This window comes from Dendropsophus ebraccatus, chromosome 8 (genome assembly GCF_027789765.1).
Source record: "Dendropsophus ebraccatus isolate aDenEbr1 chromosome 8, aDenEbr1.pat, whole genome shotgun sequence".
NCBI classification, from domain to species: domain Eukaryota; kingdom Metazoa; phylum Chordata; class Amphibia; order Anura; family Hylidae; genus Dendropsophus; species Dendropsophus ebraccatus.
The window spans coordinates 121,452,137-121,596,315 of NC_091461.1; the positions used below are offsets into that span (position 1 = coordinate 121,452,137).

The window sequence follows — 144,179 nt, forward strand, 5'->3', positions numbered from 1 at the left end:
CATTTCAATGAGGTCCTGTTGTCACCCAGAAGGTCACTGGGTTTGCTCTTTGCGGCATGTATACGGGAGCGGCCTGGCAACATACAGGAGCCCAGACAGTTACGGGCTCCATCAGTATAAGACTATGTTCACACCGTGTATTTTTTAACACAAGGCCGTTGTTGACGATTAAAACAACGGCCATTCTTGTCCTAAAATATTGAACTCTATGGGAACAGTGGCCGTTGTTTACACACTGTATTGAACAACGGCCGTGGAAATAATTGACATGTCAGTTATTTCCAGCCGCTAGAGTGTGAGCAGCGGCCACTGTTCACACAATGTATGACCGTGCGGCCGGCCGTACATTGCACAGGGTTCTGTGGTGACTTGGATTGCAGGTACCCAAATGTGCCCGCAATTCAAATAAAATAAAATGATCTTCCTGCGGCCGATATGGCAGAATTGGCCGCAGGAACATGTCAAATAATGGCCGCTGTTTTTACTAAATGTAAACATAGCCTAAAAGTGTATTTCAGAGAATTTTTCTTTCTAGCTCCGCTTAGGGTACAGTAAAGTGTCACTGTCATATTTTTTTTTTTGTTGCAGAAATCAATAGTTCAGGCGACTTTAAGAAACTTTGTTATTGGGTTTATTAGGCAAATCTGCCATTATCTGAATTCAAAAAGCTTTTGCCCAGCCCCCCTCCCTCCTCTCTCTTTCATCCACTGCTCATTATCAGGAAATCTCGACTCTTTTACATCAGTCGAGCCCGATGTAATCTATGGAGAGGGGAGGGGGCCGATTAGTCACCAGCAGAGAACAAAGGATTACACTGCCAGACCTGTGTGAAAGCCGGTATGTAGAGGTCAGAGAGGTCAGTGCTGACTTCACAGGAGATAGCCCGGTGATGTAGCTGTAAATTAACTCTGTTTTTCTGTTTTGGTGCCTCATCTCCCTCCACCCCTCCCCTCTCCATAGAAAACCATGAAGACAGGAGGAGAACTTCAAAACTGCTTTCTCATGATAAAAATGTATTTTCGGCAAATAAACCCAATTACAACGTTTCTTAAAATCGCCTGTACTAATTCAAGGACAGTGACACTTTAAAATAGAAAAAAAAAACTATACTTGCCTCCCAATGCCGCAGCTCAGTCCCCACTACAAACACTTCTATGTGCTGGTTTCGACACTAGGACCTTACCACTCGGCCAATCAGTATGTTAGGGTGCTTTTACACAGGCAGATTTATCTGACAGATTTTGGAAGCCAAAGCCAGGAATGGATTTGAAAAGAGGAGAAATCTCAGTCTTTCCTTTATGACCCGTTCCCCGTTTATGGCCTGTTCCTGGCTTTGGCTTCAAAAATCTGTCAGATAAATCTGCCTGTGTAAACGCAGCATAAGGGCCCTATTCCACAGGAACGATAATCGGCCCCATTCGGCTGATTATCGCTCGGTGGAATAGAGAGAACGATCAGCCGATGATCGTGTCATCGGCTGATCGTTTATTTAGGGACAGACCTAAAATCATCGTTCCCCCACCGCGCATCGCTACGGTGGAATAGCGGTGCGCGGCGGGCGACCGACAATTTGAGAAGCGCAGCATACATTACCTGCAGGGCTTCTCCTCCGCTCTGTCTTCCTCCCCGGGTCCCTCGCGCTCTAGCTCCTGAATGGCCTGTCAGCTGACAGGTCACTCAGCCAATCACAGGCCACGGCGGTCCCGACCTGTGATTGGCTGAGCGTTCCGTCAGCTGACAGGCCATTCTAAAGCTAGAGCAGAAGACCTGACAGGTAATGTATGCTGCAAGGACATTGGTAACAATGTCCCTGCAGCCCTCGCTCAACAATCATCGGGCCGTGGAATAGGCCCAGTAAGCGAGCGGCGATCTAGCAGATCGGCGCTCGTTTACATCATTGATCGGGCCCTCCTCGGCCCGTGGAATAGGGCCCTAAAGCCAGACACCACTGCAGCCACTGATTAGCTTAGCAAGGAAGGTCTTTGTGCCAACTGAGATACAGGTGCAGCTCAGCAGGGACTGACGCCAAGACAGCAGCTATAGGGGGAGAGTGAGGAGAGGGTAAGTATAGGCTGTTTTTTTTTCTAAGCACAGCTAGGGTTAATACACTCGTCTGTAGAATTCCATCCATACAGGGGTGGTGTTCTGTAGACTGGACCTGAGAGCTCCCAGCATCGTGTCAAGAGCTCCAATACTGTTTGAGGGTGCCTTCACACCTACCGACTAGGTCCTGGCAGATCACTGTCACTACATACACGCAGCGGTCTGAACGACCGCTGCGTGTATGTAAATCTGCCGGCCGCTTAACCCCTTCTGATGCCGGCCGCCTACCGCTCCGCTCTGTATACATACCTCCTCGCTCCACGGGGTCCCAGCGTCCTGCTCTCGCGCCCGGCCAATCAGTGTGTTGGACAGGTAATGTATACAGAGCGGGAGGCGGCCGGCATCAGAAGGGGTTAAGCGGCCGGCAGATTTACATACACGCAGCGGTCGTTCAGACCGCTGCGTGTATGTAGTGACAGTGATCTGCCAGGACCTAGCCGACTCGCAGCGTTATAAACGCTGCAAGTCGGTAGGTGTGAAGGCACCCTGAGGGTGCATTCACACGTACAGGTTCTTCAGCAGATTTGATGGCTCAGATTAAATCCAAAGCAAATCTGCAACTTCAAATCTGCTGGAAATCCTGTACGTGTGAATGCACCCTGAAAGTTCGCACTAGTGTACTGACACAGCTGGACACCTACGGGCATACATTCAATAGGTTTTTTTATTTAGTAAAAGAAGTCAAATGTAATAAAACCTACATAAAGTGGATATGGCAGTAATTGTACTAACCTGCAGAAGAAGGCTGGCGTGTCAGCTTTACCACACAGTGAACAGTGTTATCACTAAAACACTCAAACTTGCAGCATTTTGTTTGTTTGTTTTTTCATAGTAAAATGCAGGGTTGAATCTGTGCAATTATATATACGGCTTTTAGAAGACAAGGCAGATAATGAAGAAACTAAAATTATCTGCGTTCTTAAAGGGGTACTCCAGTGTTTTTTTTCTTTCATATCAACTGGTTTCAGACAGTTACATTGATTTGCCTCCAGTCTTCCAGTACTTATCAGCTGCTGTATGTCCTGCAGGAAGTGGTGTATTCTCTCCAGTGTGACACAGTGCTCTCTGCTGCCACCTCTGTCCATGTCAGGAACTGTCCAGAGCAGTAGCAAATCCCCATAGTAAACCTCTCCTGCTCTGGACAGTTCCTGACATGGACAGAGGTGGCAGCAGAGAGCACTGTGTCAGACTGGAGAGAACATACCACTTCCTGCAGGACATACAGCAGATTATAAGTAGAGATGAGCGAACATGACGAGTTTCGGGTTTGTATGAACTCGGCTTCCGATTCCCGCTGTCTGTCCGCTCCGTGGAGAGGGTGGATGCAGCCGGAGAACAGCCTGGAAAACTGGGATACAGCCATAGCCATAGGCTGTATCTATATAACTTTCTCAAACCAGTTGATTTGAAAGAAAAATAATTTTGCCGGAGTACCTCTTTAAGGGGGAAGATTTAGGCTGTGTTCACACACCATAAATAGAAGTAAAATAAGGCTGCAATTCTGAGGTAAAACTATAACTGTATTTTAAATGTATTAACATGCTCTATTGAAGTCAATGGGAAATTGGTTGGAAGTGCACACTGTATAGAATAACAGCAGTAATTGATTACGATCGTCCAAATGATGAACATGCTTATTATTTACCACCTGCTTTTGCAAAATACGGCCATTTTTTTCATCTCTTCCCACACAGTTTTATTTTCACTCAGAATTACGGTCATATTTTGCATAGCTCCCAACCGTCCCGGATTCCGCGGGACAGTCCCGTTTTCGGACCCAGCGTCCCGCATAATATGTGGCCCCACCAAAAAAACAATAAACCAGTGACTCACCTGTCCGCCGGCCCCAGCAGCTCCTCTCCCGGCAGAGCGCGCACTCCCGTCATCCTCCGGGGCGGGCAGCGGGGTATACAGACACTGACTGTGCTGGAAGTGACCTGCAGCCTCTGCCATGAATTACTTCCGGTACAGTCAGTGTCTGTATACCCCGCTGCCCGCCCCGGAGGATGACAGGAGTGCGCGCTCTGCCGGGAGAGGAGCTGCTGGGACCAGCGGACAGGTGAGTTACTGGTTTATTGTTTTTCTGGTCGGGCCACACAAAGGGGAGGATTGGCTACTATGTGTGGCGCTATATGGGGATTGGCTACTATGTGGGGCACTATATGGGGGCATTGGCTACTATGTGGGGCACTATATGGGGGGATTGGCTACTATGTGGGGCACTATGTGGGGGATTGGCTACTATGTGGGGCACTATATGGGCATTGGCTACTATGTGGGCACTATATGAGGGATTGGCTACTATGTGGGGCACTATATGGGGATTGGCTACTATGTGGGGCACTATATGGGGCATTTGCTACTATGTGAGGCACTATATGGGGATTGGCTACTATGTGGGGCACTATATGGGGGGATTGTCCTCTATGTGGGGCACTATATGGGGCATTGGCTACTATGTGAGGCACTATATGGGGATTGGCTACTATGTGGGGCACTATATGGGGGGATTGGCCTCTATGTGGGGCACTATATGGGGATTGGCTACTATCTGGGGCGCTATATGGGGATTGGCTACTATCTGGGGCACTATATAGGGATTGGCTACTATGTGGGGCACTATATGGGTGCATTGGCTACTATGTGGGACACTATATGGGGGCATTGGATACTATGTGGGGCACTATACGGGGGGATTGGCTATTATGTGGGGCACTATATGAGGCATTGTATACTATGTGGGGCACTATATGGGGGCATTGTATACTATGTGGGGCACTATATAGGGGGATTGGATACTATGTGGGGCACTATAATGGGGAATTGGATACTATATAGGGCATTTTGGGGGGGATTGGATACTATATCGGGCACTATTCAGTCAGCAGCATGTGGTGACTGTAGGGGAGTTGCTATGAGGGCATGGCTATGGAGGGTCGCTATGGGGGCATGGCTATGGAGGGTCGCTATGGGGGCGTGGCTATGGAGGGTCGCTATGGGGGCGTGGCTATGGAGGGTCGCTATGGGGGGCGTGGCTATGGGGACCGCGGAGCACATGTCCCTCTTTGCTCTTTGCAAAAGTTGGGAGGTATGATTTTGCTTTAATTTTTCTAGCCTTAGTGTACAAACACACGTGGTGTACCCACTGCAGATGGACATCCCACTGCGAGTTTGTCAGCAGCCCGCCCCGTTTACCCCCTGCCGGAGCATATATGTCACCTGGTCCCGCTCCAGCTTGCTTCGGGGGTTTCTGGCACGTCCCACTAGGCCATTCAGTGCACTGCCCCACCGCAGCACACTGATTGGCTGAGTGGGACATGAAGACACCAGGAGTCCCGAAACATGCCGGAGCGGGGAGCAGGTGAAGTATAGTCTCTGGCGGCCGGGGTTAACGGGGCAGGCTGCGGACATCCTCACAGCAGGATGTGCATCCTGCTGCAAGTTTGTCTGGCCATAGAGTTTACTGGGCAGGGATCCGCTGCAGATCCGGTACTTGTGAACGTGTCCTAAAACACAATTGCGTTCAATTTTTTAAAGATAAAAAGCTACAACATTTACAATATTTATCTCATATACACTTACTTTTAATAAATCCTCCCCTATAAAAAGTGCTATAATATTTAGGGCTTTTCACATTATTTTTGCATAATTCAGCAAAATCTGATATTGTGCAAAAAGTCTCAGCAAGAACCTGACCTGACTGCACCATGTGAATGAGTTCCCTATACTTGTCTTTTGACTTGCAGGATGAGAAGCGTAGCCCATGTATGTACACCTTGAGCCTGGTGCAGCTGTCAGTAAGAAAATTCTAAGTGTCACATGACTGGTGCGTTGGTGTCACATGACTCATCTTCCTTGCACTTTTGCCCTATAGTAGTCAGCACAGAGATGTTGTGCCGTGCTCTACCGATCTAACTATGTCATTCTCTACTTATGTGCCAAACATTACGCATGATGTTCCCGATATCACATAGAACAGTGTCACATGATGGAGTCTTTGCTCCAGTACTGGATACAGAGAGTCATATTGCTCCGCTCACAGCTCGTCTTTAGGAGGTGGAGGCTGAGGAAGCTGAGCCTGCTCCTGAGGCGGATCTAGTCCGTACTGTTTTCTTAATGTTTTCCGTAGCTTGGACTTTCTTTCTTTTTCCAGTCTGTCCATCTCATCGAGTTTTGCGAATTCTTGCTCCAACTTTTTCCATCGTTGCTTCTTTTCATCCTTTGCGTCCCTTTCCTCATCCTGTAGCGTTTTCATTTTCAATTCTGGTTCCTAACAGAGATAAGAACAAAAGAAATGTCAGATGTTCAGCTTTCAGTCGGAAAACATCTTGGAAGGGCAATGTTAGGCCCTATTCACACCTCCACAGAAAATAGGGTCAATGTCTTTCAATTGCCCCATTCACACATCTGTAGGCGTGTACATGGCCGTGATCTGTACCTTAAAAAAAAAAAAAAAGCTTGTGGCCGCGTGCATCTCCAATACGGAGGCTTTTAAAGGGCGTTATCCAGGCTTAGAAAAACATGGTGGATTTCTTCCAGAAACAGCGCCTCTCCTGTCCTCAGGTTGGGTGTGGGGGGGTTTTGCAGCTCGGTTCCACTGAAGTGAATTGTAATACCACACACAACCTGAGGACAGGGGGTGGGGCTGTTTTCACAAGAAAGTAGCTGTGCTTTTCTGGGGTGGTGCTGTTTTTGGAAGTAACCATACGTGTTTTGTTTTTTTTAAAATCCTGGATAACCCCTTTGTGATGAAATTTGTGAGCTACACATTCACTTGTTTGATACAGAACGAGGCCATTCTGTATCTATGTGACCCAGCCGAGTCACGGAACGGCAGTTGTCAGAGAAGACCATCCCGGTCGGTACTGCAGTAGCGGCAGGATGATCTTAACCACTGCTGAATTTAGATGCGGGCACATCTGTGCGCACCTGCCGGAGCCGCACGCTCCATTGTGTGAACTGACAGGGTTTTCTGCGGCCGCAGAAAACTGATATGTCAGTTTCTTTCAACGCCGATAGGGATCCCGGCCAGAGCGTATACTATGTGTATACACTCTGACTGGGATTCTATGCTTTCACATACAATGTGTGTGCTGTATAAATCACGCCCGTTGTTGCTACGGCCGTGATTTCTACAACACATACATTGTGTGAACATAGCCTGATACACAATAGCAGATTAGAAAAAGTTTTATCCACCATGCAAAGGGATGTACCAACCAGTGAGAGCGGACTGCTAAACCAATGACTGATATGAATGACAGGTCTGTGCAGAGTACAATAGCCACAAGGCTGGCTACACACTGCCTTAAAATCTTGGAAAAATGACAATAAAAACGCCATGTCAGGGTTTTTTTTTTGCAAAAACGCCAGCAGCCAAATGTCAGGTGGAAGTCAATGGAAGTTTATGATCTGCAGCACACATACTGTATGGCGTTTTTTTGGGGGGTGGCTTCTTTTTCTCCTTTCTGTTTTTTTTGAGGCTCTGTTGCAGTTTTTCCAAACCGCAGCATGCTGAGGGGGGGTGGCATTTTTTCGGCAAACTGTGGCATTTTATTCTCCAATAGGATTGTTCTGGTTGTCTCAAAAAACGGCATTACTGTGCATACACCTTTTTTTCTATGGTGTTTTTGTCCCCTTTTGTGGTCCAGCAGAGAAAAAAAATTAGGACACAAAATGCCTAAGCCACAAAAAAAAAAAAAAAAAAAAAAACACAAATCAAAAACGCTAGACCCCCCCCCCGAGAAAAAAAATGCATGAAGAAAAAAACGTGCGCAGCATTGCCGTTTTTATGTTTTGTTTATTTTGGCCTGAAAAACACCTGATAAAAAGTATATGTGAGGGCACCCTAATAGGATAGGACATTAGACTTATATCTCATATATGAGACTTAATATCTAATAGGTCACCAGAATCTATTGTGCTGCATGCAGACATCCTTTCATTTCTTACCCTGGTTTCTCCCCATGTTTCATTTCCAATTTTTTCCGCCAACTCTTCATCATTGGTAATAAGGAAATTATCAAATATTGTTCCAGATTTCACCTAAAAGGGACAGCAAGTAAATGCAGCAATGAGATTCTTCTATAATACTAGATGTCAGTGGTTTCCTTGGTATATCACTGAACATACATTGTGGTTACAGAAATAGTGGCCAAAATCAGAGCAGCCCCTTGAAGAGCCCAGAGGGGTAGGCACATTTCCAGTTCCGGGCACACCACGGCATACTCTTACACCAGTGGTGTCAAACTTAGGCCCTCCAGCTGTTGCAAAACTACAATTCCCATCATGCCTGGACAGCTTTGGCTTTTACATTTTTACAGTTACCATTTTTACATAGTTGTGTTAAAAAGATCATCATTATTAACCATACAGTCATACAATGAGCCACATGTGGTTTAGAGCAGTGCTTCTCAATTCCAGTCCTCAGGCCTCACCAACAGGTCATGTTTTGAGGATTTCCCATACAAAGAATACATGTGATAATACCTGATGCACTGAGTATAATTATATCACCTGTGAAATACTAAGGAAATCCTTAAAACATGACCTGTTGGTGAGGAATGAGGACTGGAATTGAGAAGCACTGGTTTAGAGTACCCACCTGCCAGAGATCCAGTCCGATAACCCCGAGCTCATCATATCTATATAACGTGTCATCAGGTACATAGTCAGGATTATCCTTGTACGGTTGGACCCACTCTCCTTGATAGTTTGGATTATCTATTATTTTTGGTTTCCAAATTCCCTGTTGATCAAAATAGATGGTAAGAGAGGAGTATGTGTCTAGTATTATGGGACATAGATTACACTTTTCTACATGCATTATGTTTCAATTTAACACTGGCAATGTCTGTAGGATTTTGTCAATCCTGTATATAACTTGTCCTTACAGTTCACCCAGTTGTTTCCAGCCTAGACCTCCATGGACTAATCATTCTGGGTCCAGGCCGATACATTTTACCTACACTGATATATTGTATTAAATTCTCACATTCATTATTGTGATGCCTAACATGTAAAGGGGTATTCAGCTCAAACATAGTCAAACATAACTTTTGATGTATTGCTGCCCATGATGAGACTAACAATTCCTTCCATACTTGTCAATTGTGAGCTGCTGCTTTTACACAAATCTGTGTGTGAGCTTTTCTCTCTGTCTCCCCCTCCTCCCCCTTTCTTCTGAGACAGATGATTTAAACAAGTCCCTGACTGGCTGTATCTGTAACATTGAAGCTTCTCTGTAATGCTGGGAGGATTATTTTGAGGTCAAGTTGCTGATGAACTTGCCATGATTAATACTCCCAACATTACAAATAAGCTACAATGTTGCAGATACAGCCAGCCAGGGACTTGTTTTCATCAGCCGTCTCAGAAGGTAGGGGGGAGAAGGGGGAGACAAAGAGAAAAGCTCACGCACAGATTTTTGTGTCTTCAGCAGAAAGCAGCAGCTGAGAACTGGGGGAAGGAGACTGAACAGATAATAACAAGTATAAAAGGAATTGTTATTCTCACCAGGTGCAGCAACATATCAAAAGTAATGTCTGAGTGGAATACCGCTTTAATTATGTTCCGTGTTGACTTTATTGTACACATACCTTGTAGTTTGGATTTGGTATCACGGGGGCCTCCCACTCGCCGTCCATACTGGAGTCCCAGTCACGAGGCTGCTTTGACTCTGGATCTGGAATAAACTCTCTCTCATCCCAGTCCTATAAAATATGTACAGAAAGATTAGATTTTTTCCTTCTGAAAGGAGATCAATGAGCTACAAGCAAATAAATGATGTTATTGATCTTCTGTCGCTGCCTCGGTCTTTTAGCTAATAGACTTATAACAAACCCAATAAACTATGCCAATTCAGTATGAATACCCATGTGTTCTCCAGGAATTAAAGGGGAACTCCGCTGGGATTTATGGCATATTTTTAAGGATCGGTGGGGATTGGATCCCAGGACCCCTTACAGTCTATATATAAGGGCCTTGCGTCCACTGCCGATGCTGTATAGCCAGGTAAAAGAAACCAGAGGGCAGCGGCAGTCTATGAAAAGTGATGGTAACTTGGTAACATATACAGTTTACGGGTATTTCTTAATCTTGTTGTGCAGAGATGTAGATACAGCCCTCCTGACATGATGCCCTCATCACTGTCACACCCTTATCCTAACATTAAGCTGCTGCATTCGTGCCCGCTCTTTCCTTACTTCTGGCCTCGGCTCATTGGGGTCTTCGATTTGAGCTCTATCATCCCAGTCCGCCGGCTGTGTAGCATTCTCATCTATGATTTGGCGTGGTAATAAGAAGTCCCAGTCGTCTTCCAGGGTCCCGTTTGCCACCACTTCATTGTCAATCTTCACTGCGTACGTGTTATTGGGTCGGATTATCAGAGTGTACAAGTGTGTGAGCTCATCGTGCTGGGAAGGTAAAAGGACAAACTAAAAGAAGTTCTAAGATTCACAGATTTCTTCCTTTACCACTATGGCTATAAGGATATCCAATCACTATTCAATAGTAAGAACGTCCCATTCCCCTTACCATCCCTACCACGCCGGCAATCAGAGTTCTTAAAGGGAACTATCCGAAACCCCCCTTGGTTGCTTCACATTTCCCTAATTGGTGGGAAAGGGGGGGACCTGTAGCTCTTCAGCTGTTGCAGAGCTACAATTCCCATCATGCCAGCTTTAGATTTAGCTCTGACTCCATCCATGATGGGAACTGTAGTTTTGCACCATCTGGAGGGCTGTCGTTTCCCCACCACTATATTAGGTGGTGCACCAATAATCCAGCCATCATTTGTGTTATCCTGCCTGCAAAATCATAGAGTCTTGTAAAGTCTCTTTAAACAAGCGCCCATCTCATTGATCAGTCTGTCTAAATGGCCTCTTAGGGCCCTATTCCACCGGACGATTATCGTTCAGATTATCGTTAAATCGTTCGAATCTAAACGATAATCGTTCGGTTGAAATGCAGTAACGATTAACGACCGAACGAGAAATCGTTGATCGCTTTATAAGACCTGGACCTATTTTTATCATTGAACGTTCGCAAATCGTTCGCATTGAATAAGACATCGTTCGGTCGTTCGCAATAGATACGAACGCAATAGCGAATAAATACGGAAGAAGAAACGATCGCAATTACGATCATAAGTAACGATTATCGTTCCATGGAAATGAGTGAACGTTTTCAGGTCTTTCGCAATAGCGGTCGTTTGAGATCGTTAATCGTTAACGATTATGCTAACGATAATCGTCCGGTGGAATAGGGCCCTTAGGCTTTCCTTTTTGCTGATCCTGTGATGATGCTACATCAGCACTTTTCTATCTCTTTTCTGTATTGGTCTTTTTTACAACCTACTTGGCTACAAACATATAAAACCCAGAGGCCGTCTTACGGGTGGGGTCAGTATAGCCCCCTGACATTGGTTTGTTGTTTATTACCAGAACACGTTGCTATACAGTATTATATTCCCTCCCATGTATCGCGCTGCCGTGACCTTAGTGTTAGGGTCCCATTACACGGAGCGATTTTTAACGATTAGCGACTAACAAACGATAGCAAAGACATTGTTTATAGTTAACCTCAAATCATTCACCATATTACACAGAATGATAATCGTTAGATACGATCATTACTACAATCGTTTACTTCTTCTGATCCCAGCAAAACAATGAACAATGTGCAATTACACTGAACAATTAGTGAAAAAACGCGGAACTTGAGCGAACGAATGTGGAATTACAGCAATTAGCGAACGATAACGATAATTTTAGGTTCAGATCTAAATCAACTATCAACGACATATGAACGATTTTTCGACCGTTGCCTACAAATACAAAGGACAATTATCGTTTAAATTCGAACGATATAACGATTTTTCGCACTATAATCGTCCCGTGTAATAGGGCCCTTACTGTTGTCTTTTTTTATATAAAAACAGATATAACCACTTACTGTTAGAACTTACCTTGCATGTTATATTCTTGGTGATCAAATGATATTTCTCCTTATAACTCAGGATAACATGGACTTTTTCATGGATTGTGCCACATATATCAGGCCCTAAAAAGTGGAAGTTTATTTCATTTTAATGTGATGTATTCACTATGAAATGGATATTTTCTGGAGGTGGTTGGAAAGCCGGAAAACAGACATTAAAAGGGTATCGCCCCCAACTCCCGAGACGTACAATTTGTTCCATGCTTGTTATTACCCCAGTTCTGTTTCTGCTGAAAATTGAGTGTGAGCTGTTGTCTCCATCTCCCCTCCCTTCTGATACGGCTCATGTAAACACATGTAATTAGCGCCCATGGCCGGCTGTTTCTGCACTTTGTAATGCAGGGAGGATTAATCACAGTAAGGTCATCAGCAACTTGACCTCCGATTAACCCTCCGGGCATCACACAGTGCAGAGACAGCAGGCCAGGGATGCTGTTTACATGAGACTGCTCAAATGAACCACTTCATGTCATAGAAACATATTACAACAAGCTCAGAATATGGGTGGGAATTCATCAGAGTTAAATCTTGAAGTGGAGCATCCCTGTGAGCTAGGGGGCAGAGTAAAAGAAGGAGCACATGAAGGAACTGTCAGGATCTGTCCAGAGCAGCAGCAAATCTCCATAGAAAACCTCTCCTGCTCTGGACAGTTCCTGACATGGACAGAGGTGTCAGCAGAGAGCACTGTTTCAGAGAATACACCACTTACTGCAGGACATCCAGCAGCTGATAAGCAGGCCCGGACTGGCAATCTGGCATGCCGGGCAAATGCCCGCTGGGCTGCTCAGATTGCCACTCGGGGGGCCGCCCGGACTGAAAAAATGTTGTGGCCACTGGCTAGATTACCTGGCAGCCACCACAGTCCGCCCCCGACGGCCACTAATTGGCGGCTGAGGGCCGCCTCCAAACTGAGAGGGCCACCTTCTCCTCTGCGCACGCCCCCCTCGGTCTCCGCTATCATCTTCCGGCGCAGGCAGAGAGGTACAGACACTCTGTCATTCCCTGGAGGTCCCGGCAGCCTCTATCATTCATCCACGTGTCACGTGTGTGTGGCACAGACAGTCAGACACAGATAAACGATAGAGGCTGCCGGGACCTCCAGGGAAGGACAGAGTGTCTGTACCTCTCTGCCTGCGCCGGAAGATGACAGCGGAGAGAGACCGAGGAGGACACGCGGAGAGGAAGATGGCAGAGGAGACGACTGCCGGGAGAGGAGCTGCTGGGGATCGGGTTACAGGTGAGTTACTGTTTTGTTATTTTTCCGGTGGGGGCACTGCACTGCATACTGTGGGGGTGGGGCGGCAATGATAGTATATGGGGCACTATTGGGGGAGGGGGATTCACTGCTATATGGGGCACTAATACTATGTGTGTGTGTGGGGAGGTGACTATTATATGGGGCACTAATACTATGTGTGTGTGTGGGGAGGTGACTATTATATGGGGCACTAATACTATGTGTGTGTGTGGGGAGGTGACTATTATATGGGGCACTAATACTATGTCTGTGTGTGGGGAGGTGACTATTATATGGGGCACTGATACTTTGGGGGGGTAATCGGCTACTATACGGGGCAATAATACTATTGAGGGATTGGCTACTATATTGGGGACTATTGGGGGGGGTGGATTGGCCACTATATGGGGCAATAATACTATTGGGTGACTACTATATTGGGGACTATTTGGGAAGGTGGATTGGCCACTATATGGGGCAATAATACTATTGGGGGATTGGCTACTATGTGGGGGACTATGGGCAGGGCTGTGGAGTCGGTAAGCCGCAGCTCCGACTCCAACTCCGACTCCTGAATCTTATCAGGATCGACTCCCGACTCGGACTCCTGCTCCTTGATAAATGGCCAGTCAGATACCAGGGGAGTTATTTATCACACTGGCTCAGCAGCTTCTCCCTAATGTCCTACATGATCCTGGGGCGACTTCTGAGGGAATGAGGAAAGATATAAAGCAGCTTCTCCTATGTGTGCAGTGGATGCAGCCAGTCTCCAGCCTCCATGTCCTGAACAACTCACAACTAGACTAGATGGAGCAGGTGGTCTTTTCCTGCTGACAGTCTTCTATGTTTCTAACTAATATTCACCATTCACTCAGAAACACTGCTAACAATGCCAGATACCTGTGATACAGAGGGGTCAGCCATATTAATATAGAGGGGTCACACATAGTGATGTTGAGGAGCACTGTGGAGGCACGCAATAGCACACACACAGCCTTCTGCAGCCATAGCGCGCACACACACACACACTCATACACACAGCCTGCTGCAGCCATAGCATACACACACAACCTGCTGCAGCCATAGCGCGCACACACACACACACCCTACTGCAGCTATAGCACGCACGCACACACACACACACACACACACACACACACACACAGCTGCAGCCATAGAACACTGAAGGAAAACACACAATCTTCTCCCAGAGAGAAAACACCACACTGAGGACATAGGTTACTGTTACACTACTTATGTCTTCTCCTCCTCCTCTATATTACACAGGATATCTTCATATTACACTGCTGCTCATATACAATCATCCAGCATCCAGGAAGAGACCAGCACAGATCTCCCCCCACACAATGGACTCTTCAAGCTCAGAAACAATAGCTCAGTGACCTATTAGAATGTTGCTCATAAAATATATTGATGAGCAAAACATATAAAATGTATATCAAAACTCAATTCAAATTTTTTTAAAGATTATTTTTAAAGCTGGAGTCGGAGTCGGTACATTTTTTTTCCGACTCCAGCCAAAACTAGCTCCGACTACAACTCCGACTCCAGCCAAAACTAGCTCTGACGCTGACTCCACGACTCCGACTCCACAGCCCTGACTATGGGGGGTGGGGGGGGGTGGATTGGCCACTATATGGGGCAATATTACTATTGGGGGATTGGCTACTATGTGGGGCACTTTTGGGGGATTGGCTGCTATGAGGGAACTATTGGGGGGATTGGATACTATACGGGACATTATTGGGGGATTGGCTACAACATAGGTCACTATTGGGGAGATTGGATACTATATGGGACACTATCGGGCGATTGGATATAATACGGGCCCCTATGTGGGGGATTGGATACTATATGGGACACTACTGGGGGAATGGCTACTATTGGGGGGGGAAGGAAACTAGTATATGAGGCATTACTGCGAGGAGTTAGCTACTATTTTGGGCGCTAAGGAGGGGATTGAAAATCTATATGGTGCACCATTGGGGAATTACTACTATTTTGGACACTTATAGGATTACCCGCAGCATGGGGGAAATAATGGGGTAACTACTGTGCAGGGACACTATTTGATAACTACTGTGCAGGGGCACTATTATGGGGTAACTTCTATATGGGGCAGTAATAAGGGGTACTGTTAAGGGAACTAATACTGCATGGGCTAGAGAGGAGGGCATTATTAGCATTTGGGTCACTTTGGATGGGCAGCTTGTATAGAGGTGGGTAGGTAGTGTTATAAAATGTCAGAGCCTAAAATGTGTGTCTGACAGATTCTGTGGAGATTAATCGTGACCAGAAGAAATCATCATGATGGCCTGGCCCAAGTAGGGAAGACAACAAAAGAGGAAGACGCGAGTCAGAGAAGACGTCACTTGTGAGTCACTGAATGTACTGTAACTGTGCTCAATGTATGGAGGTATAAATGGTCTTCATAAAGGGTTTTATACACAGTATATGATGGTATTATTTGCTCCCTGTATAATGTTATTGGTAATATTACCTTTTGTTTTATTTAGTAAGACTATAATGGTAACATATTACTGTATGTGGTGGTAATATCTGGTAATGGTGTGGTGTTATCATTTAACCCTCATATACAGTTGATCTGTGTGTACTGGATATGGTCAGTATGATGGTACCATGTGTGGGATTATACTTGTTCATTGTATACTCCCCCCATCCTTTATGGTGCATCACCTTCTCTGTCCCTATAGTTTGGTGAGGAGGTGCACACTATAAATGATGGAGGTATATAGATTTCCAGGAGGAATAACAGGGGAAGAGCACAATACGGAGGCAGGAAGGAAAGATGCCCCTAAATTATTTCAGTACTATAACTTTAAGATGTTAAGGTGCTGTTTTTCCTGAAGAATGGACAGAATAGTTTTCAGGGCAAAAATACCTTTACTATTATGAATGGCAGATGACAGGAGAGCGGACAGATCCTAAGTTATTATTCTATATTCTGCATCTGATCGCTGCTGTACTCTCTATAGTCTGCTGGGTGATATTACTCTTCAGCACCTGCGTACACCTGGTATCTGAAAAATGTTCAATTTTTCCATTGCACAGTTGGTGCAATGGGTGCGGGAAGATTTATATGTGGGCTGGTGGGGTTTGTGTGCCAGGGCTGCTTTTCAGTGCCAGTCCGGCCCTGCTGATAAGTACTGGACAACTTGATCTTTTTACATTTTTGTTAATTACAAATCTTTATAACTTTCTGGCTCCAGCTGATTTGAATTTTTTTTTTGTCGGCGTGCCCCTTTAATATTTCCTGCAATGCATTTAGTAGATGACTTACCGAACATGATGCAATAGACAGAGTCTGAATGTATCTGCTCTTGGTTGATATCTGCAGGGTATATCTTCACGTAGCCTCCTCCACAGTCAATCGCTTGTTCATGTTTAACAGTGAATTGTATGACCAATGTCTGGTTCTCATTGCTGATTGGCTCAAACCGTGCGGACAGCGCATAATACTTCCAGCTTTGAGTGGTCTGTATACCTGTAATAGAAGAATTAGGAGGTGGAATCCTTGGGGGTCTAGTCTTCTGCTCTTATGGGAGTAAAATGGAACTGTGAAAGGACTGTTCCCAGGTCCCAGATCTCCTACCCCACTGATCTTTTGTATCTGATAGCACCAGGTTCAGCTTCAGATACTTACTGTACAGGGAATGCAATGTAGTAGGGACAGTTGGTGGATAAGTCTTTCGTCGCCGCAGTCTGTAATGTTATTAATCCCCAACCTGTGGCTTCTCAGCTGTCAGGACATGGTGGGAGTTGTAGTTACACAACAGCTGTAGTGCCATGTTGGGGAACATTTCTGTCTTTTTAAAAGGGTAGTTCACAAAATAAAATCTTTCAAATCAATTGGTGCTAGAGATGTGTTATTTACTTCTATTTAAAAAATATCCAGTCTTCCAGTACTTATCAGCTGCTGTATGTTCTGCAGGAAGTGGTGTATTCTCTCCAGTCTGACACAGTGCTCTTTGCTGCCACCTCTGTCCATGTCAGGAACTGTCCAGAGCAGCAGCAAATCCCCACAGAAAACTTCAGACTGAAAAAATACCACTTCCATACAGCAGCTGATAAGTACTGGAAGACTGGAGATTTAATTTCTGCCACCAGTTGATTTGAAATATTTTTTTTTTGCTGGAGTACCCCTTTAAGGGTATACAGCGCAGCACCACTCCTTTCCCACACAGTATAGCTGTATGGGAATCTCGTTTCACCCACAGGATTGGAAAACTCACAACCCAATGTCTATACATATCCCATAGATTTATACTGGTGTTCAAGATTCATGTCACACGTGGCCCATACGTTTCTATAGATGCTCTATTTAGTATCCATGATGCACGTGGATAAAAAGTCACAAATAGAGATTGTTCGAGAGGTATGCTGGAGGTTGTCTGATCCCGAACTCTCAGCATTTGATTACAGGTGGCTGAAGAAGTTGGATGCCGCCCTAGGAAGCCCTGGAAACCATGGATACAGCCATAGTCCATAGGTTGTAACCCTGTTTCCCAGGCCGGCATCCAACTTCTTCAGCCACAAATAATCAAATGCTGAGAGTTCGGATTTAGACAAACTTGAATGTACTTGAATTGCACTTATCTCTAGTAGTCACAAACCTTCCTGCCATACAGGAAAAAAAGACACCCCGGAATGTGAGAGGAAATGATGTGTCCTGTTTAGGACTTCAAACCTCTTGGCCTGCCGTGGTCTTATTGCTCAGAATGGAGTCAGGAGAAGTGCAGTTAAAGCCTGAGAGCACAGAGAGAAGAGCTCAGCCGCAGGCTTCTCCTAACTCACAATCCATCAAACATTTTGTACAACGTGTAACAAGTGGCAGATAGGCTGTAAATGACTATCCTGACATCCTACCCCGATCTAGTCATTACAAGGAATCCTTCTGTACCTTTATCTTTCTCCGGATCTCCAAAGAAGTTGCCGGCCGTCAGCTGCCATTTTCCATAGTCAGATCTATTCTTAGATTCCACCCATCTTTTCTGCCATTCATCTAAAGACGACATAAAGTCAGAGAGACCACATACATGAAAACATAACACTGAGGTTATCTGCTACATATGTACATCACACCAGTTCTCATTGCATGAAGCTAGAGACCTAAACCTCAGGTGAATGCACTTTGGGGGGAATATACTAAGACTGGCGACTCCGATCTGTCTGTTTTAGGAAATACATACAATACCCATGAAATAACAATTCTGGATCACCTGTTCTTATAGCTGTGAATGCCGTTCCTAGAAATGTATGACTTAAAGGGGTAGTTCACCCAAAACAATTTCTTTCAAATCAACTGGTCCCAGCAAGTGCCAGAAATTTTTAATTTACTTCTATTTAATAATCTACAGTCTCCCTGTGCCTATCAGCTGCTGTATGTCCTGCAGGAAGTGGTGTATTCTCTCCAGTCTGACACAGTTCTCTCTGCTGCCACCTCTGTCCATGTCAGGAACTGTGCAGAGCAGCAGAGGTTTTCTATGGGGATTTGCTGCTGCTCTGGACAGTTCCTGACATGGACAGAGGTGGCAGCAGAGAACACTGTCTCAGACTGGAGAGAATACACCACTTCCTGCAGGACATACAGCAGCTGATAAATACTGGAAGACTGGAGATTATTAAATAGAAGTAAATTACAAATAAATAAGCGCAGATGGCAGAGGTGAGATCCACCTATCACACATGTAGGGCACATATCTGCACATTTTAAAACTTTTGACAACTCCTCGTAACTTTTTATGTTTTTTTTTGGTGACAGGTAACGGTGTGAGCCAGTATCAGAGAGGAATAACCAGGACATCTTACCTCCATCTTCAAATTGCTCTCGAAAATATATAATGGGTTCTGCGGTTACGGCCAGGACACACGCTGCCAGGATCAGGCGCCACTTCATGTTTGTAAAAAGAATAAACTCCACTAAAGATAATTCTGATAAAAAGACACAGAAGTATATTAAACCGCTTCCTGCAGAACATACAGCAGCTGACAAGTATAGAAGACTGGAGATTTTTTTTAATAGAAGTAAATTACAAATCTCTGGAACTTTCTGGCACCAGTTAGTTTTTTACTGGAGTACCCCTTTAAGGGTGCATTCACATGTACAGGATCTGCAGCAGAATTGATGGCGCAGATTTGAAGTTGCAGATTCAAAGCAAATTCAATCTGGGCCATTAAATCTGCTGCAGATCCTGTATGTGTGAACACACCCTAAGGCTATGTTCACACAATGTAAGAGACTGGCCGTTCCGTGACCCGTCCAGGTCACGGAACGGCCGGCCTCTGAAAAGATCATCCCAGCCAGTACTGCAGTACCGGCCAGATGATCTTTGGCACCGCAGAGTTCTGATGCACGCCCACATCAGAACTCCCCACAGCACACTGACTTGGTTATTCAGTTATTTGCTTATTTGGTTATGTCAGTTATATGCGGCGCCACTATGGATCCTGGCCGGAGCGTATACTTTGTGTATACGCTCCGGCCGGGATGCCATAGAAGGCCAGGTAACCTATATTTTCGTAATAATCATGGCCGTTGTGTGAACATAGCCTAAGGCTGGGTTCACACTACGTATATTTCAGTCAGTATTGTGATCCTCATATTGCAACCAAAACCAGGAGTGGATTGAAAACACAGAAAGGATCTGTTCACACAATGATGAAATTGAGTGGATGGCCGCCATTTAATGGCAAATATTTGCTGTTATTTTAAAACAACGGCTGTTATATTGAAATAATGGCCGTTATTTACCGTTATATGACGGCCATCAACTCAATTTCAACAGTGTGTGAACAGATCCTTTCTGTGTTTTCAATCCACTCCTGGTTTTGGTTGCAATGAGGACCACAATACTGACTGAAATATCCTGTGTGTGAACCCAGCCCAGCACCACTCCTTTCCCACTTAGTATAGCTGTATGGGAATCTCTTGTTTCACCCACAGGATTAGAAAACTCACAACCCCAATAGATTTCTAGCACTGTCTGTTCTTTCCCCAGAGCACTTTGGCCTCCTTCACTCTGTTTTTTTTTTTTTTTAGTGAGAATTTTCTATACCCAATAAGAACGATTCAGAAATGAAAGAAAAGCTAAATAATAACAAAACAAAAGAAAACACCAGTAACATGTAAACCACACAAGTAAAACCTACCTCATGGGGTCTCTTATTGGGGTGGGGGCTACACAGTGACAGCAGTATGATTCACATGCACTCTGTAGCTGATGGGTCACATATGGTGATATCACAGTGTGGTGTACCCCTCCGGTGGGATGGAGGAGGTACGGCCGGTCACTTGTATGGTGGCACACCTGCTTTTACTTTAAAGAGACGGTTTTACATTGTTCCCCTGTGAACAGTGACCTGCTGGGGTTGTTGGGGGGTTCCTTAGGCTGTTGTCACGGTGGTCCAGAGTGGAGTAGTGACCCACCCGGACTACTGGAACTTCCACCCACAGAAAGGGGAGATGACCCAAGGAGTTTGTATCTGCTGTGTCGGTGCTTGATGAGGAATCACAGAGTCTCTTTATCATAAATAAAATCTGGTTTACTCTGAAGATACTTGTATACAGCAGGTCATACAGCTTTGCATTGATAGAATACTTTACACTTGATAAGACACTTCACAGCTTAGGATCCAGATCTGTAGTGAGAGCATAGAGAGCGATACAGTCGTGCTGACTGGGTTGCGTGCTGAGAAGTTTAGAAGAGGTTCAGAAGAGTACAGAGGAGAATGTTGTGAGAGTCCCAACCCAAGTAGTACTGTGCTCTGCTGGGATGTTGGAGGATGAGGTAGAATACTTGAGAAGAAAGAGAGAATACTTGTGCCCTTGTTTTGACTCTTTGGACTTTGCACCACCTATTGCCCTACCAGTGTCGGGGGACCCGTCGTAGTGGGTGACACAAGTCCCAGACCTTGTTACCTGGGATAAGCGGAATGCTGAGGGTTCCCTGCTTACACCCGAGCTGCAAGATAGAGTTCATAGGCTTCTAGCAACTTTGCTCTATCTGGATCAGTTCCTTTACTTTTCTTTGTAGACACTGTCCTGCACTGTGACTCCCCTTGTCCACGGCGTGGGTTGAGATGATCTCTGACTTGTCCTCTCTAGTGAAGGTCTAACACTGCATAGAGTCGAGTGGAGTTACTTGAGAAGAAATTGTAGGTTGCATGTGCCTAGGTCTGCTTCTAGGCTGCACACTGAGACTGGGGACCTGGTAGAGGGCCAGTGCCCAACTGGACTACTATAGAGAGCGTTCTAGCTGGTGTCCTTCCTCCACAGAGTCTAGCGGCAAAAGACACTACACTTCCTCTACCCATGTGACTTCCTATCTACAGCCCCTGTGAGGTGTGCTGAGAATGGGTGAAGACTGCATAAGTTAGAAGTAAAGAGAGAAATGATAGGATAAAAGAAGAAAGTACTCTCATTGGTCTACAGATCCATGTGACATATAAACAAACAATAACCCTTTCAATACTACAGCTGTGCATAAACTGAATACATACACTTACAATAGCGACATCTTGTGGCGAAACCTTGTTACTGCTACATCACCACTTACATCCAAAAAGTACAGGCTTTTGCGAAGGGTGTAACTAATAACAACACCTGTGGTGGGACACCACAACAGTATGTAGAATAACCCTGTACTGGTGTATACTGGTGTAGATGGAAGCAAATTCATTCTCTCTCCTATGGGATTTGCTGCTTTATGAAACAATTACTGGAAGATGCAGCCAGCGGCCTCCTCTACATGGGATCACATATGTTAGAGCGGCCCCCTCTACATGGGGTCACGTATGTTACAGCGGCCCCCTCTACATGGGGTCACGTATGTTACAGCGGCCTCCTCTACATGGGGTCACATATGTTACAGCGTCCTCCTCTACATGGGGTCACATATGTTACAGCGGCCTCCTCTACATGGGGTCACATATGTTACAGCATTCTCCTCTACATGGGGTCACATATGTTACAGCGGCCTCCTCTACATGGGATCACATATGTTACAGCGGCCTCCTCTACATGGGGTCACGTATGTTACAGCGGCCTCCTCTACATGAGGTCACATATGATACAGTGGCCTCCTCTACATGGGGTCACGTATGTTACAGCGGCCTCCTCTACATGGGGTCACATATGTTGCAGCAGCCTCCTCTACATGGGGTCACATGTTACAGCGGCCTCCTCCACATGGGGTCACATATGTTACAGCGGCCTCCTCTACATGGGGTCACATATGTTGCAGCAGCCTCCTCTACATGGGGTCACATATGTTAATATCTAGTTGCCATGTATTCCAAGCCATGAAAAAACTGTGTACTATATGCTCTTATGCACAAAATAGTAGTAATACGCAGTGTGGAAATTAGAATTTATGTAGGTATCCAGGTTCATGCAGGTTTTCTAAAACTATATATATATATATATATATATATATATATATATATATATACTCATGCACTGCTCCGTCTCTCTTATGTATTGGATGTTTTTCAACCTACAGTATATTAGTACAGTTCTTACACTTATGTAGGTGCATTGTGATATACTGCATATAGTGCAAACAGAAATTTTGCTCTTCCTAATCTACAGTATATTGGTATCAATATCTATCTATCTCCTATCTATCTATCTATCTATCTATCTATCTATCTATCTATCTATCTCCTATCTATCTATCTATCTATCTATCAATCTCATATCTGTCTATCTATCTCCTATCTATCTATCTATCTATCTATCTCCTATTGTCTATCTATCTATCTATCTATCTCCTATCTATCTATCTATCTATCTATCTATCTATCTATCTATCTATCTATCTATCTATCTATCTATCTCCTATCTATCAATCTCATATCTGTCTATCTATCTCCTATCTATCTATCTATCTATCTATCTATCTATCTCCTATTGTCTATCTATCTATCTATCTATCTATCTCCTATCTATCTATCTATCTATCTATCTATCTGTCTATCTATCTATCTATCTATCTATCTCCTATCTATCTATCTATCTATCTCCTATCTATCTATCTATCTCCTATCTATCTATCTATCTATCTATCTATCTATCTATCTATCTATCTATCTATCTATCTATCTCCTATTGTCTATCTATCTATCTATCTATCTCCTATCTATCTATCTCCTATCTATCTATCTATCTATCTATCTCCTATCTATCTATCTATCTATCTCCTATTGTCTATCTATCTATCTATCTATCTATCTATCTATCTATCTGTCTGTCTGTCTGTCTGTCTGTCTATCTATCTATCTGTCTATCTCCTATCTATCTATCTATCTATCTATCTATCTCCTATCTATCTCCTATCTATCTCCTATCTATCTATCTATCTATCTATCTATCTATCTATCTCCTATCTATCTATCTATCTATCTATCTATCTATCTATCTATCTATCTATCTCCTATCTATCTATCTATCTATCTCCTATCTATCTATCTATCTATCTATCTATCTATCTATCTATCTATCTATCTATCTCCTATCTATCTATCTATCTCCTATCTATCTATCTATCTATCTATCTATCTATCTATCTATCTATATACAGTTATATAGTTATGGAAGCATTACTTCATTACTGGTGATGAGGACAGGGCTTACCTGCAGATTAGTGCCGGCGGCAGGTATAGCGGGAGCAGCAGGTAGCTGTCACACAGGTGATGTTCAGGACCCAGGTGACTCTACCTGTAAATAGATTCTACTCCTCAAACTAATTCTCAAACAGATGGCTCCCTGCTATTGGCTGGGGAGGTTGTCAGGCAGCCAATCACAGCGGACCACATGCCTGAAGATGCGACATATAGCATCGCTGATATTTTATTATTAATCCTCCGTCCCCCACAATTTATTTCTGTTATAGCTGTAATATAATATAATGTGAATTCTATGTGATGGATCCTACTGTATGAATAGTCACTTTACAGGAGATGCAGCAACTATCACCCATCTTTACTGGACTCCTGAATGGCAGATCTGACTCATTATGCAGAATAATCCGAGACCTTATTACCTGGTAATAAAAAGAAAAATAGGGAGATGGCATCCAAGAGATATAAAGGAGGACCCAGGAATATTAAAGGGAACCTGTGATCAGTGGCTGATGATGCCAGGATCCCTTATTACATCTGATCCACTGTAAGAGGTACCTGTGAAGCTGACCCCCGCCCATTGTCTGGATCAGCAGGATAGGTGCAGGTCCACACTGGGCAGTCAGGTTGGTGAGGCGGCAGGTTTTGTGCATGGTTCCTGATAATATAGGGAATGGGCTTTGCACAGAACATGCTTCATAGGCATCATAGTCAGCTGCCCACCCTGGACTTGCACCCCTCCGCACTGATCTAAAGAATAAGGGGGGGTCCAACTTTACAGGTACCTGTTAACAATGAGCTGAGACCAGGACTGGACGACAAATCATCTGAACGTCCCCTCGGTCTCCCCCCGCCTGCAGAGCTTGATTGACAGATCTCTCCATATACATAAATTACCCACCACCCTTCATATATCTATAGTCTGCAGTGATGCAATGATGTCCATAGACTTTCAATTACTCATTACTCAGTGAATGTCTTTTAACATTTTTGTTTAATAAAGCATGGCCCTCTGCTGCCACTACTAGCTGTGTCGGGAACTGCAGGGCTGCACAAGCACGAGTCCCAGCCCATTACATATCACTGGTGCTGGGGTCCCTGATTACTCCAGCTAAGAGGGTCCCAAGTGCAAGACCCCATTGTGTGACTAATACAGATGCATATAGGGGAAGGTCTACACAGCCACATGACAGATGCATCAAATCCAACCACAATGTATTTCTTTTCCAGCAGCCATGACTTGTCTGCAATCCATTCTTTCTTTTTTTTACGGCCAAACCGTATAGACAGGCCCTAATGGATGTCGTACCATGGAGAAGATGAATAAAACTTGGTCAATTGCTTGCCTAATCAGCGCCCCCTCTTGTCTTCAGGCTGGGTGTGGTATTGCAGCTCCATTGAAGTGAAAGGAACCTAGCTGTAATACCACACACAACCTGAACACATGGGAGGCGCTGTTTGGTTTTCTAATCCTGGATAATCCCTATTAGAGGTCATTGCTCCTTCCCTCTAGTGTTATTGTAACTGAGCTCCATTGGAGTGAATGGGGTAAAGCTGCAATACCATACACAACCTGCAGTGAGGGGAGGCGCTGTAATTGTTTGATGGTCAACCCTATAATCATGCTTTATATCAGTGTTCTCCTAGCTGTGGCTTTACGGCTGCTGCAAGACCCCATCTCTAAGCATGATGGGAGTTGTAGTTTTGTAACCACAGCGTGGAGGGACACTGTTGTATATGAATAAAGTTGAGTTAATAGTCACAGCTTTGCACTATGGTAACGTTTATCGTGGCTGTCCGCCATAGAGGACACATCCTGACAGGCGGCTGCTGCCCTGCTGCTTCGGCATCTAAGCTTCTCCTAGCAACGGGATGGACCAGTTTGTGACGTCAGTAGCCACGCCTCGCTTTCCCCACAAGCCACGCCCATCCCCCAGTGACGCGTGACGCACGTCCAAAACGTCTGTTGTTATTCCACGATTCCAAGATGGCGTCTATCATGGAGGGTCCGCTGAGTAAATGGACGAACGTCATGAAGGGATGGCAGTACCGCTGGTTCGTGCTGGATTATAACGCCGGGCTCCTCTCCTATTATACGGTGAGTTCCCCGCTACTGCCACACGGCGGCCATTTCGACTGGCGGTTGGTAGGTGAGAAACCTCAGAGCTTCAGGCGCGGAGCTGTTCGGCTCCAGCCAATCACAATGCAGATCTGTTACTGCGTCAGCCAATCAGGATGGAGATATGATATCGGTTTAGCCAATGAGTACACGCCTACTGCGGGTTGTAGCCAATCAGCGTGAAGGCGGGTATTGTATCGGGTGTATTGTGTGGCGCGGCCGCACCCCGTGCTGCTGGAGGCGCGTCTTTCTGTCAGTGTGTGTGAACAGGCTCCTGACCGCCTCACAACTTCTGCACAATTAGTTTTTGTTACTATTTATATTCTTATCTTGGCGAACTCTTCAGCAGTTTTTAGAATTGTCTGTTGTTTCCCCTCCTCTTCCTGTCCAGCAGGTGTGACACTACAAGTCCCAGCATATCCTCACTGACAGGCTTCAGTCTGCTGGCTGTGAAGAGATTTTTATGTTCTTTTTAATTGTAGTAATCTTTCTTTTTATCAGTCAGTTACATGAGTTTGTATCTGTTTTAACCCCTTGTGAACCTGTGGGTCAGGTGAGGGCGTATGACCCCAGACATGGCGGCCTCCATGTCTGCCATGACAGATCTGCAGGAACAGGCTGTACTAGGTCACTGACTGGTTGGTGACTGCAGTATGTAGGATACAGTGATGGCTGAGGCCATGTTCACACTGTATCAACCCCGGCCATATCAAATAGCAGCGCAAAATAGACCCGTCTATTACTTAGTGCGGCCGCAGAGACACGGCCATAGCGTATACCGGGTTTATACATGACGACCGTGGTTCCACAGGCTGCAGTGTAATCAACTGCTGTAATTAAACAATGGCCGTTGTTTAATGAAAATATACAGTGTAAGAACGTGGCCTAAACGTATATGCTGTCGTACAGTGTATAGCAGAATCTATTTCCCATTATTTCTGTATACAAAAAGCCTAGCTGTATACAGCAAGAAAAAAAAAAGCCTGGAAACGGAAATGTGCGCAATAACGCTTAGCCGTATATAACAAGAGGTAATAAAAATATATGTAATAAGTTTCTGGTCACATCGCATACCAAAAAAATGGAATAAACGGTGATAAATAAGACCTACGCCAAATAAACCGAGCCGTCGTACAGCAGTAGGCAAAAACGTTGCAGTGGCCACAATAGGAGGAATATATGGATGTAGTAAAGTACAAAAAATACATTCTCGTATGTCCTTCAGAGGGTCTGAAAGGTGAGGAGGAAAGTTTTGCCCGTTGTATAAGTGTCAAAGTCGATTTCAAGTTTCCTTCAAACAAACCCCATTGCCCCATGAGATGATTCAGCGGCCGTCGCATTGTGCAAAAAATCACCCGCAGTTTCCTGTTTTTCAGTAGCACAAAAATGACCTGGTCTCTGTGCATCCATCCTGTTATTCAGCTATTGGGACGTGGAGGCCTCCAGCCATCTCACGTATACATGACGCCTGGTCTGGGCCTCAGTAGGTGTATACAGTGCAGTGTATATGGCCGTCCCATAAAGAATAAGTGATGGCCGTGCACACAGAATGCCTCCATTCAGGGCCAGTTCTTGTCCGTTGTTGGGATCAGTGGGGGTCCCAGTAGTCGACTTTTATCCTATGTAATGGAGATACTATGGTCTGCATAGCGTACAGTATAGTCTACAGCACTGTACTCTGACCCAGGAAGTCTCCCTCACCTTCCATATCATAGCAGATCTACTTCAGGCTGGGGCTTACATCAGGGGACAGGAATGTGGAGGTAATCTCTCTATAGCTGTTACCCCTCTCTCCCCGGACAGAGAGTGCTGCATGTATGTGCCCACATCTGCCCTGCTCATTCCTTCCTACTCCCTGCAGTCTCTGACAGCCCTTTCCCATTCTATCCATTACTGTTATAATGTGCCAGCACTTATACTCAGCTGTTAACACTGCTGTATATAGGGTTCCTGTCACTGTCCTCCTGCACAGCTCTGTGATTCTCACTTTCTGATTGGTCCATGCTGAACACCCCCCTTCCCCATTCCAGTCATGTGACCACACAGACCTCTGACAGCAGCCCTGCTTCTCTATTCTAGCCTGTTGTACTACACTACTGCATTATGGGTATCTGCAGTTCCATCCTGTATCTACAAGCTGCTGCTGTGTTATCAGGGTTATACAGTTACTATACATTATATACCACTTGCTGCTATACTGTACAGTAACTTGTATATCACATATCCAGCTGCTGTGTTATCAGGGTTATACAGTTACTATACATTATATACCACATGCTGCTATACTGTACAGTAACTTGTATATCACATATCCAGCTGCTGTGTTATCAGGGTTATACAGTTACTATACATTGTATACCACATGCTGCTATACTGTACAGTAACTTATATATCACATATCCAGCTGCTGTGTTATCAGGGTTATACAGTTACTATACATTATACACCACATGCTGCTATACTGTAAAGTAACTTATATATCACATATCCAGCTGCTGTGTTATCAGGGTTATACAGTTACTATACATTATACACCACATGCTGCTATACTGTACAGTAACTTATATATCACATATCCAGCTGCTGTTATCAGGGTTATACAGTTACTATACATTATACACCACATGCTGCTATACTGTACAGTAACTTATATATCACATATCCAGCTGCAGTGTTATCAGGGTTATACAGTTACTATACATTATATACCACATGCTGCTATACTGTACAGTAACTTATGTATCATATCCAGCTGCTGTGTTATCAGGGTTATACAGTTACTATACATTATACACCACATGCTGCTATACTGTACAGTAACTTATATATCACATATCCAGCTGCTGTGTTATCAGGGTTATACAGTTACTATACATTATATACCACATGCTGCTATACTGTACAGTAACTTATATATCACATATCCAGCTGCTGCTGTGTTATCAGGGTTATACAGTTACTATACATTATACACCACATGCTGATTGCTATATTGTACATTAACTTATTTTTGGGGAGTGGAACCAATTGTCTGCATTTCAGTGATTTCTTATGGGAAAATTTGCTTTGGTTTAGGAGTAGATTTGGATTACAAGCGCCGTCCCGGAACAAATTATGCTGGTAATCCAAGGCACCACTCTATAGTGCAGACGTGTCAGACATAGTATATAAAAGTCATAGTGCTTATTAACACGTGACAGAACAGTTATGTGCAGGGTTGCAGACCACCACTGTGTCTCGGGTGGTCGGAGCTGCAGGATTACACGCTGTCTGCCGCTGATGGTTCCTCGTACATTATTCATGTCTCTGCTGCTGAATCCATTCCAGAAATCCCTTCCGCTCAGTGTATCCTGTCATGTGCACCCAGTCACATGGTGTTTTTTTGGCCGATGTTCTTGGAAGGGAAATTAATTCACTCATCTTCAATAAATATCTGCGACTTCTATGGAATAGAAAACTGGTGGAAACTGGTTCAGTGATAGAAGACTAAAGTGACTGCCCCTAAAAACGCTACAAGCCGCGGCCCTGTTTAGCAGTGGTTTGTTCCGTTTTTTTGGGGGGAGGTAAATGATAAAATATTTTATAGTTATATTTTGTATACCGTTTTTATGTCCAAAATCTAAAAACGAAACAAAAACAAATCTAACTTTAAAGCGAATGTATCAGTGAATGTATCACTTTTCTGTTATTACCTTGAATAGACCAGCGCCGACACAAGGATGCCAAAGCCACAGTCCATTTTTTTGAACCATGGCCTGGTCCCCGAGCCCCGTCCTGGCCTGATGCGCTAGAGTTGGTCCGTCCCACCCCCAATGGGAGGAAACCCCCTTCCCTCTATGACGTGGCTCCATTGATTCTAATGGGGACAGGGTTTCCTTCTACTGGGGGTGGGACGGCCCAACTCCAGTGCTTTAGGCCAGGACGGTGCTCGGTGATAGACTGGTGCCGTGCATGGGAAACTGGTCGTGGTTCAAAAAAAGGGATGCAGGATCGGCATTCCCTTACTGGCGGCAGTCTGTTCATGGTAAAAAGGAAGTCTCCCTCACCTTCCAAATCATAGCAGATCCACTTCAGGCTGGGGCTTACATCAGGGGACAGGACTGTGGAGGTAATCTCTTCATAGCTGTAACCCCTCTCTCCCCAGACAGAGAGTGCTGCATGTATGTGCCCACATCTGCCCTGCTCATTCCTTCCTGCCCCCTGCAGTCTCTGTCAGCCCTTGTGTTTCCCATCCTCTCCATTACTGTACAGTAACTTATATCATCACAGATTCTGCTGTTTCTGAATGTTTGTTTCATCTGTTTTACATGTTATTCAGAATAATAAATCATTATATTTGGGGTGTGGAACAAATTGTCTGCATTTCAATTATTTCTCATAGGGCACCACTGTGTGTGTGTGTGTGTGTGTGTGTGTGTGTGTATGTATATATATATGCAAAAAAGGGGTCCGTGGAGCCTCAGTTATGAGTCTCAAAACACGGGAATAGCCAGATATCCCTCTCTCCAGAGAAGGAGACTCGTAAATGAGTACTCCATTGGAATTTTTCACTGTTCTCCCTGAGTTCAATGATTGTTGTGTTTTGTTGGTCTATTTATCATTGCCCCAGTAGTCAGAATCCTGCTCCACACTGACGAGGGGCAAATACCTCGAAACTGCAGTCTGTGGATGGATGCCTAGCCTTGGTAACCCTTGTCTTTATGTCGTTATACTCGCCACAGAGTTAGACTTTGACTCACAGGGGCCACCCTGGTGTTTCCCTATTTAGGTCCCAAAGCTCGTAACAGAGTGAGGACCTGAGGGACTACGTATCAGGGTGGTTTGGTGCTCTCCCCACTAGGAGGCACCCCTTGGCAATGGGCTTCCTTCTCTGGAGAGAGGGATATCTGGCTATTCCCGTGTTTTGAGACTCATAACTGAGGCTCCACGGACCCCTTTTTTGCATATTCAAATTTTGTATGGGACAATCAATGGCGACTCGTAAATGAGTACTCCATTGGAATTTTTCACTGTTCTCACTGAGTTCAGTAATTGTTGTGTTTTGTTGAGGTATATATATATATATTAGTAATGAAATCATCCTGAGACAGTGGCTTTCCCAGTAGAGCGGTGTATGAGGGGTTATTAACCTGGGAGCCGGGGGAGACAAGCCATCATGGTAATAGCACATGAAGAATTACAGTGTCGGCTCCTAATCCTGGCATTATGCGCTGATGCATAGTAATGAACCGGCCTGGAACCGGCAATCACAGATTGTATAAATGTTACTTACCAGCGCGCCTCCATTATTATGCATCACTGCTCGACAGATTGAGCATCTAGTGTGAAATAACCCTTAGATGGCACAGACCTGGCCGGCTGCGGGGGCCACTGGACTCCAGTATGATGGAGGGGGTGTCATTAGATAGATAGATAGATAGATAGATAGATCCTTTTCAACCAAATACAGTGCCACCCCTATCACTTCAATGGAACTGAGCTGCGACACCAGATACAACCTGAAGACAAGTGGCGCTGCTTTTGAAATATAGGGGCCATGTTTTTTAAATGCTGGATGACCTCTGTAATGGGGGTTTCCTGGACCCTTTCCCTTATTTACTTGTCCATGTGGAGTGGTCGTTCTATTACCATATTTATGGTGGGCCTCTTGCGGTGGTCGTTCTATTACCATATTTATGGGGGCCCCTTGCGGTGGTCATTCTCTCACCATATTTATGGGGGCCCCTTGCGGTGGTCATTCTCTCACCATATTTATGGGGGCCCCTTGCGGTGGTCGTTCTCTCACCATATTTATGGGGGCCCCTTGCGGTGGTCGTTCTCTCACCATATTTATGGGGGCACATGGGGTGGCAGTTCCGTGTTTTTTAGCCCATATGTTATAACTTTGTGATTCCCATCATGTAGAGTTATTATTTCCTCTGGCGGAGGGCACTTTAAATCTTTTCTAGTTGAGGGGAGAGGACGGCACCATAGCTCTATAATAGAGAAGCCTAATGGATTGTGAGGTTATGAGGCGGCAGCAATGTCATCTCCATACTTAATGGAAATTCTCTTTTCATTTCTTTTGCAGTCAAAGGACAAAATGATGCGAGGCTCCCGGCGTGGCTGCGTCCGTCTCAGGGTAAGTACAGTCACGTATTTCACTGATTTTTCAATGTTATTTCTTCTATATTTTTTGATGAGTCAGGTCTATATTCTTTGTGTCTGTCATGGCCCCTAAACTCTAAGTAGTCTTCTCTGTTCTGCTGATCATCAGTGGAGCCTTTGTGCTATGGACGGCCCCTGAGGATTTACCCCATGAGATTGAGGGGTCTTGGTGTTTGTTTTCTGCTGGGATAACATACAGCCTGACCACCATGATGAACACAGAAAGGGATGAAACTGTGGGGCCAACCTTTGTGCAGTAACATTGTACGCATGGATATTTCCTGTTAGGTGGTCCTCTGAGCGTGTGATATCTAGCACAAAAGCAAGGGTGTTACACAACCAATGTCATTGGTGTCCTACCCAGAAGTGGCCGGTCCTGTAGAGTGAGGGGCGCACTTTGTTTTTTTCCCTTTGTTCAAGAATGGGGAACCTGTGGCCCCTCCTGCTGTTGCAATACTACAAATCCCATCATGCCTGGACAGCCAAAGCATTGATATGATGGGAATTGTAGTATTGCAACAGCTGGAGGGCCGCAGGTTCCCCATCTATGCTCTAGTTACTCAGAATACAGTAAAGGAGTATTGGGAAATTGATTTGCCTCCTAAACACTTTTATTGACATTGAACCTAGTAACAGTGTGTGAAAGCCTTGGGCTGGGTTCACACTGCATTATTATGTGAAATGTGTACATTAGATGGACACACTGCTCCCCATAACTGACAGCTGCATTTAAATGCCTTTGATCGCCCCTCCCTGGTGATCCCTTCTTCTAAGCCGGCAGGGCTTCAGCGTTGGACTGACACTGATCCTGGCTCGGCAGTCAATACATCTGGGCTACAGCAGACAAGGCTAATACAGCACTGTTCTAATGGATCAGTGCTGTTTTATGTATACTGCTCAGATCAGTGTGGTGTATATAGAAGTCCCCTAGGACTATTGTAAATGTAAAAAAATATATATTTTTATTAATAAAAAATCTTTGCGTAATCGTCCAAATTTTTACATTATCACATTCCTGATCATGTACGCTAAACGGCGTAAGTACAAAAAATTGCACATTCTTGGTCACATCAAATCCAGAAAAATTGTAATAAAAAGCGATCAAAAAGTCGCATACTCAAGCAAGGTTAGAAAGTACACATCATGGTTCAAAAAATGACACCTCACACAGCCCCATAGACCAAAGGATAAAAGTGTTATAAGGCTGGGAATAGAGAAATTAAAAAAAAAACAACACTGGGCCAGTTTCACTTTACACCATGTTTGATAAATCTCCCATTTAGTGTTTTTTTTTTTGTTTTTTTTTTAAAGGTTTTAATTTTTTAAAAGCCATCAAATAAAATAAGTTTTGCAAGTCACATATCACTGTATTCGTACTAACTTAAGGAACATTGATAACAAGTCAGTTTTACTGTAGGGCAAATGGCGTAACACCCACCCAATAAAAAAGATTGCATTTTAATTTCAATTGCATTGCGTAAATATTTTTTAGCTGGTTTCGCAGCATATATTATGAAAAATTCAGTCTGTCATTGCAAAGTACAATTAGTGGCGCTTGGGGGTCTTTAGGTGAAAAAATGAAAGCGCTATGGGCTTTTAAACACAAGGGAAAAACGAAAGCGCAAAAGTGAAAATTGTCTCGGTTCTTTAAAGGGATAAGCAGGTATAACAATGTGTTCTCTTTTTGCTGTATACAGGACAGTCCACACATTAGTCACCAGACGCTGTTCTCCAGTGTTGTGAGAGATGGAAGCTGTTAAAGGGGTGATCCAGCGAAAATATTTTTCTTTCAAATCAGCTGATATCAGAAACTTACATAGATTTTTAATTTACTTCTATTAAAAAAATATCCAGTCTTCCCATACTTACCAGCTGCTGTATGTCCTGCAGGAAGTGGTGTATTCTCTCCAGTCTGACACAGTGTCTCTGCTGCCACCTCTGTCCATGTCAGGAACTGTCCACAGCAGGAGAGGTTTTCTATGGGGATTCATAGCAATTCGAGACAGAGTTCCTGCCTCGGCCAGAGGTGTCAGCAGAGAGCACTGTATCAGACTGAAAATAAAACATTTCCTGCAGGACATACAGCAGCTAATAAGTATGGGACGACTTGATATTTTTTAATAGATGTAAATTACAAATCTATATAACTTTCTGATATCAGTTGATTTGAAAGAAAGATTTTCGCTGGACAACCCCTTTAATCCCCTGTGTAGACCCGAGGCCTCTGCCCCTCACTGACCCGGAGAAAGCTGCTAAACCATATACCATGTATTCCCACATAATGCTTTTATATGTTATTATTGGTCACTATATTCTTTACTATAGTAAGTACCATAGGAAAAAAAATCTTTGTTCATCCACCACCGCCAAAAAGTTATATTTGCCAAAATACTGTAGCAGTAAAGAACATTGTAGTATAAAGTAATCCTGCAAAATTACGCAGCTCCATCAGCAAAAACTAAACTATACATAAATATAAATAAGAACACCTATATACCTAGGAATAGAGTTGAGTTTCAGAAACCTCCAATATGTTGGCTCGATGTACCAATAAAGAAAATCGTACAACACCTATATACTACCATGAGCCCTCAATGATTCCAAATCACACAATGTGTAGGAAAATATAACAAAACTTTATTAAATCTATTACAAAGAGCGCTAAAAACAAGACCTGGGAGGCGGGAGACATCACTACTGAGACAAATAGAAGTCTATGTGCATGTAATTAATAAACGTTATAACGAAAAAACATGTAATAACAATAAAGTGCAAGTGCTACACCACAAAATGCCGTAGTACGCTGAACAGAGCAGATGCAAAAAGCCATCCAGTAACACACATGCAAAAAATCACATACATGATATTACATGTCCCAGTCCGCTGGCCTCCCACCTCACTCCAGCGAGTGAGGTGGGAGACTTCTATTTGTCCCAGTAGTGAGGTCTCCCGCCTCCCAGGTCTGGTTTTTAGTGCTCTTTGTGAAAGATTCAATAAAGTTTTCTTATATTTTCCTACACGTCGTGTGATTTGGAATCATTGAGGGATCATGGTACTATATAGGTGTTTTTTTTATACAATATATATTATGCAACGTAATAGCACAGCACTCCTGTAGGTGCTGTGCCCTTAGTTACAATAGATTGCTGTATTACATACTATGATTTGGTGTCCTTACTCCTTGATGTTTCTTATGATGATCTCTAGGTGGCAGCACTTACTCATCTATGTAACACAGCCGCACTTAGTTTCTCCCATAGAGAAAATGTCATTATAGTAACTGAGATGGGATGAGAATACCCCTTTAATTATTTTTATTGTGATGAGAATACCCCTTTAATTATGTTCATTGTGATGAGAATACCCCTTTAATTATTTTTATTGTGATGAGAATACCCCTTTGATGTGAGCGCTTCTGGATGTTGCAGGAAGTTTCTCTGTAGATCTGGAATACACATCCGTATATAAGTTTGTTAGTTTGGGTTCCTTCGTTTTTCCAGTCTCTGTTAGTGGGATTAAAGCGGATCTGTCATCACTTTCATGCTGCCTGAACACAACCGTCTTGATTCATAGCTTCCTCCCTATGTACCAGGGGTAGGGAACCTTTGCCCCTCAGCCAAAGCTTTAGCTCTCAAGGCATGATGGGATTTGTAGTTTAGCAACAGCTGGAGGGCCGAGGTTCCCCATCCCTGGTATATACTGAAACGGAGATCTGTCTGGTCGCCTTAGTTGAAATCTTTGTGAATCATGTGACCCGGATGTATCGGCCATATAGACACTATTTCATAGACAGCAGCACAGACAATGGGGTTTATTGTTGTGTAAGTTAAGGCTTTAATCTCTGGACATGGTTATCGTTTCAGACACTTCTCCATTCACATCCAGAGCTGCATGCAGAATTGTTATATTGAGCTGTAAATTATGGTAATGTGGGGGACAGACTGTCTCATTCCCAATGCATGGGGGAGAAGAACAACTGTCTGTTTTGGGGGAAACCTATATCCACTCTGTATGTGAATGCGGATAAGGAAGCAAATATTACAGAGTAAGGTCAGAAGTTTAGTTTTATTGATGCTGGATCATTAAAGGTTATTGGCCGATCAGAGACTGACCCCATGAGGAGATGGGAGAGAGGTCACGCTGCTTGGCTGTGTTCCCATATTTACGGTTTTGTAGCTTTTCTTTATTTACATGGTACCTAAACTGGTCTGTGATTGGTGTTAACAGGCTTACTGTGCGAGGCTGTGGCGGCCGGGCTCACTTACTGTATGAGGCTGTGGCGGCCAGGCTCACTTACTGTATGAGGCTGTGGCGGCCGGGCTCACTTACTGTATGAGGCTGTGGCGGCCGGGCTCACTTACTGTATGAGACTGTGGCGGCCGGGCTCACTTACTGTATGAGGCTGTGGCGGCCGGGCTCACTTACTGTATGAGGCTGTGGCGGCCGGGCTCACTTACTGTATGAGGCTGTGGCGGCCGGGCTCACTTACTGTATGAGGCTGTGGCGGCCGGGCTCTCTTACTGTATGAGGCTGTGGCGGCCGGGCTCGCTTACTTTATGAGGCTGTGGCGGCCAGGCTCACTTACTGTATGAGGCTGTGGCGGCCGGGCTCTCTTACTGTATGAGGCTGTGGCGGCCGGGCTCGCCTGCTGTATGAGGCTGTGGCGGCCGGGCTCGCCTGCTGTATGAGACTGTGGCGGCCGGGCTCGCCTGCTGTATGAGGCTGTGGCGGCCGGGCTCGCTTACTGTATGAGGCTGTGGCGGCCGGGCTCGCTTACTGTATGAGGCTGTGGCCTGGGTTGGTGTATGAACTATGGCAGCGGGGCTCGCTTACTTATAACGCTATGGCCTCGGTTGGTGTATGAGGCTGTGGCGGCCGGGCTCGCCTGCTGTATGAGGTTGTGGCGGCCTGGCTCGCCTCCTGTATGAGGCTTTGGCGGTCGGGCTCGCCTGCTGTATGAGGCTTTGGCGGTCGGGCTCGCCTGCTGTATGAGGCTGTGGCGGCCGGGCTCGCCTGCTGTATGAGGCTGTGGCCTGGGTTGGTGTATGAACTATGGCAGCGGGGCTCGCTTACTTATAACGCTATGGCCTCGGTTGGTGTATGAGGCTGTGGCGGCCAAGTTCACTTACTGTACGCGGCTTTGGCTGGGCTCGCTTGCCGTGAGTTTTTTTTTTTTTTGTTCTGAAATGCAGATGTGTGAACACAACCTAAGGCTCTCACATTCCGATAAACCATGTGCAAACTACATCACGCACACAGTAGTGGCCACTCGGAGCAGTGTATTCATCAGCATGTGAGATCAGGGCCTGCAGGTTACTCCTTATATACACAGTATATATAAGGACCCATTGTGTATTTGTGTCTTATGTGTCTGTGAGAACTACTTGTATGTCATCCTGGGAGGGTGCACTGTTGCTTTAAGAGCCATATTCTCTGTTTTTTGTGCCCTGCTCTGCAGTTCTTACTGCGCATGCTTTCATTATGACATTTATATAGCTTAATATATGTTACCACCTAGCTTTCCGGGCACCTGACTGGTAAGTCTCCTATCCCAGGAAGGCCAGGAGCTGTGGAAAGTAAGGAGAAACTTTGCTGACATCTTTGGGGTATGATAACTTGTAGATTATATACAGATGCAGCAGCTGTGTTTCCACCATGTTGCGTGCTGTTATCCCAGTGGGGTGGCACTGTGCCAGGACGGTGGTCATGTGTTACACTGCTGCCCGCTGTGGTGTATCAGGAAGCCAGCGAGATAATTACACATTCCTTCCTATCGCTGTCCATCCCCCCCCTCCCCGTACTGCAGTGCTGTAGTAATACCGTATGTACTGCTGATGTCACTGCTACTCCGCTCAGCAATCTACTCTTTGTTCCACAGGGGGCCGTGATCGGGATTGACGACGAGGACGACAGCACCTTCACTATAACCGTCGACCAGAAGACCTTTCATTTTCAGGGTGAGCAATCTCTGCCTGCTTGTATGTGTTGTGTGCAGCGTCTCCTCCCTGCAGCTCCTCGGCTCATGGATCCTCGCTCTGGGATGGGATAGCGTGCTCCGCAACGGATGAGGACGCACCACTCCAGGCATTTCCCATTTTACACGCTGACTCACGGGAGACGCTTGTGCACGGTGGTGGCCGCTTACATCTATCCGCTCGCCTGGGACATGAGGAGCCCGCTGCCCGCGGAGTCTTCGCGAGCGGCCGAAGATACAGCCAGGCTTTTTTTTTTTTTTTTTTTTCTTAATCTCTTATTACTTTACCTGCTGTTGCCTTTTTAAGGTGGAGTTTTACTTGAAGACTTCGAGTGTTTCTTCTTTCTTTCATCCACTCTACCATTTCTCTGCTTTTACTAACCATTTCCGATCATAACTTCACAAACCCAATGCCTTCTGTCACTGCTATGTTTCGGCATTGCATGCTGTGGCTGAACCGTAGAAAGGGTAAGATGTGACTCCTCCTGTAATCTGCACATCGCACCGGCTGAGCTGGCGCCGTGACACCCCCTTGGCATATGATGCCAGCCTGGTACTTTACAATGGCACATCTGTAAAGGCTCTGGATAGTGACTTCTTCATAATGTGAGGTCACTGTGTATGTAGGGATTGGGGGTTCACTTACTTATCTGTGAGCTCAGGATCCAATGTAGCGCGTTGCAGCAATGGTTCTAAGATTTAGCTTTATCCCTTATAAATACCAGTAAATGAACCCCAATCCCTACATACACAGTGCATGCCAGCCCCAGTGCTCTCCGTACATTATTACTGGCTGTACCAATATAATGGGGCGCTCCTGAAGACTGGGTTGGGGGGGGGGTTTCTTTATATTTTTATACTCCAGATGTTGTCATTTTACTGGTGTAAGGTTCTGTTCATATCACTCGATGCATCCCCCCACCCAATTCACCTGCAGAGACCACCTGAGGGTCTGTTTGGCTTCCGTATATAGTGAGTCCTTAGGGCTGGCAGGATGATGGCACACATGAGACGTGTGCAGTGATTGTTTATAGGGGGCCATGCTGCTATGTGAGTATCTTTGCTTTTTACATAGTCTGCGGAGGGCTGTGGTGCATTACGGTAATAGTAATACACTGTGTATAGCCTGGAAAACACTGACAGATAAGTGTTAGTTTACATTTAAAGGGGTACTCCAGCAAAAATCTTTTTCTTGAAAATGGTTGAACTGGTTTCAGAAAGTTATATAGATTTGTAATATACTACTGTCTAAAAAAAAAAAAAACGCAGTGCTTATCAGCCGCTGTATGTCGTGCAGGAAGTGGTGTATTCTCTCCACAGTGCTCTCTGCTGCCACCTCTGTCCATGTCAGGAACTGTCCGGAGCAGGAGAGGTTTTCTATGGGGATTTGCTGCTGCCCTGGACAGTTCCTGACATGGACAGAGGTGGCAGCAGAGAGCACTGTGTCACTGGAGAGAATACACCACTTCCTGCAGGACATAGAGCAGCGGATAAGTACTGGAAGACAAGCTTTTTTAATAGAAATAAATTACAAATCTCTGGCACTTTCTGCTGGACTACTGTTCTTTTAGGTCAACGTAGGGCTGGGCGATTAATCGAATTAATTCGATTAATCGCCCAGACAGTTAGAATCGATTTGATTTTTTGTGAAAATCGTAAATTCGATTTTCACAAAAAATCATTGCGGGCGGCGCGGTAAAGTGTCGGGTCCGGAGAGAGTTGCAGGACGGCGCGGTGAGGTGCAGGGCCGGCGGTCAGGAGAGATGTGGTATCGGCGGCTCCAGCCTCTTCACAGAGCCGCGGCTGACCTCTCCCGCCCCTTACACGTTAGTGCCGCGCTAAGCTGCGTCCCGCTCTCTTCCTGTCACACGTGCAGGTCCCGTTCTGTGGAGGAGGCGGCAGGGATCGCAGCAGAAGGAGAGAACGTCGCTACCCGCTGTACAGCTCCAGGACCCGCAGCGACGTTCTCTCCTTCTGCTGCGATCCCTGCCGCCTCCTCCACAGAACGGGACCTGCACGTGTGACAGGAAGAGAGCGGGACGCAGCTCAGCGCGGCACTAACGTGTAAGGGGCGGGAGAGGTCAGCCGCGGCTCTGTGAAGAGGCTGGAGCCGCCGGTACCACATCTCTCCTGACTGCCGGCCCTGCACCTCACCGCGCAGTCCTGACACTTTACCACGCCTGCCTAGTCCCCCTCAGCTGCCCCATACCCCCACAGTGTCCCCTCAGCTGCCCCATACCCCCTCAGTGTCCCCTCAGCTGCCCCATACCCCCTCAGTGTCCCCTCAGCTGCCCCATACCCCCTCAGCTGCCCCATACCCCCTCAGTGTCCCATCAGCTGCCCCATACCCCCTCAGTGTCCCCTCAGCTGCCCCATACCCCCTCAGTGTCCCCTCAGCTGCCCCATACCCCTGAGTGACCCCCAGCCGGCTTCATATCCCTCAGTGACCCCCAGCCTGCCCCATACCCCTCAGTGACCCCCAGCCTGCCCCATACCCCTCAGTGACCCCCAGCCTGCCTCATACCCCTCAGTAACCCCCAGCCTGCCTCATACCCCTCAGTGACCCCCAGCCTGCCCCATACCCCTGAGTGACCCCCAGCCTGCTTCATATCCCTCAGTGACCCCCAGCCTGCCCCATACCCCTCAGTGACCCCCAGCCTGCCCCATACCCCTCAGTGACCCCCAGCCTGCCTCATACCCCTCAGTGACCCCCAGCCTGCCCCATACCCCTCAGTGTCCCCTCAGCTGCCCCATACCCCTGTGACCCCCAGCCTGCCTCATACCCCTCAGTGACCCCCAGCCTGCCTCATACCCCTCAGTGACCCTTAGCCTGCCCCATACCCCTCAGTGACCCCCAGCCTGCCTCATACCCCTCAGTGACCCCCAGCCTGCCTCATACCCCTCAGTGACCCCCAGCCTGCCTCATACCCCTCAGTGACCCCCAGCCTGCCTCATACCCCTCAGTGACCCCCAGCCTGCCTCATACCCCTCAGTGACCCCCAGCCTGCCCCATACCCCTCAGTGACCCTTAGCCTGCTTCATACCCCTCAGTGACCCCCAGCCTGCCTCATACCCCTCAGTGACCCCCAGCCTGCCCCATACCCACTCAGTGACCCCCAGTCCACCCCATACCCCCTCAGTAGTACTACTACACCCATCATCTATACCTGTACTACTACCACACTCCTCATCTTTACCTGTACTATTACACCCCTTATCCACTATACCCTCACTACTACTCCCTACCTAGATGAAGGCACAAAGAAGATCGCCTATACTATATGGGGGCACAGAGTACATAGGGCACATATTTGGGAAAACTACTTACATGGGGCACACAATGTGTTTGTCTACTACATGGGGGCACAGGGGGAGTACTGTTACACTGGGAAACAATATAGTTGTCTCAAACGTCAATAAAATCGTATCTGATGCTGCAGGGAGAAAAATGTCCTATTTATTTAGCAAAAACAAAAAAATCGAGATTTAAATCGAGAATCGTCCAAAATTTTTTAAAAATCGAGATTTTATTTTTTGGCCATATCGCCCAGCCCTAGGTCAACGAGACACTCTGTACCTCTTATATATCTGTCTGTGCTTACAGGATGGGGGCAGGTGTCAAAAAATCTTTCCCAAGCCCTTGAGTGCTGAATCTCCTCCTTGCTTCCCCTCCCAGCACTATCGCTGCTTGATTGACAGCCAGGGCTCCGCTTCCAGGCCTGTTTCCTGGTCTCATTTCTGAGCTGTGCATACACATTTTCCGCAGGTTTGAGGTTTGGAAACAGGGATGGAAGGGGGGGAGGGAGGAGACGTTACAGCCCTCAGCACCTCAGGAGCTGGGGAACACCTCTCTGACAATCCTGGAAGCACAGACAGATGTATCATCTGGACAGCGTCAGCAGTCTGGAAGGTTATTCGCAGCTGACAGATTACCACACTGACAATAAATGATGTTTCCCGTTTGAACACTTCTATGTTAGCCATGTGAACATGCCCTAAGACTGAAGAACCCAATATCGCCCCCTACTCGCAGTGTGCGGGTTCAGGCTTCCTAAAGCGCTCAATAGTTTGGCCTGTACTCACCTCCTCCCTGATCTCAGCCATTGAGGATCACGCTGTAATGCTGCAGCATAACCATAGAGAATCAGACTCTGGCCACTCTTAAAGGGAAAATAGCCCTGACACCTTTTGAGTGGCTTCATTCAGGAATACCCAGGGTCCTAGGAAACCCATTAGTTATCCAGAAAAAGTGGTCTATAAAGATACTTGGGTTCTCTATATACAGTGTGTATAATATCCCACCTCTGTATACAGTGTGTATAATATATCCCATCTCTATATACAGGGTGTATCACATCCCATCTCTATATACAGGGTGTATAATATCCCATCTCCTATATACAGGGTGTATAATATATCCCATCTCTATATACAGGGTGTATAATATATCCCATCTCTATATACAGTGTGTATAATATCCCACCTCTGTATACAGGATGTATAATATATCCCATCTCTATATACAGGGTGTATAATATATCCCATCTCTATATACAGGGTGTATAATATATCCCATCTCTATATACAGTGTGTATAATATATCCCATCTCTGTATACAGTGTGTATAATATATCCCATCTCTATATACAGTGTGTATAATATATCCCATCTCTATATACAGTGTGTATAATATATCCCATCTCTATATACAGTGTGTATAATATATCCCATCTCTATATACAGTGTGTATAATATCCCACCTCTATATACAGGGTGTATCACATCCCATCTCTATATACAGGGTGTATAATATCCCATCTCCTATATACAGGGTGTATAATATATCCCATCTCTATATACAGGGTGTATAATATATCCCATCTCTGTATACACGGTGTATAATGTATCCCATCTCTGTATACACGGTGTATAATGTATCCCATCTCTGTATACAGGGTGTATAATGTATCCCATCTCTGTATACAGGGTGTATAATGTATCCCATCTCTATCGATTGTTTTAATATTCTGTCTCTCTACGTTCCTCATTGTGCAGCCAGAAGATTGATCGATCGGCCGCCTTATATTAGGATTGCTAAGTAGTTGATTCTTATGTATTTGGGTTACTATAATGAAGCCAGAAGCCAGCGCCATTCATCACCGAGCCATCACTGATTTATTAAAGGGCCCTGTATACAGCCTTATATATAGCCTACATATGGTCTGTAGGGACAGTGTTACAGGTCGTGTTCACACCACGTATTGAGGCAGGGCTGGTGGTAATGATCCTGTGTGATACATAGGCTGACGGCCATGGAAGGTGTACGTTATAACGTAGCCGCTGCTTCTAAGGACAGGTCAGTAGTGATAACACTCAGAGCTTCTCATTTCCAAGGAAGACTAAGTGCTCTGTAACGTCTTCAAGGATTTCCTACAACAGGCTTAACCCATTCACTGCTAGGACAGTGTTCACGCATGACAAACACAAAGGGACAAAATGATAGATCTACATGTTGTATAAAAAAATGCCCCCCAGCACTTAACATTCATGGCACCTTCATGCAACTTTGCTTTGAATTGTAACATCTTAAGGAAAGACTTGACAGGTCGTATTTGTGGTTAAAGGGTTTTTCTGGGGTTAGAAAAACAGATGCTTTCTTTCAAAAACAGCGCCAACCCTGTGCTCAGGATTTGTGCGGTATTACAATGTGGCTCTGAGCTGCAAAATCCCCACATCCAACCTGAGGACAGGGTGGTGCTCTTGGTGGATAAATATATGTCCTGGATAAATATTTATATGTAATGTATAACATCACATGTAAGTTTAGGGTTTGTTCACACTACGGAATCTGTGCAGAATTTTAAACGAAGTTCGCACCGTGGACTCCGCTTGAAGTTCCGCCTGTCCCATTTATTCATTTTGACATGTCAATTCTTTGGGTGGATATTGGAGTGCGCCTGAGACTTCCTATTGAATCAGTGCGAGGTCCACGGCGTGAACCCCGCTTGAAATTCCGCGCTGATTCTGTAGTGTGAACCGGCCCTTTATTCATTTAAATTCCTGCTTGTTTTTGGTTAAGGAGTCCAGTGGGCAGTGTAAACAAACAACAAAAGTGCCAGAAAAAACCTTAGGGGGTCATTAGCCCATTACATTTAAGTTTACCAGGGGTGATCCGGGGCCCAGTGGGCAGTGTCACTCAAGAATAGGACCGCCCACTGGACTCCTAAGCACTCCTAAGTTAAACTCCAGTTTTACTGAATATTTTGGCACAAAGATAAACCTCAGTTTTCTCCGCTCATATAACATGGTGGTGATTAGAGATGAGCAAACCTGGAGCATGCTGGAGTCAATCCGAACTTTCGGCATGTGATTATCGGTGGCTGCTGAACTTGGATAAAGCCCTAAGGCTATGTGGAAATCATGGATATAGTCATTGGCTGTATCCATGTTTTCCAGACAACCTTAGAGCTTTATCCAAGTTCAGCAGCCGTTGCTAATCAAATACTGAACGTTCGGGTTCGGATCAACTCAAGCCCGAACCCGGTTCACTCATCTCTAGTGGTGATGGATATGGATGCTGATAGACTATATAGCATTTTCAGGGTGACAGGCTCCCTTTAAGTCTTCTTGAATCGGAGCCTTAGATGTGCAAAATTTCCTATTAACATAAGTTTAGGTTCTGCAGAGTTCATACATGACACCTCTGTATATGTGTACATGTACATAACCTGATCTATTCAGCAGAACAAAGTATATACCAAAGAGTGAGCAGATGGGGAAGGAGGGGATTACTTGTGTAGCTGCTCATCGGACTTATTTCTATAGTAGAATAAACAGCCTCCATATGCAGCATCCTCTCTGATGTGTGTGAGGAGGGGGATAACATGAAGAAAAGTTCCTGCATCCTCCCTGGGGGTCACTGGAGGTTTTACAGGAGGGGAGATGATGATGCTACAGGACAGGAGATGGCGGTACAGGAGGGGAGGTGATGGTACAGGAGGGGAGATGGCGGTACAGGAGGGGAGGTGATGATGCTACAGGACAGGAGATGGCGGTACAGGAGGGGAGGTGATGGTACAGGAGGGGAGATGGCGGTACAGGAGGGGAGGTGATGATGCTACAGGACAGGAGATGGCGGTACAGGAGGGGAGGTGATGGTACAGGAGGGGAGATGGCGGTACAGGAGGGGAGGTGATGATGCTACAGGACAGGAGATGGCGGTACAGGAGGGAAGGTGATGGTACAGGAGGGAAGATGGCAGTACAGGAGGGGAGATGATGATGCTACAGGAGGGGGGATGGCGGTACAGGAGGGGAGAGGATGGTGATGATGATGGTACAGGAGGGAAGATGATGATGATGGTACAGGAGGGAAGATGATGATGATGGTACAGGAGGGAAGGTGATGATGATGGTACAGGAAGGGAGATGATAATACAAGGCTGTGATTGGTTGGGGGGTGATGACCTAATACTAGTCCTCTAGAGCAGATTGACCACAGTCGAACATTCACAGCATTTCCCTCCAGTGCTATAGCCTCAGGCCACTTTCCCAACACAAGATTTAGATCTGTATTTTGGACCAATATATATATTGGACATAATACAGGTATGTGAAAAGTTTAATTTTAAGTGTCATTTTACATTTAAAGGGACTCTATCAGCTGTTTATCAAGTTCAGAGCTTCAGACATGGCCAGATATGGCAATACCGTGTTCAGTACCTGTCTCCTAGCTGTTAGTTTTTAAATTTTTAGTGTCTTAGAGGCTGAGCTGCAGCATGCTCACGTTTTCCCTCCTCCACTCCTTCCTGCCCTGTGTGATTGATGTACAAGGCTCCATGCTAGAGGCCAAACCCCCTGTACATCAGGGGTGTCAAACTCAGGCCCTCCAGCTGTTGCAAAACTACAATTCCCATCATGCTTGGACAGCCAAAGCTAAAACTTTGGCTTTCCAGGCATGATGGGAATTGTAGTTTTGTAACAGCTGGAGGACCTGACTTTGACACGTGTGCTGTACATCAATCGTGCAGGGCATGAAGGGGTGGAGGAGGCGAGCATACTGCTGCTCAACCCGGCCTCTACCACCCTTGAGCCTAGAAGGAAAACATGATTTTAGAACTTTGCAGACAGCCATCTGCCAAGAGACAGGCATTGAATGCCGTATTGCTCAATGACTGCAGCTCTGAGTAAGAGAGAACTGACAGATTCCCTATAATTTGTACAAAACAAGAAGACGTCCTCCATATGGTTTCACTTTCCAAAGATACCTAACTTCCTAGATAGAGAGGTGCTGCTGTGAGTAGTGTCAGGGTGGTATGTCCATATACCTGAGCTGAACGAGACAGATTGCACAAGATAAGGTTCCATATACCCGATGCTCTAGAACAGCGATAGGGAACCTTCGGCCTTCCAGCTGTGCAGGCATGATGGGAGTTGTACTTTTTCAACAGCTTGAAGCGCCAGAGGTTCCCCATCCCTGCTCTAGAACATGATGTTCTAGAGAACAGGCATCAGACTATAAACCCTTCCAGCTTTTTCAGAACTATAACTCCAATCATGCCTGGACCAGCATTATGGGAATTGTAGTTTTACAGCAGCTGGAGGCCCACAGATCCCCCATCCCTGGCTCAGTCATCTTACAGGTGACAATAGAGAAGGCAGCATGGCGGCGGTCAGGATTACCCATAGTCCATCTTTCTATACTATAAGTTTACAGGAAGCTCATGTGACCTGGTGTCTGCTGTCTGCTGATGAAACATTGCAGCGCTTCGCCCTTGCTCATTATACATTCGTTTATAAGCCTTGTTTTTCAGCCTGCACTATATAAAGGTGATGCTGTATAAGTGGTTAGGATGAGCGTGCACTGAGGGACCTGGAGGTGGCACACAGAGTATTGCATCATCCAGACGGCGCTCATAGACCTCATTTTCTTCAGCTCTTGAGAAGGGGATACAACTAGTATGAGAAGGCAGTGATATGTAAAGCCGGGGGCCCCTGAGAGGTCACTCCTTCATCTCTTCTCTTTTTCTTTCCTTCTTGCAGCCCGAGATGCAGATGAACGAGAAAAGTGGATTCATGCGTTAGAGGAGACCATCCTGCGTCACACCCTGCAGCTACAGGTGAGGACTGATACTGTATTTTAGTCTGTATTTAATACTGTATTAGGGAGCGATCACACCTACAGGATCCGCAGCAGATCCGCAGCAGATTTCATGGAGCAGATTTGATGCTGTGTTCAGTTATTTTAATGAAATATGCGTACTTTAAGGGTACGTTCACACTTACCGGATCCGCAGCTGATTTTCTTCTGCGGATCCGGTAAGTGTGAACGTACCCTTAAAGTGTACCTGTCACTTTTCAGAAATCAATAACTATCAATAGTACAAGTGATTATAAGAAACTCTGTAATAGGTTTCAGTAAGCAAAAGAGTTTCCTTCTGTCCTCAAAAAGCTGTTTTCCAGCCCCCCCCGCGCACACATACACTTCTGAAGAAGCAGGATTTCTGTGTCCATTATGGTCTGTGGAAAGGGGAGGGGCCGAGGGGGATGAGTGAGTATGGAGAGGAGAAAAGGCAGCCCTGCACAGCACAACATCCTGCAATCCTCCCAGATAAGCACTGGCCTTTCAGCCCGTTTGTGTCCAGACAGTCTGCAAACTGCATGGGCTGGCTCACTCCTCTTCTTGCTCACTCATCCCCCTCGGCCCCTACCCCTTCCATAGGTTATAATGGACTGAGTAAACTTGTCCTTACTTTTCTCCTCTGTAATGTAGTCGACTTTGCCTGATAATGAGCAAAAAAAAAAGTGTGTGTGTGTGTGTGTGTGTAAGGGGGGGGGGGGAGGCTGGGAAAAAGCTTTTTGAGTACAGAAAGAATCTTCTCTCTACCTAATAAAACCTATTACAGGGTTTCTTAAAATCACTAGTAATATGGATTTCTGCAAAATAAAAATGACAGATTACACTTTAGTGACTTCCTTAAAGGGATATTGCATCTTGAGCAGATAAAGTTTGCTCCATGTACAAAGAACTGTACGGTTTCTAATATATTTTATCAATTCCTCATAGACTTTATTTGCAGTGATTCAATGTAAACTTTTTGCTATATTAACACGGTAAAAAAAATCGACATACGGATGTAATTTTGAGTAAAGAGAAAACCAATGTGATCAGGTAAAAAAAAACAAAAAAAAAACACAAAACTTCCATATTTTGTGTAAATAATGATGGTTTTCATTATAGGGACGGTCCTAATCCATTACGCCATTAATCAAATACATCCTATCCAGGATTAGAAAAACATGGCTCCTTTCATGCAGAAACAGCGCCCCCCTGTCCTCTGGTTGTGTGTGGTGTTACAACTCCAAACTGAGGACAGAAGTGGTACTTTAACTCCATTAAATTTAATGGACTGAATGTAGTCCCCTAGTGACTGTTTGGTGCCTTTTTCCTAAATGTGTACTGCTTGTGTGGTGGCCTGAATAGCTGGGTAGTCATCACACGACCATGGGCAGATTTATCTCCTCTGGAAGGAAAGGGTTTAGGACACTGACCGAGCTTGACAATCATGAAACGTTAATTCCGAAAATATATTAAATCTTTGTAGTTTATTCTTCCTCAATGAATGAACTTTATATATGGCAGCTGCTTCTCTGTTGTCCGGCTATAATGTCTGTCTGTGCCTCATGTATATATTCGTCTTCATGCAATTATCTTTGTTTTCTTTTTCTTTTTTTTCCAATATGTGGTCTCTCATTTAGAGTTCATTTTGGTAAAGATCTCTGTGTTAACCCACTCCTCTCTGTTCTCATTGCTTTTGCTTTGATCGTATTAAAGTGGTAGTCTGGTAAACAATAATTATTTTTTTTTAATTAGTTGGTTTCAGAAAGTTATAATTTACTTCCATTTAAAGCCTTCCACTACTTATCAGCTGCTGTATGTCCTGCAGTAAGTGGTGTATTCTTTTCAGTGTGACACAGTGCTCTCTGCTGCCACCTCTGTCCATGTCAGGAACTGTCCAGAGCAGCAGCAAATCCCCATAGAATACAATACACCACTTCCTGCAGGACATGCAGCAGCTGATAAGTACTGGAAGACTGGAGATTTTTGGAAGTGAATTACAAATCTGTATAACTTTCTGACACCAACTGATCTGAAAACTTTTTTTTTTTTCTTTCTCCCGGAGTACCCCTTTAATGCTGCCAAGTAGGGCTGGGCGATTAATCGAATTAATTCGATTAATCGCCCAGACAGTTAGAATCGATTTGATTTTTTGTGAAAATCGTAAATTCGATTTTCACAAAAAATCATTGCGGGCGGCGCGGTAAAGTGTCGGGTCCGGAGAGAGTTGCAGGACGGCGCGGTGAGGTGCAGGGCCGGCAGTCAGGAGAGATGTGGTACCGGCGGCTCCAGCCTCTTCACAGAGCCGCGGCTGACCTCTCCCGCCCCTTACACGTTAGTGCCGCGCTGAGCTGCGTCCCGCTCTCTTCCTGTCACACGTGCAGGTCCTGTTCTGTGGAGGAGGCGGCAGGGATCGCAGCAGAAGGAGAGAACGTCGCTGCCCGCTGTACAGCTCCAGGACCCGCAGCGACGTTCTCTCCTTCTGCTGCGATCCCTGCCGCCTCCTCCACAGAACGGGACCTGCACGTGTGACAGTAAGAGAGCGGGACGCAGCTTAGCGCGGCACTAACGTGTAAGGGGCGGGAGAGGTCAGCCGCGGCTCTATGAAGAGGCTGGAGCCGCCGGTACCACATCTCTCCTGACTGCCGGCCCTGCACCTCACCGCGCAGTCCTGACACTTTACCACGCCTGCCTAGTCCCCCTCAGCTGCCCCATACCCCCTCAGTGTCCCCTCAGCTGCCCCATACCCCCTCAGTGTCCCCTCAGCTGCCCCATACCCCCTCAGTGTCCCCTCAGCTGCCCCATACCCCCTCAGTGTCCCCTCAGCTGCCCCATACCCCCTCAGTGTCCCCTCAGCTGCCCCATACCCCCTCAGCTGCCCCATACCCCCTCAGTGTCCCCTCAGCTGCCCCATACCCCCTCAGCTGCCCCATACCCCCTCAGCTGCCCCATACCCCTCAGTGACCCCCAGCCTGCCCCATACCCCTCAGTGACCCCCAGCCTGCCCCATACCCCTCAGTGACCCCCAGCCTGCCTCATACCCCTCAGTGACCCCCAGCCTGCCTCATACCCCTCAGTGACCCCCAGCCTGCCTCATACCCCTCAGTGACCCCAGCCTGCCCCATACCCCTCAGTGACCCCCAGCCTGCCTCATACCCCTCAGTGACCCCCAGCCTGCCTCATACCCCTCAGTGACCCCCAGCCTGCCTCATACCCCTCAGTGACCCCCAGCCTGCCCCATACCCACTCAGTGACCCCCAGTCCACCCCATACCCCCTCAGTAGTACTACTACACCCATCATCTATACCTGTACTACTACCACACTCCTCATCTTTACCTGTACTATTACACCCCTTATCCACTATACCCTCACTACTACTCCCTACCTAGATGAAGGCACAAAGAAGATCGCCTATACTATATGGGGGCACAGAGTACATAGGGCACATATTTGGGAAAACTACTTATATGGGGCACACAATGTGTTTGTCTACTACATGGGGGCACAGGAGGAGCACTGTTACACTGGGAAACAATATAGTTGTCTCAAACGTCAATAAAATCGTATCTGATGCTGCAGGGAGAAAAATGTCCTATTTATTTAGCAAAAACAAAAAAATCGAGATTTAAATCGAGAATCGTCCAAAATTTTTTAAAAATCGAGATTTTATTTTTTGGCCATATCGCCCAGCCCTACTGCCAAGTATAAGGTAGAGAGGCAGACGGTGTGTTGTGGTAGAGGGGTGGCGGTGAGGTGATCATTGTGTATATATAGATGTGTACCCGCTGCCTTTTTATGTTGCTTGTTGATGTGATGACGCTCACTCACATTACATTGGCTTGTGTAATCTCTTTACAATGATGCAATATTTTGCCAAAACTGCCTTAAAGGGTTCATAAAGGGGTATTCCTATCTTAATTGGCCAGCAGGATCAGAGCACTTGGCTCCCCAGTCCGCCCCATCCTCCTGTATATTCAGCGCTTTATGAGCCCCGGGGTGACATCACTGTACAGCGCAGCCTCTATATTCATGGAGAGGGATGGGGCGGATCAGTGCACGGAGAGTTAGCCCCGCCCCCAGGACACTGAACTGCTTAATTTGCATATTGAATACAGTGAAGATTTACTGAGGATGAAGGTAAAAAAGTGACCCTGCCCTATGGGACTATAACAGCAGGGGAGGGTCAGTGGTGAGATTGACGGCAAAACGTCAGGATTATTATATAATTATATATAGCAGTAAAAATGGGAAAAAGGGGGATGTCACTGTATGAGGTATATAGCTGGGGGGGATGTGACTGGAGGAGGTATATAGCAGAGGGGATGTCGCTGGAGGAGGTATATAGCTGGGGGGATGTGACTGGAGGAGGTATATAGCTGGGGGGGATGTGACTGGAGGAGGTATATAGCAGAGGGGATGTCGCTGGAGGAGGTATATAGCTGGGGGGGATGTGACTGGAGGAGGTATATAGCTGGGGGGGATGTCACTGTATGAGGTATATAGCTGGGGGGATGTCACTGGAGGAGGTATATATCTGCAGGGATGTGACTGGAGGAGGTATATAGCTGGGGGGATGTCACTGGAGAAGGTATATAGCTGGGGGGATGTCACTGGAGAAGGTATATAGCTCGGGGGGATGTGACTGGAAGAGGTATATAGCTGGGGGGGATGTCACTGGAGGAGATATATATCTGCAGGGATGTGACTGGAAGAGGTATATATCTGCAGGGATGTGACAGGAGGAGGTATATAGCTGGGGGATGTGACGGGAGGAGGTATATAGCAGAGGGGATGTCACTGTATGAGGTATATAGCTGGGGGATGTGACGGGAGGAGGTATATAGCTGGGAGCATGTGACTGGAAGAGGTATATAGCTGGGGGATGTGACGGGAGGAGGTATATAGCTGGGGGGATGTCACTGTATGAGGTATATAGCTCGGGGGGATGTCACTGGAGAAGGTATATAGCTGGGGGGGGATGTGACTGGAAGAGGTATATATCTGCAGGGATGTGACAGGAGGAGGTATATAGCTGGGGGATGTGACGGAAGGAGGTATATAGCTGGGGGGGATGTCACTGGAGAAGGTATATAGCTCGGGGGGATGTGACTGGTAGAGGTATATAGCTGGGGGGGAAGTGACTGGAGGAGGTATATATCTGCAGGGATGTGACAGGAGGGAGTATATAGCATTTTCCCATTGTTTTCGGGATGATTTATTGATATAGATAATGATTCAGGGACGGTGAGTAATTCTTATGGTTTTATCGTCTATAAGATGAGAGGGGGGGCAGCATCTTCTCCGGCCCCCGCAGGGTTAACACCTCTGTAATGTAATAGTATCTGATGCTCTGATTGTGGAGCGTGATGTGCCTCGGATCTGGCATGTTCCCCAGTGTATTGCTAAACAGTGCACAGTGTCATGTGACCCACAGACACCCAATGGGCATCCCTCTATTTGATATGTAAGCTGCAGCTGTCCAATAGGATGCCGGTGGGAGGCAGCAGCTGCAGCAGCTCTGGAGACGTGCAGAGGAAGTAGCTGGATGCCTCATCCTGTAAGTAAAAGCATGCATGTCGCTGCTGCTGCCGCCGAGGACTGCGGGGCTGCTGGGGACAGCTGCTGCAGCTGCGTAAGTAACCGCGGCCGCCATCGCCATAGAGAAGCACATAACCGGAGAACTGAGGGCAGGAGGATGGAGTCTGCCCGGGGGGCCCCTGCTCTGTGTGCTGGGGGCGTCCTACAAGGACAGGGGGTGTATGGGGGGTCCTCCGTGTCCCCCAGTAATATAAAAGCTATGTATGAGTCTAGAGGTGGAATAAAGACGTAGACACCGTCCGATGGGGACACCGATTTACCGGTAGTGAGAAGTTACGTTAGGCTTCAGGTTCCTGTTTTTTCTATGTACAGTGTGGATTATAATATAACGTGTTACTATGCGGCGCAACATTGTTATCATGTCCGTACAGGTTGTGATGTGTATCTATTTATGCAGGGCGTATAGTGACAGCTGGCTGTATATACAGGGTAAGGTATACACAGGAATAGTCCCTGGCGTGTACTAATCACGTGTTTTCGTGGTGGATGTCGTTCGTCTCATGTTCAATAAAGTTATACATTGCGAAAGAAGGTTGGGGGAGGCGCTTATGAAGGTCTATGGGTACGTGTAGGGGTAGAACTGCTCGGAGGCGCCCGCTGGTGTCTCACGATCATGTGACCAGAGTAACCGAGCCAATGGCTGCTCATACTCTGAGCTTACAAATAGCACAACATCTGCCCCGGCCTCAGTGCCCACCCTTAGGGCAAGTGATGGGGGAACCTGCGGCCCTCCAGCTGTATCAGAACTACAATTCCCATGATGCCCAGACAGCCAAAGCTGGAAATATCTCTGGTGGTGAAACCCTTTCACACAGGCCGATTATCGTGCCAAAAAATCCATTAATTGTTACAATTCAATAGATAATCCTCTGGTGTAAGCGCGGCAATGATCAAACCACAAACAAATATTTGTTTTTATGCCGTTAATCGCATCTTTGGAGCAAACTACAAAATCATTACCAATCGTTCTCAAGTCTTTCATTGTAAACACTCATCGTTTACAGTATATAGATACAAACTCAATTGCCATGCTATTTAAAATCGCCTAAATCACTATAAAAAGTCATTAATGCGATTGTGATTATGGTAAATATCACTGTAATTGTGCTCATATGTTTACTGTGAATGATAAGAATGTTTAACAATGATTTTAAACTCTAAAGATGTGATTAGCGACATTATGAGCAAATTTTCGTTCATTGTTTGATGTCTGCCACGTTTCCACCAGAATATCATTGCTTAAAGGGGTACTCCGCACCCTAAGGGCGTGTGCACACTGAGCAATAGACGAGGAATTGAAGAGGAATTTGCTCTTAATTTCTCCTTGAAATTCCACCCTGTAAAATATGTACAGAGCAATGTCTCATTGTGTTCAATGGGATTACCGCTCTGTTATTCAGACTGCAGAATTTCCAAGCAGAATTTTCTGCCACAGATCTGCTTTCTACCCAAAGGAGTGACATGTCAATTCATTGGATGGATTCAAGTCAATGGGACTTGAATTCTGCTTAAAGAAGCAGTTCACTTTTTTTTTTCGCCCCCCCCAGGTAGCCGCTGTCATGTATACTTACAGAAGATGATCGGTGTCCCGTTCCCGTCGGTCAGTTCCCGTCCCGCGGTGCCGTTCAAATTGGACGCGCTCACGTCCGCCGGCTGCTGCGAGTCCTTTTCTCTGACCAGTGATTATATGCCGGAAGTCACTCGCTTCCATGCATTCGCAATGGAAGCGCGTGACTTCCGGCGTTCAAATTACAAGGCCGAGAAGAGGAGTCACAGCGCCGGCGGAAGTGAGCGCGCCCGATTAGAACGGCACCGCGGGACGGGAACTGACCGACGGGAACGGGACACCGATCATCTTCTGTAAGTATACATGACAGCGGCTACCCGTGGGGGCCGAAAAAAAAAAAGTGAACTGCTTCTTTAAAATTCCGCTTGCATTCAGCTCAAATTCAGTTCCTATTCTGCCAGAATATCAGAGGATTTTCAAGCAGAAATCTTTCCTCTTCAAGTCCTCATCTATTGCTCAGTGTGCATGATCCCGATACAGCAGAGGACAGGGATGAGCTGTGGCCGTGGTGTCTACGTCCTGATTTGTAGTATACAGTGCTGGCGAGCCGGCGGTGGCCACTGTGTTGGTTCCAGATTTGCCGGCCTTGTTCTGCTTGTGTAATATTCCCGGCTGTGAGCTGTAGTCATGGGATTGTGAAATGGGAAGTGATCCGCTATTAATCAGCTCTTTACATTCAGGCTCAGTCATCTGTGTCTCCTCCATTCACGGGCAGTGACTGCGCTTCATATGTCAGTACGTCATAGTGTTAGGGTATGGGGGGTGGCACTACCATCACACGACACTGCTGTAGGGCATCACCTACCTCACTAGGAGATGTCACTATTGATTCCTGTTACATATTATTAATTGCACAATAATAAAGGATGATTACACACAGTGTATAGGAAGTCACAGGGGTTATAGTAAGAACCGCCCGCAATCACATAACCGCAAATAGCCGGCACAACACCTAATAAATGACCCTATAAATGACACAAAACAATTCATAAACTGAAATGATTGTCGGCTCTGAGGCCGAGCAATAAAAACACAACAGGTAAAGGTAAAGAGAGGAAATGTGGCGCTCACCACTTTCAGGTGCTAAAATTTCAGTCCTTTATTTCAAACACAGTTAAAAGGCCATAGGCATCAATCTCTGATCAGTCTCTGATGCCTGTGGTCTTTTAAAGGGGTATTCCACTCAGTCATAACTTTTGCTATGTTGCTGCCCATGGTGAGACTAACAATTCCTTCCATACTTGTTATTATCTATTCAGTCTCCTTCCCCCAGTTCTCAGCTGCTGCTTTCTAGGAAGACTCAAAAATCTGTGTGCGTTTTTTTTTCTGTCTCCCCTTCCTCCCCCCTCCCTTCTGAGACACCTGATGTAAACAAGTCCCTGGCATACTGTATCTGCAACATTGTAGCTTCTTTGTTATGCTGGGAGGATTAATCACAGTGAGTTCATCAGCAACTTACCCCTTCCAGCATTACAAAGAAGATATAATGTTGCAGATAAAGCCTGCCAGTGACTTGTTTACATCAGGTGTCTCAGAAGGGAGGGGAGAAGAGGGGGAGAGAGAAAAGCTCACACACAGATTTTTATGTCTTCACCAGAAAGCAGCAGCTTAGAACTGGGGGAAGGTTACTGAATAGATAATAACAAGTATGGAAGGAATTGTTAGTCTGACCATAATAAAACGCCAGTAAAAAGGTTTCTGAAAAGGACCCTGGGTTATTGGTGGAAAGTAAACTCGTCTGTAGTGACCAGTAACATCATAGGATGTATCAAAGGAGGCCGAGATGCTAAAGATGAGAACATAGATTTGCCTCTTTATAAATTTCTGGTCAGACCGCACATGGTATATACTGTATACAGCACCGGTATATAAGAAGGACATAGCTGAACTGCAGAGGGTGCAGAGGAGGCGACCAAGGTCAATAAGGGAATGGGAATAAGGGGCGATCTGATCCCAATGTACAAATATATGAATGGGCAATACAGAGATCTTTGTGCTCCTAGGCCTGTAACCAAGACAAGGGGGCATCCTCTACGTCTAGAGGAAAGAAGGTTTCACCATCAGCACAGACGCGGGTTCTTTACTGTAAGAGCAGTGAGACTATGGAACACTCTATATTTTTTACCGTATTAAACTTGGATCAGGATAAATAATACAACGTTTCCCAGCTTGTATGTAGATGAATGGTGTATTAAGGTGAGGGCAGCCTGCGGGGGTTGAGTAGTGTTGGTGCATTGTTGTGTCACGTTGTACTCATGCTCTGTCTGCTCAAACAATGTGCGTGTTTGTCTGCTTGAGTAAACCCGTCGAGGTGAGAGATGGTGAAGTTTATTTAGCAAAGCAGGATGTGGAAACTGGACAATACTACGTGGGTATAGCCGCATTGTTTTTGAGCGGAGTCTTTAAGGGTGCCTTTACACAGAGAGATTTATCTGACAGATTTTTGAAGCCAAAGCCAGGAGCAGACTATAAGCAGGGAACAGGTCACAAAGGAAAGACTGAGATTTCTGCTCTTTTGAAAACCATTACTGGCTTTGGCTTCAAAATCTGTCAGATAAATCTGTGTAAAGGCACCCTTAGGGGTTATCTGAGGATGCAAGAGTGTATAAATGGTCGCTGTCATCTCAGACGTCTCCTTCTATTTGAACCGATGGGATTTCTAACGTTTGTAAATCACTTTACTATGTAAAAATGACTCCTTACCCCCCAAAAATGGCTCTAAAGCCTTGGTCCCTACGTGTCTCCATTGTCTGCAATCTGCTGTCCACTGCCTATTGTCAGGGGAAAGATGTCTCTAGTAACAGCTGGAGCAGGACAAATGACAGGAAGTGGGCGGGGTATAGTAAGTGCTTTGTGCAGGAGAATGCTTGTGAGCCCCTGGGCTGTGTATCTGCAAACTGAGCCAGTCTGCCTGCTGAATGTGACCCACGTGGTTTCTCAAGGCTTCCCCATAGTATGGCTGTATAATCTATACCAGCCAGACCACTGCTTTTCGAGCAGAGCGGTGGTTGGTAACCTAGACAACGAGCTGTGAGAAATGGGAGGGAAAGAGCAGCCTATCAGAAAAAGGAGGCAAGTTTGCTAAAGATTTTAGGTGCAAAAATATGTAACTTGGCAAGTGGTGTATTCTCTCCAGTCTTCCAGTACTTATCAGCTGATGTATGTCCTGCAGGAAGTGATGTATTCTCTCCAGTCTGACACAGTGCTCTCTGCTGCCACCTCTGTCCATGTCAGGAACTGACCAGAGCAGGAGAGGTTTTCTATGGGGATTTGCTGCTGCTCTGGACAGTTCCTGACATGGACAGAGGTGGCAGCAGAGAGCATTGTCAGACTGGAGAGAATACACTACTTCCTGTAGGACATATAGCAGCTGATAAGTACTGGAAGAATGGAGATTTTTTTAGTAGAAGTAAATCGCAAATCTCTGGCACCAGTTGATTTGAAAGATTTTTTTTTAAATAACTCTTTAAGCCCAAAGACAGGTATACAGTAGCTCAGTACACCCTTGTTTACTGCACTATTCCATATGAGGGCATCCTGCAGAAGTATACAGCATGGTATACATGTTATTGTAAGGTGGCATCCTTTTTTTATACATCAGGGATTAGGAACCTGCTGCCCTCCATCTGTTGCAAAAACTACATTATCCATCACACCCGGACAGCCAAAGCCTTAGTTCTCCAGGCATGATGGGAATTGTAGTTTTGCAGCAGCAGCCCTGGTCTGGACCCTAATACACTTTGTACAGCCACCCGCAGCAGATCCCCATCATTATAGATGTAGCGAGGTTGGCGCCGGACCAGGACGCCAGTTTGAATCAATTGGATGTTTTGTTTTTTTTTTTGTTTTTTTTTTTTCAGAGAAGTTTTGAGCGGAAACCAGGAACGTTGTGTTCTTCAGCCTCCTGCTCCCGACCACCAGGAGGAATGATCAGTCAGGCGTGGATACCGGGAATTTCCATTAGAAGCCATTATGTCCCATCTGGCCGGGATTTCACTTAATGGCGTTTTCTGATGAAACCATTAGGATAGAATTGTATCTGTGGAACAACAAACCTGAGGACCCCCCCTTAGTGTATGCTGACGGGACCAAAGAAAAGTCACACACATCCTCTGTATCTGCCTGGGAGGGGTTTGTGCTGGGTGTGGACTTCCAGGAAGGGTTATTTAAAGGGATTTCCATATCCAGAGTTCTCAGCACCTTCTAAAGCTTATATTCTGGACATTTCATATCTTTCCAGATGGGGGAGGGTCCTAGGCATCTAGGTTGGCCCTTTCTGATGACATCACAGAGGTGCGGAGCGCCAGTGATGATGTGCGGGGGGGATATGGGGCACAGCGGACATACGGCACTGTCCACCAACAATGACATGCATTTTTGAGGGGAGAGACCCCCAAGAAATCCCCTTATATAGTAAGATATGAAATGTCCAGAATATAAGCTCAAGAAAGGAGCTGGGAACTCTTTACATGGAAAGGGGGGACAATATCACTTTAAAAGCAATCTTTCAGGTACAATTAAAGGGATTATCCAGGATTAGTCAAAGCACAGCTACTTTCCTGCAAAAACAGCGTCGCCCCTGCCCTCAGGCTGTGTGTATTATTGCAGTGCAGCTCCATTCACTTCAATGGAACTGAACTGTAATACCACAGCACAACTGGGGACAGGAGAGGTGCTGTTTGTAGAAGAAAGCGGCCATGTTTTTCTAAGCCTGGACAGGTGTGGTCTGGTCTGTGCACTGCTGTTCCAGTCTACGGGACCCCTGAAGGTGAGTGAGTACAGTGAGTGGGGGAGCAGAGCAAGATTTTGGGTTTACTTATTATACAGAAAAACCCATATGGTGCTTTATGGTGTGAAGTGGAGGGAGCCGGCCCTGTCTGTATACTGCAGACTGTGGCGTGTAAGCAGCTGCTGCTATTAACCTGATCCATAATACATGAGGCCTGTGCCCCGTATCACACTACGTCAGTGACTCCATTCCTGAGGACAAGCTGCTCTCTTTATGGCACGATGCACAGTACCCCCAGCCGTCCATCCATACAGAGGTTTATTGCTGCAAAGCGGCTTGGCCTGTGGACGTGCACTGCGATATGTGGGACAGCTGGGAGATCTCCACAGGCTCCATGGATTTGTGGAAATATAACGTAAGAAAGATTAGCAGATAAGACCCTTCTATTCATCACCGGCGCAGTATGAAAGCTATGTCAGTGACTGCTCCGCCGGGAATGGGGAGACGGGGAAAGACGTCATCTTCATTTCTGTACAGTAGAAATAGAGCAGCGATTCCTGATAGGATTGCATTATTTGTCTGTCTCATTATCACTGGGGGCCTCACACTTGCCAATCAGCTGTTTGAAGGGGTCAATTGCAGAGCCCTATTTCAAACCAGGTATAGTGCCATACTTTCTGTAGTGGTTGTGTCTGGAATTGCAACATCTCTCATTCACTTTTAGGGTACAAACACACACGGCATATACGCTGCGTATTTACTGCTGTGATACGCAGCAGATTAGATCTAAATAACTGAACACAGTATCAAATCTGCTGCGTATCTGCTGTGTGTGTTTGTACCCTAAAAGGGATCTATCCGCAGGTTAGATGAATGTAACCTGCTGACATGCACGATGACGGCTGATCGTTGCCTTATATTCCACGGGACGATTATTGGCCGATAATCGTTCCGTGGAATAGGGCCTTAAGACACATACCCTCCTCGGCATCTCCTGTGCAATAGGTACATATCAGCAGATTAGATTCATCTAACCTGCTGATAGTTCCCCCTTAGGGTGGTATTACACGGGCCGAGCAGGGCCCGATAATACCTGTAAACGAGCAGCGATCTGCTAGATCGTTGCTCGTTTACTGGACCTATTACACGGCCCGATAATCGTTTGACAAGAGCTGCAAGGACATTGTTACCGATGTCCTTGCAGCCCTTGCTAAACAGGCATACATTACCCATCCACGTTCCAGGGCTGCTCCTGCGTCCGCTTCTCCCGGGGGTCCCGCGCGCTCTCTAGCGTCACAGCAGCCTGTCAGCTGGTAGGCCGCTCAGCCAATCACAGGCCGGGACCGCCACGGCCTGTGATTGGCTGAGCGGCCTATCAGCTGACAGGCCTCTGTGACGCTAGAGCGCGCGCGGGACGCAGGGAGAAGCGGACGGCAGGAGCAGCCCTGGAACGTGGATGGGTAATGTATATCGTTAGTCGCCGGCCACGCACCGCTATTACACGCTGCGGTGCGCGGTCGGCGCCCGACAAAAATAGGTTCGAAGGGCCCTATTCCACCGGACGATTATCATTCAGATTATCGTTAAATCGTTCGAATCCAAACGATAATCGTTCGGTTGAAATGCAGTTAACGATTAACGACCGAACGAGAAATCGTTGGTCGCTTTATAAAGACCTGGACCTATTTTTATCGTTGCTCGTTCGCAAATCGTTCGCATTGAATAAGACATTGTTTGGTCGTTCGCAATAGATACGAACGCAATAGCGAATAAATAGCGAAGAAAAACGATCGCAATTACGATCATAAGTAACGATTATCGTTCCATGGAAATGAGTGAACGTTTTCAGGTCTTTCGCAATAGCGGTCGTTTGAGATTGTTAATCGTTAACGATTATGCAAACTATAATCGTCTGGTGGAATAGGGCCCTAACCTATATCAACGATCAGCCGATGATCGTTGCATTTATTACACGGAGCGATAATCGGCCGAATCGGGCCAATTCGGCCGATTATCGTTCCGTGTAATACCACCCTTAGAGTGCGTACATACTACGGAATCCACGCGGCTCCCCCACCCCCAATGACTAATTGCCGGCCCTGTGTGGCAGAATAAAACTACTTTTTCTGCTTACTTAAAGCTAATGCTTAGAGCTGCTGGTGTGCTCCCCGAGCTGTACAGTCGCTGTATACTGTAGACAACCATATCAGCACAGTTGTCCTGATTGGTTCCCTTTAGGGTGCGTACACACGTACAGGATCTGCAACAGATTTGAAGCTACAGACTTGCTTTGAATGTGCAACTTTAAATCATCTGCAGATCCTGTACGTATGAACGCACCATAAATATGTATTTTACTAGAGTGGAATTCCTCTTTAAGCCTAATGTTATGAGAGAGAAGCTGCGGGGAGAGACCAGGAGGCAGCTCTGTCTGTGCCTGCATTATTTACAGGGGAAGGCAGCAAGGACTTTGTATCGGGGACCACAGAACACTGGGACAGCCCGTCTGCTATCACATAAAGGCCCCATTATTTCGGCAGGCAGAATAGAGTCTTCAGGTGGTTCAGTACAATCCATTGTATTGTGTTTCCCGTGACGTCGCCCTTTCTCGTCCAGGAGGGAACATTCTGGGCTCCTCTGCGGTTTTATTATAAAGCTTTTAGGAGGTAAGCTATTATTTCCTGGCACGGACATCACACAGATAGCGAGTCCCTACATCCGGGACCTTACAGATCCTTTATTCATCCTGATCTCCACCTCTTCTGAGCTCATGTTCTATTCAGCTAATAGAGGGAGAGTTTAGATGGTGAATGCACCGAGTACAGCCCGGACTCCCAGCCCTGACGGCCAGGTTTGTGATGAACTAAGTTCAGGCTTTGTGCAGCCCAGTTACAGAGACGGGACCGCTCAGGGCTGCAGACATTACAGTGATTTCTTCCCGATACTTTGGTTTTTTTACATTGCATTAAGTCGAGAAAAACTGCTGTGAAATAACCCGAGAAGTGCAAAGTGGGGTGGATGCGTCCTATCCGCAACTCACAAGTATATAATGGCTTTGTACTGTATCCTGTAGTAGCACAGTGGTGGTACCTTGCTGCCCAGCAGTAAAAGTAAGTTTGCAATGGGTCACAGGGGCTTATATGTCTCCTAGAGGGGCCCACCATAGGGCATAGGAAAGTTAACACCTCATTAAATGCTTGCTGGGAAGATGTATGCAAAGTAGCTCTCTAGCGCCACCTGTTGAAGGTTATTTCCTTGTTATTAATGGTAGATCACCTGATCTGCGATGGCAAGGACCCTGGCTGTCTGCAGATGGATGTGGGGGAGACTCTGGTGTGGCTGTTTCCTTGGTCATGTTTCACAACTCCTTAAAGGGAACCTGTCACCTCACCTGACCTGTGTGTGTTAGTAAATCTTTGTAATCCCCATGAAATAACAATTCTGGATCACCTATTCTTATAGCTGTGTGATGTGCCAATCTTCTGTTATTCTAACTAGAAATGTATGACTCAGTAACCAACTAGGTGTTAGGGTGCGTTTACACAGAGATTTATCTGACAGATTTTGGAAGCCAAAGCCAGAAATGGATTTGAAAAGAGGATAGATCCCAGTCTTTCCTTTATTACCTGATCTCCGTTTATAGTCTGTTCCTGGCTTTGGCTTCTATGATCTGTCAGATAAATCTGTCTGTGTAAACGCACAATTACCAATAGTGGGCGTTTATGACATTATCCAATCAGAGCTGACAGTGCCAGACTGTAGGGACATCCCCCACCCCCTACTACCTGTACTTTACTTACACAGACCGGTCAGGGGAGGTGACAGGTCTATTTAAGGGTTTTCTAGAATTAACTTACAGGAAAAACGTAAAAAGTCTCTAGTACTTATCAACTGCTGTATGTCCTGCAGGAAGTGGTGTATTCTGTTCAATCTGACACAGTGCTCTCTGCTGCCACCTCTGTCCATGTCAGGAACTGTCCAGAGCAGCAGCAAATCCCCATACAAAACCTCTCCTGCTCTGGACAGTTTCTGACATGGACAGAGGTGGCAGCAGAGAGCACTGTGTCAGACTGGAGAGAATACACCACTTCCTGCAGGACATACAGCAGCTGATAAGTATCTGATCTTTATAACTTTCTGACACCAGTTGATTTCTCCGGAGTGCCCCTTTAGGACCCAATCACAACACTTAACAAGCCTTACATTTGGTTAAATTCAGCATTTTTGCCTGGTGAGTGTAATATTCCTGGATACGACAATAAGACAACCCACTAGCCTGTATGTTCCTATAGCAGATGGCTCTCCTTACATACATCAGCTGATTGGTTCTTGTTGTGAAGATCAGTGATAACCTGGTACTTGACCTCAGAATAACCCTCCCAGCATTACAAAGAAGCTACAAAGCTGCAGATACAGTCTGCCAGGGACTTGTTTACATCAGCTGTCTCAGAAGGAAGGGGAAGATGGAGAGAAAAGCTCACACACAGATTTTTGTCTCTTCAGCAGAAAGCAGCAGCTCAGAACTGGAGGAAGGAGACTGAATAGATAATAACAAGTATTGAAGCAATTATTAGTCTCACCATGGGCAGCAACATATCAAACGTTATATTTGAGTGGAATACCCCTTTAATATGAGAGGGTGGAGATGGAAGTATAGGCTTGTTATTTAGCTTATTTGATGCTTGTATCACGGTCCCCCTGCTCTCTATATACAGACTGGTTACACATCATGTGGAGTGATAATGGATGGTGGTGCCATGTCTGCTCTGATGTCAGTACACATCCAGCGGCAGCAGCTCTGGGTGTTGTCTCTGTGGTAATAACTCCGCTCGCTCTGTAACAGGAGGATATAGGGCTTTTTCCTTCCAAGAACTGGCAGAGCAGCCGCCTGGATGGCCCCCTCCCTGTGTGAGATACGTGGCATGTAGAGCTGCCCTTTTAGAGATGACACAGATGAGGCGGCTGTGCGGCCCCCGCGGACATCGGGAAGCTGTGATTCTTAGAAGGTTGGTGCAGGAAAGCCAGGCTGTCAGTGCTGTGGAAATGCCAGCATCTCTGGGACCATGTGGACGTTGCATATATTTATAGATCGGTTTAGTGCAGCGTTTCACGTCCTCTCCAGACTTTAGGTGACTCTTATTTTCCAATGCATTAAACCCCCTTATTTTGTTTGCTGCTAGGAAAGGGTTGTGCCCGGTGTCTGCTCACTGAGCGTGTGGTTACACCCAGTCTGTACACTCCCGGCTCCTCACTCCAGCCGTATAGGTGATTTCCTCTCCCTGGCATTGATCTATTTACGGTATCCTGTGTCCGTACACGGCCGGCGTTAGATGACTTGTGTCTCGCTGTTTGCTCAGGGTATTGTGGTTCACAGACAGTTTAGCATCTCGTATCGGTTTCCTGCTCAGTATAGCGGCCCGGCTGTAATCCTCCTGTGCCGGCCCGGGCTCGCAGGCTTCTTATTAACCCTTTGTAGAAGCTCTGATGTTCAGGTCCCCCATGTAACCCTATGGTTGTGTTTTTTTTTTTGTTTTTTTTTTTTCAGGGTGTGGATTCTGGATTCGTTCCCAGCGTTCAGGACTTTGATAAGAAGCTCGCCGAGTCAGACGCCTATCTACAGATCCTGATAGATCAGATAAAGGTGAGATGTTACACCGTGGCTTCATCCTGGTATCTCTGCCGTATCTCTGCACTATGATGCTGCATTGTATCCTATGTGGGGTAGAGGGATATCTGTGTGTGTGTGTGTGTGTATATATATATATTATATTATTAAAATGGTCACACCTTAGGAGTCTGGATAAAATGGCCAAATGTGCCACAACTTATGTCGTCTGTTTGACTAGGACTTGTCAGAAGTTGTGGTTGGTGGGGTCTGGATGCTGAGATTTCCACTAATCACCTAAACTAAGGCAGCAGTGAATATTATCTGAGAGCCAATCTGCCCAGCCATCTCCTGTTTACATGGCTTAAACGGGTATGCGAGCAATTAAAGAAAAAATAATAATAATAATCCCCCCCAAATAAACTGGTTTTAGAAAGTTATATAGATTTGTAATTTACTTCCTGTCTTGCAGTACTTATCAGCCGCTGGATGTCCTGCAGGAAGTGGTGTATTCTCTCCAGTCTGACACAGTGCTCTCTGCTGCCACCTCCGTCCATGTCAGGAACTGTCCAGAGCAGCAGCAAATCCCCATAGAAAACCTGCTCTGCTGCTGCTCTGGACAGTTCGTGACATGGACAGAGGTGGCAGCAGAGAGCACTGTGTCAGACTGGAGAGAATAGACCACTTCCCACAGGACATACAGCAGCTCATAAGTACTGGAAGACTAGAAGTTTTTAAATAGAAGCAAATTACAAATCTGCATAACATTCTGACACCAGGTGATTTATAAATACAAATATTTTATGGCTGGAGCTCCCCTTTTATTAGACCTCTTTGTAATGAACAATCGCTATATAGATTATATTGGGCAGATTATTGTTTGACAGGGCTGAATTGAGCGATCAAGTGACGAGCAAGATACGGCTCCTTTGCACCTGATGGCTAGGCCTGTTACACGGGGGAGCTGGCTGGTTTCACAGATGAGTCTACCATGTAATAGGCCTGCACACTGTCAGCATGTGGGCCTTTATCTTGTAGAGAGCTGCATGGTCTCGCTGCTCCGTCTGTGACAATAGTGAGACATTCTCATCTTCTTGATCAGGGGTGTGGAACCTCCGGCCTTCCATCTGTTGCAGAACTACAACTCCCATTATGCATAGACAGTTTTTCAACAGCTGGAGTGCCGAAGGTTCCCCGTCCCTGTTCTAGATGTAGTCAATACCCCTTTATCATGTATGGCCTGGGTATAGATGTATCGGCTGCCATGATGATGCCGCTCTTTCTGTGCTGTGCAGGTGAATGTACATACAGTACGGGGGTCTCCTGCCCATCTGTGGTCTTTCTGTTCCTGTGTTATACTCGACCCTTATAATAACCGGTCAGTTTTGTAATGTGGATATGTTCAGGGTTCACAAGGGGTTAGCACTGTACAATATAACCTCAATACCTTTAGTTTCCTATTATAACATAACCCTCATGTCTCCCTGATCTCTGTGGCTTTGGCATCGGGTTATCTCTGTGTTGTTTTTCGTGTTTATAGCATTGTGTAGCGGGTGACACATCGAGGCTCATAAATGACTGGTGTGTTATAGACCTTGAATCTGTAACGCGTTCCGGCCTCTCCCTGTTTTTGTCACAGGGTCAGATTCCAGGTGTATTTGGAGAAGCTGAATGTTTACCTGCAAGCGGTAATGTTCAGAGAAAAGCGCTGATTGTAGGGAGCAGAATTATAGGGAGCAGACAGATGCAGCCGGAGACCAGCCAACTGGGGGGACAGTACTGGATTGTTACCCCGTCAGTAGTAGGTGAGCGGGAGAGGGGGGGATCCCATGTGGACGCCTGGGCCTAGCAGGGGGTCTGGATGGCGAGACCACCTCTGATTGCTACAACAAAGGAAACGTCCCTCAACAGGCCAAGCCAGCACTTTGGGGGAACTGTCAGCAAATTGGATCCACCCCCCCCCCCACACACACACACACACAGGTCAAAACTTCTGACTTATCACAAGTTTGTTAACAAGACAGTTTTAGTTTTAGTTTTGTATTTTTTGCTATATTCCATAACCTGTAACTTATAAGACTCTAAGTGAAGCGTTACTGATTCTTCAGACATCATCATTTTTGGGAACTTATTATATAACTGGTAACATTTACAGCTTTTATTCTTCTTCTAGTGTTAGGATGCAGAAGGAAACCGTTCTGCTATTCCTTTGTTTTTGTGTTAGTTGGGTGTAATGCATTGGGGCTTTGGTCTTCCTCTTCCTTTGTAATTTCTGCATTTAGAATCCATGCCATGGCTTTGCTGGGCTCAGGTTTCTTCTCCACTGCAGCCTTTCTTCCATTGGTGTCTACACATTGTGCAGGAAGGGGTTAAGGACGTGGCGCTCGCCCTGCATAGTCTAATCCCAGCATTACACAAATAGCAGCAGCTTCGCTCTTTTCCTGTGTAGTTCTGGATGACTTAGAACAACCATAACCTATATTCAGGTAACATATAATGGGTAGATGTGATGGTGGCAATGCTGTGACCTGGGGTTCCCTCCCCCCAGGTCTGTCTTGTATCCATGTATATAGAGTCCTGTATACAGACTACTCTGCATGTAAATCTATAGCGGATATATGTGAATCTATATAGCGGCCCCTACTACACACTGCAACGTCTTCAGACTATGAATACTGTATATGACTATACCTGTAGTGATATCTGAGCCTCGTCTATAAGCAGGTATCAGCCGCTGTATGTATAGAGGCCGTTCCCTGCTGTAAGTTATTAGATGTATAGAGCCGGTAATGGAGCGGCAGGAAGGTATATAGCGGCGTATGACTCCTGAATGTCAATGATGGTTCTCCTGTTGCTCGGCTATATAACCATTTATCATCCCGCAGTCTGTGTATTCATAGGGAGATGCCGTCTCTTTCCCCGTATGTTCTAGACAACAACGCGGCGAAAATAGAAACTTCAGCATTAACCCTGTGAGGGAACGGCTCCGGCTTCCTGACTGTGTGTTTTATTGCCTCATATCTCTCTCTGTACATTGTCTCCTCACTTACACACATGTGGTTTATCTGCAGGTATTTGATGACAAAATCCAAAACTGCAAAGATGATGAACAGAGGAAGGTGAGTGGCGGCATTATTATCATCATCATCATCATTATCAATAGTATTATTATTATTAGCATCATTATTATTAGCATCATTATTATTATTAGCATTATTATTATTATCCTCTATACATTTTTATTGTATATGAATGAATATAAAGGGTTCTTCCCTAAGAATAAAGGTGGCCATTAGCCGAATCTTCATTTGGCTGACAGCTATTACCTTATACACATGTATGCTTGGAGAGAGGGGTTAAGTTGCTGCCAGATGCCTTTTGGCTGCAGCTTCTTTCTTCAAGAGTAAAAGGGTTGGTTGGTTAGTTGAAATCCACAATGCTGTCCCTTCCCACCCCTGACATCTTGTTTTGGGGGAGAGTCGGGAGTTCCTTTCATAAATAAGTCAGTCGTTGAGTACGTCTGACTGTTTTGGGTGCGGCAAAAATCCATGCCAGCTCCATGTTTACTACAATTTACTCCATTTTGCAAATTACCTAAGTATCCCCTTCTAGATACACTGCTTAGTAACTTAAATGACTTATCCATAAACCTACTTTCTTGAAAACAAAAAGACAGTGCCACCCTTGCCCACAGGTTGTGTGTGTTATTACAGTTCTGCTCTATTTAAAGCTGCAAATCCCTACAACCAAATTGAAAAGGGGGGGTGCTGTTTCTGGAAGTAAGCAGCCATGTATTTCTTAGTCTTGGATAGCCCCTTTAATATGCTATGTGTTCAGCCTCAGCATATACATTGTGCTACGCTGCGGTTTTGTGTATTAGTTCCTCTTCTCACTGGTGGGGATGACCTGTCACTTTAAAACCTGTTTTTTTTCCTGTGCGGCTTCTCCCGGTGGGGCAGTAACCTCACTGGAGTCTTTCTATTACTGCAGTGTTATGTATATGGCGGTGAGGAGGAGGCGCGCTCATCCCAGGGGAATGTACGGGTAAATGATCTGCAGCTGTTCTTCGCATGCAGGATGCTCCCGGGGGACTAGTTATATATCAATTAGCCCCGATCCTTGCATCAGGAGACGTGGACAGCTTCACACCGCCATCACTCATATAGATGCAATGACACGTGTTTTATTCCGTAACTCTACGTATTATTCAGCTATGCGGAGACTTAGCCGCTCGTGTGTCCATGATAAATCGCCTCCTCCTAGACCTCAGAGATCGTCCTCTTGTTTGTTTGTCAGTAATCTCACTGTATACATTTCCTCCACAGAAAATTGAAAATCTCAAGGATACCACATGTGTAAGTGTTTCTTGTCGTCCTCTTCACATTAACCCTTTACTGGTTCTTGTAGGATTTTAAGAGCATTAAAGCCGCAAAGAATTATTCAAGGGTTCTCAGGTTATAGATGCACAGGTTTTACAGTACATACTACTGTTTGGATATCTTAAAGGGATCCTGCCACCTCTTCTGACCTGTCAGTGTTAGTAAATCCTTGTACTCGCCATGAAATAACAATTCTGGATCACCTATTCTTATAGCTATGTGATGTGCCGATCCTCTGTTATTCTTACTAGAAATCTATGACTCAGTAACCAACTGGGTGTTACCAATTGTGGGCGTGTCCCTGCACTGTCTGATACTGTCAGCTCTGATTGGATAGTGTAAGATGGTGCAGGGACACGCCCACAATTGGTAACACCCAGTTGGTTACTGAGTCATACATTTCTATTAAGAATAACAGAGGTTTGGCACATCACACAGCTATAAGAATAGGTGATCCAGAATTGTTGTTTTATGGTGAGTACAAGGATTTACTAACGCTGACAGGTCAGGAGTGGTGGCAGGTTCCCTTTAAGCAATGCCCAAAGGTGCCCATACACATTAGATAGCACACTAGGGTTCAGAATGCTCAAATTTAAAATTGATCTTGTCCTTAGATGCTGCACATTGGATATATACCCATAAAAAACTTGTCTGTGTCATCTTTCTTGTCTACAATCATTTTATTTCATTGTTGGACAGTGTCACCTAGGCGGGGCTTGATGGCGGGGTGCCCAAGAGAGAGATGGCTCAGCTGCCAGGAAGCCCCGCCTAAGTGACGCTGACAACCAATGAAAAGAACCGATTTCAAAGCAGAAGTTTTATATATATCTTGTGTACTTAATTCGGAGCAGATTTAATCAGGCTAAATAAGTAGCTGAAATCTGCAGCGGATGAAGTACAAGGTCCTATATTGTTATCCGGCTCTCCTATACACTGGCACACTGGGCTGAGCACGTCTGTGTCTGGCAGTGGCTTATTGCCCCCTTTCCCATTATAAACATGTCTGTGGTAACAAAGGATTTGCCGCCAGGGACGCCCCCATTCCAGCCTTATGGGGCACTTTCCTGTTATGTGTATGGGCTGTATCATTGTCCAATGAAAAATCCATGAAACACATTCTCTTTCCTACACTTAGGGCCCTTTTACACAGAAAGATTATTTGACAGATTATCTGCCAAAGATTTGAAGGCAAAACCAGAAACAGACTATAAACAGTGATCAGGTCATAAAGGAAAGGAAAGCCTGAGATTTCTCCTCTTGTCAAATCCAGTCCTGGCTTTAGCTTCAAATCTTTGGCAGATAATCTGTCAGATAATCTTTCTGTGTAAAAGGGCCCTTAGTTGTGTTCTTTACTGCCCAGGTGTGCACTATTGGTCAGGAGGGAGTCAGGCTGATCAGCTGATTTCCTCCATGGATCCATAGTTTTGCTTGTTATGCCGCTGTGCTCAGGGTTTGTCCCGGCCATTTTGATAAGATTGTAGTTAGTGCTTGTAACGTGGAGAGGAAAATAATTGTCGTCCGTCCCGTCAATAAGTCCCGTCCAGAAGTGACTCATTGAGTCTTAAGCCCCTATTACACCGGGCGACTAAGCTCAAGACAAGCTTGTTTGCTCCTCTTTCCCCACTCGCTGCTGAACGCGTGTAATAGCAGCATCCACAGCGAGCGGGGACAACACATTCTGCCTCTTATATGTGAGGATGTGTGAGGGTAGCTGAAGTGTATGAAGTATACCGCCCCTCTGATGTTATTGTCACCTTGTTTCCACCCATACCGCCCCTCTGATGTCATTGTGTTTCCCCTATACTGCCCCTCTGATGTCATTGTCCCTGTGTTTCCCCTATACCGCCCCTTTGATGTCATTGTGTTTCCCCCTATACCGCCCCTCTGATGTCATTGTGTTTCCCCCTATACCGCCCCTCTGATGTCATTGTGTTTCCCCCTATACCGCCCCTCTAATGTCATTGTCCCTTTGTTTTTCTAGAGTATGGTAGAATCCATTAAACACTGCATTGTGTTGCTGCAGATTGCTAAGGTAAGTTGTCCGGTGTCTTTTTTTTTTTCCTGTCATGTGTATTTTCACAGCGTTGTCACTTTTTGTAGTTTTTGTTAGAATGTGATCGCGCTGTAATAGTCATACATCTCTGCTTACCAGCCTATAACTCTTACACCGTGTCATCTCTTCGCCCATTACTATATATTAGTAGCGGTCAATGTTCTGAATCTCTGATACAGAGATCAAACCACCTGTATGGGGAGGGGGGGGGATCGTGACCACTGTGTCACACATTATCATCATCATCATTATTATTATTATTGCATCTTTTTGTGAAAGCCTGCTCCACCCACTTTACAATAAGCCCCACAAGAACAGTCATTTAGCCCCTTAGATGCTGTGGTCAATGTTGTCTGCAGCATGTAGGCGGGTAACAGCAGTGTTCCCGATACCTTTTGTGTGAAGCCCCTCATGGCTGCTATGAATTCTGTTCCTATTAAATTAGATTGTAGTGTATAAGCGATAGCCATTGTGTCAGTGTGGAAATAAGCCACACCCCTTATTAATTCTTAGTAATCTAATATCAATGGCTTATACATAGGTTAGGCAATTTATTGTATATAAAGCCCTTGGATGACATCAGGAATACTAAAGAAATCTGATCTCAGAAGTATTACTGAAAGGGAAGAAGATATAATTTACACTTCCCCTTTAAGGTCCTTGTTAGAGGCTGGATCTCCACTTTAAGCATCACATGTCTGGGCCGGATCACTGCCTTTCACCTTCTTATTATTTATCTTCCTGTTGGTTCCACAATGTGTATAATTGTCTTTGTGCTGAGGGGGGTAAGGTCTGCGCCACCTGATCCCTGTGTGCTGATCAGCGGGGGGATCTGATCCTTATAATCTATGAGCTGTCTCCATGTCTGTCCGCACCAGATCACCCTGCATGTATGTGTGTTATATCCCGCACCAGATCACCCTGCATGTATGTGTGTTATATCCCGCACCAGATCACCCTGCATGTATGTGTGTTATATCCTGCACCAGATCACCCTGCATGTATGTGTGTTATATCCCGCACCAGATCACCCTGCATGTATGTGTGTTATATCCCACACCAGATCACCCTGCATGTATGTGTGTTATATCCCGCACCAGATCACCCTGCATGTATGTGTGTTATATCCCGCACCAGATCACCCTGCATGTATGTGTGTTATATCCCGCACCAGATCACCCTGCATGTATGTGTGTTATATCCCGCACCAGATCACCCTGCATGTATGTGTGTTATATCGCGCACCAGATCACCCTGCATGTATGTGTGTTATATCGCGCACCAGATCACCCTGCATGTATGTGTGTTATATCCCGCACCAGATCACCCTGCATGTATGTGTGTTATATCCCGCACCAGATCACCCTGCATGTATGTGTGTTATATCCCGCACCTCCTGGTCACTGTTCCCCCAATGTCCTGCTGTGTAGGGAATATGTGGGTTATTGGGACCTGTCACACACATTAATAACGGAAGGTTTTATCATATGTTTTGCTTGTGTTCTCGTCTTTTTACCCTTTTGTCAGGGGCCGGTGATGGGGCGGCTATGCTTCTGCACTTGCTTCCTGTTTTTATTTTGCAATGATTTGTTCTGTTGACTCTTCTCACTACGCTACATGGTCACCAACAAATTGTTAAAGGGGTACTCCAGAAAAAATGCTTTTAAATCAGCTGATGTCAGAGCTATATAGATTTGTAATTAACTTCTGTTTAAAAATCTCCAGTCCTCCAGTACTTATCAGCTGCTGTATGTCCTGCAGGAAGTGGTGTATTCTCTCCAGTCTGACAGACTGCTCTCTGCTGCCACCTCTGTCCATGTCAGGAACTGTCCAGAGCAGCAGCAAATCCCCATAGAAAACCTCTCCTGCTCTGGACAGTTCCTAACATGGACAGAGGTGGCAGCAGAGAGCACTGTGTCAGACTGAAGAGAATACACCAATTCCTGCAGGACATACAGCAGCTGATGAGGACTGGAGATTGTTAAATAGAAGTAAATTACAAAATCTGTACTTTCTGACACCAGTTAATTTAAAAACCATTTTTTCCCCTTTAAGTCTCTCTAATGCCATCATACCGGTGCATTTTATATCGCATTTAGTTATTTTATTTTCCTGGTGGTTCCATAGACCTCGGCCACTATATACGGTGCTGTTCTAGATGTTCAGTCTGAGGATCGGTGGGTTGCCTGCACTTGTAATGGATAGGGGCTCGTCCACACTGCAGATTTTTCTGATGGAAGGATCCGCTTTGGATATGTGAGGTTAACCCTTGCTTTCCTGATGCGAATGTGTGTGCACCATTTTAGATGCATATCTGCCCCATTACAACTTGCCGTATCTCAGTGACCTGAACCCCCTGGGAATTGTGACCTAGAGAGTGGATTGGAGTGAATCACAGTCACAGGTTTCATGCAATATGGACATTAAAGTTGGTTTCCAGGACTTTATTGATCGCTTAGCCTTAGGGTGCGTTTACACAGAAAGATTTATCTGACAGATTTTGGAAGCCAAAGCCAGGAATGGATTTAAAAAGAGGATAGATCCTAGTCTTTCCTTTATGACCTGATCCCTGTTTATAGTCTGCTCCTGGTTTTGTCTTCAAAGATCTGTCAGATAAATCTGTCTGTGTAAACGCACCATTAGGATAGGTGATTAGTATGAGATCTGAGGTGGTACCCCCACCAGTCAGCTGTCTCAGATGTTGTGACTATTCGCTTCCCACCCAGCACAGTGCCATACATTTGTTGGTGGATGTTCTTTGTATTGCAGCTTGTCTCATCCACTGTAGTGCAGGGATAGGGAACCTGCACCCCTCCAGCTGTTGCAAAACTACAATTCCCATCATGCCTGGGCCGCCAAAGCTTTAGCTCTCCAGGCATGATGGGAATTGTTGGGGAACCTCTGCTCTTCAGCTGTTGCAAAACTACAAATCCTCACACACCTTCCCAATGTAGAGACATGCACACTCGGCCAGTGTGAGCGTGCACGAGTATTCAGGAATCAGAGGGAATTGCTGTCAGCTAAGCAAGCGTTTGACTAAGAGCTGGTAAAGATGAATATCCCGCATCCTTATCTATAGTATAGGGAATTAGCGGATTTGTGGTGGTCCATCTGACCAGGACCCTAGCGGTTAGGAGAACTGAGATGTAATGTCTGAAAGCCCCGGGGGACATTTCACTTCTGTTCTTGTGATCAGCGAGGGGGTCACAATCAGCTGGTTATGGATAGGTGATAACTTCTGATTGTAAGATGTCCCCTATAAAGGTGTAGAAGCCCCCTTTAGGCTCTGTGGTGTCGGGTGTAGTGCGGGCTCAGCTGTTGTTTGTGGCCTTATCCCTTGCTGCATGTTCACACTGTTAACGTTTCTTTTCTTAAGGACCAAACTAACGAGGAGAAGCACGCAGATGGACTGATAGTAAGTTCCTCCCCCCCATGGTTTTACTTCCTCTTATCTCTGCAGAACTTTCACCTGATCTCAGGGAGACCTGATGTCCTCTTCACCATTCTTCTAGATCCTTCCACCTCACCTGCTTCTTAGCGTAATCCTTTCTCCCACATTAACACTAACTATTCCAGCAGAAGATACAGGGGGACCTTAGCGATGTTGTATCTGTGGGATGTGGAGACCGATCACTTGGTGGTGGGAAAACGTAACCGATGTTTATGGCCCCGACCAAGGATCAGGCACTGGAGCGTTCAGTGTACCGCAGAACATTTCTGCATCCATCCCTTATTTCTCATAGAAATGTGGATTTGGTGAATGGTCACCAGCATCCTGGCCCCACTTAGGGTCCTTTTAGACTCAGAGTTTTTCTGGCTGTGGGGGCCGCAAAGGAGGCAGCTGGGCTGGGGGAACAATCATTGTATTCATGCAGCCCTCGAAACTGAAAGCACAAATATGTATATATTGGGGTCTGAGATTTGTTTGTGTATATATTTTAATCCTTTACAATCCCTTTTTAAAGGGGGAGTTCACAAAAAAAAAAAAAAATAGAAAACCTCTCCTGGAGAACAGGAGAGATTTTCTATGGGGATTTGCTGCTGCTCTGGACAGTTCCTGACATGGACAGAGGTGGCAGCAGAGAGCGCTGTGTCAGGTTGGAGAGAATACACCACTTCCTGCAGGACATACAGCAGCTGATAAGTACTAGAAGGCTGGAATTTTTTTTATAGAAGTAAATTACAAATCTCTGGCACAGTTCGAATCCAAGCGATAATCGTTCGGTTGAATAGCAGTATATGATTAACGACTGAACGAGAAATCGTTGATCGTTTAATAAGACCTGGACCGATTTTTATCAATGCTCGTTCGCAAATCGTTCGCATTGAATAAGACGTTCGGTCGTTCACAGTAGTGACTAACGCAATAGTGACGACAAGACGACTGCAAGAAAGATCATAAGTAACGATTATCGTTCCATGTAAAAGGTTGAACGATTTCAGGTCTTTCACAATAGCGATCGTTTAGCGATTATGCGAACGATAATCTTCCCGTGGAATAGGGCCCTTAATCACAGTGAGTTCATCAGCAACTTGACCTCAGATTAACACTCCCTGCATTACAAAGAAGTTACAATGTTGTAGATACAGCAATTCAAGGACTTGTTTGCATCAGCCGTCTCAGAAGGGAGGGGGGAGACAGAGAGAAAAGCTCACGCGCAGATTTCTGTGTCTTTAGCAGAAAGCAGCAGCTGAGAACTGGGGGAAGGAGATTGAATAGATAATAATAAGTATGAAAGGAACTGTTAGTCTCACCATGGGCAGCAACATATCAAAAGTTATGGTGGGATACCCCGTTAACACCATCTGTAAGTGAGTAGTAAGGAGACCCTTATATAAGACAGTCAGCCGGTCCCAGGCTCTGTAGACTGGGGGCCTTAAGCAATGCAGTAGTCACAACCTGGGTTATATTCTTCATGTCTGGGAGGCCAACATTAGTGACATCAGTGGGAGTGTAACTTTTGAAAATAATTAGTATAATATAGGACACTTGTTAATATGATATTGTTGGTTACTTACAGCGTCATTATGTAGCTTCACCTGATGGGCGGACAGTCACTCCTGCCGCTGGCAGACCAGGTAACTATGGATGTTTACTTGCCAGGTTAGTGCGTGCAGCAGCCCTATTCTGTTTCAATAAGACTGGTGCACAGAACTTGCCTGGCATGGACAGAACTCGCCTGGCATGGACGTATCCATAGATATCCGATCTTCCAATGGCAGAAGAGGAGAATCCGCCTGACTTCTGCACTATGTATATTATATATGGTATATATTATACCACTATACTACCAAAAGCCACAATGATCCAGGTGTGAATGTGCTTGTAAACACTGAAGAGGCTGCAGAGCTTCCACAAGTGCAGAGACCCCTTCAAACAAGACCAGTGGGGGTGCGAGGAGTCAGACACCGGCCGACCTCATGCGGATGACCTATAATGAAGATAGGACTATCAGTATAAGGCAGCCCTCTTATCCATTGGGCGTGTAGATGAGCCGCAGTACTACACCCGGCCCACAAACAAGCCTGTAGGAGGAAGGCATATTGCGTTTTGTGTAATTCTGGGAAATTACTTACAGCCATCTCTAGCTTTTAAAGGGGACTTTGGCTTCTGAGGAGTGCAAATGGCCACCCAGATCATACATCTCCAGCGTCCGTTCTCATGTCGTCTTCAGGGACATCTTACACCATTGACTGGAGACCATCCTAACCTGTTACAGGAGTAGGCTGACATATTAGTAAAACGGGTAAATAACTCCCTCATTATGGTGATCAGGGAGACATGACGGCAACCCCTGCTAATCCCCGTACCGGAGCCTGTTAGCCCATAGTTCTGCTGATGGTTCTCCCTTAGGTGTCCCATAACCCTTCATTGTCTTCACATCCACCATTACCTCTCTGTACTGTTCACAACTATTACAAGTTATTGCTGCATGATCTATTAGGCGAGATTCCTCCAATGCGATCTAGAGGTATACGGCATCTCAGCAGTATAATAGAGGTATACAGCATATCAGCAGTATCATAGAGGTATACAGCATATCAGCAGCATAATAGAGGTATACAGCATCTCAGCAGTATAATAGAGGTATACAGCATCTCAGCAGTATCATAGAGGTATACAGCATATCAGCAGCATGATAGAGGTATACAGCATATCAGCAGTATCATAGAGGTATACAGCATATCAGCAGTATCATAGAGGTATACAGCATATCAGCAGTATCATAGAGGTATACAGCATCTCAGCAGTATGATAAAGGTATATGGCATGTCAGCAGTATGATAGATGTATACGGCATGTCAGCAGCATAATAGAGGTATACAGCATATCAGCAGTATGATAGAGGTATACAGCATATCAGCAGTATGATAGAGGTATACAGCATATCAGCAGTATGATAGAGGTATACAGCATATCAGCAGTATGATAGAGGTATACAGCATATCAGCAGTATGATAGAGGTATACAGCATATCAGCAGTATGATAGAGGTATACAGCATATCAGCAGCGTGATAGAGGTATACAGCATATCAGCAGCATAATAGAGGTATACAGCATCTCAGCAGTATAATAGAGGTATACAGCATATCAGCAGTATGATAGAGGTATACAGCATATCAGCAGCGTGATAGAGGTATACAGCATATCAGCAGCATAATAGAGGTATACAGCATCTCAGCAGTATAATAGAGGTATACAGCATATCAGCAGTATCATAGAGGTATACAGCATATCAGCAGCATGATAGAGGTATACAGCATATCAGCAGCATGATAGAGGTATACAGCATATCAGCAGTACCATAGAGGTATACAGCATATCAGCAGCATGATAGAGGTATACAGCATATCAGCAGTGTGATAGAGGTATACAGCATATCAGCAGTATCATAGAGGTATAGAGCATATCAGCTGCATGATAGAGGTATATGGCATATTAGCAGTGTGATAGCGGTATATGGCATATTAGCAGTATGATAGCGGTATACAGCATCTCAGCAGTATAATAGAGGTATACAGCATATCAGCAGTATAATAGAGGTATACAGCATATCAGCAGCATTATAGAGGTATAGAGCATATCAGCAGTGTGATAGAGGTATACGGCATATCAGCAGTATCATAGAGAAATACGGCATATCAGCAGTATCATAGAGAAATACGGCATATCCGCAGCTTCTTTTCATGTGCTGGTAATAATGCCCTGCCACATCGACTTCAGTAGAGTGGAAGCTGCAGTACCAGACACATCCATGGACAGGAGTGGCGCTGTTTCTAGTAATAAGTAGAGCCTCTTTATCCAATCCAGGACAAACCCTCCGGGTACCAGGTCCTAAGGTGAAGGCTGCGGCTTTTAGTTTCCAGTTCTATATCAGTCTCCTGTTTTTGCACACTTTGCTTTTTGCTTTTTCTTTGCTGATGAAGTATTGATTTCAGCCTTGAGTTACTTTCCCCTTCTGTCCTGTCTTACGGCTGCAAATATTGGATTGTTATTTTTCCGTATGTCGGCCTAATGGGAAAATAACTTAACACAACTTAATACTTGCATGAGAATGGCGGCCACGGTGTGGTAGAGGGACGTGGTGGTCACAGGTCGTCTTATTCTTCTCCTCGTAGTCGTACCATGATTGGTCGATCAAAATCTCATCAACAAATTCACTTTCTGGACGTCTCTGCACTGGAGTTTCATGGTTCACGTTTGCTTCATTTTCTAGATCGTTCTCTAAAATGCCTATACGCCTCTCTTCTCTCCATAGAGCACCATAAATCCTGTGGATTCAATCTATCAGCCAAGTCCATTGGAGCCCGCAGTGATCCGCACCATGCCAACTCAAACCCTTCCAATGCCAGGTAAGAAGTAGCTCACTACTTATTATTAAAGGGTTGTCTAGATGAGATGTCTCCCTATAATGGACTGCTGGGGTGTGCTGTGTCTACCCTGTCATGTATGGGACACACCACCTATACCACCTATAAGGAAATGTTCACATATACGCGTGTATATGTGTGTGTGTGTGTGTGTGTGTATCTATATAATAAAAATCAAAGTCTGTCTGTCTGTCCTTCTGTCTGTCTGTCCTCTATAGACTTCCAAACGCCTGAATCGTTTGACCCCAAATTTGGCCCACAGATACATTGGGTGCCCGGGAAGGTTATTGCGAAGGTCCCGTCCCCGCCAGATGTACAGGAGGGGAGGGGGAGGGGAAAGAGAGGCGCCCCATAGAGATGAATGGGAAAATCTCCTCACTGCAAACACAGGTGATATAATTAGCTGCAGCAGACACGGCAGTTGGAGCCTTAGCAACCAATAGGATTACTGCTTTCATTTTCACAGGGAGCAATGGTTGCTAGGGAAGCTGCCTCACAACATCCACAGTAATAACTGGTAGATCCCCTACTCCATCTATACAGTACAGGTATACAGGACCCCCTACTCCATCTATACAGTACATATATACAGGACCCCCTACTCCATCTATACAGTACATGTATATACAGGACCCCCTACTCCATCTATACAGTACATGTATATACAGGGCCCCCTACTCCATCTATACAGTACATGTATACAGGACCCCCTACTCCATCTATACAGTACATGTATATACCGGACCCCCTACTCCATCTATACAGTACATGTATATACAGGACCCCCTACTCCATCTATACAGTACATGTATATACAGGACCCCCTACTCCATCTATACAGTACATGTATATACAGGACCCCCTACTCCATCTATACAGTACATGTATATACAGGAGCCCCTACTCCATCTATACAGTACATGTATATACAGGGCCCCCTACTCCATCTATACAGTACATGTATATACCGGGCCCCCTACTCCATCTATACAGTACATGTATATACAGGACCCCCTACTCCATCTATACAGTACATGTATATACAGGACCCCCTACTCCATCTATACAGTACATGTATATACAGGACCCCCTACTCCATCTATACAGTACATGTATATACAGGACCCCCTACTCCATCTATACAGTACATGTATATACAGGACCCCCTACTCCATCTATACAGTACATGTATATACAGGACCCCCTACTCCATCTATACAGTACATGTATATACAGGACCCCCTACTCCATCTATACAGTACATGTATATACAGGACCCCCTACTCCATCTATACAGTACATGTATATACAGGACCCCCTACTCCATCTATACAGTACATGTATATACAGGACCCCCTACTCCATCTATACAGTACATGTATATACAGGACCCCCTACTCCATCTATACAGGACCCCCTACTCCATCTATACAGTACATGTATATACAGGACCCCCTACTCCATCTATACAGTACAGGTAGGTATACAGGGCCCCCTACTCCATCTATACAGTACATGTATATACAGGACCCCCCTACTCCATCTATACAGTACATGTATATACAGGGCCCCCCTACTCCATCTATACAGTACATGTATATACAGGACCCCCTACTCCATCTATACAGTACATGTATATACCGGACCCCCTACTCCATCTATACAGTACATGTATATACAGGACCCCCTACTCCATCTATACAGTACATGTATATACAGGACCCCCTACTCCATCTATACAGTACATGTATATACAGGACCCCCTACTCCATCTATACAGTACATGTATATACAGGACCCCCTACTCCATCTATACAGTACATGTATATACAGGACTCCCTACTCCATCTATACAGTACATGTATATACAGGACCCCCTACTCCATCTATACAGTACATGTATATACAGGGCAACCTACTCCATCTATACAGTACATGTATATACAGGGCACAACAGGTATACCAAACTGTGACTGGGTAACACTGCCACACCAGACCTTACCAATACCTCCATACTGTGACTGGATAACACCTCCATACCAGACCTGACCAATACCGCCATACTGTGACTGGATAACACCATCATATCAGACCTGACCAATACCGCCATACTGTGACTGGATAACACCGCTATACCAGACCTGACCAATACCGCCATACCGTGACTGGATAACACCGCCACACCAGACCTGACCAATACCGCCATACTGTGACTGGATAACACCGCCATACCAGACATGACCAATACCGACACACTGTGACTGAATAACACTGCCATACGGGTAAATACAACCCTGCAGGTATACAGGACACTACAGGTATACAGGACCCCAAAACTATACAGGTGCACGGGACCTCCACAAAACTATATACTACAGGTATACAGGACCCCAAACTTTACACTACAGGTATACAGGACCCCAAAACTATATACTACAGGTATACAGGACCTCCACCAACTATATACTACAGGTATATAGGACCCCAAACTTTACACTACAGGTATACAGGACCTCCACCAACTATATACTTCAGGTATACAGGACCTCCACCAACTATATACTACAGGTATATAGGACCCCAAACTATACACTACAGGTATACAGGACCTCAAAACTATACACTACAGGTATACAGGACCTACACCAACTCTATAATACAGGTATACAGCACCTTCACCAACTCTATACTACAAGTATACAGGACCCCAAATATACTACAGGTATACAGGAACTCCACCAGCTATATACTACAGGTATATAGGACCCCAAACTATACACTACAGGTATACATGACCTCCACCAACTCTATACTGTAGTTATACAGGACCCTCAAACTATTTACTACAGGTATACAGGACCCCCGAACTATATACTACAGGTATACAAGATCTCCACCAATTATACACTACAGGTATCCAGGACCCTCAAACTATAAACTACAGGTATAAAAGACCTCCACCAACTATACATTACAGGTATACAGCACCAACTATATACTACAGGTATACAGGACCCCCGAACTATACAGTACAGGTATACAGGACCTTCACCAACTGTACACTGCAGGTATACAGGACCTCCCTCAACTATACACTACAGGTATACAGCCCCCCCAAATACACACTACAGGTATACAGGACCCCCCCCAACTATACACTATAGGTATACAGACCCCCCAACTATGCACTACAGATATGCAAAACCCCTAAAAACTATACATTGTGGGTATACAGAACCCCTCCAACTATGCACTACAGGTATACACTAATTCCACTGATTAACTCAGATGAAACAATACCTTTAGCTTGGCCTCCTGGGCATCTTAGAACAAATCTAATTAACACACTGACACTTTATACCCGGGCAGCGCCGGGTACATTTTCTAGTATATATATATATATATATATATATATATATATATATATATATATATATATTAGACTTACCAGCAGAATCTCTGCAATATGTATAGTACATGTGAATATACGCTAAGGGCACATTCACACCTACAGGATCTGCTGCAAATATCAATGTAACTAAATGATAGAACCGCTCATCATGTCTGCTGCAGATCCTGCATATGGGCCCCTGTCAGGTGAGTGCTTGGTTGCTCCTCGTTTCCCCACTCGCTGCCTGTGTTGTTACATGCACCAACATCAAGCGGAGGAGCAGCTTTCGATTGTCAGGGTGGCCCTTAGGGTCCTATTCCACAGGAGCGATAATCGGCCGATTTTCGCTCCGTGGAATAGAGGATCGTGTCATCGGCTGATCGTTCATTTAGGTTCAGTCCTAAAATCGTCGTTCGCCACCAGCGCATCGCTACGGTTGAATAGCGGTGCGGGGCGGCGACTGACGATTTCAGCAAAACCATACATTACCTGTCCAGGCGCAGGTCGTCTTCTCCCGGTCCAGCGCGGCAGCATCGGCTTCGGAGCGGGGCTGTCTGAACTTACAGACCGCTCAGCCAATCACTGCTTGGAAACGCCGCGGCCAGTGATTTGGCTGAGTGCTCTGTAAGTTCAGACAGCTCCGCTCCGAAGCCGATGCTGCCGAGCGGGACCGGGAGAAGAAGACCTGCAGCCCGGACAGGTAATCTATGAAACAAGGGCTGCAAGGACATCGGTAACGATGCAGCCCTTGTTTCACGATCATCGGGGCCGTGGAATAGGCCCAGTAAACGAGCGCCGATCTAGCAGATCACCGCTCGTTTACATCGTTGCTCGGCCCGTGGAATAGGGCCCTTAGGAGAGAGCGGTGGTCTGCTGCTGCTGCTGCTGCCGCTCCTATTACACAAGGCAACAGCCGGCAGATCGTCGCCATAGTTATCAGGATTTTAGGTTGTGCGTGTCAGCTGATCGTTCATATAAAACATCACCTTATACACACAATGATTATTGCCTAGAACGGCCGGTAATCGACCAAGTACGGCCAGTAATCGCTTTGTGTAATAGTACCCTATGTGACTGTACCCTAAAGCCTTGTTTCCCCTCTGGTGGGGGTCTGCTGGTAGAGAGAAGGGTCAAGCGCAATGGATTTTTATGATCTTACTCTTGCGACTTACCCCTCCCCTTCTCGTTTATAACACCTCAAAGTATGGCCGTGTATGGGCCAAACGTTATTGTGTATGGGGAGGCTAGGTTAGATAGCGTTTCTTAAGGCCCTATTACATGTTTGCCCGATATTACACCTGGTGTAATAGGTAGTGTTAAAAAAATAAAAAAATCAGCTGACATGCAGGATGCCGGCTGATCATTGTCTTTCAACATTGCTGTCAATGCATGTAATAGCCAATCTCTAATAATAAGGCAGAATCTAGAACGGCCACCCTTTTTATGGCATGCTGCGGTGTATGTTGGCAGACTCTGCATTTGTATGTAAATGTTTTTGTTATAGATTTAGGCAAAATTCCTTACGCCGCCATCTTGGTACTCTTGCCTGTATAATAAATAGAATTATTCAGTAAGTGCTTTGCCTTTGTATTCTAGAAGCTGCGGAGGTCGGTAAAGGAGAGCAGCGTCCGTCCTCATTGGCTGTGGGGTCAGTAGTGGGCCCCCTTGCCAGTCACCAGACCCCGACACCCAACAGCACAGGTGAGAGGTTCAATACCCCGGAGCACATGGGGATGGCTGCAGGGGGATCCTGTAATAGATGGACGGGACACTGTACAGTCTGAGAGTAGGGCGCTGGATTCTGAGATGACGAGTACTCGCGCCGTTTGTGCCATTGTTACCATGCCGTTCCCTTTTCTCCTAACAGGAAGCGGTCAGTCTGTCCCCAGCAGTAGCCTGACCTCCCCCAGCCATGTCAATCTGTCTCCTAACACGGTCCCGGATTTCTCCTACTCCAGCAGTGAGGATGAATTCTATGATGCCGATGAGTTCTACCAGAACACGTCCTCCCCAAAGCGTCACATGGAGTAAGTCTGGCTCCTGCTTAGTTTCTTACCTTCTCTTCCTGCTGATATTTAAAGTCATTATACAAAAAAAATGACTCCTCCCTTTGACATATCAAGAGTTTATTTTTTAAAAATACCAAGTCCATTAAAGGAGTTGTTCACCCGCAAAAAATTTTTATTTTAAATCAAAGTGCCAGAGATATGTAATTTACTTCTATAAAAAAAAGTTTTCTAGTACTTATGAGCTGCTGTATGTCCTGCAGGAAGTGGTGTATTCTCTCCAGTCTGACACGGTGCTCTCTGCCATGTCAGGAACTGTCAAGGGCAGCAGCAAATCCCCATAGAAAACCTCTCCTGCTCTGGACAGTTCCTGACATGGACAGAGGTGGCAGCAGAGAGCACTGTGTCAGACTGGAGAGAATACACCACTTCCTGCAGGACTTACAGCAGCTGATAAGTACTGGAAGACTGGAGTTTTTTTTAATAGAAGTAAATTACAAATCTCCGGCACTTTCTGCCGCCAGTTTTTTTTTTTTTTTTTTTGTGACCTACCCCTCTAAAGCCAGCCAGAAGGACAAGTGGCCACACAAGCTGTTCGGTGGAATCATATTTGTCATAGGAGTACAGTCATTTTTCTCTGTATAATTTTTTTGTTTTCTTGGCGGTCATAGACAACATATAAATAGGTCATTGGGAAAATGTAAATTGCAGGGTTGGTAAGTGTTCTAGGCTGGGTGATGTAGGACGCTAACATACAGATGGCACCAGAGAAGAGCATTATCTTCCTTTTAGACTTTTAGAGGAAAGTAAAACCCGGCCACTATCTTCCAGAGACAGCACCTCTCTTGTCTCAGGTTTGGGTGCAGGTTTTATTACTCAGTTCCATCTGGATGTGTTGGCAGATGACTGTACATCCATATAAATGACGTCCACTCTCATTTCCAGACGCGTTCAATCACATGTGAACAAAACCAACATGACCGGAAAAAACGAACAAATTCTTGGTTCAAAGTACAAATTCCATTGACCGCCCCGACCTTCTGATCAATAACAAAAAGACCCAAGTAAATAACGCATCGGGTCATAAACCTGATAAACCTTCATGTAGAGCAGCCGGGATGGGACGCTGCTCCACTGCTCTAAGAAGCAGAAATTACCACTATAGTCTGTTATTATAGGGGGAGATCCTGTGGTCGGTGTACAGTTATATAAAGTCTGTGCTTATGTGTCCTTCATTCCCCTCCTGCTCCACCTTTGTGTTTCTTATCCACCTCCCTCCAGCCTGCCATCTTGTGGCTAAAGGTGGTAGTAGAGAAGTCAAATGTTTTACACCAGGGATGGGGAACCTTCCGCCCTACAGCTGTTGCAAAACTACATATCCCATCATGCCTGCACAGCCAAAGCTTTAGCTCTTTAGACATGATGGGAATTGTTAATTTGCAACAGCTGGAAGGCCGAAGGTTCCCCATGCCTGTTTTACATAGTCTGTACATCTACCATTGTTTATAGGGGGATTAGAGATAAGCAGATCTCACACACACTTGGGTTTGTGGCTAAAGAAGTTGGGTGCAGCCCTAGGGAGTCCATGAAAACCTGGGGACGGACATAGGCTGTGTTAGTGTTTTCTAGGACGTCCTAGGGCTGCATCCAACTTCAGCCACCAGTGATCAGCTGGTGCAAGTGTTTGTTCAGACAAACCTCTTCTCACTCCTTTTTAGTGTAAAATGGGACAGATTTGGAAGGGTGGGTGGTGACATGAAGAAAAGTTTCTTTATCCCTTCCCCAAATCGAGGGTGAGAGATGGGCGGAAAACTATGGGGATCTCCTGGGACTCCACTTACAGAGGGAATTTCACTGCCTGACCCCTTTGTTCTTAGAGAGATAAGTCTCATAATTCCATAGGCCATTGGTTGTGTGCATATTTTCCTGGACTCTATAGATCTGCATCCAATAACTTCAGCCACTGGTAATGCCGAAGGATCGGACTGAAGCATGCTGGGGTTGCACTCCTCTCTAGCAGGATGCATGTCCATTGTAGACGTGAGCTGACATTATCTGGAGCTGTACCAATGCGATGACCCCTCACTAATGTCATTTATAATTACGCCTGCCCCGCGTCATACATGGAAATGTCACGGCTATTAATCCTCCTGTCTAGCAGACACATTGACATACAAGAGAGCGGAGTTCTTACATATCTTATACCTGTCCTCCTCCTGGGCTCCGCTTCCATTGCTGCTGAATGGTTGATATGTTGGCTCTGTTTTCAGGAGGGAACATAATGAGATTTCTTTTTCTGCTTTGTCTCTGTTGATATCTAAATTATGTTCACATTTTATTACAGACAGCCATTGCATGGGGTGAGCAGCCGTATAGGGGTAGAGATCTGCTTTAAAACCTTAAACATAGGTTTTCCCATCTCAGTTATAGGGGCACTCGGGAGAAAAAAAAAATGTTTTTAAATCAACTGGTGTCAGGAAGTGATACAGATTTGTAATTTACTTCTATTAAAAAATGTCCAGTCTTCCAGTACTTATCAGCTGCTGTATGTCCTGCGGGAAGTGGTGTATTCTCTCCAGTATGACACAGTGCTCTCTGCTGCCACCTCTGTCCATGTCAGGAACTGTCCAGAGCAGCAGCAAATCCCCATAGAAAAGCTCTCCTGCTCTGGACAGTTCCTGACATGGACAGAGATGGCAGCAGAGAGCACGGTGTCAGACTGGAGAAAATACACCATTTCCTGCAGGACATACAGCAGCTGATAAGTACTGCAAGACTGGAGATTTTTGTTAATCAAAGTAAATTACAAATCTATTTAAACTTTCTGACACAAGTTTATTTTCTCTGGAGTTCCCCTTTAATGTAACTCTCTATAACGCAGAGGTCTCTGCTTTTCTCCATCTCTTCTGGTTTTATGCTTTTTCCTTTACCAACAAAATAGCTTTGTCAAATGTTTTTTTTTCTTTCTGATTTACGAAGCGTCCTGCTCAGCATTGATCGTCGGTGTCGGCTTCTCCCGAGAACGGTTTCTTATGCTGGCAGCGAGCATCTCACATTAGCTGCAGTGCTGACCAGGCATGCTGGGACTTCTAGTTGTATTATGTTTGAGGGGATTTCTTAGCTATGGATCTAAAACTGATGATTTGTTGCACAGCCCGTCGGAGTCTGCAGCCGCCTTATCACACAGCAGTATGGGGGCCAGTCTGAAGAGGCCGGACACTACAGAATCACTCAATTCCTCCATGTCGAATGGGACCAATGAAGCTGGTAGGTAGTAATGAACCCCCACCCCCAGGGCTGCATGGAGGGTTACTGTCTGGTTTTCTATCAATGGCCGCAGTCCACTAGAATACACTGGGTTACATGTATTTCAGTGTATTCTTTAAGACGGCAGCTGTAAAGTAGTAAACACGTGTAACATGTTTAAGGTTTTCATTGGTTGGTGTCCAGGTGCTGAGCACTGAGACCCCGTGTCTGTGACTGGTCAGATATTTTTAAGGATTTATTAAACCTTTTTAAAATTAAAAAGTTGTGCATCTCTATGCGGCTACAGCCATCTCTAATGTGACCCCATATCACAGTTATAGTAAAGGAAAGGTTACGTTATAAGCCGTGAACTGAGCACCTCACAGCAAAACTCCATACTGCAGCCACCACAGAGACCCTCTGGCACATTACCTGTTCAGTGGAGTCTGCAGCATCAGTATGATGAGCACATGGATGGGTGCCGGCCTTAGCAGAGGGAGAGCGAGACCAGACCACTGCACTGTATAGCACAGAGAGAACCTTATCCGATTTGGCTCGGCTCCCTCTGCTGGACAGGACTGGAAAATAGCCAACAGTTTCATTCTCAATGGAGAAAAGGTCGGTGAATGGGAGGAAAATTACACTAACAATTAAAATATGAGAAAACAAACCACATGTAGTTAGTAATATGGACATTTTTTTTATTTTTTATAATAATTGTTAATTTATTAAAGTGATCGAGAGGAACAACCAGTTCTGCGATTAGGCAGTGGGGAGCAAGTGAAGTCCCACAAACATTAGTCATAGTGCCGCTAATAAACAGAAAACTGCAATGTCAATAATGAAAGTCCTTCAAGGGGTAAATCCCCCGGACATTCCCTCCCAGTAATAATTAAGTGTAAATATTCTGGAACAGAGAGAAACTAGAGAAGGGGGGGTGGGGTGAAAAAAGTGGGGAGATGGGGGTGCAGGAACAGATAGGTGTCACCCTACTTTAGGTGACGGGTAATGTGGTCATGTGAGTTTCCCAGGTGGGAGGTATATTCCAGAGTAATGGCATCCAGTGAAATTAGATTTTAGTAAGTTTAGATTTTTTCATAATAGCATTTACCCTGATCTACATGGAAATCGATGGGGTCACAGTTTCCAGAGCAGGGGGATGCAGGAGCGAGAGGCCATGACCAGAAATCTAAGGAATTACTTAGCATACGCTTGAGGTGTGAGCACCGAGTGCTGGAGGATAAATAGCACATGAGTTAAGGCCCTAATACATGGGCCGATGTTGAGGAGGAAGCGAGCGCCTACCTGTGAGCTCAGCGCCCGCTTCCTCCTCATTTCCCGCTTGCTGTCTGTGCTATTGCATGCACATACATGGAGCAGGGAAATCCTGGGGGACGGGTTGAACAGGATGATGCCGCTTTGTAATAGGATTAGACATCAGTCGGCTAGAAAATGTTTGTTCATCAGCCCAGCTTTTCCAACCTGCTGTAAAATAATCTTCCATCACCCACACATCTCTTCACGTAATAGATATGTGACTGACGCCTGATAGCAGGAATTGGCTGCAGTTTATGTATATGACCAATACCAGGGGCCACACTCGCAACCGAGTGGGACTTGAGGGGCTATTTATCAGGGTGGTGTGGTGCTCTCCCCATCATGGAGGCACCCCGTGGCAACAGGCTAGAGATATCTGGCTATTCCCGTGTTTTGAGATTCCCAACCGAGACTCCACGGACTCTTGTTTTGCATATTTACATTTTTGGGGGCATCAGTGGAGACTCTTGATTGAGGACTTCATTGGAGTTTTTTTTTACTGTTCTCCTTGAGTCAGTGATTACTGTGTTTTGTTAGTGTATATGACCAGCCTAACTATTGCTGTGCAGAGACTTTGGAGCTCTGTACAAGAACAGTGCCCATCCTGCCTACACGGGAGAGCTCTGTACAAGAACAATATGGCTGCCTACACAGGGGAGCTCTGTACAAGAACAATATGGCTGCCTACACGGGAGACCTCTGTACAAGAACAATATGGCTGCCTACACGGGAGAGCTCTGTACAAGAACAACATGGCTGCCTACACAGGGGAGCTCTGTACAAGAACAACATGGCTGCCTACATGGGAAAGCTCTGTACAAGAACAACATGGTTGCCTACACTGGAGAGCTCTGTACAAGAACAATATGGCTGCCTACATGGGAGAGCTCTGTACAAGAACAACATGGTTGCCTACACTGGAGAGCTCTGTACAAGAACAATATGGCTGTCTACACGGGAGATGTTTGGAAAAAAATCAGGACACAATTTTGGATCCATTAGGATTAAACAAAGAAAAATGGTGTTTAGGGCTTAACATTCATTTATGTGCGCCCACATGCAACCTTGTGACATCCGTAACATAACGCTAAGCAGTAATGTTGTGCAACTGATCTGATTTTTTCTTTTATTAGTTTATGTCCAGGTTAGATAATAAGAGGCTTTATTTCTTTTTATGATGATAGTTTTCCCTTAAGTTCAGAAATTTCCTTTTGGAATTTGTCATGTAATAAAATTCCAGATATTTTTTATTGGATTGGAACCAAATGTTTCTAAATGTTATATTTTCTTTATCTCAGTTTTTGTTCATTATTATGATTATTAGAATATATCATTATTCACTACAGCATTTAGAGAGATGCTTTACAGCAAGTCCCATTGAGATATATGACAATACACAAGAGATACCCATTGACATGAAAGGGAAAGGATTCTGGGCATGTTCTGTGACCTCTGCTGGGGTCATTCCACAGGGAGGGGGAGGTCTGAGCTGTGAGCTTCATCTGTTGTCACCTCTATGTAGTTGTGTCACTTGTGTGACTCCCTGGGAGCCCTGAAACTGCTGCCGCCTGAGCATGGAAGACGCCTACAATAAAATCTTATTAAAAAAATCCAAAAAAATAGACTTTATTCAAAGAATAGGTCATTTACTGTAGACACTTTACATTTTAATGTTGTCTTTTTCCTACAGAACAGTTTGACACTCAGGATGACCGTGATGACGATGGGGAAGGAGAATCGGTGGAGGAACACAAAAGCGTTATCATGCATCTCCTGTCGCAGGTCCGCTTGGGCATGGACCTGACTAAGGTGAGAACTTAACTTCGTCTCAGCAGCACGGCTCACAACTCGCTGTGTACTTTCCACTTGTTTAGAACCAGTCAGACAGAAAACAGGATACGTTCTATAAACACGTTCCCCGCAGACTGTGGTAATGGAAGGTTTGTGTTTGTGCCAAAAACCTATGATAAAAACTTCAGCGTCCGGTTCTTTTTTGGCATTGATATTGGTTTAACTGAGCATCATCATAGGATTACATTGTCCCAGGTGAGGTTACAATTTAAGTGCTGCCACCAAGACATTCATATCTATAAAGCATGTTGTGTCCTGCAGGAGGGGCCCGAAAACGGGAGCCTAATAAACCCTTGAAGCTGACCTGTCGGCAGCTTTTTGTTGTCTAATGTAATGGCATTACCCAATAGGGCTACTCTTATGTGAATCCATTGCTTTAGATCCGAGATATTCACTTTAGAAGATTTATGCAGATTAGGTGGGGGTGTTTCACTGAGCTGCAAAAGCCCAGCAATGTGCAGCCTGTCAGTCTTAAAGATGTTACATGTGGGCATTAGGTGGTTGGCTTTTTAAAGACCTAGCAAACCTAAAACCTGTTCACATAAAATGCTCGGGTTACCATGACATCTTATGTTAAAGGGGTTATCCAGGCTTAGAAAATCATGACCCCTTTCTTCCAGAAACAGTGCCACCCTTAGTTCCTCCAAGTGAATTGAGCGGAATTGTAATACCACATACAACCAGAGACGGGGATGGCGCTGTTTATGGAGGAAATTGGCTTTTGTGTTTCTGATCTTGTATAACCCTTTAATATTCATATAACCTATTGTTTTTATGCAGGTTGTGCTCCCAACATTTATCCTAGAAAGAAGATCCTTGCTGGAGATGTATGCCGATTTCTTTGCACATCCCGACCTGTTTGTAAGGTATTTGCTTAATGTCACTTAATAAAAGTTCAGACTAAGTTCACACCTGGGTCTCTTTTTTTTAAAATTTGGTCATGGCCAGTATGTCATAGTAAGCTGCGTAAAAAAAATTCAAATCATCTGGTGTCAGAAAGTTATACAGATTTGTCATTTTACTTTATTTTAAAAATCTCCAGTCTTCCAGTACTTATCAGCTGCTGTATGTCCTGCAGGAAGTGGTGTATTCTCCAGTCTGACACAGTGCTCTTTGCTGCCACCTCTGTCCATGTCAGGAAGTGTCCAGAGCAGGAGAGGTTTTCTATGGGGATTTGCTGCTGCTCTGGACAGTTGATAAGTACTGGAAGACTGGAAATTTTAAAAATAAAATAAATTACAAATCTCTGGCACTTTCTGACACCACTTGATTTGAAAAATTTCACTGGAGTACCCCTTTAAGACCTGAAGCCACAAAATCAGTATGAACTGGCGTCTATCTGTGTATAATAAAGGCCACACCGAACTGTGATGCTGGGGAAATAGATGGTGGGAAAAATGTTTACACCAAAAGATGAACACTTTTATATGTCGTTACTTTTAGTATCGGTGACCACAAAGATCCCAAAGACAGGATGGTCCAGGTGGTGAGATGGTACCTGTCTGCGTTCCATGCTGGCAGAAAGGGCTCTGTCGCAAAGAAGCCTTACAACCCCATCCTAGGAGAAGTCTTCCTGTGCCACTGGGACCTACCGGGGCAGGACAACGAGGACTCTGTGAGTTGGATTCAGTCACTTTGCTGCCAGTCCTGAGTTACCAATAGATCATATGGTTTCGGTTGCATTTGGTTATGGCGCCCCCTGGTGCTCTCATCAGTAATGGACAGGTTTTTAATAAAAACCAAAAGTCTCCTCTATTGTGTTGATTCTTTTTGACCGACCTGTACGGCCTTTGTACAAGAGGGACTGAGCATGTGTGACCACCAGCACCGGCGTATCAGATGGATGTTCTGAGAGGGAATCATAGGAACACCCGGCCATAAGCTTGTAACAGCAATATGTTTTCTAGATGTTTCTTATTTAAAGCTTGTGATCAATATTAGTGGATATCCCCTTCACAATATCATTGTAGCGATCGTGTCTGATTTTGCCTATAACAGCAGAGTGATGTCTCATTCTATTTTAGGAGCCGGTATCTGAAGGACCAGTTCCCTGGGCTTCCAAAAACAATGTGACTTTTGTGTCCGAGCAGGTCTCGCACCATCCGCCAAGTAAGTTGTGTGGTAATTTCCACTTCCAGATAACATTGTCCCTAGACTGTGGGATGGATAGGAGATGTAGAGAGATATATGGATGGATAGGGAGAAACATAGAGCAGTAGATTAGAGAGATGGATATAGAGACAGATGTATAGAGTAAACATTAGATCCGGCTCTGTTTGGGGAAATTTATTGAATCTTTGTGTTGATGCTGGATCGTCTTCAAATCCCAAAGTGGTCCATAAAAATAGGGATTTTTTTTTATAAATATGTCACAATCCAAACACTAAACATACACCTATGTAAAGGTGCCTGATGTGTGAGCGTGTAGGGTTATTGGGGCCAGAGCAATAGTTGGATTAGGGTTAAGGTATTCTACCTGATTACCAGTATATAGAATATTATGGGAATCCCTAGAAGTCCTAGAATATTGCTAGGGATATACCTTCTCAGACCTGAGGATGAGGGGACTGCAGTGCTGTCTTCAGTATCTCCCCTGCAGAGCAGCGCTCCTGGCCACCCCATGTGCAGGGACCTATGGTGCCACATTCACCCAGTAAGCTGGCATTGCCGGATCGTTGAAAGACCTAAAGGTTAGACCTCCACCTGTAATAAAATAGCTTCATATCTAGTGATCCGCCATCACTGCTGTCACTGAATCCCAGCCCTCGTGACTCCATTTTCCAAGTGATCAGTCTGCCAGGTAGTGAGTGAGGCTCCCGGTCTCCACCTCTAGGAGACTCTGCGTACATTCACGGTACAGATACTGTGTTACATAGAGGAGGCTTTCCATGGAATCGTATGTGATGGTAAATATATCTGCAGCATTGTATGATCTTGTATGTAAAACATAACTTTTATTTTTTCTTTTATATGTAGTTTCAGCCTTTTATGCCGAATGTTATAACAAGAGGATACAGTTCAATGCTCACATATGGACAAAGTCCAAATTCTTGGGGATGTCCATCGGAGTCCATAATATTGGGCAGGGTAAGGTAGAGCTGCCGTAGCTATATATCCGATAATTCTCTGAGCTGAACCCGTCTGATGTCACTGACTTCCTCTCTAGGCTGTGTGTCCTGTCTGGACTATGATGAACACTACATCCTAACTTTTCCCAATGGTTATGGGAGGTGAGTAACGCCGGACAGGGCTACATTGGTTGTTATATATTGTAAATTTGGTGGATAAAGTGACGTCTGTCCTCAGGTCCATACTGACTGTGCCTTGGGTGGAGCTGGGAGGAGAATGCACCATTAATTGTTCCAAGACCGGGTACAGCGCCACAATCACCTTCCATACCAAACCCTTCTATGGCGGCAAGAAGCACAGAGTAACAGCGGAAATCTAGTGAGTGGTCTGGTAATATCTGACTTTGAAAGTACACGGGGGTAATCCAGAAAGTGTGGGCTGTACTGTGAGGCCAGGGATATGTCAGCAGTATAATAATGCGTATATAGCGCCAATGGCAAATAAGCAAGTGAGCGGACTATGTGGCAAAGGAAGCAGCTCCCGGCCCGTGATATAGTGGAACGGGTCCTAGTCTGATGCTGGTGGATGTTATGAGGCTGAGATATTATGACACATTATCTATAGGGGGAATGTCAGCTTACACATTATCTATAGGGGGACTGTCAGCTTACACATTATCTATAGGGGGACTGTCAGCTTACACATTATCTATAGGGGGACTGTCAGCTTACACATTATCTATAGGGGGACTGTCAGCTTATGCAGTTAAGAAAAAAACGACACAATGGACCATTGTAAAATGGGGTGTGTGTGTAATATATATATATAAATATATGTATATATAATGTATGTGTGTGTGTGTATGAATGGAGCCTAACATGTCTGTCTGTTCTCCACAGCCCTCCCAATGACAAGAAATCTTTCTGTTCGGTGGAAGGAGAATGGAATGGCGTCATGTATGCGAAATATGCAAATGGGGTAATGGATGGTCTATAGTAACTTTACTAGTGCATGTATATATTACTAGCATAGGACTGCTAATAACTCACTATAATATTAGACCACCTATCCAGATGATCATTCAGCCCTTTTGGTGTCCAATGTATTGTGAGTAGAATCTAAGTTTTTGCCGTTTAGATAAATAAGTCCACATGTATTAAAGTGACTCTGTACCTACAATCTGACCCCCCAAACCACTTGTACCATCAGATAGCTGCTTTTAATCAAAGATCTGTCCTGGGGTCCGTTCGGCAGGGGATGCAGTTATTGTCCTAAAAAAACAACTTTTAAACTTGCAGCCCCGTGCCCAACGGGGGAGTATCTGTGCCCTAACTTTGCACCACCCCTCCGTCCCTCCTCCCCACCCTCTTCATCATTAGGAATGCTCCAGGCAGATTGCCTCCTATTCCCCACCTGTGTCAGCCCAGCACATGGGCTGGATCATTAAGGACCTGTGCAATGTTCAGCATGGAGAAAATGTTCCAGTGGCATTCCTAATGAAGAAGAGGGTGGGGAGGAGGGGTGGTACAAAGTTAGGGCACAGATACTCCCGTTGGGCACGGGGCTGCAAGTTTAAAAGTTGTTTTTTAGGACTCTGTGGGTACAGAGTCGCTTTAAAATAAAAGTCCATCAGAAGAAGAGCGGCTGTCATTGCGCCTTCCATCGGGATCCCACAACTTCCTTATGCCCACGTAGGAAATATAGATAGACAAGGGTCCTATAACATTGGTCAAGCATGGATGTCCTTCTCATCCATGTGCTTTGTGCGCCTAACCCCATTGACTTTATTGGGGCAGAGTTGCAGTACCAGACCCAGCCAGTAGACACGAGTGGCTCCGTTTGTAAACTCAAGCTGCCATGTTTTTCTAATCTTCTGCATCCCCAAAGTTTTTCATTGTTGTCCTGAGTTTGTGTTCAGCCATTGCTGGTCTTCTCTTCTACAGGAGAATGTAGTTTTTATAGATACCAAGAAAATGCCTATAGTCAAGAAGAAGGTCCGGAAGTTGGAAGATCAGGTAGAATACGAATCTAGAAGGTGAGTTTTCTGGGCACATTATGTTACTCTATACTCTCAGCTATGTGATTGATGAATAAAGATGTGTGATGGTGAAGTCACTTGAAGGGGTTCTCCAGGATTAGAACTTGTCCTCAGGTTGTGTGTGTTATTACAGCTCAGCTCCATTGATTTACACGACTCCATCTTACTGGGCATTTACTTAATATCAGGTTATGGAAAGATGTGACCTTAAACTTGAAAATCAGAGACATCGATGCAGCCACAGAGGCGAAGCACCGGCTGGAGGAGAAGCAGCGAGCGGAAGCGAGGGAGCGCAAAGAGAAGGAGATGCAGTGGGAGACACGAGTAAGTGAGCGAATCCTCTCACACAAGTATAGGGGGAAGCTGGAAGAATAATTCTGCTCTTTGAATGATTAATTGTTAATAAATGGGCACCGTCACTTTAAAAAGACACATCAAAAGTTTTGATTGGTTGGGTGTTCACCTACAGAGCATTCTGTAGATTGTTCATGTAGCTCCTTGCTTTAATCAGCGTTAAAGGGGTATGCCAGCAAAAATCTTTTTTTCTTACATCAACTGGTGTCAGAAAGTTTACGCAAATTTGTAATTAACTTAGATTTACAATTCTCCAGTCTACCAGTACTTATCAGCTGCTGTATGTCCTGCAGGAAGTTGTGTATTCTCTCCAGTCTGACACAGTGCTCTCTGCTGCCACCTCTGTCCATGTCAGGAACTGTCCAGAGCAGCAGCAAATCCCCATAGAAAACATCTCCTGCTCTGGACAGTTCCTGACATGGACAGAGGTGGCAGCAGAGAGCACTGTGTCAGACTGGGGAGAATATACCACTTCCTGCAGGACATACAGCAGCTGATAAGTACTAGAAGACTGGAGATTTTAAAGAAGTAAATTACAAATCTGTATAACTTTCTGACACCAGTTGATGTTAAAGAAAAGGATTTTCACCGGAGTGCCCCTTTTAAGGGTACGTTCACATGCTGCATGTTGTGTAGTGTTTCTGCACAACAAATGTCTATATGATCAGTTGCAGATCTGCAGTGTGTGAATGTAGCCTGATATCACTTTTAGGTCCCATTAGGTCACACTCCCTTTAAGTGAGGTGAAGTAGACTCTAACACGTACAATAAATGCGGCGTACAATCTGCTCTGTCGTGTGAATTATAGATGAATAGATCACATGGTCTGTCAAAATATAAACTTTATTGATGACATCACTAGTGTAATAAAACATAAAATCACCTTTTAAAAATGAGGAGATTGTGGGTTCCCGGGTTATTTATCATGAACAAGTATATACGGTAATAAATATCGGTGCATGCAGTACTGGCTACAAGGTATATAACAGCACGGTAACTATGAATGTGGGCACTAGGTGGCGCTACAATATAAAATTAATTGCAGTGGGAATAATATAGAAATGATCACTAGATGGCGGTAGTTACCACTGCCGACGGCAAATAACTGAATATACTATAAGTTGCAGAAAATCCACAGCAGATCTGTAGTGTGTGAATGTACCCTAATAGTGAGATGCACTACATATGAGGTGAGGTGCAGTGTGTGAATGTACCCTAATAGTGAGATGCACTACATATGAGGTGAGGTGCAGTGTGTGAATGTACCCTAATAGTGAGGCACACTACATATGAAGTGAGGTGCAGTGTGTGAATGTACCCTAATAGTGAGGCACACTACATATGAGGTGAGGTGCAGTGTGTGAATGTACCCTTATAGTGAGATGCACTACATATGAGGTGAGGTGCAGTGTGTGAATGGGCCCTAAGCCAGATTATTGGTGCACCATGTCCCTTTTCCCACAAGGTCACTCTCCCTTCCAGTGAGGTGCATTGGTGTCTGTAACATACAGTAAATGTGGTTCATGACATGTAAGCCGGTCTCTTGGCATGTACAGTAGGAAAGAGTGAATAATAGATTAATAGATCAAGCGTTCTGTAACCCTGTCTGTATATTCTTTACACCCGTATACCAGTACACCACATACCGTGTAAAGATCATTACCTTCCACTTTACATAAGTATCCGATACGCGCAGCGTTTAGCAGGACGCACCCCCATAAATAATGCACAGTGTCTTGTTTTCTTAGCTGTTCCACGAGGATGGAGAATGCTGGGTCTACGATGAACCATTACTGAAGAGGCAGCCTCCCCTCAGGCACTAAGTACAGGACTATTGTAGCAGAACCTCTTCTCGAAATAAAGTATCATTTGAAACCCAGAACGGAAGGTATTCTCTCTCTCACACTATTTCTAGCTGAAGATCTTCCCTGTGGTGCTGAGCCCCCTTACACTGCAGCGGTTCCTTACTCAGGGATACTGGACTTCTACAGAGTGACAATTCACGCCGGGCACGGTGAGCCGACAGCATCGTCGTCACCTTCACTCTTCACCCTATAAGAAAATTAAAAAAAAAAAAATCACAGTCCTGTTTTTTTTTCCTGTTCTGCTTTAAATGTCCATGTGACCTGTTGGCAGGGAAGGCGTCTGTGCTCTGAGGCTGTCCTCTCATCATTGTCCAGCTATCACCTCCTTCATGTCTGACACAATGGCTGCCTCCACTGTATGTAGGCAACAAGTGCACTTTAATGGAAAGAACTCACCTGGGCGGCCGTGTAAAGAAGGTTCGCCCAGGCGTCCATGATGATTACAGGACCTGAATACGATTCTATATCCTCTCGTGTATATATACAAAGAATCTGGCATTTTATGAGACATAACCAGTAATTCCAAAACTTCTATAACTTTGTGTTCAGCATCTCCTCTCCCCCCGATACCCTGATGTGTAAATCTGCCCGTCCCCCCCAACTCCTCCACATTTCATTATTTTTTTTCCATCCCCAGAACTGGTCTCGCCTTTGTATTTATTTATTTCCTAATGAAATGTTAGAGCAAATTATTTTATTAGATCTGCATTTATGATTTGCAATTAAAATCTAATCTTCAGAAAATCCTGGTTATGATTTTTTTTCCACTTTCTTAACACTTAAAAACTTTGCTGCCTTCCTGCAGAAATACCATCACCTGTGTTCTACGGGGACGTTCACGTGTTATATGGTGTACAGGTAGGATAATAAGTCTCTGATCCACAGCCGATTACCGGGGGGTAATATTTCTGGGGTTTCCTCCTTAGTTGTCCCGGCTGGGGGTCTCCTCCTTAGTTGTCCTGGCTGTGGGTCTCCTCCTTAGTTGTCCCAGCTGTTTGTTTCCTCCTTAGTTGTCCCGGCTGTGTGTTTCCTCCTTAGTTGTCCCGGCTGTGGGTCTCCTCCTTAGTTGTCCCGGCTGTGTGTCTCCTCCTTAGTTGTCCCGGCTATGTGTTTCCTCCTTAGTTGTCCCGGCTGTGTGTTTCCCCCTTAGTTGTCCCGGCTGTGTGTTTCCCCCTTAGTTGTCCCGGCTGTGTGTTTCCCCCTTAGTTGTCCCGGCTGTGTGTTTCCCCCTTAGTTGTCCCGGCTGTGTGTTTCCTCCTTAGTTGTCCCGGCTGTGTGTCTCCTCCTTAGTTGTCCCGGCTATGTGTTTCCTCCTTAGTTGTCCCGGCTGTGTGTTTCCTCCTTAGTTGTCCCGGCTGTGTGTCTCCTCCTTAGTTGTCCCGGCTGTGGGTTTCCTCCTTAGTTGTCCCGGCTGTGTGTCCCCTTCTTAGTTGTCCCGGCTGTGGGTTTCCTCCTTAGTTGTCCCGGCTGTGTGTTTCCTCCTTAGTTGTCCCGGCTGTCGGTCTCCTCCTTAGTTGTCCCGGCTGTGTGTTTCCTCCTTAGTTGTCCCGGCCTGTGCGTCTCCTCCTTAGTTGTCCCGGCTGTGTGTTTCCTCCTTAGTTGTCCCGGCTGTGTGTCTCCTCCTTAGTTGTCCCGGCTGTGAGTTTCCTCCTTAGTTGTCCCGGCTGTGTGTTTCCTCCTTAGTTGTCCCGGCTGTGTGTTTCCTCCTTAGTTGTCCCGGCTGTGTGTCTCCTCCTTAGTTTTCCCGGCTGGGGGGTTCCTCCTTAGTTGTCCCGGCTGTGTGTCTCCTCCTTAGTTGTCCCGGCTGTGTGTTTCCTCCTTAGTTGTCCCGGCTGGGGGTTTCCTCCTTAGTTGTCCCGGCTGGGGGTTTCCTCCTTAGTTGTCCCGGCTGGGGGTTTCCTCCTTAGTTGTCCCGGCTGTGTGTTTCCTCCTTAGTTGTCCCGGCTGTGTGTTTCCTCCTTAGTTGTCCCGGCTGTGGGTCTCCTCCTTGGTTGTCCCGGCTGTGGGTCTTCTCCTTGGTTGTCCCGGCTGTGGGTCTTCTCCTTGGTTGTCCCTGCTGTGGGTCTTCTCCTTAGTTGTGCTGGCTGTGTGTTTTCTCCTTAGTTGTCCCGGCTGTGGGTTTTCTCCTTAGTTGTCCCGGCTGTGTCTCGCCTCCTTAGTTGTCCCGGCTGTGTGTCTCCTCCCTAGTTGTCCCGGCTGTGTGTCTCCTCCCTAGTTGTCCCGGCTGTGTGTCTCCTCCCTAGTTGTCCCGGCTGTGGGTTTCCTCCTTAGTTGTCCCGGCTGTGGATTTCCTCCCTAGTTGTCCCGGCTGTGTGTCTCCTTTTTAGTTGTCCCGGCTGTGGGTTTCAGGTCATTGTCATGCTGGATGACCCGGCCACCACCTATCTTAAATGCACGGCAGTCCCGGCCAGTGTTTGGCTGAGCGGTCTGACAGCTCAGTCAGGCCACACCGAAGCTGATGCTGTGCTGCGGGACCCGGGGAGGAAGAAGGAGCGGAGGAGAAGCCCTGCTAGGTAATGTATGCTGCTGCTTCTCAAATAGTCTGTCGCCCGCCGCTCACCACTATTCCACGCAGCGATGCGCGGTGGGTGACTGATGATTTTAGGTTTTGGCCTAAATAAACGATCAGCTGATGACACGATAATCGGATCGTTTTCTCTATTCCACTGAGCAATAATCGGCCGATTCGGACGATTTATCGCTCTGTGGAATAGGCCCCTAACAGCTCTGTGAGAGGCAGAATTCCTGCTGGTCGGTCGGTGATCAAATCCTTATTTCATGTAATAAAATGGGGAATAATTATGTATAAAACCAACAATGTGATTATCTGGAATGTTCTATAGATTCTGTCTCTCACAGGTGAATGTCCCATTAAGAAATATTACCCCCCTCCCCTCCCCTCCATTCTGTGTAAGTGGTCGGCAACGGATCATAGACTTATTTTCCGAACTATATGTGGGATTGTGTGTGTATATATGATAGCATGGATGTGTATATGTCAGAGTGTGAATTTGCACTGTGTATGTAGAGTTTGTATGTGTGTGTTCTGTATGTGAGTGTGTGCGTGCCCCTAATTATGTGCCAGTGTGGCCCAAAAAAAGGCTCAACACCACATTTTGCACATAGCCATACATGCGTATACATGGTCTGATGGCATCAATACTTCCTTTGTGTAGTAATACAGATTGCTGTGAACATCTGCGCAGTGTGTAGTTAACCCTTTACATCAGATACTATTCAGATTGTTACTGTAACCCTTCATATATACCAGTAGTCTAGCTGCTGTATGTGACTGTTTGGCTGTTTCGGCATGTTGGGTGGTCTTGATCGTTTCCCGGAATCCCCTGTAGGAGAAAGGGAAAGTTAAAATACTTCTACTATATAAATCTGCTGCCACTGAATGCTCGTACGTATGTGACTATTATCTTCTGCAGAACCAGTTTCGTTTTTGTTTTTTTTTGTTTGTTTTTTTAACTTTATGTTGTTTACAAAATCTTTAAGTACCTGTCTCTGAATGACCACTGAGGTCACTGCACTCTCTCCCCGGCTATATCATCTGATCACAGGAAGACTCGCTCTGATCAATGACTTTTGATGTGTCTGATGATGCGTCGAGTTATTTTTAGTGACTGTGAATTACAAATCCTCTTCTGTTGAACATACATTTTGTGAGGTGTTTTTTGGGGGCTGGGAAAAACACTCTTAAGGGGGGGCTTCACTCCCAGCTTTTGTGTGGTGGTTTTCTGGCCTCCAAAAAAACACCAAAAAAGCTGCCAAAGATGATCTTGGCGTATTTTACTTAATTTGTGAATGGCTTTTTTTTTCCGCCTTTGGTGACTTTGAGACTGAGGGTCCTATTCCACGGGCCGAGCAGGGCCCGATCAACAATGTAAACGAGCGCTGATCTGCTAGATCGGCGCTCGTTTACTGGGCCTATTCCACGGTCCGACAATCGTTTAACGAGGGCTGCAGGAACATCGTTACCGATGTCCTTGCAGCCCTTGTTTCATACATTACCTGTCCAGACGCAGGTCCTTCTCTCCCGATCCCGCGCCGCAGCAGCTTCAGAGAAGCCTGTCTGAACTGACAGACCGCTCAGCCAATCACTGGCCGCGGCGGTCACTGCCGCACAACGCTATTCCATGTAGCGATGTGCGGGGGGCGACCGATGATTTTAGGTTTGAACCTAAAAGAATGATCAGTTGATAATACGATCATCGGCTGATCGTTCTTGGGGCGATTCAGCTGATTATCGCTCCGTGGAATAGGCCCCTAACAGAAGGATTCCATTGAACTGTATGGGTGAGAACCGCCACCGTTTGCAGAAAAAAAAAAAAAAACTCAGCAAGAGGCATAAATGTCCATTGACTCACAGCTAACTTTTCTGCTCAAATAAACGCCATGGTGTATATTTTTTATTTAATTTTTTTATATGATTTAGCAGTTTTCCAAAAGTTTAAGGTAGTATAAAAAAAAGTGGCCACAAATGGCAGCAGTTTTTTTTTCCTGCTTTTTGCTATTTTTACGTTCCTCCTGGTGTATTTATCATTGTAACCTTAGTAAGTATAGACCGTTTTTTAACTGGCGGATCATCGTCATATGAATTTTTCATCATGTGATTTCAGGTTTTGTATTGAGAAAAAAACATTGGAAAATAAACGGCTATGCACATAGACATGCTGGTTTTTTTCTTCCCCCACCGCTTACTTTTTCTTGGGGTGGGGTGGGGGGGTGGGAAAGCTTAGCATGCTACAATATAGCAAGATGATAACAACAACCTCATTTGCATATGGTATTTCATAGCTTCCTATTGACTTTAAGATTCGGATGCAGTGGTTTTGAGACAAAAAATGCCCAAACTGGCCTCTTCCCCTCCCCCCCCCCCCCCCCCCCCCCTTTTTTTTTTTTTTTTTTTTTTAATTATTGGCTAGAACAAGGCCTAATCTGACAGCAGCCACAGGCTATGGTCCCACACAGGGATGTCGCCACTGTCTTTTAACATTGACAGCTGCAAATACTGATCATGAACGTTGTTTGCAGCCATCATTACCAATACACGGCCGTCATTTTTTAAATTTATTTATTTATTCATTCAATTTTATATTAAAAAAACACACTTAAATACATAACACACTTAAATTAGATTCCCCCCTTACAATTATTTTAATCTCTGAGTTAAGGTCCCCACCACGAAGACAAATCCAAAAAAAATAAAAAAAATTTTAATTAACTTAAACCCTCTTCACTACAATTAATCTAAATACTCAAAGAGCCTTTTCCTATTTCCTGCATTTCCTCTAATACAATACCCCTCACTCAGAAAGGTAGAAAAGGGGGAAACCAGGATTTACGAAGAGGAAAAAAATAAATAAATAAATAAAGAGAAGGAAAAAAGGAGAGGAAAAAAAATACCCAAACAAACACCCAAATAACACCGTCCTGCAATCTTACACACCACCTCATGAGCCCGACGGCCCTCATTTTTACGTAGTGGGAACATAGCCTGAAACAGGCATTGAAGAAAGCCCAGTCCACCTCACTCCTGTGTTTTCCTTAGTGGAGCTTTAATACCGGAGTCATCACCTAAACTCAGCCCCCAAACTAAGCAGCAACTTGTCCAAATACCCCGCCAATAGATCTGAATAACAAGGGATATCAGCCCCGCCAAGCCCCCAATTCCCTTATCTTTCTTCTTAAATGTTTGTTTATTTTTTTTCCCCCTTTAAAATCAACTGGTGTCACGAAGTTATATAGATTAGTAATTTACTTCTGTTTAAAAATCTCCAGTCTTCCAGTACTTCTCAGCTGCTGTATGTGCTGCAGGAAGTGGTGTATTCTCTCCAGTATGACACAGTGCTCTCTGCTGCCACCTCTGTCTATGTCAGGAACTGTCCAGAGCAGGAGAGGTTTTCAATGGGGATTTTCTACTGGACAGTTCTTGACATGGACAGAGGTGAGCACTGTGTCAGACTTGAAAGAATACACCACTTCCTGCAGGACATACAGCAGCTGATAAGTACTGGTAGACTGAAGATTTTTAAACAGAAGTAAATGATAAATCTGTATAACTTTCTGATACCAGTTGATTTGGAAGAAAAAGGCTTTTGCCGGAGTACCCCTTTAAATAAGAATTTCAGCGTACAGCAGTCTTTGTATATTGTTCATCTGGACCAGGTGACTGTTACCATTAGGAGAGGAAAACTCCACATTACAGAAAATTCTCAGCCATTCTGACTCCGCCATACACGCTCATTCCTGGCTATCCTCTTTCTATTAGAGGTGAGGATTTATGAGCACTGAGACGCTCCGGTATCCAGTGTGTTTATATTTCTCAAGCATTCCCGTAGAATAAATGTAAAGAGGCCCTCGCCATTACTGTATATTTATGTACCTGGACCCCGTCCCGGCTCCAGCTCTGACATCATCTGCTCAGGTCAAATATGAATCATCTTCCCAGAAATCCCGTTCAGGAGAAAGAGCTACAATCCTCCAGCTATATAAAGCACGGCCATCAGTCGCCTGTACTCGGACGAGATAGAAACACGTCTGCTGCTACTGACTGCTGCTGATGGTAAGTATAGAACAGTGTTCTGCAGAACATTACACCCTGTTCCAGACTGCGCTCATGGCTCTTATAACTCCTCTTCCCTCTCTCATCTTCTACTTTGCTTTTTTTTTTTTTTTTTTAATTTATAGTAAAGGATTTGTCCTACGATTAATGTCCTTCATATTCTGTTGTTTGATCCCATTTCCTTTGCTATTGACTAAACTTCTAATCTTTACTATGTATTTCTGTCCGCTGCCCCTCCTGACCTCCGCCTGTCCGCTGCCCCTCCTGACCTCCGCCTGTCCGCTGCCCCTCCTGACCTCCGCCTGTCCGCTGCCCCTCCTGACCTCCGCCTGTCCGCTGCCCCTCCTGACCTCCGCCTGTCCGCTGCCCCTCCTGACCTCCGCCTGTCCGCTGCCCCTCCCGACCTCCACCTGTCTGTCTGCTGCCCGCCCTGACTAGAGACGATCGAACCTCGGGATTTTGCAGATTCGACCGAGCTCAAACCTGCCGCATTTCATTCCTGATGCCTTAGCCGGTGGTACTTGGGCTGTCTCCTCCTTCCCCACAGAACGGGAAGGCATCAGGAATAAATACGGCGAGTTCGATCGAACCTGCAAAATCCCGAGGTTCGATCATCTCTAGTCCTGACCTCCGCCTGTCTGCTGCCCGTCCCGACCTCCGCCTGTCTGCTGCCCGTCCCGACCTCCCCCCCCCTTTACTGCTTATGACAGTACGTTACCTGCCTGGCCTTGTCTGGCTATTGTTCTTGTTGAATACTTACTGCACCTCCTCATCTCCTCGGGTTCTATGACGGGTGATATACAGTCAGTCATCTGAGAATGGCGCCAATGTGTGTAGTTATTCATTTATATGACACTATATACTGTAATATGTATCACACCATGTGTAACAATAGTCTATGGACAGGCTGATGGATATTTATGTTCATTACAATGGAGTTTCGGATTGGGGATGTTCCACGGCCATTGTTAATCAATAGTGATGAGTGAACTTGCTGAATGTTCGGGTTCACCTGAGCACAAATACTACATCTGAAGGACTATGAAGAAAAAGCATATGCACAAAAAGGGAGCACATCAAGAAAAAAAATCTTTATTTAAATAACCCAACAATAGACAAATTGTATACAAAACAGGTGCAGTAACCTAGGGAGACAAGCCCTAAATGGCACTCAACATTAAAAACACTAAAATGTCATCCTTGGTGTGGCTGGTGTCCCAGCCTGGACACAGCCCCCCGCCTGACCCCCTGGACACAGCCCCCCGCCTGACCCCCCCCGGACACAGCCCCCTGCCTGACCCCCCCCGGACACAGCCCCCTGCCTGAATACCCCCCCCCCCCCCCCGGACACAGCCCCTGCCTGACCCCCCCCCCCCCCCCCCCCGGACACAGCCCCCTGCCCCAAACGTCCCCGCCCCCCCCCCCCCCCCCCCCCCCCCGGACACAGCCCCCTGCCCGACCAAACCCCCCCCCCCCCCCCCCCGCGGACACAGCCCCCTTTTAATAGCGTTCACCGTGCAGAGAAGTAATGCCGTTTTTGTTTTGTTCAGATATTTCTATATATATACACTCAGCGGCCACTTTATTAGGTACACCATGCTAGTAACGGGTTGGACCCCCTTTTGCCTTCAGAACTGCCTCAATTCTGCCGCAAATACATATATATATATATATATATGTATATATATACACATACACACACACACACATATAAGTATATATATATATTTATCCATATACACACACAAATATATTCTCACACACACACACATACTGTATACACACACACACATATACTGTATACATACACACATATACTGTATACACACACATACTGTATACACCCACATATATACTGTATACACACACACTAACCTCCTGTGTCTGTCTCCTCCAGCAGATGTCAGGCCAGCAGTGGAGGCTCAGGAGATGAGGCTGTATGGGAGGGGACAGGGCACACACAGCTTCCAGTCAGCTCTACTGTGGTGCTCGGCCTCCCTCCCCTTCTCTCTGCTCCAACAGAGACAGCCAGCCAGCTTGGAGACAGCTTCCCCCAGTGACAAGGCTGTCCATCACTGAGCTACGGAGAGGGGGCCTGAGGAGGGGGCAGAGGTGCCTGGTGATGTACCTGCAGACCGGGTGAAAGTGAGGGATTGTGCCGCCCCCTAGTGGAGTAAAGAGTCTGAGGCAGAAAGCTCAGTTTGCCTCATGGCTGAAACGGCCCTGGGTATACATGTCTCTGGTACCTGCATGTTGTCGTACGGTACTGTAGTTGGTTCAACATGGTGAGGGGCACAGTTGGCAATTTTTAATCAGTGATTGATAGACATTGTAATGTGTGACGTTATTGACATCATTTTACATACTTTAGAACTGTAGCAACATGAATTAATGAGACAGGATGGTACATGCGCTTAATAGAAGCTCGTTCACACCGTATTATGAATGCGATCGCATGGACACCATCTTTTTGTGGTCCAAAAAGACCACACTACATACCTATTTCAGTCTAATTGACGGGTGCCATTTTCTTGGAGCTCAGGGATCTTATCCACCTACAATATATAATCTAGTATGCCGTTCTATGCAACTCAATATCTAATGCAATTCAGTGTACCATTCAGTGAACTGGTTACCTGACAAAGGGGGCCTCTGGCTAGACAGTATCATAGCCATAGTATAACAGCCTTGTAGTAAGCTCTGTATGATGCATATACGGCGGCCATGTTTTTGTGGCCTATGTCTTGGATACATTAGGAAGCTACTGCTCCATAACTCTATAATGTGAACTTTGCCCTGTAGCTAGCAGGCTTGTGAGTTCCAAGCGGGCGGCTGTGTCCGGGGGGGTCAGACAGTGGGCTGTGTCCGGGGGGGTCAGGCGGTGGCTGTGTCCGGGGGGGTCAGGCGGGGGGCTGTGTCCGGGGGGGTCAGGCGGTGGCTGTGTCCGGGGGGGTCAGGCGGTGGCTGTGTCCGGGGGGGTCAGACAGATGGCTGTGTCAAGGCTGGGACACCAGCCGCACCAAGGATGACATTTTAGTGTTTTTAATTTTGAGTGGCTTTTAGGGCTTGTCTCCCTAGGTTACTGCTCCTGTTTTGTATATAATTTGTGTATTGTTGGGTTATTTAAATAAAGATTTTCTTCTTGTGTTCCCTTTTTGTGCATATGCTTTTTCTTCATAGTCCTTCTGTGTTTCTTATATGCATTGGTTTAGCACTCAGGTTATAGGGTGGTGCCCACTATACTCTCTGGTTTGGCAAACTCTATATCTGACTCCTGGTGGCTGGAGAGGTTGGATGCGGCTCTAGGGAGTCCTGGTGGATACAGCCATAGGCAATAGACTGTATCCATGTTTTCCAGGACTCCCTAGGGCGGCATCCAACTTTTCCAGCCACCGGGAGTCAGATGTAGAGAGTTTGGATTCAGCTCATCACTATTTATCTATTATTTCCCAGAAAACCTCCATAAGGGAGGAAAGCGGAAATACTTTTACTGTAAAAACTCTGAATCATCCGTCTCTGCAGCCACTCAGCCAGGATATCCACTGCTACTCACTGCAGGTAAGTGTATGCTTAGTATCTGCAGGTTTATATAATATAGTTGTATATTTAACCCCTTACAGGGGTATTCCAGCAGAGAGAAAAAGAGCCATTGTTATTACAGTACATTCATAAGGTATTCATATCACTTTTTAGTTTAACTATAAGTAAATGTAAAAAAAAAAATAATCTATATATTTATTTACATTTATACTTTGGTACCAGTAGAAGTAAGGGGTGTCCTGACCCTCTGCTGCCACCAATGTCTGTGTCAGGAACTGCAGGGCTTCAGAACCCCTGGTACATTTACGTATCACTCAGTTTATAGCCTGCGTCACTGGCATCATTGTACTTTAGAGGTAAATTTAGCATAGTCCTGCCACATAAATCAGCTAATAATTCTCATTGACAACATGATTATTTTACGTTGGCATCATTCTATTCTTTTACTTTTTTTTTGTTAATGTTAGGGGGGCTGTTTGGGATCTTTTCTAATTACTTCCCCATAAACAAGTTATTTTTCTAATAAAGTGGTGCAAGTCTATTGTTCCTCCATACAGTAGTGAGGTTGCCTCCATGCCCCCGTAGAGTACTTAGGTTCCCTCTGTGAGCCTGTAAAGTAGTCAGGTGCCCTATGTGCATGCCTCTCCGTGAAGCAATTAGGTACTCTGCATCTCCCATATGGTACAAGCTTTCTGAGTGCCCCCATATACTAGTTAAGTCCTTTGTGCCCCCATATATTAGTAAAGCCCCATTGGTGCATCCATATAGTAGTTAAGTCTTTGTGCCTCCATATAGTAGTTAGACCTCATTGGTGCATCCATATAGTAGTTAGTACATAGTATCCCTCATGTAGCTAGTGCCCAATAGTTACCCCCCCCAGTCCCAATAGCGGAACATTGGTAGAAAATATATATACATGCCATAAATACTAACTCTAAGTTATTGGTTTCACAGAGAAGAAATCATCTTGGGAGACGACATTTGTATGATCGTTGGACTTAGTTATAAAAACTGCCGGTGACGACTGGAGAAAAATCTACTGTACACAGCAGGCAGAAAAATAGAATAAGTGGTTACTGACATGTCTGATTCAGAGGAGGAATATTCCGAAGGTCCATACGCTCGTGCTGGCGCCTACCGCCATGGGTTTACAACCGGAAAGCCCAGGGCTGGATTTTATGCTGAAGCCGGAGTAGGAAGAGAGAGAGTCAGGCGCGGTGCATGGACGACCCAAGCCATCGGCCCATACGCTGATGTCAGAGCTGAAGCACGGCCATATGTACTGGAAACAACGGCCACAGCAGGACTAGGAAGTATCTCTGCTTCTACTGACCCATTCGCAGATATTGATGTCAGAGATGCTATCGGTTTAGGTTTGGGTCTTGATAATATTGACAGACCCTTCAGGGTATACGAGGATCTTCCATGTGTCCGTGCTGGAACCTACCTTAATGCATTTGAAGATAAACCTGGAAGGCGACTCCCCAAGGCTGAAGCTTATGTAGAAGGCAGTACATTTAGAGTGGGAGCTGAGTGCAGTATGTTGGCCGTTGAAGCCAAGGGTCCAAACGCTAGTGCCAGATATGAGATCGGTCCAGAGAGAGTTGGAGCCAAGACCACCACAGAACTCGGGAGTTTTACAACTTCTGTTGGCCCAGTTGAATGTACAATAAGGCCAAATGTAGATACTGGTTTCAGTGTCGGAGATGATGGTCTGGAGCTAAGTGTTCTAGGTTCTGGGATCACACTTGGACGCAACCCCAGTGTTTCTACACCACTCGGTAGAATTCACCTTTCATTTTAACATCCTGAATGGAGTCATAGAGTAGCTTTGTTTTAGCCGTATAACCTAATGGCTGCTGTCCGCCACGGTGTACACTGCCAGCCTTTTCTCATCAGGATGCTGCAAATGGACACCTATGATGGACAAAACACAATGTGAAACAAGCCTAACCTGCTTTTGCTAAATGTGAATTAAAACATCCGGTAACAGATCAGTTTTGCAGTGCACGTAATAAAGTGAGGAGGATAGTGACAGATCCCACAACATGTGATTTAAAGGGGTAGTTCACAAAAAAAAATAAAAAATCTTTCAAATGAACTGGTCCCAGCAAGTGCCAGAGATTTGTAATTCACTTCTATTAAAAAAATCTCCAGTCTTCCAGTACTTATCAGCTGCAGTATGTGCTGCATTCTCTCCAGTCTGACATAGTGCTCTTATAGTGACCCAGTACGGGCCCCTAAGTCTTATTGCACTTGAGTAAGGTAACACTCTCGGGCTCACACAAGTGGGATGAGGTATCCACTGCAGTTAGTGTTTTTCCCACTAGGTGTCACTGCGATGCCCTGGCCCCTAGGGGCCACTCCGCTATACAGATGTTGGATGGGTGCAGGAACCGGGGCAGCTGTAGGATGTAGTGGTCACGGTTTAGGCACGAGGGTGATACAGCTGGAAACCGGGCTCCTGACCATGCGGGAATACTGGGCAAGCGATTCTTCGTTGTCCTTAGTCAGGGCACCAATTATCACACCAATGCCAAGGTTCAGAAACAACGGTAGTTGTATATTTATTGTAACGGTGGTAACTAGTAGCAACAGTCTCTCCGGATGCAACCGGGAATAAGGCAATCTTGAATAAAGCAGAATAATGGGTGATGCTGCAATAGGCTGTGAGATTAGCGTGCTGAATAATGGGAGTAGTAGTGATACTGAAGCAGAGATGCTGGGTGGAATGAGATTTGAATTGAATACTTGCTGTTGATGATTTGAGAAGATGATGATGAGAGGAACTGAAGAATGACTGAAGAATCGACACCCAGATGAGAATCTTGAGACTTGAGACAGGAACACAGCCAGTGGACTGGAGCAGCAGAGCACACAGAGGCCTCTCTCCTTAGCAGGGAGAGAGAGGACTAACAGACAACCTATCCCCTTGATGGTAGGGAATAGACTGAGGTAGCACAGGAAGTCACATGGTAACCCCAGCCAAAAGCTCGATGACCATTGGTGTTACCATGAAAGCAGGGCACAGTCACGTGACATCCAGCCATTGCATCATCACACCATTAGGCATATACAGAGGAATACACATGAGAAGTACCATCCTTGAACTCTAGGAGGCGACATAATACCTTTAGACACTGATACCTGAATACACATGCTATAAATGACTGAAATGGCAGACTTAAATACTGAGAAGGGGGACACAATACACGCAGTTTGCAGTGGACCATAGCTTTCCAGAACAGAACTGTTTATAATGAAAGTGTGAGCATAAGAAGGGCTGTTCTGGGACACTGCATCACTACTGTGTTTCTGTGTAACTTATTCTATGCATGACTGAAGTCTTGCAGGTGTTAACTGTTATGTGTCACATGTTGCCTTTCTGACCACTCACAGGTGCAGGTGCTTCTCTCTGTTCTCTAGCCTATTCACTCTCTCTCTCTACACACACAGTTCACCAATCACAGACATGATTAGACAAACCCCCGGAGTTAGGACTTGTGTGGGGAGTTAGTTGTAGTCTGGAGTCAGTCTAACAGAAGCAACTAGAAAAGTCAGTAGTTGTTATGAGCGCTAAGGCTAAGCCTTTTACAAGGGGAGAGAAGCCTAACAGGGATTAGGAACTGACCCCAGTGGAACAAAGATACTAAGGAAAGTCTACGTATTCCACTGCACAGTGCAAGACAGATGGGAAGGCTTGGGAGTTTGCTCAAACCAGATAAGGCCTGGGCTCGTATTATCCCCCTCTATTCTCTCTATTGCACCTTCTTACTACACCTGGTACCTGGTCTCTACCTCAACTACAAGCATCTGAGTCTCTTGCAAAATTGTAACTGTTTGTATTGCACTGGACTGTACTCTCCTTGTTTTGCACTACGTTTATCCTAAGTAAATTGTTTTACTCTGCACTGGACTCTGGCTTATCTCTTCCACACCTCTACACTTGGGTTAATCTCTTTTTGGTGTTTGTGAGGTGTCATATCGTCTGGGGTGGGCCCTATACCACCCCAGGCTACCGTGACAAGTGCCCATAGACCCACTCAGCTACTGCACCAATGTAACAGCTGACCCGGCGGGAGTTTACCCCAAACACCCAGAGCAGCAGCTAATCCCCATAGAAAACCTCTCCTGCTCTGGACAGTTCTAATGATTCTAAAGGAGCCACGTCGCAGAGGGGAGGGCAGATCGTCACACTGGTGGGCTGGTGCTCAATAACAGACCGGAGCCGTGCACAGGAATCGGGTGGTGGTTAAAAAAAAAGGAGCGTCCCAGCGCCAATCTGTTAATGGAAAAAAAAACTGATGTACCTAGTGGCACATTCACTTTAAGCCTCAAGGACATTTTAAGGGATATTTCACATTGCTGCTATCGCAGGTACGATGGCCTTTAATCCTGTAGACTCCTGTAATCGCCAGAACGAGGATGGGTAAATGTATTGCTCTAAATGATGTTCGAATCAGATATCATATTGTATCACATAAGGGCTTATTCACACAATCCGGAGGAGGATTGCGGCACGGATCCCCTAGCCCCTTTCAAATCAACTGGTTTCAGATTTGTAAATTACTTCTATTTAAAAATTTTCAGTCTTCTAATAGTTATCAGCTGCTGTATGTCCTGCAGGAAGTGGTGTATTCTCTCCAGTCTGACACAGTGTTCTCTGCTGCCACCTCTGTCCATGTCAGGAACTGCCCACAGCAGCAGCAAATCCCCATAGAAAACTTTTCCTGTTCTGGACAGTTCCTGACATGGACAGAGGTGGCAGCAGAGAGCACTGTGTCAGACTGGAGAGAATACACCACTTCCTGCAGGACATACAGCAACTGATAAGTACTGGAAGACTGGAGATTTTTCAATAGACGTAAATTACAAATCCCTTTAACTGTTTTGGGGCTCACAGCACCCTCAGGAATGACGATGCTGGGAGTTCTGAAGTCCGTTTCGTGGTACATTCTATATATGGACTGTGCACGGAACGTATGAGGTCTTACTTTGTTTGCCAAGTGTTACTGTGGAAAACCTATCCGAGAAAGACGTCATGGCCAACAGTAAGCTCCTCGTCTTTGAGAAATGTCTTGATAATTTATTTTATAACATGAAATGTCAGTTTGGGTCTAATTGCCCATATATGGTAAAAATAATTCAGCTTTTGATTTAGTTATGGAGGGAACGTTTCTCAATCCTTGCAGTGGTCTAATCTACAGAAATATTGATATTTTTGGGTTATTTGCAACTTCAGAAAATATATTATTTACAGCAATGTCTCTTCTTTTCTTTTTTTTTGCCTTGAATGCTGAGAAGGCAAAAACCTCAAGAGAAACCAAAAGTAAATCAGGGTGTGTCTGCAGATGTGGTGCGATATGACTCATAACAATACTAAAGAAGTGAGCAAAACACATTCTGTGGGAAGAGAAGAGCGAGAAGAATGGGGCCCTGCAAGAGCTCAGCTATATGACTGCAGCCATCAACTTATTGGGCGGATAACAAAATTCAGGAATCCTAAATAATAATAATAATAAATAAATAAATAAATTAAATAAAATAATTTTATTCTTCAGGTCGTAACGGATTCAGTGATACCTAACATGTGTATTTTTTTTTTTTTATGTTTTACATAGAAAAGGGAACGGAAAAAAGTTAGTTTTTTTTTATAGGGGGGGATTTTTTTAATTACATTTTATCTTATATACTTTTTTTTTTGATGTACACGGGGACTTTTAGAGTGGTCGATAGATCATTACTGCAATAGTCACCTAGTGCAGTGCATTACAGAGCGCATTGAACAAGCATTGTACCGCAGCACGGCAGGGTACTCAGGAACAGTGGCGTAGAGACCGGGCCGCTACCAAGGGGGGGCCCCCTCGCCACTGTACTGCTACCCTCCCACTCCCTCTTGTGACCGCAAGCAATGTTTTGCTTGCGATCACAAGAGGCAGGGCCCCCCGGCTGTCTTGCGGCCCCCAGAGAGCTCTGTGTGCGCCGGGGGGAAGAACTTCCAGCGCAGGGAGCATCACGTTGGGATAAAAACAGGTCCCGCGAAGCTCCGCCCCTCCGCGCTAAGCCCCGCCCCCGCCGAGGGAAGCCCGCCAGCGCGTGTGACCTGAGGGCTACAGAAATTATTCAGGTGAGTATAGATTTTTTTTTTTTTTTAAGGGGATGATGAGGGGTGTAGTGGTATGATGATGGAACAAGAGAATGATGGGGGTGTAGTGGTATGATAAAGGAACAAGAGGATGATGAGGAGTGTAGTGGTATGATGATGATGATGATGGAACAAGAGGATGATGGGGGTGTAGTGGTATGATGATGGAACAAGAGGATGATGGGGGTGTAGTGGTATGATGGTGGAGGTGGTTGTAGTATGATGGAGGGGCAGGAGGAGGGGACAACATGGGGGGCATCTGTAAGGGGGATAAAATGGGGGGCCATCTATATGGTTGATAACATGGGGGCAATCTGTAAGGGGGATAAAATGGGGGGCATCTATAATAGGGACAACACAGGGGGCTATCTATAAGGGGGAAACATTGGGGGCCATCTATAAGGGGGAAACATTGGGGGCCATCTATAAGGGGGAAACATTGGGGGGCCATCTATAAGGTGGACTACACGGGGGGTTTATACAATAGGGGGATATGTACTATAAGCGTGATCACCTACTAAATGAGGGTGTAAAGGGGACAGTACAGATGTGCAGTGTGTAGAGAGATGAGGATGGTGAGGAGCGAGGAGCCTAATATGTCTGTCTGGCAGATTCTGTGGATTTGTGGCTCCAAAAAGTTCTCATAATGGCCCAGGGCAGATGGAGAAGATGAAAAGGGAAGAACTCCGATCAGAGAAGACGTCCCCTGTGAGTCACCTGATATAACTGCACTGTGATGTATATGGTGTATAGAGCCTGTGTAGAGTGCGTCCACCTCTATATGACTGGATGAAGTGATAGTGATCTGTGTACAGAGGATTTTATTCAGTAGCAGCGGTGGTGTTAGTCAGTATGTGGTAGTGTTAATCAGTAGCAGCGGTGGTGTTAGTCAGTATGTGGTGGTATTAGTCAATAGCAGCGGTGGTGTTAGTCAGTATGTGGTAAGGGGGGGGGCCCAAGTTGACCTCTTGCACCAGGGCCTAAGAGACATTAGCTACGCCCCTGCTCAGGAATCTATGGCAATCCTGGAGAGGGAGTCAGAGAAATGTTTAGGATTGAATTTACCGAAATTAGAAATTGGTGCCCTTTTAAGAATGCTGATACAATTAAATAGAGAAAGAACAGGCTAAAGATTTGAAGCCAAAGCCAGGAATGGACTATAAACAGAGATCAGATCATAAAGGAAAGCCTGAGATTTCTCCTCTTTTCAAATCAATTCCTGGCTTTGGCTTCAAATCTTTGGCAGATAATCTGTCAGATAATCTTTCTGCGTAAACAGACCAATAGCAATGTAAACAAGCGCCATTCTGCTTGATCAGCGCTCGTTTACTGATCCTATTACATGGCTCAACTATCGTGCAGCAAGGGCTGTGTATATATATATATATATATATATATATATATATATATACACTGCTCACCAAAATTAAGGGAACACTTTAGCAACACAATATAACTCTAAGTAATGGTGCGTTTACACGGAGAGATAATTCGCCCAATCAAACTATTAACGATTTTGAAGTAACAATGTATTTTTCAGAACGATCAGCGTTTAGATGTAACGATATATCGTTTGAAAAAAACCTTATTACGATCATTTTAAGATCACTTAAGCCCATCTCACACACAGGGTGATTGTTATCGCAAAAATTCGAACGATAATCGCTCTGTGTAAACGCACCATATATCAAACTTCTGTTAAATCAAGCAGTCCACTTAGGAAGCAACACTGATTGACAATCAATTTCACCGCAATTAGCAAGACCCCCTCAATAAAAGAGGGTCCTGCAGGTGGGGACCACAAACCACTTCTCACTACCTAGGCTTTCTGGCTGATGCTTTGGTGACTTTTGAATGTTGCTGATGCTTTCACACTTGTGGTAGCATGAGACGGACTCTACAACCAGGGCCGTTTTAATACATAGGTGGGCCCAGTGCACAGCCCTCAAGAGTGGGCCCCCCCTTACCTTTCGGCACATTGTATAATGTACTGAATTTGCCCCCACACTGTATCAGGAGCCCCAATACATACAGTAGTTACCTTATAACACTATTTCCACCATTCAGTGATTACATATTACATAAAAACTGCACTAAACAAAACAGAAAGATATCACCAATGATACCATTACATAATACCGCCACATCATGACCCCTAACACTACAACCCTATAACAGAGTGCAGTTACATCCAGTGACTCACCGGAGGCGTCTTCTCCGATCAGAGTCTGTCACCTTTTCTTTTTCTCTCCATCCAGCCTGGGCCACCTTCATGTCTTCTCCTGGCTGTGAATCTTCTCTCCAGAATCTGCCAGAGAAGTATTTTAGGCTCCAACACATACAGTAGTTAGGTCCCTTGTACCCCTATACAGTAGTTACACCCCTCTGTACTCCTACATAGTTACACCCCTCTGTGCCTCCATAGTTTTAAGGTGTCCCTGTAGTATATAGACCCTCATGTGCTCCTCCAGTTATATACAGCACTCCTGTGCGCTCCCCCATTAGTATATAGCCCCCCTGTGCTCTCCCCCAATAGTATATAGCCCCCCATGTGCTCTCCCCAATAGTATATAGCCCCCCTGTGCTCTCCCACAATAGTATATAGCCCCCCTGTGCTCTCCCCAATAGTATATAGCCCCCCTGTGCTCTCCCACAATAGTATATAGCCCCCCTGTGCTCTCCCACAATAGTATATAGCCCCCCTGTGCTCTCCCACAATAGTATATAGCCCCCTGTGCTCTCCCCCCAATAGTATATAGCCCCCCTGTGCTCTCCCCAATAGTATATAGCCCCCCCTGTGCTCTCCCCAATAGTATATAGCCTCCCTGTGCTCTCCCCAATAGTATATAGCCCCCCTGTGCTCTCCCCAATATATAGCCCCACTGTGCTCTCCCCCATAGTATATAGACCCCTGTGCTCCCCAATAGTATATAGACCCCTGTGCTCCCCAATAGTATATAGCCCCCTGTGCTCCACAATAGTATATAGCTCCCCTGTGCTCCCCAATAGTATATAGCTCCCCTGTGCTCCCCCATAGTATATAGCTCCCCTGTGCTCCCCAATAGTATATAGCTCCCCTGTGCTCCCCAATAGTATATATCTCCCCAATAGTATATAGCTCCCCTGTGCTCCCCTATAGTATATAGCCCCCCTGTGCTCCCCCATAGTATATAGCTCCCCTGTGCTCCCCCATAGTATAAAGCCCCCTGTGCTCCCCCATAGTATATAGCCCCTGTGCTCCCCCATAGTATATACCTCCCCTGTGCTCCCCCATAGTATATAGCTCCCCTGTGCTCCCCCATAGTATATAGCCGCCCCCCATAGTACATAGCTCCCCTGTGCTCCCCCATAGTATATAGCTGCCCCCCATAGTACATAGCTCCCCTGTGCTCCCCAATAGTATATAACCCCCCCATAGTATATAGCTCCCCTGTGCTCCCCCATAGTATATAGCTCCCCTGTGCTCCCCCATAGTATATAGCCTCCCCCCATAGTACATAGCTCCCCTGTGCTCCCCAATAGTATATAACCCCCCCATAGTATATAGCTTCCCTGTGCTCCCCAATAGTATATAGCCGCTCCCCCATAGTATATAGCCCCCTGTGCTCCCCCATAGTATATAGCTCCCCTGTGCTCCCCCATAGTATATAGCCGCCCCTCCCATAGTATATAGCTCCCCTGTGCTCCCCCATAGTATATAGCCCCCTGTGCTCCCCAATAGTATATAGCTCCCTGTGCTCCCCCATAGTATATAGCCCCCTGTGCTCCCCCATAGTATATAGTCCCCTGTGCTCCTCAATAGTATATAGCCCCCTGTGCTCCCCCATAGTATATAGCTCCCCTGTGCTCCCCCATAGTATATAGCCGCCCCCCCATAGTATATAGCCCCCTGTGCTCCCCCATAGTATATAGCCCCCTGTGCTCCCCAATAGTATATAGCCCCCTGTGCCCCCATAGTATATAGCCCCCTGTGCTCCCCCATAGTATATAGTCCCCTGTGCTCCCCAATAGTATATAGCCCCCGTTCTCCCCCATAGTATATAGCCCCGTTCTCCCCCATAGTATATAGCCCCCTGTGCTCCCCAATAGTATATAGCTCCCCCTCCCATATAATATTGAAAAAAACAAACACTGTTACTCACCTAGGTCCACGCGTTCCTCTTCTCTTCCCTCTTGTGGCCGCACTTCCTGCGGTCACAAGAGGCTGCACTCCTCTTACCCTCGCGCCGACGCTCTAGTGACGTCGGGCGCTAGAGGGAGAGTGCGGCCCCTTGTGACCGCAGGAAGTGCGGCCACAAGAGTGACTGACAGGGAGGGAGCCAATAGCTCTCTCTCTGTCAGTATTGCTGCTGCTGAAGCGCCGCAGCAGCAGCGGGCGGGCAGGGGCAGCGGCGGACGGGGGGCCCTGCAGGGGGCGCCATGGAGCGGTAAGTAGATTACCCATCCATGGCGCTCCCCCCTGACAGGCTGGTGGCAGGAGCCCTGTGCGACCGCATTGGTCGCACATAGCAACGGCCGGCCTGCTCGGGGGGCCCCTTTAACCAGTGGGCCCGGTGCACGTGCACCATGTGCCCTCTGGTTAAAGCGGCCCTGGGTACAACCCACACAAGTGGCTCAGGTAGTGCAGCTCATCCAGCATGGCACATCAATGCGAACTGTGGCGAGAAGGTTTGCTGTGTCTGTCAGCGTAGTGTCCAGAGGATGAAGGCGCTACCAGGTGACGTGGAGGAGGCTATAGGAGGGTAATAACCCAGTAGCAGGACCGCTACCTCCGCCTCTGTGCAAGATGGAACAGGAGGAGCACTGCCAGAGCCCTGTACGATGTCCTCCAGCAACCACAAATGTGCATATGTCTGCGCAAACTGTTAGAAACCGACTCCATGAGGACGGTATGAGGGTCCGATGTCCACAGATGGGGGATGTGCTCACAGTCCAACACCGTGCAGGACACTTGGCATTTGCCAGAGAACAACAGAATTGGTAGATTCACCGCTGGCGCCCCCTGTGCTCCTCACAGATGAGAGCAGGTTCACACTTAGCACATGTAACAAACGTGACAGAGTCTGGAGAGTAATCTGCTGCCTGCAACGTCCTTCAGCATGAGTGGTCTGGCAGTGGGTCAGTAATGGGGTGGGGGGGCATTTCTTTGGGGGCAGCACAGCCCTCCATGTGCTGCCAGAGGTAGCCTGACTGCCATTAGGTACCAAGATGAGATCCTTAGAGCCCTTGTGAGACCATATCCTGGTGCGGTTGGGGTTCCTCCTAATGCAGGACTATGCTAGACCTCATGTGGCTGGAGAGTGTCAGCAGTTCCTACAAGATGGAGGTAGTGAAGCTATGGACTGGCCGCCCGTTTCCCTGAATCCCATTGAGCACATCGGGGACATCAAGTCTCGCTCCATCCACCAATGGTGCAGCACAGACTGTCCAGGAGTTGGCGGCTGCTTTAGTCCAGGTCTGGGAGAAGATCCCTCGGGAGACCATCGGCAGCCTCATCAAGAGCATGCCCGGGCCTTGTGGGGAGGTCATACAGACACCTCATCAGGAGCATGCCCGGGCCTTGTGGGGAGGTCATACACCTCATCAGGAGCATGCCCGGGCCTTGTAGGGAGATCATACAGACACCTCATCAGGAGCATGCCTGGGCCTTGTAGGGAGGTCATAATGCCACCTCATCAGGAGCATGCCCGGGCCTTGTAGGGAGATCATACAGACACCTCATCAGGAGCATGCCCGGGCCTTGTAGGGAGGTCATAATGCCACCTCATCAGGAGCATGCCCGAGCCTTGTAGGGAGGTCATACAGACACCTCATCAGCAGCATGCCGGGGCCTTGTAGGGAGATCATACAGACACCTCATCAGGAGCATGCCCGGGCCTTGTAGGGAGGTCATAATGCCACCTCATCAGGAGCATGCCCGGGCCTTGTAGGGAGGTCATACACCTGATCAGGAGGATGCCCGGGCCTTGTAGGGAGGTCATACACCTGATCAGGAGGATGCCCGGGCCTTGTAGGGAGGTCATACAGACACCTCATCAGCAGCATGCCGGGGCCTTGTAGGGAGGTCATACAGACACCTCATCAGGAGCATGCCCGGGCCTTGTAGGGAGGTCATACAGACACCTCATCAGGAGCATGCCCAGGCCTTGTAGGGAGGTCATACAGACCCCTCATCAGGAGCATGCTCGGGCCTTGTACGGAGGTCATACAGACACCTCATCAGGAGCATGCCAGGGCCTTGTAGGTAGGTCATACAGCCACCTCATCAGGAGCATGCCCGGGCCTTGTAGGGCGGTCATACACCTCAGCAGGAGCATGCCCGGGCCTTGTAGGGCGGTCATACACCTCATCAGGAGCATGCCCGGGCCTTGTAGGGAGGTCATACAGACACCTCATCAGGAGCATGCCAGGGCCTTGTAGGTAGGTCATACAGCCACCTCATCAGGAGCATGCCCGGGCCTTGTAGGGTGGTCATACACCTCATCAGGAGCATGCCCGGGCCTTGTAGGGAGGTCATACAGCCACCTCATCAGGAGCATGCCCGGGCCCAGGGAGGTCATACACCTCATCAGGAGCATGCCCGGGCCTTGTAGGGAGGTCATACAGACACCTCATCAGGAGCATGCCCGGGCAGTGTAGGGAGGTCATACAGACACCTCATCAGGGGCATGCCCGGGCCTTGTAGGGAGGTCATACAGCCACCTCATCAGGAGCATGCCCGGGCCCAGGGAGGTCATACAGACACCTCATCAGGAAAATGCCCGGGCAGTGTAGGGAGGTCATACAGACACCTCATCAGGAGCATGCCCGGGCCTTGTAGGGAGGTCATACACCTCATCAGGAGCATGCCCGGGCCTTGTAGGGAGGTCATACACCTCATCAGGACCATGCCCGGGCCTTGTAGGGAGGTCATACACCTCATCAGGACCATGCCCGGGCCTTGTAGGTAGGTCATACAGCCACCTCATCAGGAGCATGCCCGGGCCTTGTAGGGCAGTCATACACCTCATCAGGAGCATGCCCGGGCCTTGTAGGGAGGTCATACACCTCATCAGGAGCATGCCCGGGCCTTGTAGGGAGGTCATACACCTCATCAGGACCATGCCCGGGCCTTGTAGGGAGGTCATACACCTCATCAGGACCATGCCCGGGCCTTGTAGGTAGGTCATACAGCCACCTCATCAGGAGCATGCCCGGGCCTTGTAGGGCAGTCATACACCTCATCAGGAGCATGCCCGGGCCTTGTAGGTAGGTCATACAGCCACCTCATCAGGAGCATGCCCGGGCCTTGTAGGGAGGTCATATAGACACCTCATCAAGAGCATGCCCGGGCCTTGTAGGGAGGTCATACAGACACCTCATCAGGAGCATGCCCAGGCCTTGTAGGGAGGTCATACAGACACCTTATCAGGAGCATGCCCAGGCCTTGTAGGGAGGTCATACAGACACCTCATCAGGAGAATGCCCGGGCCATGTAGGGAGGTCATACAGCCACCTCATCAGGAGCAAGCCTGGACCTTGTAGGGAGGTCGTACAGACACCTCATCAGGAGCATGCCCAGGCCTTGTAGGGAGGTCATACAGACACCTCATCAGGAGCATGCCCGGGCCTTGTAGGGAGGTCATACACCTCATCAGGAGCATGCCCGGGCCTTGTAGAGAGGTCATACAGCGGCCTCATCAGGAGCATGCCCGGGCCTTGTAGGGAGGTCATACACCTCATCAGGAGCATGCCCGGGCCTTGTAGGGAGGTCATACAGACACCTCATCAGGAGCATGCCAGGGCCTTGTAGGGAGGTCATACAGCCACCTCAGCAGGAGCATGCCCGGGCCTTGTAGGGACGTCATACACCTCATCAGGAGCATGCCCGGGCCTTGTAGGAAGGTCATAACCTCATCAGGAGCATGCCCGGGCCTTGTAGGGAGGTCATACACCTCATCAGGAGCATGCCCAGGCCTTGTAAGGAGGTCACACAGACACCTCATCAGGAGCATGCCTGGGCCTTGTAGGGAGGTCATACAGCGGCCTCATCAGGAGCATGCCCGGGCCTTGTAGGGAGGTCGTACAGACATCTCATCAGGAGCATGCCCGGGCCTTGTAGGGAGGTCGTACAGACATCTCATCAGGAGCATGCCCGGGCCTTATAGAGAGGTCATACAGCGGCCTCATCAGGAGCATGCCCGGGCCTTGTAGGGAGGTCATACACCTCATCAGGAGCATGCCCGGGCCTTGTAGGGAGGTCATACACCTCATCAGGACCATGCCCGGGCCTTGTAGGGAGGTCATACACCTCATCAGGACCATGCCCGGGCCTTGTAGGTAGGTCATACAGCCACCTCATCAGGAGCATGCCCGGGCCTTGTAGGGCAGTCATACACCTCATCAGGAGCATGCCCGGGCCTTGTAGGGAGGTCATACACCTCATCAGGAGCATGCCTGGGCCTTGTAGGGAGGTCATACAGGCACGTAGAAGCCACACACAATACTTGGCCTCACTGCCACTTGGTATAAGGACATTACAGCAAAGTTAGATCAGCCTGGAGGGGGTTACCACTGTAATTCTGTGTGTGACGCCACCTCCAGGCCGCCATTGGGTAATACATGGGATTTCCACTGATGATGTGTGTGAGATGTTGTTGTCAGCACATTTAGCTTTGTACAGAACAAAGTGAAAGGCCACTCAGCCAATCACTGGCCACAGCTTCAAAAATGACTTCAAGGTCTCCAGCAACTGCAAGAGAAACCAGATCTCCCCTGAGGATGCTTATTTAAATATCTACATTTGAGACATGCATTTCATCCTCAATTTCCCAGTCCTGGTCAGGTCATAATATCCCCTCATCAGTATATTTAAAGGAGAAGTCTGGCCAGAACATATATTTTAGTACGTTATTGCCCCTCAAAAAAAGAAAAACAAAAAGTTACCAATTATGGTAAATGCCCATATAGAGCTTTATTCCTACATTTACTACAGCTTGGAGTCCTTATTCCTAGTAAAGATGGGGACGTCACGACCCACTGTCTAACATACAGAGGTGCGGGCTGGGCGGGGATGGGAGCGTGAAGCGGGGTAACCTCCGGTAACAGCTCCGGTGCAGGACGGGAGAGAGATCACCAGGATGATGTGACATGTAAATCATCACCACATTGGTGGTCTCTCTCCCGTGTAGTGGTCTCGCACCCGTCCTGCACCAACGCCGTCATTATCTGTATTTTGTGACCGGCCAGTAGACCTGGATAGAAGATAGGAAGACCTCAAAGCGACATGTAGTAACCCGGTACGGGCCCTTAAGTCTTATTGTACCTGAGTAAGGTAACTCCCTTGGTTTCACACAAGTGGGATGAGGTATCCATTGCAGTTCGTGTTTTTTCCACTAGGTGTCACTACTGTGTTTGTTTAAAGTCTCTTCTATGCACAGCTGAAGTCTCCCAAGGGTTAACTGTTGTATGTCACATGTTGCATTTTGTCCACTCACAAGGGCAGGTGCTTTCCCTCCTTTCCTCAGCCTATCCTCTCCTTCCTTTCTCTTTGCACACACACAGCCCACCAATCACAGTCAGGGTTAGACAAACCCCTGTAGTTAGGACTTCCCGGTGGGAAGAGTTAGTTGTAGTCTGGAGTCGGTCTAACAGGGACACAACTAAGCAAGCCAGTTTCTTGTGATGAGTACCAGAACAGCTATGCAGTGCTAAAACTCTACATGGGGAAAGAAGCCATTCAGGGATCACCTTGTCCACGCCAGGAACCTCTCTACAAAGTGTAGGGGAGTTACCTCAGGAGTCACAGGAACTGACCCTTGTGGAACAAAGGTACGGAAAGTCTACGTATTCCACTGCACAGCGCAGGACAACTGGGAAGTCTCAGGAGTCTGCTTAGCCCAGATAACAAGGCCTGGGGCTCATATTACCCACCTAGGACAGGTAGCCCACAACTAGGGGGCATAAGGCGGTCAGACTAGAAGTCATCTGTGAGTACAAGTGTTCTCTATTCTCTTCTTCTATACACCTCCATGTTCCGGCGGAGTAAATTTCTACATTGGACAAGGCCCCTCTGGCAACTCCTCTCCTCTATCCTCTGTACTGCAAAGCACCTTATCTTACCGCACCTCTGTATGTTAGACAGTGGGTTGTGATGTCACCATTTTTGCTAGGAATAGAAGACTCTAAGCTGTAGTAAATGAAGGAATAAAGCTCTATATGGGCATTTCCCATAATTAGTGACTATATACCAAGAAAGGACAAATAGGAAGGAACAGTTAGCACTAGCCCACAAGTTGTCACAATGAATACCGCCAAAACTGGATGTAATGGCAACAACCCCCTCTCAGTATGTGCCTATAAAGTAACACATTGATAACTCTAATATACTCCTCAATCACCTTGGTAAAGATGGTAGATGTCACATGGTCAGTTACACCAGATACCTATGTACATCCTACCCAGGGCCTCCTAATATAAAAGTGAAAACAAGCCATCGCCTGACGCCATCATCACCCGAATTCTTTTTCTTGCCCTTTGCACTGAACATAAGAAGTTATTATTGTTTCGTAAAAACTTCCAGTCAGATATGAAGGATGGATTTTTAAAGATGAAAGTGAAAGCTAAAAAACTTTTCCTTTTGCGACCATCAGTCCCCCGTACTCATCTCAGGAAAAGAGGAGGCAGCAGCACATCCGCTGCTACTGACTGCTGCTATATGGTAAGTTTAGGAGGATCTTCTGCAGAACATTGCACCCTGTTCCTGACTGCGCTCATAGCTCTTATCACCCCTTTTCCCTCTCTCAACTTTGCATCTGTTCTGCGATTAATGTTCTTTTGGTTCCATTGTTTACTGTGGGATGTTTCATCCTGTTTCCTTTGGTAGTGACCAGGCTTCTGTTCTTGACTATGTATTCCTGTCTGTATACAGCTCTAGTGACATCACATCTGGAATACTGTGTCCACTTCTGGAGACCTCACCTACAGAAAGATACTGATAACATAGAACTTGCCCATAGACAGCTACAAAAATGGTGGCGGGTGTGAGGCATGAAACTGTTATATATGTTACAGGAGGAAGAAGGGAAAGGGGGGACATGATGGAAACCTTTATATATGTTACAGGAGGAAGAAGGGAAAGGGGGGACATGATGGAAACTGTTATACATGTTACAGGAGGAAGAAGGGAAAGGGGGGACATGATGGAAACCTTTATATATGTTACAGGAGGAAGAAGGGAAAGGGAGGACATGATTGAAACTGTTATATATGTTACAGGAGGAAGAAGGGAAAGGGAGGACATGATGGAAACTGTTATATATGTTACAGGAGGAAGAAGGGAAAGGGAGGACATGATGGAAACCTTAATATATGTTACAGGAGGAAGAAGGGAAAGGAGGACATGATGGAAACCTTTATATATGTTACAGGAGGAAGAAGGGAAAGGGGGGACATGATGGAAACTTTTATATATGTTACAGGGGGAAGAAGGGAAAGGGAGGACATGATGGAAACCTTTATATATGTTACAGGAGGAAGAAGGGAAAGGGGGGACATGATGGAAACCTTTATATATGTTACAGGAGGAAGAAGGGAAAGGGGGGACATGATGGAAACTGTTATATATGTTACAGGAGGAAGAAGGGAAAGGGAGGACATGATGGAAACTGTTATATATGTTACAGGAGGAAGAAGGGAAAGGGAGGACATGATGGAAACCTTAATATATGTTACAGGAGGAAGAAGGGAAAGGAGGACATGATGGAAACCTTTATATATGTTACAGGAGGAAGAAGGGAAAGGGGGGACATGATGGAAACTTTTATATATGTTACAGGAGGAAGAAGGGAAAGGGGGGACATGATGGAAACCTTTATATATGTTACAGGAGGAAGAAGGGAAAGGGGGGACATGATGGAAACCTTAATATATGTTACAGGAGGAAGAAGGGAAAGGAGGACATGATGGAAACCTTTATATATGTTACAGGAGGAAGAAGGGAAAGGGGGGACATGATGGAAACTTTTATATATGTTACAGGAGGAAGAAGGGAAAGGGGGGACATGATGGAAACCTTTATATATGTTACAGGAGGAAGAAGGGAAAGGGAGGACATGATGGAAACTGTTATACATGTTACAGGAGGAAGAAGGGAAAGGGGGGACATGATGGAAACTGTTATATATGTTACAGGAGGAAGAAGGGAAAGGGAGGACATGATGGAAACTGTTATATATGTTAAAGGAGGAAGAAGGGAAAGGGAGGACATGATGGAAACCTTAATATATGTTACAGGAGGAAGAAGGGAAAGGAGGACATGATGGAAACCTTTATATATGTTACAGGAGGAAGAAGGGAAAGGGGGGACATGATGGAAACTGTTATATATTTTACAGGAGGAAGAAGGGAAAGGGAGGACATGATGGAAACTGTTATATATGTTACAGGAGGAAGAAGGGAAAGGGGGGGACATGATGGAAACTGTTATATATGTTACAGGAGGAAGAAGGGAAAGGGAGGACATGATGGAAACCTTTATATATGTTACAGGAGGAAGAAGGGAAAGGGGGGACATGATGGAAACTGTTATATATTTTACAGGAGGAAGAAGGGAAAGGGAGGACATGATGGAAACTTATATATGTTACAGGAGGAAGAAGGGAAAGGGGGGGACATGATGGAAACTGTTATATATGTTACAGGAGGAAGAAGGGAAAGGGAGGACATGATGGAAACTTTTATATATGTTAAAGGAGGAAGAAGGGAAAGGGAGGACATGATGGAAACCTTTATATATGTTACAGGAGGAAGAAGGGAAAGGGAGGACATGATGGGAACCTTTATATATGTTACAGGAGGAAGAAGGGAAAGGGAGGACATGATGGAGACCTTTATATATGTTACAGGAGGAAGAAGGGAAAGGGAGGACATGATGGGAACCTTTATATATGTTACAGGAGGAAGAAGGGAAAGGGAGGACATGATGGAAACCTTTATATATGTTACAGGAGGAAGAAGGGAAAGGGAGGACATGATGGAAACCTTTGTATATGTTACAGGAGGAAGAAGGGAAAGGGAGGACATGCTGTAACCTTTATATATGTTACAGGAGGAAGAAGGGAAAGGGAGGACATGATGGAAACCTTTGTATATGTTACAGAAGGAAGAAGGGAAAGGGATGACATGATGGAAACCTTTATATATGTTACAGGAGGAAGAAGGGAAAGGAGGACATGATGGAAACCTTTACGTATGTTAAGGGAGGAAGAAGGGAAAGGGAGGATATGATGGAAACCTTTATATATGTTACAGGCGGAAGAAGGGAAAGGAGGACATGATGGAAACCTTTACGTATGTTAAAGGATGAAGAAGGGAAAGGGAGGACATGATGGAAACCTTTACGTATGTTAAAGGACTACGTACAGTATGTTAAGGAGTTTAAGGAGGGAAGTGTTTTCAGAAAAAATAACAGTGTCACTGTCGTTTAATTATTATTATTTTTTTTTTGCAGAAATCAATAGTACAGGCGATTTTAATAAACTTTGTAATTGGGTTTATTAGCCGAAAATTTTTTTATTATGAGAAAGCAGTTTGAAGCTTTCCCCCCCCTGTCTTCATTGTTCTCTATGGAGAGGAGAGGGGTGGAGGGAGATGAGGCACCGAAACAGGACAACAAAGAGTTAAAGGAGACGTTCGGCCAAAAGCATTTTTTAATATGTTATTAGTTATGGAAAGTTAGACAAATTCGTAATGTACATTAATTGTGGGAAATGCACATTTACTGCTATTTCCCTTAATTTAGTAGACTTAGGAGACTTCAAATTCTCAGAAATTTGGTGACGTCACGAATCAGGGTGTAATTCCAATGGAGTGTCCAGCAGGGGGCAAATTATATAGAATTCAAGAGTACCATTGACTTCTATATATAGTGCGCCCCTGCTGGTCACTCCATTGGAATCATTGGCTGTCTATGGAACAGGTCACAAGGACGCTGGTTGACCTCAGGGAGATCAACCAGAACACCGCAGAGACACCATCACGTGTCTCAACGTCAGTGTATTCTAGAACATTGCCCCCTGGGAAATCAAATATGCAAAAGAACACTGCAGAGACACCATCACGTGTTTTGACGTCAGTGAACTAGCCAGACCTTCCCTCCGGGAAGGAACAACCAAGCCAAGGAATGTCTCCAATCAAGGAAACCACCCAAGCAAGGTATCCATCCACATACAGCTGTTTCTGGTTTCACGTGATGGTGTCTCTGCGGTGTTATGGTTGATCTCTCTGAGGTAAACCAGTGTCCTTTTGCATGCACTTACTAGTCATTGCTCCCACTAGCCAGAAACCTACTCCACACTGATGAGGGGAAAATACCCCGAAACAGCTGTCTGTGGATGGACATTCCTTGGCCTGGGTGTTCCTTCCCGGAGGGAGGGTCTGGCTAGTTCACTGATGTCAAGACACGTGATGGTGTCTCTGCAGTGTTCTTTTGCATATGGAACAGGTCAGTCTGCACATATATACACTATAGTACTCCCCCATCATCTGCTCATAGTATGAGCAGATGATGGGGGAGTAGTACCAGGGCCATGCCCAATCCGGCCCCCCTGCTGCCGCGGCGGTGATGGGGATAGCCCTGGTACTACTTTCCCATCATCTGCTCATAGTATGAGCAGATGATGGGGGAGTAGTACAGTGTATATATGTGCAGACTGACCTGTTCCATAGCCAGCCATTGATTCCAATGGAGTGTCCAGCAGGGGCAAACTATATATAGAAGTCAATGGAACTCATTGAATTCTATATATAGTGCGCTCCCTGCTGGACACTCCATTGAAATTATACCCTGATTTGTGACGTCACCAAATTTCTGAGAATTTGAAGTCTCCCTGATCTACTAAATTAAGGGAAATACCAGTAAATGTGCATTTCCCATAACTAATGTACATTACGAATTTGTCTAACTTTCCATAACTAATTAAAAAATGCTTTTGGCCGGAGTTGTCCTTTAATTTACAGCTACATCACTGGTCTATCTTCTCTTAAGTCAGCACTGACCTCTCTGACCACTGAATAGAGGCTTTCACACAGCTCCCACTGTGTAATCCTTTGTTCTCTGCTCTCTGCTGCCGACTAATCTCCCTTCTCCCCCCTCCCCTCTCCACAGAACAGACAGGAGCACGTCTGATGCAACAAGACACAATTTCATGATATTTTGCAGTGAATGAGAGAGAGGAGGGAGGGGGGGGGGGGCTGGGAAAGGCTTTTTGAATGCAGAAAATGGCATATTTGCCTAATAAACCCAAATACGAAGTTTCTTAAAATTTCCTGGACTACTAAGTCTCCTCCATTGTAGATTTATACGCTCTGACACACATCCTATACCGTCACTGACAGGAGAAGACTAAATGTTTGAACAATATTATAGGTCAATTGCAGTTCAGAGGACCTGTATGTAATTGCTGTGTAGTTGGTTGCAATGTGAGTTATGGTGCATTTACACAGGCAGATTTATCTGACAGATTTTTGAAGCCAAAGCCAGGCACAGATTGACAGGTTGACAGATATTTATGTTCATTACAATAGACTTGATTTGTGATGTCACACGGTCATTGTTTATCTGCTATCTATTATTTCCCAGAAAATCCCCATAAGGGAGGAAAGCGGAAATTCTATTAGTGTAAACACTCAGGATCTGCAGGATATCCACTGCCACTCACTGCAGGTAAGTGTATGCTTAGTATCTGCAGGTTTATATAATATAGTTGTATATTTAACACTTTTAATATCGTTGTATATGTAACACTTATTTTAAACAACTTTGCAGAAATCAATTGTGCAAGTAAGTATAAGAAACTCTGTAATAAGTTTCATTAGGACAATGAGCTTCCTTCTGTACTCATAAGGGTACCCCCCAACCCCGACTTCTAATCTGTTCATTATTCTTCTTTCTACGGCAGACTGAAGACAGGTTTGCACTTTACAAACTTTAAAGGGGTATTCCAGCTTAGAAACAGCTGGACATTACATTCATAAAGTCATATAACTTTATTAAAAAAAAAGAAAATGATTCAATGGGAAGCACTCAAATGTGTTTTAAGGGGTGTTCCCATTAAACATGGTGCCCGATTAAAGAGGGGAAAAAAAAGCACGATCCAAAGTCTCCTCTCTTGAACTGGCGCACAAACGTGCCCTCTCTCTCTCCCTATTTTGAGAGAACTTCAAGCCGATTGCTCAGAAGTCAAACGTCTTTTGGAGGCATCTTGGGGCCGGTTGCTACAGACTTGCTGCAGCAAATTCTATGAATATGGCAACAAATGCAGCCGTATGTTGGCCAGAACCTTGAAGGATAAATTGGAGCAGTCCCATATCCCATGCATCAAAACGCTGTCTAACAAAACTACTCACGTTACTCCGGAAATCACATCCACATTCCATGCTTATTACACTAACTTATACAATCTACCTCGGCCTACGACCCTGACACCCGAGCCCTCCCCCCCGGCCCATCACTACACACATGGAGTTGGAGGATCCATTTGCAGCACACAAACTTTTCTGTGCTATAGCGCAGCTGCCAGGGGGAAAGAGCCCGGATCCGGATGGCCTCACTGCTCAATTTTATAAAACATTGCAAGACTCCCTAGCTCCAGTAATGCTTCTGACTTTTAACTCTGTCTCTGATGCCACCCCTTTCTTAAAGCATTCTACTAACGCCCATGTTGCCCTTATCCCAAAGCCCGGAAAGAACCCCCAGGTTTGCGGTAGCTAACGCCCAATTTCTCTATTTAATGTGGATCTAAATATAAATTTATGCTTAACTAATTGCCAATAGGCTGAACCCCCACCTACCTTCACTCGTCCACCCAGACCAAGTGGGCATTGTACCAAGGAGGGAAGCACGAGACCCCACTTTGAAAACTTTGGATGTTATCCATTACGCACAGTCTCACAAAGTGCCGTTAATGATTCTCTCTTTAGGTGCCGAAAAGGCCTTTGATAGGCTCTCCTGGCCCTCCCTGGTACAAACCCTACAACACGTGGGCCTGGGCCCCTCTCTTATCACTAGGATCTTAGCCCTCTACCAATCCCCTTCAGCTCAATTGAAGATCAATGCTACCTTGTCTATGCCTTTTTCCATTTTTAATGGGACTAGACAACGGTGTCCCCTCTCCCCCCTCCTCTATGTCCTCATAATGGAAAATTTGCTGACCGTCATTTGCTCTGACCCAGACATAAAGGGAATTAGTGTTGAGGCCCATGAATATAATGTTCTGCTTTTGCAGATGATCTCTTAGTATACATCACAAATCCGCATATCTCCCTTCCTTCCCTGATGTCTTGGTTGGAGCAATTTGGCGCTTGGTCTAACTTCAAAATTAACCTCTCTAAATCGGAATCTCTGAATGTATCCCTAGATAATGCTTTGAGTAAGGCTCTTAAGTCTAATTTTCCATTTGCTTGGCCATCAGCAGGAATAGCCTATTTAGGCATCCACATTCCCCCACCATGACCCAACTTTTTGAGGTAAATATCCTTCCTCTATTAACACGTCTTACTAAAGACCTGTACTCTTGGAACCAAAAAGAATTCTCCTGGTTCGGGAGAATGAACATCCTGAAGATGACTGGTTTGCCGAGACTGCTTTACTTACTGCAGACCATCCCCGTCCACATCCCAGCCTCCTTTTGGAAACAAACACATCGCTGTTTCACCTCATTCATTTGGTCCTTTGAATGTCTTAGGATTAAGCGTGAGGTTCTTTCGCGACCTAAGGATATGGGAGGGGTTGATCTGCCTGACTGCCGTCTCTACTATTTAGCATGTGTCCATGCACGGGTCTTGGACCTGTTCCACCATTCAACCTCTAAACTTTGGGTGCAACTGGCACAAGCCCAATGCCAGAGACTTCTGTCCATGCTCCCCTGGACTTGGACCCCGTCCTATCGAGATAACAACCCCATGTCGTATACTGTCCAACATAGGCAAAGTCTTTTAAGAGTTTCTACAATAAAGTTGGATTTTATATGAGCTGAAGGATTCCAGTTTCTTCTTTGATACCTTAGCAGCTATGCCCGCAGCGGGGACATCCTATGTTCTACTGGACAACCCCGTCCCCTGACACCCATCAATGATAACCCGGCCTTTGAGCCAGGACTGTCCCCGACCTTCCTGGGTATAGCTAGAGGTTCCTACCTTTATTTCTATCATGTTGTTAAACAAGGTGCCCTATTCCCACTACCAACTATTCTTTCTAATGCCCCCGGTATGGCCAGATGCTCATTTGAATATGCTCAGCTACAACTTTTTTACTCCACTTTCTCATGCACCCATAAGCTGCATGGAACATTGGCAGACTTTGAGAAGTTGTGTATGGCCTCCTGCTGCCCCCCCGCATGTCATGTCCATGATCTAACGAATGCTCCTATCTTCCGGATCCAGTCAACTACTCCCCCTTTTGCTCTGCATGGGAGGGGGAACTGAGGAGGACAGAGACAGAAACTTTATACACAGCAGTGTGAATGGCCCTGTGTAAGGGCCCTATTCCACAGTAACGATAATCGGCCGATTATTGTTCGGTGAAATAGAGAGAACGATCAGCTAATGATCGTGTCATCGGCTGATTGTTCATTTAGGGCCAGACCTAAAATCATCGTTCCCCCACCGCGCATCGCTAGGGTTGAATAGCGGTGCGCGGCGGGCGACCAACAATTTGAGAAGAAGAAGCAGCAGCAGCAGAATACATTACCTGGCTGCAGGGCTTCTCCTCCGCGCTGTCTTCATCCCTGGGTCCCGCGCGCTCTATCTTCTGAATGGTCGGTCAGCTGATGGAGCGCTCAACCAATCACAGGCCGGGACCACCGCGGCCTGTGATTGGCTGAGTGTGGCCTGTCAGCTGACCGGCCATTCAGAAGATAGAGCGCAGGGGACCCGGGGAGGAGACGGAGCGGAGGACAAGCCCTGCAGCCAGGTAATGTATGATACTGCAAGGGCTGCAAGGACATCGGTAACAATGTCCTTGCAGCCCTCGCTCAACAATCATCGGGCCATGGAATAGGCCCAGTAAACGAGCGGCGATCTACCAGATCGCCGGTCGTTTACATCATTGATCGGGCCCTCCTCGGCCCATGGAATAGGACCCTAAGTGTAAGTGCAGGCTCATTATAGAGCAGTGTGTATAGCTGAGTTTGAGTGCAGGCACATTATAGCAGCAGAGTGTATAGCTGAGTGTGAGTGCAGGCACATTATCGCAGCAGAGTGTATAGCTGAGTGTGAGTGCAGGCACATTATAGCAGCAGTGTGTATAGCTGAGTGTGAGTGCAGGCACATTATAGCAGCAGTGTGTATAGCTGAATGTGAGTGCAGGAACATTATAGCAGCAGTGTGTATAGCTGAGTGTGAGTGCAGGCACATTATAGCAGCAGTGTGTATAGCTGAATGTGAGTTAAGGCACATTATAGCAGCAGTATGTATAGCTGAGTGTAAGTGCAGGCACATTATAGCAGCAATGTTTATAGCTGAGTGTAAGTGCAGGCACATTATAGCAGCAGTGTGTATAGCTGAGTGTGAGTGCAGGCTTATTATAGCAGGAATAGAGAGGATGGGAAACACAAGGATTAACAGAGACTGCAGGGAGCAGGAAGGAATGAGCAGGGCAGATGTGGGCACATACATGCTGCACTCTCTGTCCAGGGAGAGAGGGGTTACAGCTATGAAGAGATTACCTCCATAGTCCTGTCCCCTGATGCAAGCCCCAGCCTGAAGTGGATCTGCTATGATTTGGAAGGCCATGCCCCTCCCCCACTCCCCCTCCCACCCAGTACAGGGAGCTCTTACACCAAAGCAATGCTCTTACACCAAGTCACAATTTTGAAAAACTGTGAGCTCTACTTTCAAAACGCTCTCAATGCAAGTCGCTCTTAAACCAAAGTACCAATGTACTTCTCTGGGGAGATAAAGCTGACATAATCGAACATCCATAAACGTATCACTGATTCTTCAGCTTCTCAGTACTATTAATATTAACATCAAGAGTTAGTTTACAATTTTACATAAGCCCACACACTGCTTCACGATTTGGGTGGGTCCCTAACCTAAAAATTGCTCATCGCAGCATGGTGATTACCACTGTAAAAACAAAACAAAGCCAGAGAAGGGATTGAACAGTTACTAGTGACCCCAATGCTGCTAGACATAGCCCCCCTGAGCTCTGGGCCCCACCACTTCATGGACACTGCGCTGCTGCAACAATGGCCGCCACATGGAGCCGCACCACACAAGGAGAAGCAGATGGAAAAAACTCACCCTTTCAGCCAAAGGATGGAGGGAAGCCTGGTACTGACCCTATACACACTTACTAATTAGAACCACCTGGCTAGGGTAGAAGTGTAGGACCAAGACGAAAAAACCTAGGGTACTGTCTGACATGCAGCACTCGGCCAGACAGCAATAAAGGGGGGCAGCACGTTCGGGCTGCCATTCTACTTTAAGGGCCTCAATGACCCTGCTGAAGATCCATACTCCTGTGCTTAACCACCATGCCCGCCTCTGGATGACGTTACCATTCTGACATCCTTAAGGCTGGCCACTTCCAAGGCTCAGCCTGTTCACCACCATTTACCATCCTCTATGAGTTAAAAGGAGTCCACCATAGCTTGCCTGCAACTTCCACCTGACTCCTGAGCCGCCAAATCAAAACTGTGATAGATAAAATAAATATATATATATATATATATATATATATATATATATATATGCACATTTTTAATAAATTTTTTAGTAATTTTAGATTTTTATCTCTTTATTTTTATCTTTTTAATCTTTTACACATTTTTGCACTTAATTTAATGCCATGAACGTATAACTTAGAACTACAATTCCAGGCAAAACTATGAAGATTGTGCAAAAGAGGCGAAACCTCCAGCACTCAGGAGAGGAAAAAAACCCTGTGGAGGAAACCACTAGGGAACCAAGGCTGAAGGATTGCCCTTCCTTTGGGCTTAGAGGCTTAATGCCAAACTGTAACTAATCAAATGACAATCGATATTGTCATTACATATGGTACGATATACAGACAGATAATATTTACAATACATGCATTATTACACTTGTAAAAAGAAAATTAATTTTAAAGTAAAAATAAAAAAAGGAAGGGCGGGAGGGAAATGTTTTTCTCCAGATCTTCTTGTAAAAGAGAGGAAGTGAGGGACAAGACATGAAGTTATTTCTATTTCTAAACCCCACCCTGCTCATAGCAATACACTAGGCATATACTCATCAATGTTAAAGCAGAACCACCTGTGCTTAAATGTGTAGCATTATACAGACAAGACTGCTGGGGCTATAGGTGCCCCTCTCCCAAAGTCATGTCCCCCTTTGCTTAGGGCTCTGGAGGAGTCTGGACACAATCCACAGGATCTGATTTACTGCACTGTGATGATTGGTGATCGCTGCAGTAAATCCGTCCGCAATAAGACGTGTAGCAGCATCGAAGTGCAGGAAAGGGATAGTTTAATCTGTTACTCTTTCTATATGACTGAACGTCCCTGTTTGGTCTTTACACCAGGACCAGGTTGTCCCACTGGTTTATGGAATCCAGGAAACAGGTCAGAATATGGAAAGAAATAGTGAAGCGGATGGAAGATTGGTAGTAAATGTATATACATACCGGAAATACTAACTCTGACTTATTGGTTTCAGAGAGAAGGGATCATCTTGGAAGACGACATTTGTAGAAACATCCGACCTTAGAATAAGTGGTTATCGACATGTCTGATTCAGAAGAGGAATACACTGTTGGTCCATATTCTGGTGCTAAAGCCTACCACAATGGGTTTCATGCTGAAGCCGGTGCAATAAGAGAAAGAACCCGGCAAGGTGCATGGAAGACTAAAGCCGAGATCCTATACACTGATGTCAGAGCGGAGGCAAACCCAAAGGGATTTGAAGCATCGGCTACAGCAGGACTAGGAAGGGCCTCATTTTCTACTCACCCATATAAACGTCTTGGCTCCATAGATACCGGTTTAGGTTTCCGCGCCAAGATTACTAATTTTGACAAACCCTTAAGGTTTTATGAGGAGCTTCCATGTGTCCGTGCTGGAGCCTCTGTAAAAGTATGTGAAGATAATCCTGGGTTAAGACTCCCCAAGGCTAAAGCTTACGTTGAAGCCAGTACAGTAGGAGTAGGAGCTGAGTGTGGTTTTTGGGCATTTAATATCAAGGGTCCAAACGCTAGTGCCGGATATGAGGTCGGTCGAGAGGGAGTTGGAGGCAAGGCCACAGCAGAACTACTAAGGGTCTCGGGTACAGTTGGGCCACTTGAAGTCAAAATAGCACCAAATGTAGATACTGGTTTAAGTGTAGGAGAAGATGGTGTGGATGCAAGTTTTCTAGGTTTTGGCTTTACAATTGGACCTCGACTAAGTGTTTCTACACCTATCGGTGGAATATCCCTATTCTAGATTCACAGCCGCCGGCCTCATTCATTTTAACAGCCTAAATAGAGTCACCAAGCGACTTTGTTATGGATGTATACCCTAATTTAAGGGCTGCTGTCCGCAGTGTGAAATAAGCCTAACTTACTTTTGCTATGTGTGCCGCTCTTATATCTTTTTTCTAAATGGACTAGAAAAATTAGCTTCTTTCTTCTAAAAACAGTGCCACCCTTGTCCTCAGGTCATGTGTAGTATTACAGCTGGGCTTCATTCACTTTAATGTGACTAAGCTGCAATACCGCACATAACCTTAAGGGACAGGAGTGGAGCTGTTTCTGGAAGGAAGCAGCTATGGTTTTTCTAACATTAAATAATCCCTGTAAAGTGTCCTGACTAAGGATGGTCCGAACCCGCCAAGGTTCAGGTTCGTACGAACCCGGACTCTCGGCAATGATTCCTGCTGTCTTAAACCTGGAAAACCGGGATACAGCCACAGCCATAGGCTGTATCCCAGTTTTCCAGGCAGTCCTCCTGCTTTATTCACCCTCTACACGGAGGTGGAAGACAGCGGGAATCATTGCTGAGAGTCTGGGTTCGTACGAACCTGAACCTCGGCAGGTTCGGACCATCCCTAGTCCTGACATTGGTAAAACATTGGTTTAATAAATGGAGAGGGTTGTTAGCAACTATAGGAGACATGTTAGCCATTTATAGCTTGATTTGCATAGCTACAGCGCCACCTATTGCTGATTTGTACTTTTTTTTCATTTTACGCAAATGTACCACTTTGCTTACTCAAATATAGTTTTTTATACTACTATTACCTGGTCGGTGCCAACGCGTACATCACAGTGGTGTAGTACATTTTTTAAACTGCCGCCCAATTGCCGCGATCTTCACCGATTTCTTCGTTTGTACATTGGCCCACTCTATGCAGTGGTGGCGGATGTGGTGCCCCCAGTGTACTGATATCCCCTCCCCTCGGTGACACGGCCAGACTTGATTCTGATGGATATATATCATCGTGGGGAGGGGATATCGGTACACTGGGACACACCCAAAGAAGGGCCAAAAGCCCACAACACATCACTATGGGTCCCCACTGAATAAAATGTAACTTTTATTGACTCACATTAAAAATAAAAAGTAAATGGTGGGATTAAAAACTCCCACTCCTCATGTCCCTCCTAGTTCATAGAACCCTACATGGGGCATTATTCACAGTAGCTGCAGACTACTACTAGGTGCTATTTAAAAAGAAAACTCCATGGCCCCTCATGGTCTTCTGTATTTCCATCTCTCTGATGTATACCTCTCATGACGGCAGGAGGTGTCAAGGTAGTCACTATAGATGGTAAGAATCATTGTAATCTTCAAAAGAGGAACATTATATTCTCCTTAACCGGCTTGTAGCTGAAACTGCCGCTTATGCAAGATGGAGCCTGCGAACAGACGTTTCCTGTTTGTATGTAAAGATATTGTCGGCTTAGCCAGGGACAAGCCTAGGACCCTACTATGCAGATGCAAGAAAAGAGCTTTATATTTCTACGTATGCAGATTGTGCAGGTTATACCAAATATATTAAGTGTATAACCAACCAATCATATATTATAAATGTGACTTTGTGAAAATACTTTGACTATATAAACTATCACTTCCTCAAATAAAGAAGTATCCTTGCTCGGCTGAGAAAGGATCTTATACTGTCTCTCTCTCTCTCTGGTGTGATTCCTTGCACTAGCGCTCACCTATATACTGTATATCTCTTTGGACAGCGACAGTAACTGGGGTATCGGTGGACAAACGGGCATCCATCTCTGACAGAGGCAGGAGTATATACCTATCCTTACATGCAGGGGCGGTCTTGGCATTTCTGGGGCCCCAAGCGAAGTTATGTCTGCCCCCCCCCCCCCCTCGACACGCATTCATAAACAATAGACCGCTGTGTGTTGCCCCCAGTAGTATATACCCTTGTGCGCTACCGCCAGTAATATATACTCCTTGTGTGCTGCCCCCAATAGTATATACCCCTTGTGTCCTGCCCCCAGTAGTATATACCCCTTGTTTGCTTCCCCCAGTAGTATATAGACCCCTGTGTGTTCCCCCAGTTATATATAGCCCCCCTGTGTGCTCCCCCAGAAGTATATAGACCTCCTGTGTGCTGCCCCAGTTGTATATAGACCCCCTGTGTGCTGCCCCCAGTTGTATATACCCCCTGTGTGCTCCCCCACTAGTATATAGGCCCACTGTGTGCTCCCTCAGGGGTATTTAGCCCCCCTGTGTGCTCCCCCACTTGGATATAGACCTCCTGTGTGCTCCCCCACTTTGATATAGACCTCCTGTGTGCTCCCCCACTTTCATATAGACCCCTGTGTGCTCCTCCAGTAGTATATAAACCCCCTGTGTGGTTCCCCCAATAGTATATAGACCCCCTGTGTGCCCCACCAGTATTATATAGACCCCTTGTGTGCTGCCCCAGTAGTATACAGACCCCTGTGTGCTCCCCCAGTTATATATAGACCACCTGTGTGCCTCACAAGTAGTATATAGACCCCCTGTATGTTCCCCCAGTAGTAAATAGACCCCCTGTGTGCCCCACCAGTAGTATATAGACCCCTGTGTGCTCCCCCAGTAGTATATAGCCCCCTGTGTGCTCCCCCACTTGGATATAGACCTCCTGTGTGCTCTCCAAGTTTTATATAGACCCCATTCTGCTGCCCCAAGTAGTATATAGACCCCCTGTGTGCTGCCCCCAGTAGTATATAGACCCCTCTGTGAAGCCCCAGTAGTCTATAGCCCCCCTGTGTGCTCCCCCTGTTATATAGCCCCCTGTGTGCTCCCCCCATTTATATAGACCCCTGATGTGCGCTCCCCCAGTTAAACAGGCCCCTGTGTGCTCCCCCTCCCATATAGTATATAAAACAAACACTTATACTCACCTGGGTCCGGGCGTCTCCTCTTCTCTTCACACTTGTGGCCGCAGGAAGGGTTTTCCCTGCGATCACAAGAGGCCGCACTCCCCTTGTCCTGGCGCCGATGCTCCAGTGATGTCACAGCGCTGGCACCACAAGGACAAAGCTGCCACTTGTGACAGCTGGAAGTCAATGGAGAAATGGATCAAAACGGAAACAATTGCATCCGCTCTTCCCTCCGTTTTTTGCAAAATGGTTGAAAAAAAAAGGACTGCAAAAACATAGTGTGAACCCGGCCTTACACATTAAAGCGAAGTACCATCAGGCACACACAATACACAAAAGAGCCCTAACTTGTGTTCATAGCTTGTGGAGATATCTCCAGCTGTTTGGATCTGAATCATATATGAATTTTTCTTCTGGTTGTCTGATAGTGGCTGCGACCTCCCCCTCTCCCTCATGAATGTGCTGAAAGGCACCTGACTGGTTATGGTGGTGGCACACTGACTGAATACCGGAGGGGGGGCACACTGACTGGATACCGGAGGTGGGCACACTGACTGGATACCGGAGGGGGGGCACACTGACTGGATACCGGAGGGGGGGCACACTGACTGGATACCGGAGGGGGGGCACACTGACTGGATACCGGAGGGGGGGCACACTGACTGGATACGGTGGGGGCACAATGACTGGTTATGGTGGGGGCACACTGACTGGATACGGGGGGGCACACTGACTGAATACCGGAGGGGGGGCACACTGACTGGATACCGGAGGGGGGGCACACTGACTGGATACCGGAGGGGGGGCACACTGACTGGATACCGGAGGGGGCACACTGACTGGTTATGGTGGGGGCACACTGACTGGATACCGGAGGGGGCACACTGACTGGATACCGGAGGGGGCACACTGACTGGATACCGGAGGGGGCACACTGACTGGATACGGAGGGGGACACACTGACTGGATACCGGAGGGGGCACACTGATTGGATACCGGAGGGGGGCACACTGACTGGATACCGGAGGGGGCACACTGACTGGATACCGGAGGGGGGTCACACTGACTGGATACCGGTGGGGGGGCACACTGACTGGTTATGGTGGGGGCACACTGACTGGTTATGGTGGGGGCACACTGACTGGATATGGAGGGGGCACACTGACTGGATACGGAGGGGGCACACTGACTGGATACCGGAGGGGGCACACTGACTGGATACCGGAGGGGGCACACTGATTGGATACCGGAGGGGGGCACACTGACTGGATACCGGAGGGGGCACACTGACTGGATACCGGAGGGGGGGTCACACTGACTGGATACCGGTGGGGGGGCACACTGACTGGATATGGTGGGGGCACACTGACTGGATATGGAGGGGGCACACTGACTGGATATGGGGGGGGGGCACACTGACTGGATATGGAGGGGGGTATACACTGACTGGATACCGGAGGGGGGGGCACACTGACTGGATACGGTGGGGGCACACTGACTGGATACGGTGGGGGCACACTGACTGGATACGGGGGGGGCACACTGACTGGATACGGAGGGGGCACACTGACTGGATACGGAGGGGGCACAATGACTGGATACGGTGGGGGCACACTGACTGGATACGGGGGGGGGCACACTGACTGGATACGGGGGGGGCACACTGACTGGATACGGGGGGGGCACACTGACTGGATACGGGGGGGGGCACACTGACTGGATACGGAGGGGGCACACTGACTGGATACGGAGGGGGCACACTGACTGGATATGGGGAGCACACTGACTGGATATGGGGGGGCACACTGACTGGATACGGGGGGGGCACACTGACTGGATACGGAGGGGGCACACTGACTGGATACGGAGGGGGCACACTGACTGGATACGGAGGGGGCACACTGACTGGATACGGAGGGGCAGTGGCAGATTATAATATGGGCGGTTTGGGCGGCCGCCCTGGGCCCGAGGCTCCGGGGGGGGCCCATGCCAGGCCGCCCACATTATAATCCACCACTGTACTGTCCCCCGGCTGATGTGCGGCTGCCGGGGGTGTCCCGTCCTATCAGAGAGCTCCCGTGCGCCTGTGGCTGTGACTTCCGGCGCAAGGGGAGTTCTCTGATGCGCGCGTTGCCGAGGATAGGACGAGAAAACCCCCGGCAGCCGCACATCAGCCGGAGGCTGCAGAAGGAGAGAGGCTCAACGGGGGAATGGACGCCAGGTGAGTTGTGTTGTTTTTTGGGTTTTTTTGTGTTATCTGCAAGAGGGGGACCATCTGTGGGGGGGGGGGGGGGGGGGCAGAGGGGGACCATCTATAAGGGAGGGGGAAGAGGGGGACCATCTATAAGAGAGGGGGAAGAGGGGGACCATCTATAAGGGGGGGCAGAGGGGGACCATCTATAAGGGGGGCAGAGGGGGACCATCTATAAGGGGGGCAGAGGGGGACCATCTATAAGGGGGGGGGAGAAGGGGGACCATCTATAAGGGGGACCATCTATAAGGGGGGGCAGAGGGGGACCATCTATAAGGGGGGGGGGGGGAGAAGGGGGACCATCTCCTATAGGATTAGCACCCTCCTCTCCTGACATCCTCTGTGCTGCTGTAACCTCCCCTATAAGATCAGCCCCCTCCTCTCCTGACATCCTCTGTGCAGCAAGGGACCAAACATTATGTTTATTGGGGACAGCATTGGGGGGGGGGGCAGTATTGGATTATAATGTGGGCGGATTGACCGGGGGGGGGGGGCCTCTGGTGAGGATACACCCTGCCTGACCTCCGCTCCCTCTGGTGAGGACACTTCCTGTCTGAGCTCCGCCCCCTCTGGTGTTCTGTATAGTGTATAGGTGTTCTGTATAGTGTATAGGTTTTGAGAAGTGGTTATATATGTGGACAGCATTTATGATGCATATAATCACACAGAGGCAGCGCCTGTTGACAACATAACAGGACTCCCATAGACACTTTGCTCTGGCTTTGGTTTATGCTTGCACAACAATCATTGCCCGTTCTTAGCCCAGCCAGCGGCTCTGGCAACACGTCTCTTTGGGTCCCGTGGCGTTACATCACCCAGAAACAGTCTGATCTCAGTCGGCCGCTAAAGGCTGACCTACAGGCTTAGAGGGACAGGCTTAAGGCTTAACGCAGTGGTAGCATCTCTGCCAATACATTAGTAGGTTGGTGATCATTCCAGTCAAGTGCCCCCCCCCAGGATTATAATTATTTGATAATAAAACTAAAAAATTAATAAAAATTCATCCCATAAATATTTTTGGGGCTACTATGTGGGGCATATATGGTGGATTGGCTACTATGTGGGGCACTATATGGGGGATTGGCTGCTATGTGGGGCTCTATATGGGGGCATTGGATACTATGTGGGGCACTGTGTGGGGGATTGGATTCTATGTGGGGAATTGGACACTATGTGGGGGATTGGATTCTATGTGGGGCACTATGTGGGGGATTGGATACTATGTTGGTCACTATATGGGGGCATTGGATACTATGTGGGGCACTATAATGGGGGATTGGATACTATATAGGGCATTTTTGGTGTGTTTCGATACTGTATAGGGCACTATTCAGTCAGCAGCATGTGGTGACTGTAGGGGAGTGGCTATGGAGGGTTGCTATGGGGGCGTGGCTATGGAGGGTCGCTATGGGGGCGTGGCTATGGAGTCGCTATGGGGGCGTGGCTATGGAGGGTCGCTATGGGGACCGTGGCGCACATGTCCCTCTTTGCTCTTTGCAAAAGTTGGGAGGTATGATCTATGTTACCTAGTCCTTCACTGCTTAGAATATTATATTTATTTCAGGGTTCACCATGTTCCCGGCATTGATGCAGTGATGTCTCACTTTTGTTTCCAGGTTGTCTGCAAGCTTCTCCCTAGGTCCAGTATGATGGGCAGGCCCAGGGCCGTATTACCAGCTGCTGCCCCCGGCACTACCCCTGCAGACCCTCCCATCTTCTCTCACCAATCAGCATCAGGATTTTCTAGTTTCTGATCATCATATTGATATCTGATCAGTCTTAGGTCGCGTTCCCACATTTTACTGTACGTCACCACATGCAGCAGATGACAGATCCTCATGCGGTAACCAATAGGCGTATGGCCACCAATCCAGGCAACTGCACATGACTACTGGGGAAGAGATGGGAGCCTGGTGTCAGCCACATACATTTCTCTACATGGAGAAACATTGTCTGAATCACGTTTTTCATGTTTTTTAATGGCTTAAAACAAATACTTACTGGATACCACCTCCACACCAGACCTGACCAATACCAC

At 46.1% G+C, this 144,179-nt stretch overlaps 3 protein-coding genes and 1 long non-coding RNA gene across 11 annotated transcripts; 3 read left to right on the forward strand and 1 right to left on the reverse strand.

Moving 5' to 3' along the window:
- Positions 1 to 5,414: 5,414 nt before the first annotated feature.
- Positions 5,415 to 26,182, reverse strand: LOC138799876 (calreticulin-like). 3 transcript variants are annotated; one of them, XM_069981604.1, is made up of 10 exons: positions 25,765 to 26,182; positions 19,190 to 19,312; positions 18,282 to 18,383; positions 16,662 to 16,865; positions 12,071 to 12,165; positions 10,308 to 10,517; positions 9,702 to 9,815; positions 8,708 to 8,851; positions 8,056 to 8,148; positions 5,415 to 6,373 (listed from the first exon to the last, which is right to left on the reverse strand). In XM_069981604.1, the coding sequence occupies exons 2-10, from the start codon at positions 19,275 to 19,277 to the stop codon at positions 6,140 to 6,142; spliced, it is 1,284 nt and encodes a 427-aa protein (XP_069837705.1). In that variant the 5' UTR covers positions 19,278 to 19,312; positions 25,765 to 26,182; the 3' UTR covers positions 5,415 to 6,139. The 3 variants fall into 3 exon arrangements, with proteins under 3 accessions (XP_069837705.1, XP_069837702.1, XP_069837703.1); XM_069981601.1 differs by having other exon boundaries at positions 25,575 to 26,182; XM_069981602.1 differs by lacking the exon at positions 25,765 to 26,182 and adding an exon at positions 20,531 to 22,752.
- Positions 25,952 to 99,045, forward strand: OSBPL9 (oxysterol binding protein like 9). Of its 6 annotated transcripts, XM_069981595.1 has the most exons (24): positions 25,952 to 26,099; positions 32,191 to 32,241; positions 38,146 to 38,224; positions 47,283 to 47,359; positions 64,800 to 64,895; positions 67,931 to 67,978; positions 69,185 to 69,214; positions 71,220 to 71,270; positions 74,668 to 74,706; positions 79,053 to 79,146; positions 84,152 to 84,256; positions 84,423 to 84,582; positions 87,716 to 87,828; positions 90,815 to 90,933; positions 91,756 to 91,841; positions 92,419 to 92,590; positions 93,000 to 93,084; positions 93,952 to 94,062; positions 94,142 to 94,205; positions 94,282 to 94,422; positions 94,944 to 95,022; positions 95,988 to 96,079; positions 96,271 to 96,406; positions 98,185 to 99,045. In XM_069981595.1, the coding sequence occupies exons 1-24, from the start codon at positions 25,989 to 25,991 to the stop codon at positions 98,257 to 98,259; spliced, it is 2,214 nt and encodes a 737-aa protein (XP_069837696.1). In that variant the 5' UTR covers positions 25,952 to 25,988; the 3' UTR covers positions 98,260 to 99,045. The 6 variants fall into 6 exon arrangements, with proteins under 6 accessions (XP_069837696.1, XP_069837697.1, XP_069837698.1 ...); XM_069981596.1 differs by lacking the exon at positions 74,668 to 74,706; XM_069981597.1 differs by lacking the exon at positions 64,800 to 64,895.
- Positions 99,046 to 109,346: 10,301 nt separating this feature from the next.
- Positions 109,347 to 110,310, forward strand: LOC138798875 (uncharacterized). Its single transcript, XM_069979495.1, has one exon. It carries the CDS (start codon positions 109,494 to 109,496, stop codon positions 110,214 to 110,216), a length of 723 nt encoding a protein of 240 aa, XP_069835596.1. The 5' UTR covers positions 109,347 to 109,493; the 3' UTR covers positions 110,217 to 110,310.
- Positions 110,311 to 125,180: 14,870 nt separating this feature from the next.
- LOC138798876 (uncharacterized) lies at positions 125,181 to 136,557 on the forward strand. Its single transcript, XR_011364195.1, has 3 exons — positions 125,181 to 125,256; positions 130,177 to 130,260; positions 136,236 to 136,557. It is a non-coding gene; the product is annotated as an uncharacterized lncRNA (long non-coding RNA).
- Positions 136,558 to 144,179: the final 7,622 nt, after the last annotated feature.

Coding starts and splice junctions, on each gene's coding strand:
- LOC138799876 (XM_069981604.1), bottom strand. CDS start 19,277: ATGAAGTGGCGCCTGATCCTGGCAGCGTGTGTCCTGGCCGTAACCGCA. Junction 18,384..19,189: donor AGAGCAATTTGAAGATGGAG/GTAAGATGTCCT, acceptor TGTCGTCTTTAG/ATGAATGGCAGAAAAGATGG. Junction 12,166..16,661: donor TGTCTATTGCATCATGTTCG/GTAAGTCATCTA, acceptor TCCACTTTTTAG/GGCCTGATATATGTGGCACA.
- LOC138798875 (XM_069979495.1), top strand. CDS start 109,494: ATGTCTGATTCAGAGGAGGAATATTCCGAAGGTCCATACGCTCGTGCT.
- OSBPL9 (XM_069981595.1), top strand. CDS start 25,989: ATGGCGTCTATCATGGAGGGTCCGCTGAGTAAATGGACGAACGTCATG. Junction 90,934..91,755: donor TGGGCATGGACCTGACTAAG/GTGAGAACTTAA, acceptor GTTTTTATGCAG/GTTGTGCTCCCAACATTTAT. Junction 96,407..98,184: donor AGATGCAGTGGGAGACACGA/GTAAGTGAGCGA, acceptor TTGTTTTCTTAG/CTGTTCCACGAGGATGGAGA.